At 42.5% G+C, this 144,179-nt stretch overlaps 1 pseudogene; it reads right to left on the reverse strand.

Moving 5' to 3' along the window:
• Window positions 1–340: 340 nt before the first annotated feature.
• LOC115466834 lies at window positions 341–76,999 on the reverse strand (annotated as a pseudogene).
• Window positions 77,000–144,179: the final 67,180 nt, after the last annotated feature.

Raw genomic sequence — 144,179 nt, forward strand, 5'->3', positions numbered from 1 at the left:
CAAGGGAGGAAATCAAGGAGGGGAATCAGAACTGAACCGGTTTTGTAGACTTTAAGCTGAATTATTAATTTAGAATGCATTACATCTGGTTCATTTTTAATTTTTATACTAAACTATATTTGTCTTTCTTCAATAAATGTGCTGGAATCCATCTCTCTTCTGTGTGTAATCCTGTTACGTAGCTGAGGTCCATCATTTACCCCCTCTACAACGACTACTGCACTAAATGTAGTTAAGTACTACTTTTCTCACACCCCTTACAAAACATTAGTACTCGGTGTCTTTCAGAAGCAAGTATTATTTTATTAATCATCCTGCCAAGCATTCTACCAAACTGAGAATCCATTCCTTGCACTTTCCAACTCTAGGATATTTTAGATATAATTTATGTATATATGTGTGTCTGTGTGTATGCCTTGGAACATCTGCATTTGTATATGTGCATGTCAAGTTTATACATGAGAAGCCTCTGTTGATGAATATCCAGCATATTTCTCACTCTCTTCTGCATGTCCCAGTGTCACTTTCTATTTTTCTGGCACACAACTGTGCAGGCATGTACTCTTTCACTGGATTTTCCTTCCACTCTTTCATTGGATTTTCCTTCCACTCTGGGAATGAGGAAAGCTCTTGGGACACTTTATCCGTGATTGGCCAGCCCCATGCCTGAAAGAATGGAGCCAGGTTCCTCTTCACCTGCTCAGAAAACAGTTTTGCCCAGAGGTTCATCTTATCACTGTTGTCTTTACTGATCTTGTCATCTTCTGATAGTCTGAGAAGAGCTGAATGAAGGGCTTCCAGCCAAAACCTTCCTGCAACTAAAAAGAACATCATATTTACAATTTATAAGATTGCAAACTTTGTCCACGTACAGTGCTAACCAAGGTAATTCACACAGTAGTACAGGGGTTTGCCTCAAAAAGAATACTTATCAATCTACCTTAGAAGACTCATTGAGTAAATCGAGCCTGCATCGTCTGCAAACTGGTGCAGAATATGGCTGCTCGTCTAATAAAGGGTCCAAACCAGTGGTTCCCAAGCCTGGTCCTGGAGGCACCCCAGCCAGTCAGGTTTTCAAGATATCCACAACGAATATTCATTGTAGGTATCCTGAAACCTGACTGACATGTGTAAAGCCTGGTTTTAGAAAGCCAGCATTTACTGTGTGAATCTGCACTATGTGTAAGATTGTAATGAATAGGGTTTAGGCAGGCTGGAGCAAAACTAAAATCTACAAGTGTATTCCCCTTTTGAGAATGCATATGTATGTCCCAATATAACAATGTCAGGATTTACAGCTGCTCTCTCGCACATATAGGCTTATTAAAAGCTTGTTTGGGCCGGCCCCAGTTTTCCCTTTTATCCCCCCCCCATTTGAAAATACAATTGTTAATTAGTGACATGCATACATGTACTGTACGTTCACAAAATGGCAGGCATATGAGAGTGGAGGGGTAGCCTAATGTTTAGACCTGCAGGCTGTAGCTGCTCACGGTCACAGGAAGTCACTTAACCCTCCACTGCCTCAGGCACGAACTTAGATTGTGAGCTCTCTGGGGGCAACAAATACCTACTGTACCCGACTGAGACAAAATGAAGTACTGACACTTACATGTGTAGATTGTGGAACGCCACCTTACAGTTCTAAACTGCTGTATTTTTTCCATCTTTATAAAATAGCCACTCCTACTACACATGTAGCCAATACATGTGCACTCAATAATGGAGTTGCACACATCCTGACCTAGACATATCAATTCAGATTTCTATATTCTACCTAAAATGGGACTGCATGTGTATTTTTGTGTGTGTGTACATATAGATATGTATGTGGGACTGCACATGTGTTTGTTTGTTTGTGTGTGCGTGTGTATATAGATATCTGTACCCATCTCCTCCATTGCCAACTCCAGACTCTGTTCATTTTATCTTGCTGCACCATATACCTGGAATAGACTTCCTGAGTCAGTACGTCAAGCTCCAGCTCTGGCCATCTTCAAATCTAGGCTAAAAGCCCACCTTTTTGAGACTGCTTTAACTCCCAGCTCCTATTCACTTGTTCAGAACCTATGTCTGTTTTATCATTCCCACCTAAGTAATTCCCTTATCCCTTATTTGTCCTGTTTGTCTGTCTTGATTAGATTGTAAGCTCTGTTGAGCAGGGACTGTCTCTTACATCTTTAGTGTACAGCACTGCTTATGTCTAGTAGTGTTATAGAAATGATAAGAAGTAGTATATAGATAGACACACACACACACATATAAACATAAGTACTGTATGATAGCTAGGGTAGATGAATAGAAACAGAGTAAGATATGTACTTACAGAGAGCTTAGTACTACTCAGCAGTACAATTAGGAAGTAAGACCAGTGCCAGGCAGACTTCTACGGTCTGTGCCTCAAAATTGGCAGGGAGAGATAAAGATTAAGTGCACCAGTGTTTAATCACGAAGAAATGGAGCCTATGCACAGTGTTAGACTGAACTCTGGCCACCTTGTTGAGCAGGCTGGATGGACTGGGCAGGTCTTTATCTGCCAACAATACTTGGCATAAGATAGTATGAATGCAGTATTCTGATCCCAATATTTTAGGATATGATCCCCCTCCTCCAATTATATATAAATCAATCAATTTCCAGGTTACCTGTAAGTACGTCTCCAGACATGTCCATATCTTCCATTCTTCCAGCTTTGCGCCATTTCTCACGTACTGTTCGATCTTTTTGACTCTTTGTTTTGGTTGTAGGTCATTGTGGGCCTTATGTCTGGGAATCCCTAGCACCTCTTCATGGACATACACTGCCCAGAGATTACAGGTGGCCTCAGATGTGTGAGGATGAAAGTCCCATCCAGATCGCTGTTGGTTGTGGCCCAATTCATGGGTAAGACCCCAGGTCCCTTTGGCTTTTATATGTTCCAAGTCCAGCATTTCCTTTACAGATCCTAAGTGACACATTATGGGATAGCCTGCATGCATCCAGCCTACAAACAGGAAATACAAAACCTCTAGTTGACTGACTCTCATAAACAGAAGGACTATTCAATGCCAGTTTTAAGGAAAGAAAAGACCTTGGATGAATCTTGACCATTTTGTATGTTTGTATTGAGACTGAAAAGGCTAGCTAGCTGTTCCACTTTGGATTCAACAGATAGAGAGAGAAAAAAAAACACATGAGATTTTCGTATGCAATATTCTAAAAGCAAAAATAAAGACCACAGAAAAGCTTTTTGCAGTAATATATGAAGCTAGTTTGGGCTACAAGGAACAGAATAACCACTGACAGACTTTGTCAATTTTCCTTTGAATTTATGAGCTAGCCCAAAAACATTAGGAGCCAGTGGCTGAGACCTTTCACCTCCTCTTCCCCATGGTCTTTAATGAAGTTGAAGAGCAGGGTGGGAGAGGGGAGAGAAATCCCTGCCAAAATCTAATGAAGCTCCTTTAAGGCATGATTTATCTCATTCTCTACCGAAGGGAAAAGAAGGCTTAGTAAATCAGGGCTTTAATCCAGCAATGAAGAGCAATGGCCCAGCTACATTTGTCAATTATTAGTTCCACCCTCACATCAATGGGGGCCAGGGTAGATATTAAAGTACAGTAACAGTTGGTGTTTTACCACACCTTAGTTTACTGCAGGATTCACTAACCTGCAGTAAGACGGTACCACAAATTACTAAGTTCCACAGTACAGGAATAATACAACATACACATATGATCAGACACTTAACCACTGCTAATGTCCCTTTGGACCCCTGCAGCACTATGTGGTTAGTGCCAGGGCAGTCTGGAATTATACTGGTGCCTGCATAGTTAAGTGGGCACATATGATTATCCAAAAAGCAGTCCCATCTTTACCCACTTAACTATACAGATGCCAGCAGTGAATATTAGCCAGCACCTGCAAAACTTCCAGGTGGGTGGCTAACCTTGATATTCATTTCCACAGCAAGGACATGGCCTCAGCACTGCATATGTAGGTTAGATTCAGTCTACAGCTGTCAGTGGCTGTATGAGCACTGCCTGTCACAGACTGAATATTGGGCAGTTTATGAATAATCTTGAACTGGATCTCTTCCAAGTGCACATTCATAATAATACCCTGGTTGATATTCAGCCAGTGCTGGTGAACATTTTGTTAAATGCTTAAGTATATAATTATTGCCATACTAGGACAGACCGAAGGTTCATAAAGCCCAGAATCCTATTTCCAACAGTAGCCAATCCAGGTTACAAGTACAAGATCACAAAACAGTACAATACATTTTATGCTGCTTATCCTAGAAATAAGCAGTGGAGTTTCCCCAAGTCCATTTTAATAATGGCTTATGGACTTTTCTTTTAGGAAGCTATCCAAACCTTTTTTTAAACCCTGCTAAGCTAACTGTTTTTACTATATTCTCTGGCAACGAATTCCAGAGTTTAATACATGTTGAGTGAAAAATGGCAATGAATTCCATAGTTTAATTACACCTTGCTGCTCAGACGTAGATATTCAGTGCCGGGCCATGTGCAATCTTTAGGTTTGAAACACTGGTATAGCCAGACCCAGTATTTTGAATGGGCCCAGAGTTAACTTGGATGGTCCCTTCCATGCCCCCCTCCCCCAATCTTCCCAGAGATATGAAAATAAATTACAGGGTTTTTTCACCTATCCCGCATCCAACTTCTCTCCCCTCTCTGGCATTCCCGTATCTGCCCTCCTGTCCCTGAACCCCGTCCCTCCCCAGTGTACCTTGCAGATGCCCCTTGCACTTGTAGAGATTCATTTTCGCTGCTTGTGCCAAACCCGCAGGCTTCCATCTGCCATGCCCCACCAGAATGACGTCAGCAAGGGTGGGACATGGCAGATGGAAGCCTGTGGGGCCAGCACAAGCAGAAAAAATTAATCACTGTAGGTGACAAGGACTCCTGTAAGATACACTGGGGAGAGACGGGGTTAAGAAACAGTAGGGAAGATTCTGGGACACTGCGGAGGAAAGAGGGGATGACCACCGATAGAAGGAAGAATAAGCGAAGGAAGAATACCAGATTGGTGAGGCAAGATTTCCCTAAGCAGATAACATGGGGGTTTACCATGGCAGCCACTATGGTAAAATCCCCACGTCAGCTGTTTAATAAGTGGGAGGAGTAGCTGGCTATGACAGCTAGCACACGGGTCAATGCTGTGCGTTAGTTGTCAGTATTGCCAATAGCACAGCTGAAGTTACCACCACCTCAAGAGGAGGAAGTAAGTGCAGCTAAACTACCAGCAATCCAGTACTGCAACATGCTGTCAGCGGTGGTGCAGTGGTGCATCCCCTGACCCTCCAATTGTTCACCCCACCCTCCTGATAGAGGCTCAATCCCCTCCGATGCAGCACCTGCAACCCTCCAACACAGTCCCAACATCCTGATCAGTCAGTTGCACCTCTTGACACTGACCCTGACACCCCAACACTGACCCCAACATTCCAGGCAGTCGCATGCAATAACCTCACACTCCATGAACCCCCATGACAGCCCTAACCCTCAATCAACTGGGACAACCAGTGCCCTCCTTTCCCCAAACCCCATTCCTTAGACATTAACACCCTGCCCCTGCCAGAGCCCTATCCTCCCCATCCCTCCCCAGGGACTTATCCTGGGGTCAACATTGGTAATTAAGTGGTCCCAGGCGGCAGGGACCCTCCTTTTCTGCAGCTCAGGTACGTGCCCAAATCCAAATGGCACCAATGGCCCCTAATGGTAGTCTGGTGGATGAACCACCTGGGTTCATCCTTCCATAGATAGAGATTCATCTCCACATATGTAAGGATGACCCCTAGCAGTATTCTGGCAGAGGGCGGGGTGTTAAGGTCTAATGGCCGGGGTTTGTGGAAGAGGCAGGCTGGTTGTGCTGGCACCTCAGTGTTGACTATGGATAATGCCTATCATGGGGGGGGGGGGAATTTAAGGAGTGTTGGCATCAGTGTTGGGGGGTGTGCGTGACTGATTGGGGCACTGGGATTGGGTCAGGGAGCAGTGCGAGTGCTGCATTGGAGGGCTGATGAATTGACTGATATATGCAAATGGTGCAAATACCTATGTTAATTCTTATATATAGAAAGGTTATAAATGCAATTTAATGAGTGTGAATATTGATATTTTATACCATAAATATTCATATGCCCATTTTGCCATGTTGATATTTTAGACATCTATCCTGCTTATTTTCGAAGGAGATGGGCACCCATCTTCCGACACAAATCATGAGATGGGCGTCCTTCTCCTAAGGCCACCCAAATCGGCATAATTGAAAGCCGATTTTGGGCATCCTCAACTGCTTTCCATTGCAGGGACGACCAAAGTTCAAGGGGGCGTATCGGCAATGTACCGAAGGCGGGACGGGGGCGTGGTTAAGAGATGGGCATCCTCAGCCGATAATGGAAAAAGAAGGGCATCCCTGACGAGCATTTGGCCGACTTTACTTGCCCCACGCATTGAAAAGGTGCCCGAACTGACCAGATGACCACCAGAGGGAATCGGGGATCACCTCCCCTTACTCCCCCAGTGGTCAGCAACCCCCTCCCACCCAAAAAAAATTACAACACATTTTTTTCCAGCCTCTATGCCAGCCTCAAATGTCATACCCAGCTCCATCACAGCAGTATGCAGGTCCCTGGAGCAGTTTTTAGTGGGTGCAGTGCACTTCAGGCAGGCGGACCCAGGCCCATCCCCCCTACCTATTACACTTGTGGTGGTAAATGGGAGCCCTCCAAAACCCACTCGAAACCCACTGTACCCACATGTAGGTGCCTCCCTTCATCCCTAAGGGCTATGGTAGTGGTGTAGAGTTGTGGGTAGTGGGTTTTGGGGGGCTCAGCACAAAAGGTAAGGGAGCTATGCAGCCGGAAGCAATTTGTGATGTCCACTGCAGTGCCCCCTAGGTGCCCGGTTGGTGTCCTGGCATGTGAGGGGGTCCAGTGCACTACGAATGCTGGCTCCTCCCACGACCAAATGACTTGGATTTGGTCGTTTCTGAGATGGGCATCCTCGGTTTCCATTATCGCCGAAAACCGAGGTCGCCCATCTCTAAGGTCGACCTAAATGTCAAGATTTGGCGTCCATGGTCGTATTATCGAAACGAAAGATGGACGCCCATCTTGTTTCGATAATACGGGATGCCCCGCCCCTTCGCCGGGACATCCTTAGAGATGGGCGCCCTTAAAGATGGGCGCCCAGTTCGATTATAGCCCTCCACATTGCTAAAATGGATGTTTCTGCCACATATATAACCAGTGCATAAATGTCCATTTCTCCCTGAATTTTACAACAGGCTCTTCATCAGCAGAGTTTATTCTAAATTACTTGCAGAACTTAAGACATCCTGGTCTGGATGCTTCATTTTCAATTTGTATGTTCTTTCTAAACAGCAGTTAAAAGTTAAAAGTAGGCATTATACTTCTCTGTGTCTACTTTATATGCACATTTACCCTTGGGAAATTCTAGAAGAGCCTAATGGAACACATAAAATGCTGTTCTACACATTCAAGTCCCTTAAAAAAAAATCCACAGAAGATATAGTATATTTTAAATATCAGAAAAGTTAAATGGTAAAGTGAGTTGAAATATTTTTTGGGGATGAAAGGCTCTGCACATATCTAAGTTATTAGTCCTCTGACTATACAACAAACAGACTACACTTACCAGCAGATATCTGAACATCAGCTATAATCCTCTCCTTGCGCTGTAGAGGTGCTGGAGTCGCAGCCAGTTTACAGATGGCTCTCATTGCTTTATCCCAGAATGAGAGCAGAACTGCAGGGTTCTCAATGGTGCGAACACTCTCAGATGGAACTGTGAAAATGATGCTCTCAGTAGCCAGTTCAGCCCATGGAGCAGGGTAATGGCGGATGGTTTGCAGCCAGTCAGACTGGCTGGTCTTTCCTGTAGCATTGTGAAAAATAGGTCATAAACTGCAATGTCAAACAACCAGGTGAGTTCAGTGAGATTTATTTACAATTTCTTGATACCCCGCTTACAGTCAATAAAGACCCTCAAGCTGCATAAAACACATAAAAACTCATACCCACCCTACCACCCACCTTAAAATCCTCCTCTCTTCCCCTCAGCCCTCCTTCACAAAAGCTCCCTCAAACAACCACACCTTAACAAATGTCCTAAAGTGCAATTAATTTGCCTCTGATTTAGCTTTCGCTGGGAGCTTATTCCACAGCTCTGGTGCAAAGCAACAGAAACTATTATGTTGAGTCAGAATTGCCTTGACCTGGGGATGATATACATCCAAGTGTAACATCTGTGAAAAGCACAAATTCTCTTAGGTGTATACGGGTGAATTAACTGTACTAAATATACAGAAGCACCCACACAGTATTTTAAATTCTGTTCTCTGAACTACCAGCAATCAGTGTAATTCTCTCAAGGTAGGAAAGGAAGCAAGTTTGGATTTAGCTCACTCCTTTTTTGGTTGTACTACTACTACTACTACTACTTTTAAGATAAGTTACAGGAGGTATTTTGTATCCCCCAAGTCTAAGTTAGTACCTGAGGCAAAAGAGGATTAAGTGACTTGTTCAAGATTGTAAGGAACCATAGTGGGATTTGAACCTGGATTTCTTGGTTCTCAGCCTTCTACGCTAACCATCACGTTACTTCTCCATTCCTGGGGTGCTATATCATCAAAGGGTCCTTTTACAAAGGTACGCTGAGAAGTGGCTTGCGGTAGTGTAGGCGTGTGTTTTGGGCACGCGTAGAATCATTTTTCAGTGCTCCTATAAAAAAGGGTGTGCGGCAAAATCAAAATTGTCATGTGTCCATTTTGGGTCTCTGACCTTACCGCCAGCCATAGACCTAGCGGTAAAGAATTTGGGCGGTAAGGACCTACGCACATCAGATGCCACTTGGCGTGCATCGAAAATAATTTTTCAGATGCACATAGCGGGTGTGTGCCAAAAACGAAATTACCGCAAGAGCCACGTTAGTCGGGCAGTGTCCATTTTGGCGCATGTTGGGCACGCTTAGATGCCAACGCGGCTTAGTAAAAGGGGCCCCACATTTGCTATTGGTACAGATCATTTTAGCAACTGTGTTTTGTACCAACTGAGCCTTTTCAACTGGCATCCTGGTAAATTTAAACACATGCTTTACTGCAATCTATGTGGGATGTAATCACTGTATGGGTGATGGTCAACAATTCTTTCCTGCTAAGATATGAGTGTAATTTTTGAACTTCATATAATGCTGTAAACCAATGTTTCCCCAAGTCCAGTCCTGGAGTACCCCTTGCCAGTCAGGTTTTCAGGATATCCACAATGAATATGCATGAACTGGATTTGTAAACACGGCCTCCATTATATGCAAATCTCTTTCATGCATATTCATTGTGGATATCCTGAAAACCTGACTGGCAAGGGGTACTCCAGGAACGGACTTGGGAAACACTGCTCTAAACCACTCCTACAATCTTTTTGTGTAGATAGAGCTGATTATCCACTTGAACACTCAAAATCTTAATCTCCTCCAGTTCTAACAGATGTCTAACCCCCAGTTTATGTCCTCTTCTGATATATCAAATCATTTCATGTTCCTGCAAGTTTAATTTCAATCTGGTCATTTGCAATCAGAAGACTACGTCCCTAAGGCTCCCTTCCTTGTTCCAATTTCCTATGCCTAATCCTGACTAACATGAATAGGTACAATCAAGATCACATCATCAGTGTAAACATGCCTTTCCAATTCATATCTTTCTAACACCCTACCCAAGGATACCTTGAAAATGTTACAACAAAAGTGATGATAAAGACCCTTGAGGATATAACATAAGAATTGCTATACTGGTTAGACCAATGGTCCATCTAGCCCAGTATCCTGCTTTCAGCAGTAACCAATTCATATCACAAGTAGGTGATAGAATCCCACATAGTAGCAAGATTCATGCTACTGATTCCAGGGACAAGCAGTGGCTTTTCCCATGTCTATCTCAATAGCAGAATATGGACTTTTCCTCCAAGAATTTTGCCAAACCTGTTTTAAACCGAAATACACTAACCACTGTTACCATATCCTCTGACAACGAGTTCCAGAGCTTAACTATTCATTGAGTGAACAAATATTTACTCCTGTTCATTTTAAAAGTAGTACCATGTTACTTCAGTGAGTGTCCCCTAGTCTTTGTACTTTTTGAAAGAGTAAAAAAAATCAGTTTACTTTTACTCTTTCTACACCACTAAGTATTTTGTAAACCTCTATCATACCCCCCTCAGCTGTCTGTTTTCCAAACCGAAGAGTCCTAACCTCTTTAGACTTTCCTCATATGAGAGGAGTTCCGTCTCTTTAATGATTCTGGTCGCTCTTCTTTAAACCTTTTCTAATTCCATTATATCTTTTTTAAGATAAGGCAACCAGAACTGCACACAATATTCAAGGTGTGGGCTCACCATGGAGGCATTATAATATTCTTTGTCTTATTTTCTCTCCCTTTCCTAATAATTCCTAGCATCCTTTTTGCTTTTTTTGACTGCAACTACACAATGGGCAGAAGATTTCAGCATATTGTCTACAATGACACCTAGATCTTTTTCTTGGGTGCTGACTCCTAAGGTGGATCTTAGCATCAAGTAAATATGATTTTATTCTTCCCAATGTGCATCACTTTGCATTTGTCCACATTAAATTTAATCTGCCATTTGGATGCACAATCTTCTAACTTCCTAAGGTCTTCTTACATTTTTTTCACAATCCACATGCGTTCTAACAACTCTGAATAGTTTTGTGTCATCTGCAAATTTAATCACTTCACTCATCGTTCCCATTTTCAGATCATTAATAGATATGTTAAATAGTATCTGTTCCAGTACAGATCTATGGGGCACTTCACTATTCACCCTCCTCTACTTACAGAATTGGTCATTTTACCCTACCCTCTGTTTTCTATCCATCAACATGACACTCCTAGATTGAGAGTATTGTTCTTTCCATTAAAAAGATCATACCCATAGCAGTACAACACCCTATATGCCACACTTTTCTAATCATTGCAACAGATGTTCATGAGACATAGTACCTTATGCAGCCATAGATCAAATGTAATAATCACACAATCAAGCCCATTATCTGCCATCACCACAAAGCTAATATTGCCAAATGAACAGTTTTCATGGTATGATGCACTCAATATTCCAATTGAATCACCTGCAAAAATTTATTTGATTCCAAAAAACTCATAACTGATTAAAAGCAGTACAGATCAATTTTGCCCAAAAAAGGCAATAACAAGATGGGATAAATTCTGCACATGGAAAAAAAATCCCTAACAATCCCTCTAACTAATGACCCTTTTAAGCCCTTACCCTACTAGATAAAGTGCCTGACCCCAATGAGTCATTCACAATAGCAACCACCCATTGCAATGGTCCATAACTACCCAGCTTTCCATATTTGGCCAGTAATGGATCAATAGGCAGGAGGACCAGCCTAGTGGTTACCACCTAAGCCAGGTTCAAATCCCACTACTGCTTCTTTTGATCTTGGACAAGTCACTCAACCCTCAGGTACAAAATTAGAATGTAAGCTCTCTGAAGACAGGGAGATATCTAGGGTACCTAAATATAACTCACCTCAAGCTACATCTCTAAATAAATAAACAACACTAGACATTGGGAGCATTTGCTTGAGTAAATGCTGCCAAGCTAGTACCATCAACTTACTCGCCACATCACCATTAACTTCTCCGTCTAAATATCAAATAACATCTATCCTCCTCTACATCCGGAGCACTCATTATAGCAAGGCAGCTGCTTTTTTCTCTATGTATATTTAGATATAATTAGAAATGCATGAGACAATATAACAAAGTTACCTGTAACAGGTGGTCTCCTCGGAGAATACCTGTAGTAGGCTTTCTCTGTGGACAGCTGGATACAAGTCCTGACAGATGGGTGATATCACCAGCAGAGCCTGGGGCAGATTAAATGCTTCTCCTATTTCTACCCTCTGAAAAGCTTTTCAGAAGTCTCACGACACATGTGTATCACTTCGCATCTGCCGCTGTTGTGAGGGGGACTGTCTCAGTCTTTAATATAACTGAAAGTAGACCACAACTCTTTGGGAAGAAGGTGGGTAGTTATGTGAGGACTTGTATCCTGCTGTCCATGGAGAACATGTGCTATTAATATGCTCGCTATAAATCACATGCAATAGTTGCTTCACTGGCTTTTACCTGAGAGCCAGCTTTTCAGAAGGGTACAACAGTTTGGCATTCAAGAAGATCTTACAGTAATGTACTGAAATATATGTTTATGTAATTTTATACCAAACATATGACAATTTCCTTTCCGGTAATAATATAAGGACATGAAGGAGTCCATGGAGCTCACTTTCGAAAGAGAAAAATGACCAAAAAGTGGCATAAAGCAGCATTTGGACGTTTTGCTCACAAAAACGTCCAAATCAGTATTTTCAAAACCTATTTTTAGATGTTTTTCTATGAAGTCCGTCAGAAGTGAGTTCAAATCACAAGGGGACATGTCAGGGGCATTTTAAAGGCAGGATTAGGGAATATCTAACACTTGGACGTTTTACAGCCATAATGCAACAAAAGAAAAATGTCCAGGACTAAAACCAAGATGTTTTGGTCTAAACCTGTTTTCAGAATGAAAAAGGCACAAAAAGGTGCCTTAAATGACCAGATGGCCACTGAAGGGAATCAGGGGTCACCCCCCCCCCCAATACCTCCCCCCAGTGGTCACTGACTCCTTCCCACCCCCAAAAAATGTGGATAAAAATATGACTTACTAGCCTCTATGACAGCTGCAGATGTTAAAGTCAGGTCTATTAGAGCAGCATGCAGGTCCCTGGAGTAGTCTAGTGGTTGGTGCAGTACACAGTGGGGGACCCAGGTCCCTATCTCCCTCTACCTGTCACACTTGTGGTGGAAACTATGACCCCCTTCCAAGGTTATCAAAACTATACTGTACCCACTTCACCTATAAGGGCTATTGTAGTGGTGTACAGTGGGAACAGTGGGTTTTGGAGAGCTCAGGGGACAAGATAAGGAAGCAAAGGTGAGATGTGTACTTGGGACCATTTTTATGGCGTGCACAGAAGTACCCTTTAGGGTGCCTCATTGCTCTCTTCGGATGTCTGGGAGAACCAGTCTACTAAAAATGCTGGCTCCTCCTACATCCCATTATGCACCTATTCAAAATTTTTTTTAATGGACCAAAAAAACAAAACGTCCAAATCACAAAACCTTGTTCAAAACAATATTTTTGAAAAAAACAGATAGGCATTTTTCTTTTTTGAAAATGATCTTCTTTCCTATTTGGATTATGGACATGCAAAACATCCTAAATCAGACTTACACGTCATATCGAAAATGTCCCTCCATGTGTATTTACCGGAACACACAGCAGGAGCATCCATTTTACTAATCAGCAGCATGAAATTACCAACATCTACATGGACATGCTGGCAAGTCCATGTGGAAGCTGCGATTTCACAGTTTCTGCATGAGTGGTACCACTTCCATGTACTATAGTCATTTTATACATCTATATATATCAGTGCCAGCAATTAAGTACTAAGACCACAATTTGTTTTTCACTCTGGAGGTGAAAATAAACAATAGGGGATTAAGAAGAATTACTTCCTTACACCCTCATGTAAATCCTTAGCAAAGCGAGCACTTTAAAAAAATCTGCAAGCTCCTCTATGCTGGTGCAAAATCTGATGGGGAAAATCTATATTATTCTCATTGTAAAGTGGTGAATACACAAACAGATTTTTGGCTCCACCCAAACTCTGCATGATGTGGAGTGCAACATGTAAAATAATGGCTTTCTGAAATAGCTATTTACACATGTATATTAATGTCAGTATTTGCACTTGGAGATGTTTCTAAAATAATCTCATGTGTATTACACATACCATGTATAAAATAAGGAGCTTGTACTGCCCCTTCTACTTTTATGGTGACTTTGCCAAGTTGACAGTTAGTGGGTACTATGATGTACAGAAGACCTCCCCACAGACTAGAGATGACCATCTTCTCCTGGTTCACAGGAAATCTTCGTATAACCACAGGGGCACGATGGAATTTTTGAGCTCTGCTGAGGTCATCAGAATGACAGCCAATCTGTATCTAAAAGGTAGACATTTTTGCTTAGCTGTCAAGTTGGGAAAACATACAATTTTAAGATTTCATGAGCACAAATGTTATATAGTAATTTCTGAAGCTTAAAGTTTTCAAAAGAACTTTAATTAGGCCATCGCATATCACAAGATGAAAACTACTTACTACTTATCATTTCTATAGCACTACTAGATGTATGCAGCGCTGTATACTTGAACACGTAAGAGACAGTCCCTGCTCAACAGAATTTACAATCTAATCAGGACAGACAAACAGGACAAATAAGGAATAAGGGAATTACTAAGGTGGGAATGATAAAACAGACATGGGTGCTGAAGAAGTGAATAGGAGTTAGGAGCTAAAAGCAGCATCAAAAAGGTGGGCTTTTAGCCTAGATTTGAAGGCGTCCAGAGATGGAGCTTGATGTACTGGCTCAGGAAGTCTATTCCAGGCATATGGCACAGGAAGATAAAAGGAATGGAGTCTAGAGTTAGCAGTGGAGGAGAAGGGTACAGATAAGAGAGATTTACCTAATGAACAGAGTTCCCAGGGAGGAGTGTAGGGAGATATAAGAGTGGAGAGGTACTGAAGAGCTGCAGAGTGAATGCACTTGTGAGTCAATAAGAGGAGTTTGAACTGTATGCGGAAATGAATAGGGAGCCAATGAAGCGACTTGAGGAGAAGGCTAATATGAGCATAGCAACGCTGGCAGAATATAAATCATGCAGCAGAATTTTGAACAGATTGAAGGGGAGAGAGATGGCTAAGTGGGAGACCTGTGAGCAGTGCCGTAGCGAGGGCTAATGACACCCGGGGCGGGTCGCCGCTGCGCACCCTTCCCGGGTGCAGCACGGCACGACCCCCCCCTCTGCGGCGCACCCCCCCTCGGGAGCGCAACCCCCCCCCCCCGGACTGCATTCTTACCTGCGGGAGGGCCGATCCGCCCCGAGTGCACATCACTCGGAGCTGCGTCGGCCCCGCTGGTTCGCTGCTCTCTCTGCCCCGGTACAGGAAGTAACCTGTTCCTGGGCAGAGGGAGCAGGGAACCAGCGGGGCCGGCACCCCCCGAGCGCGTGCACCCGGGGAGGACCGCCCCTCCCGCCCCCCCCCCCCCCCTTCCTACGCCACTGCCTGTAAGAAGCAAGTTGCAATAGTCTAAGCGAGAGGTGATAAGAGTGTGGATAAGGGTTTTGGTAGTGTGCTCTGAAATGAAAGGACGAATTGTGGTGATATTATAGAGAAAGAAATGACAGGTTTTAGCAGTTTGTTTAATATGTGCAGAGAGAGAGAGAGAGAGAGGAGCTTTGTGTTAAGCGGAGCCTTTCAGGGAGTGCATTCCACAGTGTGGGGGCTATTCCGGAGAAGGCTCACTTGCAGGTATCACATCATGTAATGTCTTTTGGAGAGGGTGTGGTTAGGGATACCCCTTGGGAGTGTTCTTGGAGGTGTGTAGAGGGTCATCCTATTCTTCAAATACTCTGGCCCATTTCCTTTAAGGGCCTTGAAGATCAAGCTATCAAATTATCAAACGAGGTGCTGTATGATCATGTTTCCATACTCAACATGAAAACTTATATGTATAGTCCCCAAACACTGGACAAACAATATTAATATAACAAAAACTAATGTACAAATTCTGTCATAATAAACTTCAATCTCTGTTAATATATATGTACATGCTGGGCAGAATAAGATGCTAAATCCAATGATATAATCATAAAATGAAGGGGGCGGAGCAAGATGGCGGCAGCAACACCACCTCGCGAGTAACATCGAGTAGTCAGCAGGAGTACAAACCCTTTCTCTATTACCTAAAAAATTTGTTTTACCTCTAAAGAAATATGCCGCATACAAAGAGAAAGGCGTTTGTTAGAGCTGCAGCCCAGGCAGCTCTAACTTCTACACCTACCCAGCAGACGCTCGATAGTTTTCTCGCGAGAACCGCGACGACGGCGTTTGGAGGTCCCGCTGAGTTTGCAGCGCCAGGAGAAGCTGACCTCTTGGGACAGGATATTTCGTTATCCCCTCCTACGCGATCTCAACCGCCACAACCAACTGGGGCCGATTATGTAGGCGACCCGTAAAACCGCGGTGGCAGCGAAGTGGCGAGTCAACTGGGCCCCATAGCGATTTCCCCAGTCGAAGCCTGTGTTTCATCTAAGGCCCAGAAAGTGCCGGTATCACTCGAGGCTATATGGGAGACACTTCAAACGGTCTTAACCTCAACTAGCAAGATCGACTCTCTTGTGAGTAACGTTCAGATTTTGTCAAAAGACCTTATAGCAATGAAAAATGAAGTCTCAGAAAGAATGAAACATTTATCTGATGAAAACGTAAAAATGAAAGAAGTTTCAGCAAAGCTTATACAAGATAATACATTGATTCATACCAGATTGGAGTATTTTAAAAACTACAACAGGAGGCTCAACTTGCGTCTGTTGAATTTTCCAAGAACTTTAGTTTATTCCCCTTTGGATATTTTCAAACGATATTTGATGGAAAATTTGAAATTTACAGAAGATAAAATACCTCCACTCAATAAAGTATATTATTTGCCAGCAAGAAAATTGAAAGATGGCCCCCAAGAACTATTACAAACAGAACCTGTCTTAAATGTTTCGGAACTATTAGAATCATCCTTGACTGAAAAAACTGAAAAACAAACTCTTTTAGTATCCTTTATTTTTCAACAGGACCTGGAACTGGTTAGAAAAACTGCATTAAAGCATTTACAAACCCCATTTTATGGGAAAAAAGTACTAGTCTTTCCAGATGTCACTAAACAGACTCAGGCTAGAAGGAAAGAGTTTTTGGCATTAAGATCTGCAACATTAGCCTTGGGAGCCTCTTTTAATCTCAATTATCCATGTAAATGTAATGTGAAATTTTTAGGGGTTAAATATGTATTTTTTGTTTCTGAGCACTTGAAACAGTTTATTACACAGAAAAAGGTTTTATAATTTATGTTGGAGTTTAGTAGGTCTGATTAGCCTTGGAAAAAGTGACTAATGAAAAAGTAAAATGCGCGGTATATACTGTTAAGCCTTTACCTTTTATTTTTGAAAGATATTTGAAACTAATCTCCTGAGTAGTATTAAGGTCCAGCCCCTTCAATTTGGGGTCTAATACAAGTTGATAATCTATAATTTCCTTATTTAATTTTTTCTTTAGAGAAAATTGCCTGTAACCTGTTAAACTGCTTTACATGTTCAAGATATATTCTTGTAAATTAATGAAAATAATAAATAAAGAATTTAAAAAATAATAATCATAAAATAATCTAATAAATTCTGATAGAGGGTATCCCTCAGAACATGTTGTTACCTGCTGCATGACTATTTGCAGCTGTTTTTCAGGTGATATGATTTCCTTCTTCATATAACTACCTTTAAGTGCACTTACCAGCTTATAATCGAACGAGAAAAACGCCCAAGTTCCGACCTAAATCGGGAGATGGACGTTTATCTCACAAAAACGAATAAAGCGGTATAATCGAAAGCCGATTTTTGGGCGTTTTCAACTGCACTCCGTCGCGGATGCGGACAAAGTTTATGGGGGCGTGTCAGAGGTGTGGCGAAGGCGGAACTGGGGCGTGGTTATCTGCCGAACAAAGATGGGCGCATTTCAGCGATAATGGGAAGAAAGTATGCGTTTTTAGCTAGAATTTAGGACACTTTTCCTGGACCCTGTTTTTTCACGAATAAGGCCCCAAAAAGTGCCCTAAATGACCAGATGACCACTGGAGGGAATCGGGGATGACCTCCCCTGACTCCCCCAGTGGTACCTAACCCCCTCCCACCACAAAAAAATGATGTTTCACACATTTTTATTTTCACCCTCAAATGTCATACCCAGCTCCCTGGCAGCAGTATGCAGGTCACTGGAGGAGTTGTTAGGGGGTGCAGTGGACTTCAGGCAGGTGGACCCAGGCCCATCCCCCCCTACCTGTTACAATTGTGCTGCTTAATGCTTATTAGTTGTCCAACCCCCCCAAACCCACTGTACCCACATGTAGGTGCCCCCCTTCACCCCTTAGGGCTATAGTAATGGTGTAGACTTGTGGGCAGTGGGTTTTGAGGGGGATTTGGGGGGCTCAACACACAAGGGAAGGGTGCTATGCACCTGGGAGCTCTTTGACCTTTTTTTTTGTTTTTGTAAAAGTGCCCCCTAGGGTGCCCGGTTGATGTCCTGGCATGTGAGGGGGACCAGTGCACTACGAATCCTGGCCCCTCCCACGAATAAATGTCTTGGATTTATTCGTTTTTGAGCTGGGCGCTTTCATTTTCTATTATCGCTGAAAAACAAAAACGCCCAGCTCACACATTGTTGAATAAAACATGGGCGTCTATTTTTTTCGAACATACGGTTCGGTCCGCCCCTTCACTGACCCGTTCTCGGAGATAAACGCCCATGGAGATAGGCGTTTTCGTTCAATTATGCCCCTCATGGTTAAAATAATATTTGCCTCACAGTGCATAATAAATAATTCAAATAATATTGTCTAAAAAGCTCTAATGAAGTCACAAAAGCAGAATAGTTATCCTCAATGTACTGTTGATGCAAACACCAAGCTCTTGAACCAGCAACACATACAGCTTCTTGGAATTAAGTGAAAGTATATCCTCACCCATGTCCCTAATGCAGTTTCTAGAAACAAAACCCATGGAGTCGGGTGTTAAGGGGCGTTATGATAGCAGTGCATGAACATAACTGTGGTGTTTGCATCAACAATTTGTGGCTTTATTAAAGTTTGTTTGGGACTATAAGTTACATGTTCCCTTGGCACACTTAGACGCCTGCAATTATGTCAGGTCTATGACTGATGCAACTAGGAGCACCCAGATGATGCCCCGATAGCAGGTTAAAATACAGTTTTATAATGGAATCTGGGTGCCCAGAAACAATTACAGAATAGGCTCTCACTGTGCAGCATCTGGGCACCTAAAAGAAGACGTCCACTTAAAGAATTACCCATTAATACAGAAGATGGCCAAATTTATGCATCCATATCACTGCTTTGCAGATTGTATTAAGCAATGATGAGACTTCACTCTAGAGCTGTGAGGAGCATCTGCTTGTCGATAACAAAAATGAATGTAGGCTGCCAGCCAGCGTTATAGCAGGGGCGTAGCCAGAAAACAGATTTTGGATGGGCCTAGGCAAGAATTAGGTGGGCACCAAGTGTTCTCCCCCACCACCAAAAAAAAATCTCAGCTGGCGGGAAAATGCTTCTTTCCACCTTGGCAGTCTGCAGCAGGCATGCGCTGAAAACTGAGCATGTGCAGGTGCCAGTATCATGGAGAGTAGCGCTTTCGTTACCATCGGGGGAAGCCTTCAGCTGACAGAGCTTGGGATCCCCACCAGCTACCACTAAATATGTGGTACTGTTGGTTGGGCCTGAGCCCTAAGTGGGTGGGCCCTGGCCCACCCAGGCCCACCTGTGGCTACGCCACTATGTTGTAGAATCCTTTTTGTGACTAGTGTGCCAGTTCTGTTGTTCTCAAAGGAGATGAACTACTATGTACATTTTCTGAATGGCTCAGTACTTTTAAGGTAGTATGTGAGGATCACTCACCTTTCTAGCTGAGGTTACTGCAATGATGAAGAGCATCTTCCAGGTGAGAAGCTTCAAGGGGACTCAAAAGGTGGCTTCATTAATGAAGCTAGCACTAGGTTTAAGGCCCAAGGAATGGAGGGACTTCTATAGTGGAGGCTTGACATAGAGAAATCCCTTCATGTAACAAGCAATAATAGTACAGTGGGAAGCTGGAAGATATCCACTGGGGCTTGCTGAGTTGAGGGATTCTGAAGGTTTAAGAAAGACATGATGCACATGGGATGCAGAAATGTGAAGGAGATATATGAGATAGGAGGTGAGAGACTGATAAGCCCAATTCAGAAGAAGGACGTTGGAGTGATAATGTCTATGGATCTCAAGGTGGTGAAACAACGTGACAAGGAAGTGGCCACTGCCAGAAGAGTGCTAGGCTGCACAGAGAGAGAGAGAGAGGGATAACCAGTAGAAGAAAGGAGGTGTTAATGTCCATGTACAATTCATTGGTGAGGCCCTACTTCAAATGTTGTGCTCAGTTTTGAAGACTGTATCTCACTAAGAACATAAGAAGACCTAATGCAGTTTAGAGAAAAGTGGCGAAAATGGTATGGAGTTTGCATCACAAAATGTATGAGAAGAGATTTGATGATGTAAATATGTATACCCTGAAGGAAAGGAGGTACAGGTTTGATATGATACAGACATTTTAATATTTGAAAGGTATTCATATACAAACAAACCTTTTCCAGAGATGATGAAGTGATAGAACTAGAGGACATGAACTGAGGCTGCGGGGGTGGGGGGAGGAGGTCGACTTAAGAGTAATGTCAGGAAGAACGTTTCCCACAGAGAGGGTGGTGGACACCTGAAATGCCATCCCATGGGAGATGGTAAAGAAGAAAACTGTAAAAGAATTCAAAAATGCATGGTATAAACGCAAAGGATTCCTATATGGAAAGAGAAACAAAACTTAGTGGTGCTTAGACGGCAAGTCCACTAATTGGGCAGATGTCTATGATCTGTACACCGATTATGGCTAGACAGATCTGGATGGACTGGAGTGGGATTCAATGGTAACTTCAGTAGTTGAGGAGTAAGACCAGTGCCGGGCAGACCAAGGACCAAGGACAGATCAAGATCAAGTATGCATATGTTATATCACATATCATATCATATACTATCCCTTTTGCTGTCTATTAAGATGTTTTAATGTGTATTGTGTTGACACTGTAAGTAGCATACTATGGTATAATGCAGTGGTTCTCAAACCTGGTCCTGGAGGCACCCCAGCCAGTCAGGTTTTCAGGATACTCACAATGATTATTGATGAGATACATTTGTATGCAGTGGATGCAGTGCATGCAGACCTCTCTCATGAATATTCATTGTGGGTAACCTGAAAACCTGACTGGCTGAGGTGCCTCTAGGACCAGGTTTGGGAACCACTGGTATAACGTACAGTGTTATTTAATTATTGTACTGTTTTATTCATTGCCTATGTCTGGGTTACACTTGCTATACACCGAAGGGTGAATTTCTTCAAAAAAAGGGTAAATAAATCCAAATAAATAAGAAATGTCCCATATGGAGATTCATTCCTGGCCAGCAGAGAAGACAGATCAGATTGAACACTCACAGAATCTTTTTTGGTGTCATTGAGCATAAGGCAGCGGGAGGGAGTATCAAAGGGGTCAACAGACTCTGTCTGAAATGTGATGGAGTCTGAAAAGGACAGCGGTAGTAAATATGCTAGCTCCTGTTCAGAATTAGATGTAATAGGAAAGACACTATAATGCTTGAGAAGGCCAATCCTCTCTCTGTGTCAGGTAACTCCAGTCAAAAGCTCCTGATTGATAGTTCACATTAGATAAGTCCTTATGACAAACTTTTACAAACTCATCAAACATTTTTGCAGGAACTAGTGTGGTTGTTCCTGTAAAACTATGGAATACAGAAGATGAGGAGGACTCGACAGCTACTGTGACCAGCACCAGTGTAGAAGTTGTCTATTACAAAAGTACATAAGTACTGCCATACTGGGAAAGGCCAAAGGTCCATCAAGCCCAGCATCCTGTTTCCAACAGTGGCCAACCCAGGTCACAAATACCTGGCAAGATCCCAAAAAAGTACAAAACATTTTATACTGCTTATCCCAGAAATAGTGGATTTTCCCCAAGTCCATTTAATAATGGTCTATGGACTTTTCCTTTAGGAAGCCGTCCAAACCTTTTTTAAACTCCGCTAAGCTAGCTGCCTTTACCACATTCTCTGGCACCGAATTCCAGAGTTTAATTACACATTGAGTGAAGAAAAATTTTCTCCGATTCGTTTTAAATTGTGCAAAGGACTACACAGAAGCAGAAGAGATAGCACGGAACAGCTCTCATTCTATATCTGGAATTTCTGCACAAGTGGGAAATGAACTGCAGAGGGGCTGCAGCTAGGTAAAGGAGTCTAAGTGCTGCTTCAAGACCTGAGTTGATAGTGTGTTGATATGCTTATATTCTTCCAAGAATGAGGAAAAGGTAGAAAAGGCCACTTTCCCCTCAGACTTTTGCAGGCACTTTGATAGCAACTATGCTACAGGCCTAGTAGACTTCAGGGTCAGCTTTTCTCTGTTTAGAGTCATTCAGATTCCCTTAGTCAACAGAAGCCCACAGATCACCATGCTCAAAGATTGAAGGCAGCTCCATTGAAGATGCTTGACTCATATGAACAGGGGTTGTGGCCGGATACACAAAACTGACCCTTTTCTGACTTTTTTCTTGCAGGAAACTCTTCACTGCTGTGATCAGGAAGGCTGATTATTCACTTCCCTGTTACCTCACTTCACAGGGGACAGACTGAAAGCAGCCCAAGAGAACCTCAGCCTGGTACTAAAGCCCTGGGAAGGGAGGTAAATCTGGGCTGGAATCCCACAGGTCAGAGGAGCATATAGAAAACCTATAGGGAGAAAATCTGAGGAGGAAGGGGGAGTGTCCAGGGGCAAGCACCAATCCTCAGACTTACAAACCAGAAAATAAAAGACCTGGTCAGTAGGGGAGAAATCACAGCCCTGGGAAAGAAGCCACCCAGAGTATTCTGCCTAACAAGATCAGAAATGAAATGTTTTCCTAATGTATATGTTGTGGGTTAATATAACATCTGGGGATGGAAGATTCTATTTTCAAAGTTTGTGTGTGTTTGGCAGTGGCTGTCAAGCTGAGTGTGTCTGTTGAAAGGCAGCCAGCCTTTTTGGTTCTTGGTTGTGTTTTTAAAGGAGTTCTGAAAAGGAAAATACTCCCAAGACAGTGGGTTTAAGTCCAACCTGTGAGGCTATGAAAATGAGCCTGTGATTGTGGGTTCAAGCCCACATGAGAAGCTAAAAACTGATTTGCATATTGCTTGAGCCTGGGACTGTGAGTTCAAGTACCACCTGAGCTCCCAAGAAGCTCTGAGAGAAAAGGACATTTCTCTGGTAAGTGAACATTATTTTGCTTTGTGCTTTGGGAACTTAAAGATTTATTTATTTATTTATTTGTAGCATTTGTATCCCACATTTTCCCGCCAATTAGCAGGCTCAATGTGGCTTACATTTGCCGTAGTGGCGATTGCCATTTCTGGTAACAGAATTACATTCGGTATTGCATTAAGGTGCATACATACATGGTAAAGAAGAATACATTATGGTATTTCACATAGGTTCCAGTGTAATAGTTTAGTTTGTAACATTTGTTAGGTCATCAATTATCTAAAAATCGTTTTCGACATTAGTATTAAAGTGGTATTGCTTGTTCGTTGATAGTAATGAGGTTGGTCAGTCAAGTGATAAGAGATTGGGGTTTAAAGGGGGAATTGTAGGTTATTGATAAGCAGAATAAAAATATAAAAGCAAACTTTATCAACTAATCTCCATACTCTTTCCCCCCTAGTTTAAAACTTGATCTTTGTACCACAGCATTAACAGATAGCCTCTAGCAGGCACTGCAGGACCTAGTTTAGTCTTCATTTATAGTCAGTTCTTCTAATTAGGATAATAAGCGAGGAGTGCTCTTACAGAGTTTTAATTACATTCCATTACTTTCTAAGAAGAAAACACTAAATAAATCACACAATATACCATATAAGCTAAAGACATTTTTATATTAGACCAATATCCTTAATACTTTAGCAAGTTTTAAATGATTGAAAAACTCAAAAATACTAGGATGGAGTCAGCAGTCCAGCAGCAAGAGGGGTGCTATCCAGTCTTTTGCTTTGAGTGTCACATGTATGATTACCTCCCAGTTAGTGAGCGGTTATATGTGTGTGCCCGATGCAAAGAGCTCCTAGCTGTCAGAGAATGGGACTGGTCTCTTGAGGCTAGAATAGCAGACTAACAGAGAGATACATAGAGGAGACTTATAGGGACGTTGTAGAGAAGTCTCACCTCCAGTCTGGCAGCCTCTGTGCTGCCTTGGAGAAGGGAGGTCTCCTAGAAGGAGAGCATCACCCTGGTGAAGTAGGAAGTACTCCTGGAGCCAGGACCCGCCCACCAGGGGATGCAATATCCTCTTGCACCAAGGATATATCTCTGAGAATTTCTGCCCAGGCAGGAAGGGTTAGGACAGCTGTTATAGTTGGTAATTCGATCATTAGACATGTAGATAGCTGGATGGCTGGTGCATGTAAGAATCGCCTGGTCACTTGCCTGCCTGGTGCGAAGGTGGCGGACCTCATGCGTCACCTAGACAGGATCTTAGATAGTGCTGGGTAGGAGTTGGCTGTCTTGGTACATATGGGTAACAATGACATAGTAAAATGTGGGAGAGAGGTTCTGGAAGCCACATTTAGGCTCTTAGGTAGAAAGCTGAAGTCTAGATCCTCCAGGGTAACATTTTCAGATATGCTCCCCGTTCCATACGCAGGACCCAAAAGGCAGGCAGAGCCCCGAAGTCTCAATGCATGGTTGAGATGGTGGAGCAGGGATGAGGGATTTAGATTTGTTAGGAACTGGTGACATTCTGGGAAAGGGGGAGACTGTTCTGAAAGGATGGGCTCCACCCGAATGAAACCAGGCTGCTGGTGCTAACTTTTAAAAAGGAGATAGAGCAGCTTTTAAACTAGAATAGGGGGGGGGGGGGATCAACAATCTCCCAGGAGCACATGGCTCAGTCTGGAGTATCCCCGCAGAGAGGTTTCAACAATGCTGAAAGTAAGCCAGGTATGCTTAATGAGAGAACAGGATAAAGGATGCAAATTATCCCCTTCAACTTCTAAACAGTTTGTAGGTCAAAGGAAAAAACACAATTTGAAGTGCCTGTATACAAATGCTAGAAGCCTAGAAAATAAGATGGGAGAGTTAGAATATATAGCACTAAATGATGAGGTAGATATAATAGGCATCTAAGAGACTTGGTGGAAAGAGAACAATCAGTGGGACACTGTCAGGGGCATTTTCGAAAGAGAAGGGCGCCCATCTTCCGACACAAATCAGGAGGTAGGCGTCCTTCTCTCAGGGTTGCTCAAATCGGCATAATTGAAAGCCGATTTTGGGCGTCCTCAACTGCTTTCCATTGTGGGGACAACCAAAGTTCACGGGGGTGTGTCGGAAGCGTTGCAAAGGTGGGACTGGGGCGTGCCTAACACATGGGCGTCCTCGACCGATAATGGAAAAAAGAAGGGCGTCCCTGATGAGCATTTGGCCGACTTTACCTGGTCCCTTGTTTTTCACGACCATGTCTCGAAAAGGTGCCCGAACTGACCAGATGACCACCGGAGGGAATCGGGGATCACCTCCCCTTAATCTCCCAGTGGTCACTAACCCCCTCCCACCCTCAAAAAAACAACTAAAAACATTTTTTGCCAGCCTGAAATGTCATACTCAGGTCCATTGCAGCAGTATGCAGGTCCCTGGGAGGGGAGGTATGTGTGTGTCAGCGGAGGCATAGCGAAGGCATGGACGTCCTTCTTTCAAACATTTTGGACGTCCTGAATTGCCCCCCCACAGGGACAGCCAAATTTCAAAGGAGTAGAGAGGAGTGGCCCAGTGGTTAGCACACTGGTTTTGCAATCCAGAGGTGGGTGGTTCAAATCCCACTGCTGCTACTTGTGATCCAAAATCCAAATAAATAAAGGGGGTGTCAGAGGCATAGCAGGCATGGATGTCCTTCTCACAGAAACATCCAGGCATGGACATCCTTCTCACAGAAACATCACATTTTGGACATCCTCAACTGCCATCGCAGGGACGGAGGCATAGCCAAGTACGTCCTTCACCCATACTCTAAAAAAAAAAGATGTCCCTGACGAGCAGTTGGACGTTTTCACCTGGACTTGTATTTTTCAAAGGTTGTAGATGGCAATTTATTTAAGGTTGTAGACGGCAATTTATTTAAGGTTGTAGACAGCTATTATACACACAGCTTGTCTGCATGTATGAAGCCATCTTTGGCATGCGCAGAGCAACCACGCATAATGCTTGGCTGCTCTGCACTGGCTTCCCCTCCTTAGGAAGGAAATCATGTGCAAATGAGCTAACAGTGAGCAGCTCATTTGCATGCGATTTCCTTCATGCATGCCCGTTCCTTTCCAAATCGCTAAGGGATCGGTAAGGGAAAGGCTTTTTCTGTTCAGTTAGTGCATCAGTTAGTCCACTGCAGTGCCCCCTAGGGTGCCTGACTGGTGTCCTGGCATGTGAGGGGGACCAGTGCACTACGAATGCTGGCTCCTCCCACAACCAAATGAGTTGGATTTGGTCGTTTTTGAGAAGGGCGTCCTCGGTTTCCATTATGGCCGAAAACCGGGGTCGACCATCTCAACATTTATGTCAACCATCTCTAAGGTCGAACTAAATGTTGAGATTTGGGCATCCTCGACCATATTATCGAAATGAAAGATGGACGTCCATCTTGTTTCGATAATACGGGTTTCCGCGCCCCTTCGCGGGGATGTCCTGCGAGGACGCCCTCAGGAAAACTTGGGCGCCCCGTTCGATTTTGCCCCTCTGTGTTAACAGGGTACAAATTGTATTGCAATGATGGAGAGGATCAAATTGGATGGAGGTTGTGCTTTATGTTAAAGAGGGAATTGAGTCAAATAAAATAAACACTCCATATGACACAGATAGTGGCGTGGAATCATTATGGATAGGAACTCCATCTGTGAAGGGAAGGAGTATTCTTGTAGGGCTGTACTACTGTCCACCGGGACAGAGCGAACAGATGGATGGATAACATTTCTATATGTAATAAATGACTGCTTCTTGCAGCAACTGGTCCAGGAACTGAGGAGAGGGGAAGCCAGTTTGGATCTGGTCCTTGGTGGCATGCAGGGCATTGTGTGAGAGGTGGTGCTGTTGGGTCCCCTGGGAAACAGTGATCATAAAATTATCAAATTTGAGCTACTATCTGGCATGAACCCGCAAAGAAAATCTACTGTAGCTGCATTTAATTTTCAAAAGGATGACTATAATAAAATGAAGAAAATGGTTAAAAAGAAACTAAAAAGATGGGCTGCAAAGGTTAGGACACTAAATTAGGTGTGGACATTATTCAAAAATACCATCTTAGAAGCCCAGTCCAGATGTATTCCACGTACTTGCAAAGGTGGAAAGAAGAAAAAACGCCAGCCAGTATAATTAAAAGGTGAAATAAAAGAGGCCATTACAGCCAAAAGATTGTCTTTCAAAGAATGGAAAAAGGATCCAAATGAAGAAAATATGAAGCAACATAAGCGCTGGCAAGTCAGATGCAAAGAATTAATAAAGAAGGCTAAGGGAGTTCCGGTGACGTCATGAGCTGAGGAGCAGTGTTCTGGAGGCTCTGGGACCCCCGATTCCAAAACAGCGACGTGAACAGGAATAAAGATTCCCTGAAACGATTCCCACTTTTATGGAGAAATACCTTAAAAGTACCCCGACGAATATGGCACAAAAAGCGGCAAAAAAAGAAAAGAATAAAGTGGGAAGCGGCGACGCCAAGATGGCGGAAGAAGTACCCCAATCAGGAATGGCGTTCATGGAGCTGCAGCTCGCACAATTAACCCAAGCGGTGGAAAAAGCATGGAGTCCAAGGTGGGCAGAACTCACGACCAAACTAGAAAATTATCAAACGTCGCTTGACGGTCTGGGAATCCGGGTGGGAGATCTGGAGGCCAGGATGTCAGCGACGGAGGACGACTCGCGAGGTTATGGCCCTGATATAGCGTCTTTACAACAACAAGTGAAAGATCAGCGGCAGCTGTTGGATGATTATGAAAACAGAGCCCGCCGGAATAATGTTAGAATAGTGGGGTTGGATGAGGCACTCCTGGAGCGGAACCTGGACATTTGGTTACAGACTTGGCTGTCTCAGGAATTGGGACTCACGGACTCTATGGGCCCTGTAGTGATAGAAAGGGCGCACCGCGTGGGACGTAAAGCAAGTGAGAGAAACAGGCCACGAGTCGTTGTGGCGAAGATACTGAATTACAAACACAAGGTGGAAATTTTACAAGGATTTAAATTGAAGCGAGACACCTTGAAATACAATGGACGAAATATTTTAATATTTCAAGATTATTCCACCCTAGTCCAAGAAAAGAGGAGGCTATTCCATCCACTATGCTCTGCTTTGGCACAAAAGAACATTCGATTTCAATTACAATATCCAACTCAGCTGAAAGTTTATTTCCAGGACAAGTGGCAAACGTTCACTGCGGCAAAAGAAGCCCAACAGCAGCTGCTGGAAAATAAAGTAATAGACGCTGAGGGACTTTAGAGCACTGCGAGATTTGGTATGTGGGACATGTTAAATGTATAATATATGAAGGTAAGGGAGATATAAGGAATGTTGAGGAGTCGGGGGTCCTAGACATTTGCCGGGGTTTCATTCATCTTCTCACCAGACGAGGGTGGAGGATGAGACAGGGTGCATATTTGGAAGAAGGGATACGGGTTTGGGGGGGGAGGATGGGGTTTCGGGTGGGGTAAGGGACTTCTGCAGCAGACTAGAAATACTTCAATGGTAGTCGCCCAGCAGGTGAAACAGTCACAGAGAAGGTATATAGGCGAAGAGTGGGCCCACAAACAGATAACATTGCCAGGGGAAGACCGGAGGCAGGGGGGCATTGATATGTCTATAAACACGCAAGTATGCCCCTTAGAGTGATAACTTGGAATGTGGGGGTTATTACTTCCCCCATAAAGAGAAATAAAATATTAACGGCACTAAAGAGACATAGGGCCGACATAGCATGTCTCCAGGAAACCCGTCTAAGTGAGTTGGAGCATGGAAAATTGCAGAGATCCTGGGTGGGAGAGTGCCGTGCGGTGGCTTCCAGAGGACGTAAAGGTGGGATAGCAATATTGTTCCGAAGAGGGCTAACATATAGAGTGTTAGAGGTGGTGCCAGGAGAAACAGGCCGGTCACTTTCCTTGCGGCTTTGGTTACAGGGGGTTGAGCTTACTTTGGTAGTGTTATATGGACCAAATGAATATGACCCCCAATTTCTTGGGAAACTGGGGAAAACATGTTTACAACAAGAAAAAGGAAAGATGATGGTGGTGGGGGATTTTAATTTGGTACATGACCCCCGGGAAGATTCCTCTAATCCCACCTCTGTCCATTACTGTGGCCAAAGGGCAGGAGCATTACAAAGGTTTATTAAAACATTGAATTTAGTAGATGCATGGAGAGCGATGCACCCCGGGGAAAAAGACTATACGCACAGATCAAGAGCACATGGAACAGTAGCGAGGCTGGATTACATCCTGATAGAACGCACTATGTTCTCGTCAGTAAGGGCAGCAAATATTGGCCCAGAGAAGGTTTCGGATCATGCCCCGGTGTGGGTGGATTTGGAATTACCAGCAGATATGATAGCAGGACTGGGCTGGAGATTTCCGGCATACTCCTTTACAGATCCCCAATTTAAGGAATACATTGAAAGCAGATGGAGAGATTATGCAAATAATAACGGGGAGCATGCCCAAGAAAATCCTGTGCTGTTTTGGTCTGCCTCTAAGGCAGTACTGAGGGGAGATTTAATTGCGTACAGCAGCACAAAAAAGAAACGTAGAGCTGCGCAAATCTTACATCTAGAAAATCAATTAATTAAAGCTAGAAGGATTCATATGCAGAGACCCACAGGGAGTACATTAGAAAAAGTAAAATCAATACAAATCACATTAAATTCATTGCTTCACAAGAAAGAAACCCAGTCAGCAATATACTATAAATACAAATTACAGCGATTTGGTAATAAACCTGGCAGATTATTAATGAAAGTCATAAAAAATTGGGGGGGGGGGAGGCAAGAGTAGTGCCAGTGTTGAGAAATGAACAGGGTGAAGTTACCACTGACCAAAAAGAAATTGGACGGCTTTTTACAAAATACTTCACCATGCTCTATACATCTACAGCAATCCCCGATAAAGGCAAGATGCAGGAGTACCTGGTACAGGTAGGACTCCCTTCTTTGACAAAAGAGGAATCGGCTGGTTTAAACACCCCTTTGACTCTGAAAGAATTGCAATTGGCAATCAAAAGATTGAAATTACGTTCTGCACCGGGGCCTGACGGGTACACAGGGGAGTACTACAAGATGTTGCCCTTGGACGCGCAGGTGGCTCTATTAGATTATTTTGCAAAGGTAACAGAAAATGGATGTTTTCCTAAATATGCCAACACGGCCCTGATTACACTAATACCAAAACTTGGGAAAAAATTAGATAGGGCAGAGGATTATAGGCCAATATCCCTCTTAAACGTAGAGGTAAAACTTTTGGCTGGGATTTTGGCAGAAAGACTGGCAAAATACCTCCCTAAATTGATAGGCACTGACCAGGTGGGGTTTATCAGGGGCAGACATGCGACGCATAATGTCAGGCGCCTGCTCTTGGCAATGGCATCAAGCCAGGAACTAGGGGTCCCTACCGCAGTGGTTAATTTAGATGCCGATAAGGCGTTTGATCGGGTGGGATGGGACTACCTTTTTGATACTCTGACAATCATGGGTGTAACAGGGTGGTTCCTTCAAGCTATTCGAACCTTGTATTACCAACCAAGAGCGAAAGTTCTAGTAAATGGCATAAAAGAGCAGGAATTTGATATACTGCGGGGCACTAGACAGGGCTGCCCTCTCTCCCCGGCACTCTTTGTGATTTCGGTAGAACCTCTATTGAATACGCTTAGGAGGAAAGTGGAAATCCAGAGAATTGGAGTGGCAGGGCAAGAAGTGAAAGTTTTAGCATTCGTGGATGACCTTTTGGTGACGGTGAAAGACCCATCTAGATCTATGCGGGTCATGCTAGAGGAGATAGAGGGATTTGGCCAGATTTCTGGTTTTAAGTTAAATGTCGCCAAGTCCTCAGTTCTTGAAGTGGTAAAGGGGGGCCACTGCGGCTGGCAAGCTCAATTTCCTTTTAAATGGGCAGAGATATCCATTAAATATTTAGGAGTGTGGATCCCAAAGGACCTAAATAGACTATATGAGCTTAACATACAAACACTAATGAGGGAAACAACAACCAAATTACAGGCGTGGTCATCCTTACCTCTTTCCTTATTGGGACGGATTGCTCTTTACAACATGATAGCAGCTCCCAAGTGGATTTACATGTTCCAGACACTCCCAATATATATGAGGCGGGAGGATGAACGAACCATTAATAAAATATTACAATCCTTTCTTTGGAAGGGGAAAAAGGCGCGCCTCCCGATAGCGATTTTAAGTACTCCAGTAGAGTATGGGGGACTGGGCCTGTTAAATCTGAGATTTCTAAATATTGCTAGCGGTATGAGAACTATAAATGATTGGTATAGGGGCACCAATGCATATACGAATACAGAATTGGAATTAAATCTTACCCCGAGGGTTCATTTCAGTAACTACTTACATAGTACCGGAGTCCCGATCCCCTATGCTCTGAATCACTCTTGGATCATGAAGACTGCAAAGGCGGTCTGGGGGTGGGTATGCCGCCTACATCATTTCCCTACTAAGGTGACCCCATATTTATCAATTTGTGATAATCCAGCTTTTAAGCCAGGAATTATGTATACGGTATTTCAACGATGGAAGAATCAAGGACTGGTATATCTATTGCAAGCAGTGACAAGAGAGGGCCGCATGAGACCGTTTCAGGATTTACAAAAAGAATACAATATTCCTGCAAAAGAGAAATTTTATTATGAACAATTACGTCATTACGTCACATCTTTACCATGGACATCCTTGACGGAGGATGTGCAAGAGGAACACTCATCGGCTTTTACTTTAGCATCGTAACAAAAGGTGCCAATGTCCTATCATCACAGACATATACGGGACACGGCCATGGAGCTGGATTACAGGGAATTGGCACATCGGTGGTCACTGGACTTAAAAATAAAGGTTACAGCACCCCAGTTAAAAACTCATATACTATCGATTTGCAAGGTTACGAGCATGGCCTCTCATTGGGAAGTGCAGTACAAAATGGCATTGAGATTGCATATCCCCCCACGAAGAGCCTTCCATATGGGGCTCTCCTCTTGGGGAGAGTGCCCAAAGTGTGGGGAGGAAGGAGCAACTTTAGGCCACATGCTGTGGAATTGTGACAGAATAAAGGAATTTTGGGAAATGATTACCAGATAAACTTCAACTATTTGGGGACAGACATGGCACTGTGATCTGGCACTTTTATTTGGACATCCTAATTTGGGACCTTCCCCGAAGAGGGGATATACTGCATTCGCTAAGAGGGCAATAATTGTGGGTAAACAGTCAATATTAGCAGAATGGATATCGTACAAACAATCCCACGTGGCAGCAGTGGCGCACCCGAATGATATCTTTATTGCACATGGAATGTATGGAAGTGAAGAATATGGACTCTGCCCTGGGGAAGGAATTTCAGCAGAGGTGGAGCAAGTTTTGGGATACTATGAGCCCGAAGACAAGAAGTTATTTGATAAATGTTTAAACCTGACTGGGACTATATTATTCAAGTAAAGCTGCGGAGGTTCCGGGAATGGGAGGGGGGGTTACTTGTTGAGTTGTATAGTTGAGATTACGAAAGGAAAGAAGAGGACACCTTGTTACTGCAAAATGTTTCTATGTAAAGTAGGCGGTTGTATTTATTTGAAAAGACACTGAAAGATTCTGATTGTTTATTGTTGAAAAGTATATATCTAATTGTAGTACCAAAGATGGTTTCTAATAAAATACACACTGGTTATAATAGGGGAAGAGGGGGGCAAAGGGGAAGGGGGGAAAGGGGAAGGGGGGGGGAGATAATAAGAAAAATTGTGATTTGAAATGAATCAAACCGTTGATTTACACATTGATATCTATATTACAGGTTAACATTGTACTTGGCAAATATTATCAATAAAACAGAATTAAACATAATAAAGAAGGCTAAAAGAGAATATGAAAAGAAACTTGCCGCAGATGCTAAAACTCACAGTAACAACTTTTCCAGGTACATCAGAAGCAGAAAACCTGCAAGGGAATCTGTGGGACCCTTAGATAATGAAGGAACAAAAGGGGCACTCAGAGAGCACAAGGCCATAGCAGAGAAACTGTATGAATTCTTTGCTTCTGTCTTTATGGATGAAGATGTAAGAAATCTGCCTGTACCGGAAATGGTTTTCAAGGGTGATGATGCAGAGGAACTGAAAGAAATCTCGGTGAACCTGGAAGATGTACTGAGCCAAACTGAAAAATTAAACAGTAGTAAATCTCCTGGACTGGATGGCATACATCCAAGGGTATTCAAAGAATTCAAGCATGAAATTGCTGATCTGCTGTTAGTAATATGTAATCTGTCATTAAAATCGTTTGTAGTACCTGAAGATTGGAGGGTAGCCAATGTGACGCCGATTTTTAAAAAGGGTTCTAGAGGTGATCCAGGAAATTATAGACCTGTAAGCCTGACATCGGTGCTGGGAAAAATAATGGAAACTATTATAAAGAATAAAAATCACAGAACACATAGCTAAACATGGTTTAATGGGACAGAGCCAGCATGGGTTCAGCCAAGGGAAGTCTTGCCTCACCAATTTGCTTCATTTCTTTGAAAGCGTGACTAAACATGTAGATAACAGTGAGCAGTTGATGCAGTGTATCTGGATTTTCAGAAAGCTTTTGATAAAGTTCCTCATGAGAGACTCCTGAGAAAATTAAATAGTCATGAGATAGGAGACAAGGTTCTGGTGTGGATTAGGAATTGGTTATTGGACAGAAAACAGAGGGTAGGGTTAAATGGTCATCTCAATGGAGGAGAGTGAACAGTGGAGTGCCATAGGGATCTGTATTGGGGCTGGTGCTATTTAACATAGTTATAAATGATCTGGAAATCAGAACGACGAGTGAGGTGATTAAATTTGCAGGTGATACAAAACTATTCAAGGTTGTTAAAACATGTGCCGACTGTGAAATATTGCAGGAAGATCTTAGGAAATTGGAAGACTAGGCATACAAATGGCAGATGAAATTTAATGTGGACAAATGCAAGATGATGCACATTGGAAAGAATAATCTGAATCATAGATACCTGATGCTAGGGTCCACCTTGGGGGTCAGCACTCAAGAAAAATATCTAGATGCCGCTGTAGTTAATACACTGAAATCTTTGCTCAGTGTGCAGCTGTGGCCAAAAAAGCAAACAGGATGCTGGGAATTATTAGGAAAGGGATGGTGAATAAAACCGAAAATACTATAATGCCTTTGTATCGCTCCGTAGTGCATCCGCACCTTGAGTATTGTGTTCAGTTCCTGAGTCGTGTAGAAGAAGTCCTGAGTAGAAGTAAATTGATTTTGTACTTGTTCCAAAAGTACAAAGATTAGGGGACACTCAAGGAAGTTACATGGACATACTTTTAAAACAAATAGGAGGAAAATAGACCGGTGCCCAGTTAGCTAGACAGATAAAGTTAAGACAACCTTTTTGCAGTCCTAACTTTATGAGCTTACCTAACTTTGCAGACTGAATACTGCTGCTAACGAGTTAATGAGTACTTAACGAGTTAAGTACTGCCTGCACCCAAGGTCTGCCCAAGGACTACCCAGCGCTAACCAGATAGCGTCACAGCGGTCAGAGCCAATATTCAATAGCACTGCCTAGTTGTGCCGCTGAATATCGATGGTTGGTCTGCTCTGTGTGGTTTAAACAGACAGGAGCTTCTCCTGCCCACTTAAATCACACTGAGTATTGACCCCAATGTGTCTTTAGAAAATAACCCCACAAAAACTGCTGAAATCCTAGTTAAAATGCACTTTGCACCGCTCAGGAGCTGATGTAAATGTTTGCTGCTGAAATTCATGGGTACTTCATCTCTGTTCATACTACGCCCCTGAACACACCTACCCTTAGGTTATGTGAAAGCAAGCATTTTCTTTTCATCGTGTATATTTATACACACACAACTGGTTTGCACATGAAAAATAATTTATAAAATTATCTCCATTAAGTATATCTTTAGCACACAGGTTATAACTCCAAAAAACTCTACAGTGCAATTTTAAAATAACCACCTGAAGGTCTTTTCCAGCTGCAGATGGATGGAAGGTCATTACTGCAGTGGTATTTGGTGAAAGGTAAAGCCCTGTGCTTCTCCAAATTATAGGGCCTGTAAATAAATGAATAAGTTGTTACTAGGCCATTGTTATGAATATGTGACACTGTGCTCAAATTTATCATTCAGTCACCAACATATCCATCATACCTATCAGACACTTGACTGAATCAATACGGTAGAAATATATTTGTATATTAATGCAAATCTATTTCTATCATCCATCACATTAAAGGAATCCACCTCACTACCTTCTGTTTATTGCAAGCTATACAGTTAATGATGCACTATTGCCTGACCCAGAATAAAGGATCTGGGAAATTGTTAAATTCTCTCTCTTTATTCTCAAACTCTCATTAGCCAAGTTTTCAAAAAAAAAAGTGCTAACATCTACAGTATTTATCAGGGCCGATTCAAGGGACTATGACACCCTGAGACAATGTTTGCTTTGGCACCCCCTCCCCCCACTTCAACACTCCCCACATATCAGCTCCCATCTAGCCAGCCAGTCTACCTACATAACCCTGACTTACCCCAGGGGTTCTGGAAGAGCAAGATTGATCCCCACTCGTTCTTGTCCTAGTGGCTGCCTTCTTTAAAATGGTGCTGCTAAGGGGTTCAAGCCTTTATATAAAAGAAAAAAGCCCTTATATGGAAACTTGAACCCTCCAGACTAGTACTGCAAGACTGTTGCTAGGGGTAGAAGCACCATTACAAGGAAAGCCCTAGAACATCAATACACCTACTGGGAAAACTAAACAAGTCCGATTACTAAATATCCTTACGTGGAGATTTCGTGCTAACAAAATATGTGGTCTCAGTTGCACATTGAGAACATAGATAGACCATCAAAGGGTATAGAATAAGTGACTACAAATTTAAAATAGAAATATATATTCAATACAGAAATATATAAATTCCAGATGGCCACTGATCTAGATGGCCACATCACATCAGGCTCCTAAAGGTCTCACCTAGTCTGTCCGGACACAAATCAGAGTGACCAACTGACTGGGCATCGGGACCCAGCTTGACTGTGTGGAAGCGGATTCCACACCATAGGGCCCCTGGAGCCTTCAGGGCGCAACACAGGTCAGCAACCCTGAACTGCGCCTCCCCAAACGAAACACTGAAATCGCGAGGAGATCAGAAACAGCCACACTGCTCCAGGGAGAATGATGACTGGACCTGGTACTTGACAACCTACCTGTAGAAGTGCTGAAGTGGAGCATGCCAGATCCTCAATGAACCAGGGAATGGTGGCTTCTCTCTTTCTCTCATTTCTATGTCCCACATATTCCTCTCTACATATACACATCGTCCCTGTGTCCAACAACTGTTTTTCTCTTCTACTATGTCCAGCATCTGCCCTCCATCTCCCTATGCCTCCCAAGACTAACATCTCCTCTTTCTCTCAATTCCCACCACCTATGTCCAGAAGCAGCACTCCTTCCCTATCCCTCCCAATGTCCATTTTCCCATGCCCCCCATGTCCAACATTTGCCTTCCATCTCTCTGCTCCCTCCAGGTCTAGCCATTTCCCTTCTATCTTCTTACATCGCCCTCTCCATATGTTGCCCATGTCAAACATATCCCCTCCATCTTTCTATGTGCCTCATCTCTTTTGCCCTTGTGTTCAGTTTCTCCCCTCCATCTTCATATGCCCCCTAACATGTCCTATATCTTCTTTCCATCTCCCCATATTGGCTTTTTGTCCAGAATTTCCATTCTATATCACAGCTCCCACTTTCCATATGTCTACTATCTGCACTCTTCTCCTGATCTCTTTCCATATCCAGCATCTGCACTCTCTTCCCATCATTTTCCATGCCCATCTTCTCCCCATTTCCCTGTCTGTGTCCTCATGTCCAAATCTCCCTTTACAACCCCCACTCAATCCAGCATATGCTCTCTTTGCATCTTTGACTCCCCCCTCCCCATGTTAAACATCTCTCTTCAGTCTCCCTAGGTTCCCCCATGTCCAGCATTTCCATCCCTCCCTCCTCTCCACCCAATGTTCTGATATCTCTTCTTTTCTCTTCACTCAGCTCCACTCCATCTCTCCCTCTCTCTACCCTCACTTCCTCGCCTCCACCCCAGGTCTAACATTTCTCCCTCTCTCCTATGGTCTTACATTTCTCATTTCTCTTCTCTTCCCTTCTACCCCTCTAATCTCTCTCTCTCTAACCTCCCCTTACCTCCTCCCTATGGCCTCGATCTCTCCCCTCCCCTTCCTCCCCCTTATTGTTGTACATCTCTCTCCCTCTCACCCTTCCTCTTCCCTCCACTCCATCCCATGGTCCAACATCTCTCCCCTATCCTCCACCCCATGGTCCAACATCTCTCCCTCTCTTATCTCTCCTCTTCCCTTCACTGCATGATCTGACCACCCCCTCTCTCCCACTCCCTTACCCCCAAGGTCTGACATATCTCCTTCCTTCTTTCATCCCTCCCTCCCCTCCACCCCATAGTCTCACATCCCTTCCTCTCTCCCCTCCATGATCTGACATCTCTCTTCCTCTCTCTCTCTCTCTTTCTATCCCTCCCCTCCACCCTTGGTCCACCTCTCTATCTCTTGCCCTCCTCTCTACCCCATGGTCTGATATGTCTCTTGCTCTAACTCCCCCCTCCCAACAATCCTGCAGCTCCTGTACTTTTCAATGCTCTCTCTTTTGACTGCACTGATAGTGTTTCAGATAACACTGCCTTTGCTGGCTCTGGAGTCTTCCCTCAGCTGCACCCCTGAAGTAACAAGAAGTTACATCAAAGAGGATGGGGTCCAGGAGTTGGAAGACTCCAGCCTGGAACAGGCAGTGAGGAAGGGGTTGAGAGAGAGAGAGGGGTTACCAGAACCAGGGATGAAGAGAAACATGATATGCCAGAGGAACATGGAGTTGGCCACTGCAGGGGACCAGGTGAGGAAGACATTCAGCACTCTTCAGGCTTGACTCCCTGAGCCAATGCTCACCTGGTATATGTCTTGAGCAGGCCCTGGTATTTACTTTACAGATGTCTGGATGGTTACATATTTTTTGCTTAAGTACACATCTGAAATCCATTTGGAGAAATGGTCATGAATCAATTGAAATTATTACCTCTATCCTAGCTCTTTGTTTCTTCAATTAAAACATATACTAATCTATGAATCATTAGTCTTATATGCAACTTTAGTTACAGTTTTCAAGAAAGACATATCACCTGTATTTGTGCAGTTGACTTGAAGACTCATAGGATGGAAATTGGGCAGAGCTGGAACAGGAATCATTTTCAATTTGGGGAGTGCAGACTCTTGATCACATGGGCAGTTGTTATAGAGTTCTGTCCTCAGGCTCAACAGAAAGGCTTCCTTGGAATTCTTATGGACAGGATGTTCTTTACCAACACTTGGTATCTTGCAGCCAGAAACAATCTTCACAAGCTGTTTGCGGATAGAAGAAAAAGCAGTAAATTCTTGATCTGGCACTTTCACTAGCTCTTTGCACTCCTTTCCTAGTGTTTCCATCCAAGAGGAAAGTTGGGATCCTGGTTCCCTCCCATTACTGATGTGCTGCTGAAACTGAGAAAGTGCCTTTTGGAAATGGTAATGAGTGGACTCATCAGTATGACACAATGGCTTGCAATTGTCTGCCTTCAAGGTGTGCCCCAAGATGCTGATACCAAACTTATTGAGGATTTTGTTTCCCGGGTAATCAGTGATTACATCTTTTCCTTTGTTTTGTGAAGCCCAATACCAGGCTTGACCTCCAATAAGCAAGCCTCCTCCCTCTGCAACAAATTCATGTATCCTTTTGGCATCTTGCTCACGGTAAGAATTACAACAGTACACACTAAGATTTGGAACCAGCTCTGTTAGTTCACATTCGATCTTCTCCAGAATAAGTAGATGGTAGAGATCCTTTAAGCTGGGTTCAACGCCAACCTTCCCTTGTTTTCCATTGCCCAGCCAGGACATTACATTGAGAATGAACCTCTTTAACTGAGGAAAATTAAGCTGACTTTCATGGCTTGCCACCACGACTCGACCATTACCATAATGTGCTGCTGCTAGCAATGATCGGTAAGAATCATCCATGCCAATGGAGAAAGCCAACTGTCCATGAACAAATAGTGCTGACGGAATCCCTTCTATTTTTATGTTAAAATCAGTCACTCCGTCTAACAAAATCTTCAGGTTTTTGGTGGTATCAATTCCATGCCTGAAAATAAGCAAGGGAAAAATAGTCTTTCAAGGACTAGATTTAGAAACCTATGTTCATGCATTAACACACGTTAGTACTGTTGTGAGTTATTGCTATTTAACTCATTAAATATCACTGAAACACATTAACGTATTACCAGATTAATAAATTTAACCCTTAGAGGGGCAAAATCGAACGCAAACACCTATCTCCATGGGCGTTTATCTCCGAGAACGGGTCCGTGATGGGGCGGGCCGAACCGTATTTTTGAAAAAATGGACGTTTTTGAGCTGGGCGTTTGTTTTTTTTAGCGATAATGGAAACTACAAATGCCCAGCTCAAAAACGTCCTAATCCGAGCCATTTGGTCATGGGAGGGGCCAGGATTCGTAGTACACTGGCCCCCCTGATATGCCAGGACACCAACTGGGCATCCTAGGTCAGTGCGGTGGACTTCAGAAAAAGCTCTCACATGCATAGCTCCCTTACCACGGGTGCTGAGCACCCAACCCCCCTCCCCCAAAACCCACTACCCACAAATGTACAACACTACCATAGCTCTTAGGGGTAAAGGGGGCACCTACATGTGGGTACAGTGGGTTTTGGAGGCCTCCCATTTACCAGCACAAGTGTTACAGGTAGGGGGGGATGGGCCTGGGTCCACCTGGCTGAAGTGCACTGCGGTACCCACTAAAAGTGCTCCAGGGACCTGCATACACGCAGGCCTCTAGGACTTGTTGCTGCTGTATAACATTGGCACACCAGTTTACACCTGAAGACTAATCTCTCCGAAAACGTCCTTTATTGGAATAAGCACGTTTACTCACAGTTAACTGCAGATCAGAGGTTGTTCCCCACTGGCAACGAGTCTCCCTGGTACTGAGATTAGCAGTAGGTCAGAGCTGGCAGAATGCTGTACAATGCCCTCTTTCAGCCACATTCAAGGTAAGAACTAAGTTCTCTAATGTGGCTAACACATGAAAGGGATCTAAAACTGGCTTACAAAAATGGCCACTACCTCGTGGAATACCGGAAACAAAACTGGACACACTCTCTGACCCAGTAGGCAGGGGGAAAAGCACCATGGGAGAAGAGCCTACCAACTACCAACATCGAGAGACTGTAACACAAGCTAGTGAAATCAAGGAGCCCAATACCCTACACCCACCACAATGCAATGCTGATGTGACCCTGTAGTGCACCCGAGAGCCACATCTGACCCAGGGAGGATCGAACACATTCTGCTGTCATGGAGGTGGGTACGGCATTTGAGGCTGGCATAGAGGCTGGAAAAAAAGTTTTTTAAGTGGGGTTTTTTTGGTGGGAGGGGGTTAGTGACCACTGGGGGAGTCCAGGGAAGTCATCCCCGATTCCCTCCAGTGGTCATCTGGGCAGTTGGGGCACTTTTTTGGGAATTGTTCGTGAAAAAAAAGGGTCCAAAAAAAGTGACCCAAAATCGCAGTAAAAACACCTTTTTTTTTTTTCGATTATCAGCTACAGACGCCCATCTCTCCTCGGCTGATAACCACCCCCCAGTCCCGCCTCCAACACGCCCCCGTCAACTTTACCCGTTTCCGCGACGGAGTGCAGTTGGAAACGCCCAAAATCGGCTTCCGATTATACCGATTTGGGTGCCTTTGCGAGAAAAACGCCCATCTCCCGATTTGGGTCGAAATATAGGCGTTTTTCTGTTTCGATTATAAGCTGGTTAGTGTACTAATCAAAGGATGTATTTCTATTTAAAGGATTACAATGAAGGCATCAACTGATTAGGCACAATATTATTAACAGAGCGGGTGATATTGAAAACCATTTATGTGGTCCGCATAAGATGCTGACTGAATAAATCTTTTTTTTTTTGTTAATTTCCCAAGCATTTGTATAGATTAATTGTATGTTTATGCACTTATTACATGCAGAGTGAACAATCATTTTCCAAATGTCAACATCTAAAACTTCAAAGGAGGAAACTAGGCAACATCAATGTCTAAGTGTTGGCATTCACATGTGTAAATTGCTACTTCATAGCATAAATGTGTAAGTGTGAATACTGAGGACATGTATGCGTGCCATTTTGGAAACTTACACATCTAAATGCTCCCAAGTACAGAGCCCACAATCATTCAGCAGAAACAATTTTGTGAGAAAAAAAATACTTGGGGATTAAAGGGTCATTCCCTCAACCCCCCCCCCCCCCCCCTACAGCAGTGCCCACAATGAGCACTTTTACAAAACCTAAACATACCCAGGATCAGCTGTAAATCCGATGGTGATCATGGTGACCACAGACATACATTCTCCTTCAATAAATATGCAAATATTTTTGTCTTATCCTAGTCCCATACCCCATCATTTATATGAGTGTATAGCAGACTTACATGTGGATTTCTATAGTGCTTCTAGATGTATGCAGCGCTGTACGCTTGAACATGAAAAGACAGTCCCTGCTCAAGAGAGCTTACAATCTAATGAGGACAGACAAACAGGACAAATAAGGGATAAGGGAATTACTTAAGAAGGGAATGATAAAACAGACATGGGTACTGAACAAGTGAATAGGGGTTGGAAGTTAAAAGCAGCCTCAAAAAAGTGGGCTTTTAGCCTAGATTAAAAGACATACAGAAATGGAGCTTGGCCTGATGACTCAGGAAGTCTAATTTTTGGGACTTCCTCTCACCCAAGCAATCTCAGCCTGCTTCAGTACTTTAGGGACCTCCCTGCCCAAGGATTTTCAGCCTGCAACTGCTTCTCTCCTTCTGCTTCTCTCTCCTGAACTGAACTCCCGGGACTCCTTCCCACCTGCCTAATCAATCCCTGGCTTCAGCTACCACAACCAATCATTCTCCTTCCATTAGCTTCCTCACACCCCAAACCAGCTGAGTTGAGCATTAAACTAATGAGACCAATGATGAGCTCCTGCACACAGGGTTTCCTAACTCTCTTTCCACCCAGTGGCAGCCACTCTACACAACCTGCCAGCTTACACCCATGTCTTCCCTGATTGCAGCTAGGAGTCCAGTCCGGGTTCTTCATCTCCCCCTCTGGCTCCTTGCCTGCAATGCCTTCTGGGACTTGTATTTCAGACAAACTGCCTTAACCCAACTATCCTGGAGGTGACTTTATCACACCACATCAAGTATGCTCTAAGTTCCCAAGGTGACACATAGGCTTGTGCCTGATAGGAGGTAATTATCATTTCCCTAATCCACCTATTAAAGTTTTGGATATGTTTCATCTTCAAATGGGCTTCCAAAGAGGGCACAGCCTGTCTAATCTACAGAAGAACAAATAACATTCAGTGGTGGGTAGTTTTATAAGGGGGGAAATCTGCTTAGGCACTATTTTATAAAAAAAAGTACACAAAATATTAGAGTATGTAGCATGGCCCTAAAGCTAATGTAAATGCCCACAGCTAGGTACCATAAAAGCATGGCTGCAGTGTTTAGTTTGTTAGCCACTTCGGAAAAGAACACACATCAAGATAGTGCTTATGCTTTTATGGTACCTTGTTGGTTACTCACTAGATAATATAAGACAACAACATTATTTCCAATGGACTTCTGATGAAGGCAATAGAGACGAAACATGGCCCGTGTTGAGTCTGGACACCATTTGTTAGAAGTGCAGTATTCATCTTTTGAGACTTGTGTCTCTCATAATAAAGGACATTGGATTGCCCAGCCTCGTCAATTTGGTTATTCCCATTGTTGCCTTCTACCTTTGCATCCTGTAGGATTGTATTTGCTTTTCCGTTTTAATAATTTAAAAAAACATAACACCCACAAGTGTATAAAAAGGAATCACAAACTTTTCTCCTCAACCCCACCAACCTTCCTAGACCATTCCCCAAAAGTACCACACAGCAGTCACTCATCCTACTCTGTAACTCGCATACACCTTTTCACTTCTCACAAATAAATCATCACAAACGATATAGCTGTTCCCTCCCTTCAATACTTTACAGTACCACAACACCCACTCCGCGGTGTTGCAGGAGTGCACAATATCTAGTGGCGGTATTGCACATGAGCTAAAACATAACATGACTAACCAATTCCAACATACTTTCCACTTACATCCCCAATCCATTTCATCCCCGCACTAAGCTGCAACCGCTCCAACACTCTTCCCTTCTTTTCCCACATCCTTCCACTTTCAATACTAACACAAATCCAACCCTTGAATTAAATCTGGGATGAGAGGGTGAACCAAGAACCCATCCTAACCACCATCTTCCTCCACCCTCTCCCTCCATCAATAAAATATTCCCGCCCAAATCCCAACATTCCAAATTGCCCTACCAGTCCACCAAACTTCTTACTACTTCTCCTCCAATCACAACCAAGATTCCCACAACCAAACCCTTCTCACCTAAGATCCTATCTCCCAGTCCTGATACCCAGTACCATTCTACCTTAGCGTTCCCAATTACCCACTTCTTCCCTCCCCCCCTGAGCCCTACATAATTAACATTAACTCAGGGTAGCTCTAACAATGTTACAAGCTTCACACTTATTTGTGAGGCTCTTTAACTAGATGCTCAACATCCAGGCAATATAACACTGGACAATCTCTGCTAATTATATCCGAATTCACCCTCTTCTTCAAACCCTCCACAGCTTTAAGCTTTCTAGCACCTCTCCAAACTACACAAAATAAGTTAAAGGAAAATAACAAGAAGCAATTAAGAAAGTCTTTTCATAAGACTTATCAACTCAACCCTTTTTACAGAACAAATATCATTTCCCCCCCCCAAATGAATTACTACTACTTTTAGAGAAGAAAAGCGTTGAGCTTACAGTAAAATAGGAAGAAGCTGCTCCCAGCCATCTAATTTGAACACCAAGCACTGCCAATCCCAAATTGGATCCCCATCATGAATCCTTTGCTCGTTTCTGAGCCCAGAAGACATAAGAATGCCCACAAAGCCAAACACAATTGTCAAAAGGCAAGGAATTTGAATTGACAAAAAACCCAAAATTAGACATCCAATCCCAAATAACCCACCCGCGCATACCCTTTTAACAGTCACTCTTCCAATGACCCAAACATTTCAACATAGGAGATCCCCCTTCCTGAGCTGCCACTGAAGCCGCTCATATATGAAAGGAGTGAGTCCCATATAATTGAGGATTGAGGTCCAAGGCCAACAATCCTTGCTTCAGGACAGCAGCAAATTGATAATGAGTGAGTGGAGACCTATCACTATGAATTAACCAATATAAACCCCCAACAAGTCACCAAAGCATAAATGCCCCAGCTAAATCCACTGGACAAAATGACAAAGAACACCTATTCAATGTAATCTCTTCACCCCTACCCTCCTAATCAGTTTTAGACTTCTGAATAAGTAACTTAAGGGACTGTCCTGTTAAAATATGTGATAATAATAATCTTGTCTCCCCCACTGCCATCGTTTTAGAGGCCACCAATTCACTAACTCTTAATACACCAAAAAATGCCACACAGAATGAAAAAGACTAACCTCATGAGGGGAAAACCATATACTACCCAGCACTGTACACAGTCTTAGAAACAAATACACTCCAATAGAACGATGAATCAAACCATTAACCTTTACATTCCCAAAGCAAAAATACCCAGACAACATCTTTTTTACCAAAACTATCCCCACAGAATCCGCACAATCCTGTAATCTTGACAGAAACAACAAACTAGCCAAAGACTGCTTTACCACTCCCACCAACCACTTGCATTGTTTAGCAAAGGAAATAAACTCCACTATCCAAAGCAAAGCTACAGGGAAGCAGGTATCTCTACCATTACTGCATAACAAGTTTTGAGAAACATTCCAAATTGTACTGTAAACTTTCCAAGTATTAGAAGCAAAATAATTATTCAGCAAGTTTCTGAAGAAGTCAGGAAACTGGACCAAAGCTCCTGAGGCATGACTGTCAGCATTCTTTCTGCTGCAGGCACCAGTGCACAAAAACAAGCCCTCTGCAAAAAAGACAATAAATCAGCAATGTCATTATTAATACCTGGCATATGCCTCACAAATAACCAAATATTCAGATTCAAACATCTCAGCACAATCACCCGTAGCACCTCAACCATTAAAGGACAGTGTGCAGACAGCTGATTCAATGCCACAACAACTGCAGCATTATCAGAATGAAAAAATACACTCCTATTTGCCATTCTCTTTCCCCAAAGTACTAAAGATACCCATACCAGGAATAGCTCCAAAAATGCAATATTCGTACACCACCCATTATCCCGCCACCAACTCAGCCAAGGGTACGTACACAATGCGCCCTGGAAATATATACCAAAACCTATACCTCCAGAAGCATCAGTGAAGAAACTCAAATCCATATTAGATACCGCCAGAAACTGCCAAATGCTAACACCATTAAATTTTTGCAAAAAGCAATGCCATAACCACAAATCATCCTTCACTCCTTTTGTAATACGAGACATTAAATGGTTCCGGCTCACACCTCGAGTAAGAAAAGCCAACCTCATTGTTCACAATCCCGGATTTACAAATTTAAGGGTTTCACAGGAAATCCAATCATAGTAACATAGTAGATGACGGCAGAAAAAGACCTGCATGGTCCATCTAGTCTGCCCAAGATAAACTCATATCTTGAATTTGTACCTGTCTTTTTCAGGGCACAGACCGTATAAGTCTGCCCAGCAGTATTTCCCGCCTCCCAACCACCAGTCCTGTCTCCCATCACCGGCTCTGGTACAGACCGTATAAGTCTGCCCTCCCCTATCCTAGCCTCCCAACCACCAACCCCTCTTCCCCCACCTGCTCCGCCACCCAATTTCAGCTAAGCTTCTGAGGATCCATTCCTGCTGCACAGGATTCCTTTATGCATATCCCACGCATGTTTGAATTCCGTTACCGTTTTCATCTCCACCACCTCCCGCGGGAGGGCATTCCAAGCATCCACCACCCTCTCCGTGAAAAAATACTTCCTGACATCTTTTTTGAGTGCCCCCCTTCAATCTCATTTCATGTCCTCTCGTTCTACCGCCTTCCCATCAATCAACAGACATTCTGCACTCTCAAAGGATAAAAGAATATTATTAAGTGGAGAAAAAAAACACATTAAAGGACAAAAACCCCCTCCACTTACAAAAAACCCCACAACCACTACTTGCTCTTCTCAACCACAAAAATCTTATATCAAAAATATAGTGCTGCAGGGCAATATAAACTAAACAAACTTATCTTATGGCATAAATGTCTTGTCCCAGCTCATGAACATGCATAAATGTCTTGTCCCAGCTCATGAACATGCTCTTTGGTTCAAAAGATCTTGAGTAGAGAGGTGTGGTAGCCGTGTTAGTCCACTTTTAAAGGTAATCAATAGAAATAAAACAAAATAAAACATTGAAAAGAAAATAAGATGATACCTTTTTTTATTGGACATAACTTAATACATTTCTTGATTAGCTTTCGAAGTCAGATGCTAAGGAAGAGATTTAATTTACATAGACATCATATGAAAAATGCCAGTACCAACAAAGATGTCACTCCTGTGGGACAGCACTTTACAAAACCAGAACACTGTACCAGTGATTTTATGGTAAGAATCCTGAAAGGGAACTTTAAAACAATACAGGAACGTAAGACCTTTGAGGTCAGAATGATCAAATATTTTGACACTCACCAGACAGGACTTAACAAAGATCTGGGTTTTCTAGCCCATTATAAAGCATAAAATTGTATTGCTTTGTAAATTGTATTGCTCTGTCACTTTCCTGTCTCCCTGACTCTCACCTATCCACCCCCATCCTGTTAGACTGTCACTGAAATGCTTTGATGTTTCACTCAGATGTCATCTACCAACATTTGCTTATTTCCAATCTGACGAAGAAGGGCAACCTTCGAAAGCTAATCAAGATATGTATTAAGTTATGTTCAATAAAAAAAGGTATCATCTTATTTTCTTTTACATGTTTTATTTTGTTTTATTTCTATTGATTACCTTCCAAAGATCAAAACACAGAGCTCAATCTAAACTTATCTTAAGGTGTCGAATTCCGTTCAGTAGCATAGATAACTCATGTCAGCTGGTATCAGTGGCATAGCAAGGGGGGGCGGGAGGGGCGGTCCGCCCCGGGTGTCAGCTCAGGGGGGGGTGCTCCCTGCTAGCTCCCCCCCTCGGCAAATTGACACCCCCCCGACCAGCTCCCACACCCTACCTTTAAAAAGAATATCGGGAGGTGAGGCGCAGCGCCTCGCGCCTGCCCTGCACATAAAAGAAATGTGGACCGTCGGGTCTTCCCTTGCTCTATTTGTCCCGCCCTCTGCTGATGCAACTTCCTATTTCTGCAAGGGCGGGACAGACAGAGCGAGAGAAGGCCCGACGGTCCACATTTCTTTTACGTGCAGGGCAGGCGCGAGGCACTGCGCCTCGCCTCCCGATATTCTTTTTAAAGGTAGGGTGCGAGAGCTGGTCGGGGGGGAGGGGGTGTCATCATGCTGCACCCGGGGGGGGGGGGGGTGCAACAGCGAACCGCCCCGCCCCGGGTGGCAGCCCCCCCTGCTACGCCACTGGCTGGTATGAGTTCCTCTCGACAAGGATTCCTTGTTTCACATCCACTGATTCAGAGGATGAAAATCTCTTACCATTGTAGAGTTTGTCATGACAGATTTCAATTACCCCGATATTGACAGGTTAAATGTAATATAAGGGCATGTTAGGGAGGTACAATTCCTAGATGGAATCAAGGACTGCTTTTTGGAGCAGCTGGTTCAGGAACCAACAAGAAGAGGAGCAATTCTAGATCTAGTCCTTAGTGAACTACATGATCTTGTGCAAGAGGTAAAAGGCCACTTGAGAACAGTGATCATCATATGATAAAATATGATTTAATAACTGGATTAAGTACACACAGAAAGTCCAATATGTTATCATTTAACTTTCAAAAAAAGAGACTATGATAAAATGAGGAAAATGGTCAACAAACAAACAAAATAAAAAAAACTTACAGGAGTAGCTGCAAAGGTCAAAAATTTATATCAGGCATGAATATTGTTCAAAAATACCATCCTTGAAGCCCCGACCAGATACATTCCACATATTAAAAAAAAAAGACAGAAGGAAGACCAAATGACAGCCGACATGTTTAAAAAGTGAGGTAAAAGAGGCTATTATGTATCTTTCAGAAAATGGAAAAAGGATCCAACTGACAATAATAGAAAACAGCATAAAGAATAGCAAATCAAGTGCAAAGCATTAATAAGGAAGGCAAAGAGAGACTTTGAAAAGAAGATTGTGTTGGAGGCAAAAATACATAATTAAAATGTTTTAAATTACATTCAAAGCAATAAGCCAGTAAAAGAATCATTTGGACCACTAGATGAATGAAGGATAAAAGGGGCATTCATTGAGGACTAGGCCACAGCAAAGAACATATGAACATAAGCATTGCCATACTAGGACAGACCAAAGGTCCATCAAGCTCAGTATATTGTTTCCAACAGTGGCCAATCCAGGTTACAAAGTACCTGGCAAGATCCCAGAACAGTAAAACAGATTTTATGCTGCTTATCCTAGAATATGCAGTGGATTTTCCCAAGTCCATCTTAATAATGGCTTATGGACTTTTCTTTTAGGCAATTATCCAAACCTTTTTTTAAACCCTGCTAAGCTAACTGCTCTTACCACATTCTCTGGCAATGAATTCCAGAGTTTAATTACACATTCAGTGAAGAAATATTTTCTCTGATTCATTTTAAATTTACTTAGTAGCTTCTTTGCATGCCCGCTATTCCTAGTATTTTTTGAAAGAGTAAACAAGCGATTCACATCTATCTGTTCCACTCCACTCAGTAATTTATATACTTCTATCATATCTCTCCTCAGCCATCTTCTTCTCCAAGTTAAAGAGCCCTAGTTGCTTTAGCCTTTCCTCATAGGGAATTCATCCCATCCCCGTTATCATTTTTGTCGCCCTTCTCTGTACCATTTCAAATTCCACTATATCTTTTTTGAGATGGGGTGACCAGAACTACACACAGTCTCAAAGTCCTCTTGAAATTTTTCACAATCCTCTTTCAATTTAACAACTTTGAATAACTTTGTGTCATCAGCGAGTTTTAGGGCCCTGTTTACTAAGCCGCACTGTAGGCACACTATCATTTCTGCGCGCGCTAAAAATTAGCGTGTGCTAATGTTAAAGACACCCATAGGAACATATATGTGTCTCTAGCATTAGCACACGCTAAAAATGCTAGCATGTCTTAGTAAACAGGGCCCTTAATTACCTCACTAGTTATTCCCATCTCTAGATCATTTATAAATATGTTAAAAAGCAGTGGTCCCAGCACAGACCCCTGGGAACCCCACTATCTAACCTTCTCCATCACGAATACTGATCATTTAACCCTACTCTCTGTTTTCTATCATTTAACCAGTTTTTAATCCACAAAAGGACATTGCCATGACTTTCTAATTTCTTCAGGAGTCTTTCCTGAGGTACTTTGTCAAATGCCTTTTGAAAATCCAGATACACAATATTGACCAGCTCACCTTTATCCTTTATCAAAAAAATGTAATAGATTGGTGAGGCAAGATTTCACTTGACTAAATCCATGTTGGCTTTGTCTCTTTAATCCATGCTTATGTATATGCTCTGTAATTTTGCTCCCCAATCTATAATTTCCCAATCACCTCTGGAACCCTTTTTAAAAATTGGCATTACGTTTGCCACCCTTCAATCCTCCGGTACTATGCTTGATTTTAAAGATAAATTACACATTATTAACAGTAGCTCTGCAAGTTCATTTTTCAATTCTATCAGCACTCTGGAATATATACCATCTGGTCCAGGCGATTTGATACTCTTCAATTTGTCAACTTGCTCCATTACATCTTCCATGTTTACAGAGATTTGTTTCAGTTCCTCTTACTCATCAGCACTGAATATCATTTCTGTCACCAGTATGTCTCCCACATCTTCCTCAATGAAAACCTAAGTAAAGAATTCATTTAATCTCTCCTCTATGGTCTTATTTTCCCTAATTGCCCCATTTATCCCTCGGTCATCTAGCAGTCCAGCTGATTCTTTTGCCAGCATCTTGCTTCTAATATACCTACAAAAGTTATTATTCTATGTTTTTGCCTCCAACACAATCTTCTATTCAAAGTCTCTCTTTGCCTTCCTTAGCACTTTGCATTTGACTTGCCATTCTTTATGCTGTTTCCTTTTAATTTCAATCAGATCCTTCTTTCATTTTCTGAAGGATTTTACAAAGTACATAAGTATTGCCACAGTGGGACAGACCAAAGGTCCATCAAGCCCAGCATCCTGTTTCCAACAGGTGCTAATTCAGGTCACAAATACCTGGCAAAATCCCAAAAAAGTTCAATACATTTTATGTTGCTTATCCCAGAAATAAGCAGTGGATTTTCCTAAGACAATTTAATAATGATCTATGGACTTTTCCTTTAGGAAGCCGTCCAGACCTTTTTTAAATCCCGCTAAGCTAACCGCCTTTACCACATTCTCTGCACATCGCATGCCCCCTAGTCCTAGTATTTTTGGAAAGAGTAAACAAATAACTCATGTCTACCCGTTCCACTCCACTCATTGTTTTATAGACCTCTGATATCTCCCCTCAGCCATCTTTTCTTCAAGCTGAAGAGTCCTAGACGCTTCAGCCTTTCCTCATAGGGGAGTCGTCCCATCCCCTTTATAATTTTCGTCGCCCATCTCTGTACCTTTTCCAATTCCACTATATCTTTTTTGAGATGTGGCAACTAGAATAGCTTCATTCACATCACTTTTTAACCATGCCAGCTGTCATTTGCCTTTCCTTCCTCCTTTTTTATTACATGGAATATGTCTTGTCTGGGCTCACAGGATAGTATTTTTGAACAGCATCCATGCCCGATGTAAATTTTTGACCTTTGTAGCTGCTCCTTTAAGTTTTGTTTTGTTTTTACGGTTCTTCTCATTTTATTATAGTCTCCTTTTTAAAAGTTAAATGTTAACTTTGCTTACTCCAGAGCTGATATCAAATCTGATCATATTATGATCACTGTTATCAAGTGGCCCCAGCAACATTACCTCCTGCACCAGATCATGCACTTCAATAAGGACTAGGTCTAGAATTTTCAAAGCACTTAGACTTACAAAGTTCCATGGGTTACTATCAGGCTCATTTTCAAAAGAGAAAAAGGTCCAAAAAGTGACATAGGTCTGCATTTGGGCGTTTTTATCACAAAAATGGCCAAATCAGTTTTTTCAGAACCTCTTTTTAGATGTTTTTCTCTGAAGTCCATCAGAAGGGCATCTAAATTTCAAGGGGGTGTGCCAAGGGCGTGTTCAAGGCAGGACTTGGGCATTCCTAAGACTTAGACATTTTTCAGCCATAATGGAACAAAACAAAAATGCCCAGGACTAAGATGTTTTGAGCTAGACCTGTTTTTAAACAAGTAGCTGCAGTGGGAATTGAACCCACTACACTAACCACTAGGTTACTCCTCCACTCCACACAAAAAGGTGCCCTTACTTCCCCAGTGGTCAATAACCCTCTCCCACCCCAAAAATGTGATTAAAAATATTACTTGCCAGCCTCTGATGGTCCATTAGAATAGTTTGCAGGTCCCTGGAGTAGTCTAGTAGTGGTGCAGTGTACTGCAGATAGGTGGACCCAGGTTTCTACCTCCCCCTACCTGTTACACTTGTGGAGGAAACTGTGAGCCCTACAAAACCCACCAGAAACCCACTGTATCCACATATTGGTGCTCCCTTTACCTGTAAGGGCTATGGTAGTGGTGTACAGTTAGGGGTAGTGGGTTTTGGGGGGATCAGCAGACAAGGTAAGGGAGCAATGGTGAGATGTGTACCTGGGAGCATTTTTTAAGTCCAATGCAGTGCCCTCAAGGATGCCCTATTGCTTTCCTGGGATGTCACTTTTCCACTATTCTACCTGATGCCAAGCTTTCTATTTTTTTAAAATAACATCCGAGCCTTGTGTCTATTGTTTATCAGTAGATTTGGGCTTTGAATTCAGATCTCTAGATAAAAAGGAGGTCTCATTACATATATCTAAATACCTGAGTGCTATTTTTCCATACTTCATAGCAAGAGTGTACATTCCCTAATTATCTGTCCCAATGCAACTGAAGCTTTTACCTCCTCACTGCGTGTAAATGGTTTCATCTCTGTGTGGATTCTCTGATGCCGTGTGAAGCTTTCTTTCCAACCAAAGCTTTTACCACACTCAGAACGTGTAAATGGTTTTGCTCATGTGTGTATTCTCTGGTGCATTGTGAGGTTTACCTTCTGACCAAAGCTTTTACTACATTCTATACATGCAAATGGTTTCTCTCCTATGTGGAATCTCTGCTGCACTTTGAGATTTACATTACAGCCAAAGCTTTTACCACACTTAGAACATGTGAATGGTTTCACTCTATTGTGGAATTTCTTGTGGATTTTGTACGTTTTACATTTGGACATTTTTTGTTTGAAAATAGACCAAAAAATAAAACTTCCAAACACAAAACTTCTTTCCGAGCAATATTTTCAAAAGGAAAAGATAGACGTTTTTGTTTGTTGAAAATGACTTTCTTTCCTGTTCAGATTTTGGACATATCGAAAATGCCCCTCCATGTAATGGTAGCCCGTGTTGATAACTACATTCCTTAGAATTTAAAATCTATACAGAATTAAAATTACATTTAATTTTAAAATAAGTAATATAATTTAAGAATATAATAATAAATAAAGAGAAATAGTTTATAGCCATGATTTCTGCCACTTTACCCCCTAGCAGGGGTGTAGCTAACATTGAGCAAGCCTAGCAAAATGCCCAGGGCCATTGCAGCTGAACCTTCCCTTCCTCTCCTCTCCCCACACCCTGGTTAGCATCTCTGCATCTATACACTCACCTGTCCACTGGTCCTCCAAAGACTGCAGCAGGTTGTGCCAGTGTCATCTCCCCTACCTCAACGCAAGCGGTGTCCTCGGGCTGCGTGGGGTCCTGTTGACACGCACACTTGACTGGCACTGCCTGAGCCATATGTGTGTAGTCCTCTCTGGGTTTGTTCAGAGAGCGGTGGTTGCAAGCTCCTTAATTGCTTTGCTTCCATGCATCTGTTTCTGCTCTCTCTCTCTCTACCTGGCTTCCAGGCTCATTGATTGCTTTGCTTCCACCTACCTGGGTCTGTTCTTCCTCTGCCTGGCTTCCCTTGCTTCTCTCCTATTGGTCTTTCGGTTCCTCCTTCCCCTGCTCTTGTCCTATGGCTGTGCCACTTCTCCCTGCTGATGTTAGACGCCAGCACTTTATCAGCTGAGCTCTCCCTGGACTCCATTCTTTGGCTTCTATTTTGGTAAGTGTTTCTAACTCTGTAGTCTGCTTCTTATCTACTGGTCCCTCGTTGCTGACTTTCGCCTGTACCTGGATTACTCTCTTGCCTGCCGCTTGCCTACTGACTTTTGCCTGTACCTGGATTACTCTATTGCCTGCCGCTTGCCTACTGACTTTTGTCTGTACCTGGATTACTCTCTTGCCTGCGCCTGCCTACTGACTGCCGCTTGTTCCTGGATTACTCTCTTGACCTACTGCCTGCCTGGCTGATACATTCATCACTCCGCTTCCAGCTTCGTCCCGTAAGTCCTGCAGGCCGCCCACACCTAGGGGCTCAACCTCTGGGGAACGGCAGTCAGCGCAGGTGAAACCCGGGGTTGTCCAGCCACCAAGCAGAACCTGGTCCGAGTACCGGGCTCAGTAGCACTCTACTTGGTACAAGAACTCACAAGTCTGACAGCCAGAAAGACTGAAAGCTGCTCCTCTCTGGCCGGTGGAGCCTTTCCTCTGTGCATCTCACTCTCTGATGCAACTTCCTGTGGGTGGGATGCACACAGAAAAGGTTCCACCACTAGAGAGAAGTAGTTTTCAGCCTTTCTCTGCTGCCACCTGCTTCAGCCTTTGGTGAACTGGTGGGCAGGTGAGTGAGAAGCTGCACAGATGCCAACTTGGGTGCAGGGAGAGGAAAAGAAGGGAGAGAAAGAGAGAACTGGACCAAAGGAGAGGAGAGAGGGGGCAGATGCTGGTCTGGAGAGGTGGAGACACACACACACATACCCCGGAAGGGAAGAGAGAGAGAGAGACCCTGGATCGAGAGGGGGAGAGGGATACACATATACGTGCACCCTGGGAGGGGAGAGAGACCCTGGACCAAGAAAGGAGGGGGGAGAGACTGTGGAATAAGAAGGGAGGGGTGAGAGAGAGACCCTGGACCAAGGAGGGAGGGAGAGAAAGAAGAGACTGGACCATGGAGGAGGAAGAGGGGTCGGGGATTGGGATCCAGGAGGAAGGGAAGAGAAAGTAGACATAGGGAGGAACAAAAAGATAGACAAGAGATGCTGGGCATGGAGGGAGCATAGAGGGACACAGAGGGGTGATGCTGGATATAAGAGGATGGATAGTGACACAGAAGCGGATGCTGGTTATAGTAATATGGAGACACAGAGACACCAAACATGGGGGCAGAATAGGGACCAGGATACAGAGAGAAGATACTGTTCAGGATGGATAGGGATAAAGAAGAAAAAATGGGTAATGAACAGAGAGAGAAGAAATGTCAAAAAGATAGGAGACCCTGGAGAGAGTTAAGAAAAAAACCCTGAAAAAAAACAGGAGACACTGGGACCAAAACAATGCTCAGAAAACATAAGTAGAAAAAAAAAGTATATTTTGTTTCTGAATTTAATTGTAATGTGTCAACTTTGGGAACTGTTCATCTGATATCTTGGATTTCAATTTCTATTAATGTGACAGGTTTTCTATATAGGTATGGAATGTGTTTGCTTTTTGTAGGATTTGTTTACTGGAGCTCTAAAGAGGTTCTTCCTCTCCCCCACTCCTTCCCTCGATCCCCAGCACCTTGGGAAAGATGGTGTTATAGAGGGCCTATTCAGTCCTAGCTATGCCACTACTCCCTAATATTTTATAAAGACACACAGGCACCTATAAATGATAATGCCCAAGCTGTAGTAAGCTATCACATTTAGTGCAGGTTAGTTTACCACAAGAGTCATTTATCTGTGATGACATGGTACCTCAGGTTAGCAACTCCTGTGGTTTATGAATAACATGTTATCAACCTCACTAGCTACATTATTCTGTTCCCAGGGGCATCTTAAAGAGGCCAGACTTAAAACTATTGATGAGCCAACCCTTTCTCCTTCTCCCAACCAGACAATCCTGAAACCTACCAGGGGTTTACCTAGTTTCGAGCAGAAGGGACAGGAGCAATCCCCAAGTCATTCCTGCCCCCATCAGGCATCAGATTTAAAATGGAACAAATAGAGCCTTAATGGTAGTCTCTTTGTTAATATCAGTAAAATTCAATCTTTTAAATAAAGGCACATGCTCCTTATTTGGCATACTGGCCCTAGAGGTACTGCTCAAAACTACCAATGGGGGTCAACTCGTATCATTTTGAACTTTGCACCCAACAGGGCAAGAGCAACTGGGAATCACTCTTACTCCACCCAGTAGGTCTGTCCTCAAGGAATGTCTATTTGCACGGAGAAAGGGCAGTCATTGTGTCAACAGTTTGAACTCTGACCCCTGTAAGATGCTCGTAGAGAGGAAAAATAATGCCAGCTCAATGCAAGCTGTGTTTTTTTATTTACATAATAATAAGATGCTTTGCATGCATTTGCATCTCATTATTATATAACATGCATTATGGTAAAATCACAGTTTTGCCATTTAATGCACATTAGGAGGTAAATATCATGTGTTATTCCCATTAAACCAGTGATTCTCAACCAGTATGTCACCAAAAGGTTGCAGGTGTGTCACAAAAATTTGACAAATTAGACAGCAAGCCTATGCATTACCTAATAACTACCTGCCTGCAAGCTGGAGAAAGCAGAGATCCAGAAAGTCGGGAACTCAAAATCTCCTTTAACTGGTCACTATTTCTACTTCCCCACTACCTCCAATGATAACTACTGCAACCAGCCCCAACTAGAAATGTTGCAGGTCTGCTGTTCATGGGTTCTGGGTAGCATATTTGCAGAGTTTTCTGTTTCTTTACACTATCTGACAGTGGAGTAATTTTGTGTTGCTGCTACTAAGGTGACACAAGAATGTATGACAAGCTGTAAGGGAAACATCCCTAGCCCTATACTCTGTAATGGGTAAAAGCTAGTATTTTTATTTGCTCACACCTTTTCAGTAGTAGCTCAAGGTGAGCTACATTCATGTACGCTGGATATTTCTCTGTCCCAGGAGAGCTCACAATCTAGGTTTGTACCTGAGGCAATGGAGGGTTAAGTGACTTGCCCAAGATCACAAGGAGCAGTAGTGGGATTTGAACTGGCCACCTCTGGATTGCAAGACCAGTGCTCTAACCACTAGGCCTCTCCTCCACTCGGCAACATCCATGTAGAATCAGCAATAATAGCAACATTCCATGTAGAATCTCAAATAGTAGCAACGGAATCTCAAATAGTAGCAACGTTCAATGTTCCACTGCACTAACCACTAGGCTACTCCTCCACTAGCAACATTCCATGTAGAAGCCTGCCCTTGCAGATCAGCAACGAGGCCGTGCAGGACGTCAGACTCACAGAAACAGAAGCCTGCACGGCAGGGGCGTATCTGGCCTCCGGCGGTAGGGGGGGCCAGAGCCAGAGGGAGGGGGCACATTTTACCCCCCCCCCCTGCCGCCACCGACCCCCCCTCCGCCATTACCGGACCCCCCACCACCGCCACCAACGACTCGCTCCACCCCCCCCTCCCACCGCCAGCCCTCCCACGCTGCCGTTTCTTACTTTTGCGTCCGCTTCCTCCTGCGCCTTTAAAAATATTTCTTCAGCTGGTGGGGGACCCCAACCCCCGCCAGCCAACCCGAGGTGACAACTGCAAGTTCTTCCTCCGCCGTGGCCAACATGCTGGAGTTGAGCGGCTGAATCCAGTGCTGCGACGTCAGACTCCAAACTGGATTCAGACGCTTTCAACTCCAGCATGTTGGCCACGGCGGAGGAAGAACTTGCAAGCTGTCACCTCGGGTTGGCTGGTGGGGGTTGGGGTCCCCCACCAGCTGAAGAAATATTTTTAAAGGCGCAGGAGGAAGCGGACGCAAAAGTAAGAAACGGCAGCGGGGGAGGGCTGGCGGCGGGAGGGGGGCCAGGGCGAAATCTGCGGGGGCCCAGGCCCCTGTGGCCCCACGCAGATACGCCCCTGCTGCACGGCCACGTTGCTGATCTGCAAGGGCAGGCTTCTACATGGAATGTTGCTAGTGGAATAGCAACATTCCATGTAGAATTTCAAATAATAGCAACAGAATCTCAAATAATAGCAACATTCCATCTAGAATCTCAAATAGTAGCAACATTCCAGGTAAAATCTCAGTAGCAACAGAATCTCAAATAATTTATTTGGATTTTGCTCACACCTTTTTCAGTAGTAGCTCAAGGTGAGTTACATTCAGATACACTGGATATTTCTCTGTCCCAGGAGAGCTCACTAAGTTTGTACCTGAGGCAATGGAGGGTTAAGTGACTTGCCCAAGATGGCAAGGAACAGCAGTGGGATTTAAACTGGCCACCTCTGGATTGCAAGACTGGTGCTTTAACCACTAAGCCACTCCTCCACTCAGTGGCAGCCACAGTATGAATCTGTCTCCCATATTGAAGGCTATATGCAACACATATAAACACATTAGTCCCAGTTAGCATACAGCCTGCATTTGATAATTTTAACAGTTTATTAAAAAAATAAATTCTCTTGAAGAATATTTTATATTTCTCTTGCATCATTCCCTTGCATCATTATTAGCAATGAAGCATGTAGGGCCTCTTTTACTATTGTTAGTTAATTTCTAATGTTGTTCCATGCTCAGTGCTGTATAGAGACGGGTGGTTTTATCAATTATTATAAACAACTAATGTTTAGTTCCCTTTTGGAAATTCCAACGCTTACCTCTCCATGACAAAAGCTTAGAAATCTCTTCTTTAAGTAGGAGAAGGCCTCTGTATGGACAGCAACGGTGAGATTCTTTTTCTTAGAAACACATAAAAAGCCACGCTAGCGGCTGGCGCAGCGGTACTGCCAGCATAGCCCATTCACTTTGAATGGGCTGTGTTGGCAATGAAGTGCAGCTTTGTAAACAGGGGGGGGGAGGGGTAGTGTTATATTTCTATATTTTTCAGAATAAAATTCAAAATCTAAAGAATTATCAGATGGAATACTCACTTCACCATCAATGGAATTAGAGGCATTTCTTCAGAGATAGGAAAAACCCCAGTGTCTGCATAGTTGGAAGTGAAATGGATTCCTGCAACAGATGTAACCTTATTTCCAGGAAACAACAATATATCTTTTTTGGATTTATTCTTCTGGGTCCATGACCAGGCCTGACCAGCTATAAGCAGTCCTCCTCCTCTCTTCATGAATGCCATCAGCTCCTCTGCTTGGTCATCGTTATAGGCATCCATACAGTACACTCCAAAGGTATCCAAGAACTTGGCATTTGACTGTGTGCGGGTGCCATTACTGGAAAGAGCTGTCTCCAAGAACTTTAACCTCTCTTGGATACCTACCAAGGCCTCTGGAGACGGTTTTAGCCAGCCAACAGCATTCTGAAGAAACAACGAAAACTCGGGGCTGTTCAGGTATCCCTCATGGGAGATCACCACTATTCGCCCTTTTCCATACTGCGAAGCGGCGATCAGAACTTCATGTCTGGTGTTCACCAGCACTGGGAAGGATTTATCTCCAGTCAGCAGCAGGTCACATGGAACATTTTTTCCAGTGAAATTCAACTCAATGATCCCTTTGACCAGAATTTTATATGCATCCAAGGATCTCATTGTCAATGTCTCTGCTTCTGGGGAAAAGAAATAACATTTTCATAACCTTCAGAAATTATTTGCTATATTTCAGAATGCACACTTATTGAGAAATATTAAAAAGGTTCCAGAGCACTTGAATTAAAAAAAATCAAATGAAATAGAGGTTGAATAAATTGTAAATGCCAAAGACTCGGAATTCAGAATGTGAGACTGAATATGCCAGAAAATCTTGCAAAATGCATTTGTCAGAGCTGAAAAGGCAGACTGCAGCATGATGCAGAATATAAGACCCTCTGTTTTCACCTGTCAGAATCTCACTAGTACTGAACCACCAATACCTCATTAATTTTTAGCCTCCCAGCTAGTTTATAAAAACAAAAGTTAAAACTGTCCCAGTCCCTCTACAGTGCACAACTTACTCCAATAAATAACCCTATCCTTTGAATGACCTAAAAGGATCTTCCTTCTGATCTTAATGTGATATTTCCCATGTCATCTACAGGCCCTGAGAGTTCATTGGTATTTTGCACAGGGTGATCAGATCTTCCCATTCAGTTCCATTTTACATGGGAATGGTGAACAAGGTCACCTGAAATAACATTGCAAGGTAAACCCTCAGTGAGTGGAGGAGTAGCCTAATAGTTAGTGCAGTGGACTTTGATCCTGGGGAACTGAGTTCAATTCCCACCACAACTCCTTCTGACTCTGGGCAAGTCACTAACCCTCCATCGCCCCTGGTACAAAATAAGTACCTAAATATATGTAAACCGCTTTGAATGGAGTTGCAAAAAAAAAAAAAAAACCCTCAGAAAGGCAGTATATCAAGTCCTATTTCCCTTTCCCCTAATAAGACAGCCTCTCCAAATAGACTAAAGCCCCATCCTTGTGGTTACTTGTTAGACAGCCAGAAAATTTCCCCAGCTCTAAAAATAACCCTCTGCAACTACCCTAACTGCTCCACCCCCTCCCCCAAATCAACCTATGAATCTTGCCCAAAGGGGTTTGCACCCATCTTATCTAAACCCTAACTGATTACTGCCAGGACACCCACACTCTTGGTTTTTTTTTTTTTTTTTTTTGTTTGTTTCTTACACTAATAAAACAAATAATACATACTCACTCAGAAGTGAAATAGAAGAAAAGGTTTATTCTGGAAACATCTAGCTAGTAGCTGAAGCAAGTCTGAAATACAGAAAAGAAAAATATTAGACTGCTCTATCTCCATGCCAGCTTCCTGCCATGGAAATCAGGAAGCCACTCCTACATAAATTTCCCTCATTTTTATACATTGTCTTAACTGAAAACTAATTATCATTTTAGCACCTCCCACCAACCAATCATCTACTTTCCTAATCCCACACATCTGACTTCTATCCTATCAATTATCAGTTCGTACCCCAAATTCCTAGAACGGCAGTTACACCTTCTGAGTCATAAAGTCTACTATCTTCACCCCCCCTTCTGACCTCTATGACTAACAAACTGTCTGACAAAGAAAGATCTTTCCAGCTTCTATAAAGATTATATTGTTTTTCAAAGGGAATCAATATTGTAATTTAATATCAAGTAAAGTATAGGCCTAAGCAGAATAATATTCTCATAAAAAGAACTTCACCTAAATGAATATACTCCTTTTTGTTATTTATTGAAAACATATAATAGAGTCAGTAAACTGCTTGAATAGTGTCATATCTTAGGTCACGACCCCTTACATAAGCCATTTCAGCAGGAATACATGAATGCACAGCTTCCGCCCTCTCCTAGTCTTAAGCAAACTTCTATAACACTCTCCAGACTCCTCCCAGTACCACCTGCACCCTGTTGCAAAAAGCCCCACTTCCCAATTTCCCCTCCCATGACTGCCCAAGTTGTCAAACGTTGATACGTAAACATGACTGGACCCAGTCTGATAAGGGAAGTGTGGGAGCCTGTAGATATTTTAGGTTATTTCACAATTGCACCCTGCAAGCCAGGGCTGAAAGCAGCAAACAGAATAATTATAGAGGAGAATAATTATTGGGGGGGGGAAGGTAAATCTTATAGGTCCCTTCCTCATAAACTGTCCTACAACCAAAAAAATAGCCTGTTGTAATTGCCTCACCACTCCACTGACTAGAACATCCCATAAAATAACAGTCTGCATCTGCCACACCACTCTGCAAACTGGTCCACTCCAAAAACTTCCCCCACCCTGCTAACTGCCCCACATCTAAAAAATACTCCCCTGCAAATTGACCCACCCCCAAAAACTACCCCAACACAACTGTTCTACTCTGTAACGGCACCGCTAACTTCCAAACTTCCCCCTCCCCCCCAAAAGAAATAGGCCCTGAAACCAACATATGACAAACATCCCCACCCCCCAAAATCTAGATCCTGCCACTGCTCTATCTTACTACTAACTGCCCTGATTCTAGAAATAGCCCCCACAAACTGCACAACTACTCCTAGCACCCCCCCCCCCCAGATAAAATACATGCTATGCACACAGAACAGACAGTAGAGATACACACATACCATACACACAGGTAGGGTTACCATATATCCGGTTATACCCGAATATGTCCTCTTTTTGAGGACATGGCCAGGCAACCGGGTGGGTTTTGCCAGCTTGCCCATTTGTCCAGATTTCTGGACAAACAGGCAGGCTGGCTGGCAGGCCTAATGGTGTCCTATCCTAGCCTCCCCTTACCTTACTCTACTACCCTGGTGGTCTAGTGACCTCTTCAGGGCAGGAAAGAGCCCCCTCTTATCCGTCTGGAGCGCTGCCCTGCATTCTGTTCCCCTTGCAATGCTGAGTGCTGACGGTCCCAGCGCCGATTCAAAATGGCTGCCGAGAGTTGGCCTCGCAAGACTTCTGCAGGGGGCTCTTTCCTGCCCAAAAGAGGTCACTAGACCACCAGGGCAGTAAAATAGCAGTCAGGGAATTCCTCCTTTCAAAAGGCCTGCTATGTTTCACTGTATGTTCGTTTCTGTGCTGCACAAGCTGAAACTCCTTCTCCCACAGAAATGCATTGGGCTATTTTATTGGAGGGTGGCTTATTTCTCTGAAGCCCCTAGTCCAACTTGGCCCATTTTCAAACTCATTGTGTCTTTTTAGCGATTTCCCTTCATGTCAAGTTTCATCCCTTTAATGACCTCAGTGGTTAATCTCTCCATGCATTTTTTTTTAATTAGAGACCTTCTATAACTTCATATTAATGCGAGCTACAGTTCAGTCTCTGCACAAAATTTATCAAGCTTATTGTTATTCCTTCTTTCAGTCTGCTAGGGGGTAGTAATCAAGCTGTGTTAGGGCATTAACCTGTGTTATTTGCCCCTTCACACGTAAAAAAAGGATTTAATGCCCTAACAGTGTTATTTAGCTTTCTGAGCAGTATATAATAATGAGATGGAAAACATGCAAATGTATATAATGCAGTTCATTACTCCATAAAGAAGATAATGCAACTTGAGGTGAACACCCAGTGCACACCACCAATCAGGTTATAGCTGGTAAAATAACCCAGAAAAACACCGGGGTTATTCAAATGCCCTAGAGCATCAGGCCACAACTTAAAAGAGGCCAGCAACATTTTAAAGAAGCTGGTCTCAGTACCACCCCCACCCCCCAGCACAATCCTCCTCCTGTGGTCACCCCATCAAATCAAGCCCCTCCCCCAATAGTTCCCCCCAACAAGAAGCCCCCAAACCTGTAAGGCATCCCTCAACTGTTAACCCCACCACCACCTGGAAGAAACACCATCAGAAGGTAATCTTGAACCTCCCCTCCCAAGCCCACCTATCCTCCCAAAGGATGCCCCCTAGGCCTACCTTAACAAATCCCTGGGGTCTAGTGGCATCCAGGCAGGAATGATCCCCAGTTGCCCCTGCCCTTGCCACTGCCAGAATCCAAAACAGCACTGGTGACCCCTAGCTGTAGTCTCACAGTACTACCACTAGGAGTCATGTTGCCATATGATACCTACCAGTAGTATTGTGAGACTACTCCTAGGGGTCACTAGCACCATTGTGGATCTTGGTTCTGACAAGGGCAGGAGAGACTGGGAATTGCTCCTGCCTGGACCCCATTAGAGACCAAAGATTTGTTAAGATTGGAATCGCTCCTGCCTGGACCCCATTAGAGACCAAAGATTTGTTAAGATTGGCTTGGGGAGACCTGGGGAGGGAATTTTAGAGGAGTATCAATAGGGGGGCACTTTAGGTTGAAGGGGTTCTGGTTGGGTGTAATAGAAAGATTTTAAAGATTGTTTTTCAACTCTGCTCTAAACCGACAGTCTAATTTAAAGTTCCTGTTTTCTGACCGAAACTAATTTTTTTCTTGCAAAACAAGATGAAGTCATGTATCTGATTTATTTGGTGCAAAAGGGAAGTGGAGCATGTATAAGGGTCAAGAGATCTGGCCAGTCACTTGTTTACTTGTGTATCTTAGATTTTAGAACCTCTAATAAAAGTCTCATTTACCTAATACAAATCCAAAAGAATCCACAGTAATTACTGAGTAGTCTGTGTCAGTAAAGCGGCTGTAAAACCAGGTCAGAACATTTTGGCAACGGGGATCAGGGATTCATAGAAGGAATGACACTTTTTTAAGAGGTATGCAGAGGAGAGTGTTGAATTCCACGGCTGGAATGAGGCACCATATGGTGAGAAGTAGGATTTGTGTTTAAAAGAATCAGAGCCTTTGGCTGTGGTTTGTTGCAGGCAAAAAGTCAAAATGAAAAGGGAGAAGAAACAGTATTGCTTATCTGAAAACCCATTAGAGCCGGGCTAAACAGCATAGGAAAAGTGCAGAGGTATGTGATTTACATAGTCAAAATGAGGTGCTTAATTGTCAGAATGTTACTAATTGACAAGCTGAATATGCACTATTAAAGCAGGGTTGGATTCGTGGAGGGTCATAATCAAACGGGGCGCCCACGTTTTCCTAAGGACATCCTCGCAGGATGGCTCCACAAAGGGGCAGGGAAACCTGTATTATCGAAACAAGATGGGCGGCCATCTTTCGTTTCGATAATACGGTCAGGGATGCCCAAATCTCGACATTTAGGTCAACATTAGAGATGGTCGTCCTTAGAGATGATCAGCCCCGGTTTTTGGCAATAATGGAAACCGAGGACGTCCATCTCAGAAATGACCAAATCCAAGCCATTTGGTCATGAGCAGAGCCAGCATTCATAGTGCACTGGTCCCCCTCACATACCAGGACACCAACCGGGCACCTTAGGGGGCACTGCAGTGGACTTCAGAAATTGCTTTCAGGTGCATAGTTCCCTTACCTTGGGTGCTGAGCCCCCCCCCCCCCACCCCACCCCCAAAACCCACTCCCCACAACTGTACAACACTACCATAGCCCTAAGGGGTGAAGGGGGCACCTACATGTGGGTACAGTGGGTTTCTGGTGGGTTTTGAAGGGCTCCCATTTACCACCACAAGTGTAATAGGTAGGGGGGGATGGGCCTGGGTCCGCCTGCCTGAAGTGCACTGCGCCCACTAAAACTGCTCCATGGACCTGCATACTGCTCTCAGGGAGCTGGGTATGAAATTTGAGGCTGGCATAGAGGCTGGCAAAAAATATTTTAAAAGTTTTTTTAGGGTGGGAGGGGGTTGGTGACCACTGGAGGAGTAAGGGGAGGTCATCCCCGATTCCCTCCAGTGGTCATCTGGTCAGTTCAGGCACCTTTTTGAGGCTTGGTGGCAAGAGAAAATGGACCAAGTAAAGTCGGCCAAGTGCTTGTCAGGGACGCCCTTCTTTTTTCCATTATCAGCAGAGGACACCCATGTGTTAAGCACGCCCCAGTCCCGCCTTTGTTATGCTTCTGACACGCCCCCATGAACTTTGGTCATCCCCACGACAGAAAGCAGTTGAGGACGCCCAAAATCGGCTTTCAGTTATGCCGATTTGTGCGACCCTGGGAGAAGGACGCCAATCTTGCGATTTGTGTTGAAAGATGGGCACCCTTCTCTTTTGAAAATAAGCCTGATAGTCTCACCATCTGTAACTGGATGGTGGCAGATCATTTAGATGAGGTTTTTTTTCATAGCTGATTTACATACAAATTGTGCATCACATTGATGATATAATGATTTAAGGGGATATATAGGAAGATGTTCAGACTAATTTGGAGTTGTTAATTGTGCATTTAAAGGACAAGGGATGGGAGATAAATCTTAATAAGATACAAAGACCGTTTCAGGCAGTGAAACATTTAGGCATTGGAATTTGTTAATTACTCAGCTTTTCCAAGCAGCACATAAGTAAAATTCTAGCACCGAATAATCAGGAAAAAATATGACCTTGAGTGGAAGGGAAAGGAGCAACAGGTTTTTTTTTTAAACAGGCTTTTGAGCAGACAACACAGACTGCTTCAGATCTGTGGCATGCAATTAGGAGAACTAGAATTAAGTGTCCCAGTGAATGAAAATTATGCTAATTAGAACTTTTGGCAAAAACAAAGGAATTGGGTAACACTAGGGTTTAAGTAGAAAAGAAAATATACTTCTTTTGATAAACAGTTGTTAGCATGTTATTGGGCTTTATCAAATAAGGAACAACTATTTATAGGACATTAGAATGCAGTGGGGAAGGAGGAAGTAGTTTATATGCAGTTAAACATTGTTTATATGGTTTTGAAAACTGAGAATTTGGGATTATGTCATGTATATACCAACTCATAGTCTGTGGCAAATAGATTAGTCACTTGGCTACCTACTTGGTATAAAAAATAATTGGAAAATTATATCAAGGATTTGTGGGGCAGAGAATTGTGGCAAGATATTTGGAATTATGTATAAAATACTAATGTTATTGTTTTTTATGTAGATGCCCATTGCAAGGGTGATACTTTAGAACATCTCTACAGTGCAGTGGCTGATGAATAAAGTAAAATCACACCCCTCGAGGTGGAAACTGTGGAAGAGCCAGATAATTGCTCAGATTTGGCAAATGGGTGCACCAAAAATGTGAACATCTGGGAAGAAAGGCCACTTACAGGTGGGCAACAGATCGTGGTATTAGTTTATTGGAACTGTTATTGTTGAATGTCTGGTCTGTTAAAACCAGACTAGGTGATCTGTTCCCCACATGTCTAAGGGGCAATTATAAAGGGGAAACTTACCTGAACAAATTTGGTAGATGGATTATGTAGGGCCTTTACCTAATTTGCAAGGATGTCAATATGTGTGCACAGCAGTAGACTTATTCTAGATATTTAATTGCACATCCTTGCAGGCAACACTATTAAAACTTTAGAATTGATAATTGATAATGGTTCCCATTTTAAAGGCTAATTAGTACAGCAATGTGCCTTAAGTCATAATATAATACTGTCTTGATCCTCCGATCTGGACAAGAAGAATTGACTTATGTCCCAGCAAATAAGTGTCATCTTAGAGAATAACTGATCTGTTTATATGCTGTATTCATAGATCCATATAAGAATCAGTATAACCCTCCTTCTTATGATGTCTTTGGGTATGGCTATTACCCCTGGTGGACATTTATGACTCATTGCCGAGAGTCAGGGCAAGCTGATTGGGAGATGGAAGAATCACAGTGAAAACTGACAACAAGATAATTACACATGTTCAGCTTACTAGATGTGTCCCGTGGCAACTATGAACAGAAACTATTATTGAAAGGAGTCCTGCCACACAAACAAGTTTAATATGACTTGCACAAGTCAGAGACAGACAATACAGCATTGTTGACCCCAAAATGCAGACATTGTTGACACTTACACCACCAATGTGTTATTAGCACGTTTACTTTCTTCTTGTGTGAATGCTACACCTAAGAAGACCTGTGTAAATACTGTAGTACCCTTAACTGCCTTAATTGTAGAGTAAAATGAGCTTGGTATGATACATTGTTAGGAGTTTTCGGTACAAGTGTAGAGATAATAAATGCTATTGATGCTGAAACGTTAGCCTACAAGTAAAATGTATTAGAACTGACATTAATCAGCTTATTACTTTGCAATATGTTAAAGTTTTTTTATTATATTCAGATAGTTTACAAGTAGAAATTAATATAGCGTAATATACTATTTGCATGTTGTAACATTTATTTGCCCTTATACAAAGGAATAAGGCTCAAGATGACTAACTGTGAACACTTGTAAAGGTGAATTTCACTGGTGAATCCCTTCCACAACTTGATTAATAACTCCAAATACTGCCTTGTGCACTGACCTCTTTTGTTCTGGGCAAATTGTGTAGTTTAATGTAACTAAGCAGTGTGTATTATTTGTAATACTGCATTTTGGTTAGTTATTAATGGGCAGCATTATTACCATTTGCCCTTGGACTGTACTTCCTACTAATTTTAGTATGTGTATTGAAATTAGTGCTCGGTATATTACCCATTTGTATAATCTGTCTTGTTCATTTTTTTTTGGTTGTTTTACCTGATATAGAGCAATAACTTACGTATGGAACTGTTATCTCCACTGTTGTTTAGGCAGAATTGAAAATCAAGGACCGAATGTAAAAGAAAGATTTTAAAGATTGTTTTTCAACTCTGCTCTAAACCGACAGTCTACCTTAAAGTTCCTGTTTTCTGACAGGAAACTAATTTTTTCTTGCAAAACAAGATGAAGTCATGCCTCTGATTTATTTGGTGCAAAAGGGAAGTGGAGCATGTTTAAGGGTCAAGAGATAAGCCGTCTGGCCAGTTGCTTGTTTTTTTTTTCTTGAAACCAAGAGCATGTGACTACATTCTCTTGCACATCTTTGTAATTTTCCATGGCTCTGAAAAAAACCTAATAAAAAGGGGAGCTTTGAACAGTGAAGCCAGAAGCTCATGTATAGGTGGATGTATCGCGTAGAACCAGACTCCGGCTTCACTGAAAAAGGGGCTTCTCTCAGCAGGAGTAAAAAGCCTAGATGTAAAGATTAAAGACCAGTGATGGATGTAGGTATAATGATTGTTTATTGCTTCTTTTCCTGGGCTAGGGACTCTTAGCATTGCTTGGATGTAGGGACCAGTGATGTAATGATTGTTTATTATTGTTTCTTTTCAATTAAATAGCTAATCATTGCGTATATAGCTTAGTCATTATATATATATATATATATATATATATATATATATATATATATATATATATATATATATATATATATATAATTGTGTATCTTAGATTTTAGAACCTCTAATAAAAGTCTAATTTACCTAACACAAATCCAAAAGAATCCACAGTAATTAATGAGCAGTCTGTGTCAGTAAAGCAGGCTGTAAAACCAGGTCAAAACACTGAGGGAATACTACAATGGGTGACCACAGGAGGGGGGTTGTGCTTGGGTTGGAATTCTGGGTTTTGCTTACACCTTTAAGATGCAATCCAGGAACACCAGGCAATGGCTTGGCAGCCCAATGATCCTAGGATGATAGAATAACACTGCATGCAAGGTGGCTCACAAGCACCATTATTCAATTTACTTGAGTGGTACTGAGATACCGCAGGTTGGTGACTTCCATGATAAATCAAGGTACTGTAAAAGCCCACCTTGATATCTATCTCCTTTAGTGTCATTACTGGGAAGTTCTGGTGGCTCTGCTGTCTGGCCTTTTTGATGCCTCTCTAGAGTTGGGAGTGGTCCCAGAGAACTGGATAAGGACAGATGTGGTCCCTCTCCACAAAAGTGGAAGTAAGAAGGTTGGAACTACAGGCTGGTGAGTCTGACCTCTGTGGGAAGTAAATTAATGGAGATGCTTCTATAACAGAGAATAGTGAAGTTTCTGGAATCCAATGGATTGCAGGATCTGAGGCAGCATAGTTTTACTAGAGGCAGATCTTATAAATTTCTTTCATTGGGTGACTAGATAGTTGGATCGAGGGTGAGCACTTGATGTGGTGTACTTAGATTTCAGCAAAGCCTTTGACACAGTTCTACATAGACAGCTTATAAACAAACTGAATGCCCTGACTGGGTTAGGAACTGGTTAAGTAGAAGGTGACAAATGATAGTGTCAAATGAAGCTCATTCCAAGGAAAGAGTCAAGTGGTATGCCACATGAATTGGTTCTTGGTAATTTTATAAAACATTTTTGTAAGTGATATTGCAGAGGAGCTGTCTGGTAAGGTTTGACTCTTTGTGGATGATACCAAAATCCGCAATAGAGTAGACACCCTTCAGTGAATTTGGTCTTCTGGGTCCGGTTTTGAAATGGTTTAATGAGTTTCTGTGTAATCATTCATATTGTGTGTGGAAAAACAGTGTTTTATCTAACAGCTGGAGTTCGAATTGTGGAGTACCCCAGGGTTCTCCATTATCACCTATGTTGTATAACTTTTTTATGAGTTCCCTTGGATCTATCATTTTTAATAATGGAAAACGTTTGCTCTCCTATGCAAATAATATTTTAATATTGGTGCCAGCTGGAGTCATCTTGGATAATACATTTGATCAGATTACTGGTTTTATGGATAATTCTTTGTTGACTATTCCCCATAGTACAGCTTTGCCTGATGGTAAAAATTTAAATGTGGATTTTGCTATTATGTATGTTGTGTTGTTACCCACCTTGGATAAAGGCAGGATAGAAATAAGTAAATATAAACATAAAGGACGCTGTTTACTAAAACACTCTGCAGGTGCGCTAACTTTTTAGCATGCGCTAACACTATAAACACCCATAGGAATATATGGGCATCTCTAGCACTAGCGCACACTAATTTTTAGCACACACTAAAAAGTTAGCGCACCCATAGCATGGCTTAGTAAACAGTGCCCGAAGAGTCTAGAGTTTTAGGAGTTATGTTGGATTCCTCACTTGTTATGAATCCCAGGTAAAAAAAAAAATTATGGAAGCAAGCCTTTTATTGAATGAGGTGGTTGCGTCTTATTAGGTCATATTTTTCTGAGTCACATTTTGCTGTATTGGCCAAGACGTTGGCACTGTCACATCTAGACTATTACAACACTCTTTATATTGGATTGAGTGCTAAACGTTTATACAAGTTACAGATGATTCAAAATACAGCTGCACACTTGCTTTTTAGGCTGAAAAAATATGAGAGTGTTTCTCAATGTGTTAGAAAATTACATTGTCTTCCTTTTAAGGCACGAATTATCTATTTGTGTGATTTTTTTTTCAAGTTTTAAATGGTTGTACTTCGAGTTGCTTATTTTATCTTTTTCAGACCTTTCTTTTTTTCTTCTTGATTGTGAGATAATTATGTCTTAAAACTTCCCTGCATTTAATGGTGTTCGACTGAAGCGTCATTTTGAATCTTTGTTTTCTTTTTGAGTTGTTATGATCTGGAATGTGCCTCCTCAGTGTATTTGCTCTGAGCTAAATTATCTGCAATTGAGAAAGTAATTGAAATCATTTTTATTTGATAAATTGTAGATTGTTTTTATGTAGCTCCTCATGTTTTGTGAGTTATTTTGCTTAGTTTTCTGCCTTGAACCTCATGCTGGATGTGGCGTGATCTACAGATCTCAGATTAGATTAGATGGTCTTGATAACATGAGAAGAAACCTAGCCATGCTTGAAGAGTGGTCCATATTCTGGCAGCTATGATATAATGCTAAAAATACAGGGTCATGCATTTAGGCTACAAAAACCTGAGGAAGTGATACAGTTTAGGGGTGAAGTACTCCTGCATATGAAAGAGGAGCGGGACATGGGGGTGATCATATCTTATGACCTTAAGGTGGCCAAATAGGTATAAAAGGTGACAGCAAAAGCTAGAAAGGCGATTGGGTGCATAGGGAAAGGAATGACCAGTAGGAAAAAAGACATGGTAAGGCCTCTATGTAAGACGTTGATGAGACCTCAGAGTACTATGTACAATTGTACTATTGTACTATGTACAATTCTGGAGACTGTACCTGCCAAAAGATATAAACAAGATGGAGTTTCTGCAGAGAGTGACTATTAAAATGGTCAGTGCTCTTCGTCATAAAGTGTATGGGGACAGACATAAAGATTTCAATATGGAAGAAAGGCATGAGAGGGGAGATATGATAGAATTATTTAAATATTTCCATGGCATAAATGGACAGGTGACAAGTTTTATTCAGTTGAAAGGAAGCTCTGGAATGAGGAGACATAAGATGAAAGTGAAAGAGGGGAACCTAGGGGAATACTTCTTCATAGAAAAAGTGATAAATATGTGGAATGACCTCCTGGAGCATAGGGATAGTAGATGGTATGTATGAACAGATTGGATTTTTCATTTTCTATTTATGTTTCTATCAGTCCAGTAGCTCAAAATGGTATAAATTTTCTGTCGGATCAGTTCTACTGGATCTGTATGCTTTACAGTTGTTTCATAATTTGTAGACATCACTGAATATAAAAGTCTCATTTCTTTACTTTTCTATCTGCAAATTCTGTACAAATTTCTCAAACCCCTTCATGCAGATTGGTTAAAGAACCACAATGAGATGGGATAAAAACTAAAAATAGAAGGAAATAGCACAAAGATAATAACATAATAGATGTCAGCAGATAAAGACCTGTACAGTCCATATGGAACCACTAACATGGTTAAGCCTCCACTTCTTTTTAAGACAGAGACAGCATCTGCCCATACATTAAGCCAGTGGTTCCCAAACCTGGTCCTGGAGGTAGATACTGGTGCGATACTGGTGAATAACCTTTTTCTGGCACTTCTATTCTTTATCACTGCACCACATTCCAAGTCTTTTTTTATGGGAGGATTTCACTGTGGCGGTTTACTCCCCCTGTTATATTCACCGAAGTCGGTTTTCCTCATCTTTCTTATTCATCTTGCTTTGAATTGACATTTTTATGACGCCTTTCTCTATTTGCATTCACTTCTACCTGTCCTTCTTCGTAGCTTTTCCTCTGGCACTATCCTACTCTGTTCAATTAGCTATTTCATATGTTTCTAACTTTTTTCATACAGCACTTGAGCACCGGTTAGCTTTTCCCAGCCTACAGGCTCCCCAATACCTGTCCAACACGTACATTGTCTTCATTCTCCCACGCAGCACTGTTCCCCTTCCTTTGTTTATATTTCTATTGTTTGTCTCACTCTGGCATGGTTCTTCCTTGTCATAGTTGCCAGCACCTCAGACACATGTTTTTCCGGACCACTCCCGCATGCTGAGTTCATTTCACTTTAGGCTATTCTCTGGCACCAATTCTGTTCCTTGGTTGATTTTTACCTTTTTTATTTACAGAGACATTAAGTGCAAATCTGCTTATTCCTTTGACAGTGCATCATCTATACACGCACAGTCTTTTTAAAGACCTACTGATTATTTCTAGTCCTGATTAGCACCATTTCCTTTTTGATTTTTACACCATCAGGTCAGTTGTTTCAACTATTTTCTATCATTTTTTATCATTCCAATGTTTTGATATGTTTTTCTGTTTCATTCCATTTATGTTCCATTTTTTGTACACCAGTGATGATGATAAGGTATTCTTTTATACATTTACCTTTCTTCTATTCGAAATATAAAGGATGTTTGTATCAGATGTTTTTTTGTATTTTAATATAATTTTTTTATGATTATGTTCATATACAGTGAAACCTTGGTTTTCATCAATAATTCGTCCGAAAAATATCGACGAAAACCAAGGCAACAAGCAATTTTTCTTCTAAATTCTTTTAAATGAATAAAAAAGACTAATGTATAGAATAAATGAACATTTAACATGGCATTTACCTTTCTGAAGACTCTTCTTGGTGTATAGAAACTTTTTTTGGTCCCATGATGAGAGCAGGCAGTTATGCAGAGGCAATTTTGTACAGGCACTGAACCAGAAGCAGCAGTGTGGGCTAAACGACGAAATTTTTCTCATTAAAGCGCTGGTGATTTTGTACAGGTACTGAACCAGAAGCAGCAGTGTGATCCCACAACCGGAAACAACGCCCCAGAAGAACGACACGTGAGAATGCAAAATTAGCTGCGTGGGCACGCCGACGATAACTAAAAACGACGAAATCCGAAGTCAACGAAAACCGAGGTTTCACTGTATCCTGTTTTACCAAGTATAAATGTATGCAGGATTTTATATATATATATATATATATATATATATATATATATATATAAGTGATAGCACTTTGTTTTTTGTTTATAGACTTCTGAAGCAGGCATCTTGTATGCCAAAACACGGTTGCCGTGTCGAGTCTTAATATTGGATTTAAGAAATAAATTTGATTGGTTGAACCGGTGGTTTGTCCAGCCATCCTTCATTTCCCCCTTCTGGACTTCTTGTTCATGCTAATAGTAACAGTGCATGGTCATTAATACAAAAAATAGAAAATGAGTAATTTTGGACTAGGTTTATATATGGCACCTGAAAACTCTGCATGGAAAAAACCCCCCACCTAGGCATATTCTAGAAAGTATGCCTAAATCTAGGCATACTTTTAAAAAATATGCCTAAATTTCCACATGGATTATAGAATATGCTGAGTGCCCATCCGTGCGACTAAATTTAGTCATGGGCAGTTACGCCAATAAAGCTTGATATAATTGCAGATGCCTAAATTAGGCATGGACAGGATGTATTCTATAACAATGTGCATAGATTTCAGAAATGCCCATGGCCATGCCCCCTTTTCAACTATGTGACTTAGAATTTACGCACATCACGTTACAGAATACGCTTAGACAGTTGTGCGCGTAAATTCTAATAAATGCCAATTAGTGTGAATAATTGCTTGTTAATTGGCAATTATCAGCACTGATTGGCTTGTTACCTAATTAAGTTGCGTGCGCAAATCCAGAATATGACCAGATATGGGCGCACAACTTAAGTTGCACTATATAGAATCTGGGGGTTTACAACTATGGTAAAAATAGCCTATGTAAGAGTACAATAAGGCCACTTTTTGGCACAGCTTAAGAAAAAAAAGGGCACCTGAAAGCAGTGGCGTACCAAGGGGGGGCGGTGGGGGTGGTCCGCCCCGGGTGCATACCGCTGGGGGGTGCCACGGCACGCGCCTGCTCCGAGTTCACTAAACTTCGTCGCTCATTCGCTGCAGTTCCCTCTGCCCCGCAACAGGTTGCTTCCTGTTCTGGGGCAGAGGGAGCTGCAGCGAAGCGAAGTTTAGCGAACTCGCAGCGGGTGCACGCCGCGGCACCCCCTCAGCGGCGAGCACCCGGGGGGGGGTCATTTCGCTGGAGGGGGGGAAGGTGTAATTTAGCGGCGGGGGGGTGCGCTGCACCCGGGGTGGGCGCATTGGCGCTCCACCCCGGGTGCCATCCAGGCCAGGAACGCCACTGCCTGAGAGACTCGAGCTAAAGACAAAAATAAAAGCAGTTCAATAGAAACTAACAGTTGTCAGATGTAAATTTAAAACAGAAATATTGTTTTATTTCTGGCAGCAGAAACTAAACCCACATGAAAGGAGACATTATTATGAAATCAAGGAACAAATGTCTGCAAGAAAGCAGAAGTAGAAAAACTAAAGAGATTTAACAGGAGAAGCAGCCCTCTGTCATGGGCTAAATTAAGCACTAGGTAGTTTCATAATTTACTCTCCCTCTCTTTTGTGCTTTTCCTGTTTTCTCTGCTATGCATTGTGCAGTATGCGGCTCCTATCATTTTGAAGTGTACTTGCTTATAGATGGATAGCGCCAGCACTGTATGCTCCCTTTGCCTGTGCTTGAGAAAAGATTGCCTCTAGAAATCACTTAAAGTTGAGCAACTGTTATATAAGGAGAAATCCCCTGAGGGATTGGATGCCTCTGGATTCAGGAGGTTAGCTCAGATTTCTAAAAACCTTTTATATAATTAAAATGAAGGCTAAATATGATGTTCAGGATTTTAAAAAATCCTGTTTAAAAGTGTTCCCCCGAGCTGCATACAGCAATTAAGTGTACTAAAGAGAGTTAATACAGCTCTGATTCTGTAGGAGAGACTAACATATATATAGAAACTGAGGCACAAAAAAGAAATGATAAGAAAAGACACTGACAGGAGGAAAGAAGAGCAGAAAACAAGAACAAAATAAGTAGAAAGTTAGTACTTTGGCATTCTATATTAAACTGCAATTCTAAAAAAGTCTCTTGAGAAAGAGAGAAGCATGTACAGGAAGAGACAAAAACAAGGTTCTAAATAAAATAGAAAGAGAGAGACAAAGAGGAGCATAATCGAACGGGGACGACCATCTCTAAGGGCGCCCTTCTCTAAGGACGTCTCGGCAAAGGGGTGGGGAAACCCGTATTATCAAAACAAGATGGGTGCCCATCTTTCGTTTCGATAATATGGTTGGGGACGTCCAAATCCCAACATTTAGGTTGACCTTAGAGATGGTCGTCCTTAGGTCGTCCTTAGAGATGGTCATCCCTGGTTTTCGGCGATAATGGAAACCGAGGACACCCATCTCTGAAATGACCAAATCCAAGCCATTTGGTGATTGGAGGAGCCAGCATTCGTGGTGCACTGGTCCCCCCTCACATGCTAGGACACCAACCGGGCACCCTAGGGGGCACTACAGTGGACTTCAAAAATTGCTCCCAGGTGCATAGCTCCCTTACCTTGGGTGCTGAGCCCCCCAACCCCCCCCCCCCCCAAAACCCACTCCCCACAACTGTACAACACTACCATAGCCCTAAGGGGTGAAGGGGGGCACCTACATGTAGGTACAGTGGGTTTTGAGTGGGTTTTGAAGGGCTCCCATTTACCACCACAAGTGTAACAGGTAGGGGAGGATGGGCCTGGGTCCACCTGCCTGAAGTGCACTGCACCCACTAAAACTGCCCCACGGACCTACATACTGCTGTCAGGGAGCTGGGTATGACATTTGAGGCTGGCATAGAGGCTGGCAAAAAAACATTTAAGTTTTTTTTAGGGTGGGAGGGGTTGGTGACCACTGGGGGAGTAAGGGGAGGTCATCCCTGATTCTCTCTGGTGGTCATCTGGTCAGTTCAGGCACCTTTTTGAGGCTTGGTCGTGAAAAAAAACGACCAAGTAAAGTCAGCCAAGTGCTCGTCAGGAACGCCCTTCTTTTTTCCATTATCGGCCAAGGACGCCCATCTGTTAAGCACGCCCCAGTCCCACCTTCACTAAGCCTCCGACACGCCCCCAGGAACTTTGGTCATCCCTGCGACGGAAAGCAGTTGAGGGCGCCCAAAATCAGCTTTCGATTATGCCGATTTGGTCGACCCTGAGAGAAGGACGCCCATCTCCCGATTTGTGTCGGAAGATGGGCGCCCTTCTCTTTTGAAAATAAGCCTGAAAGAGGGCAATGCTGAAATTGGGCACTTCCAGTTCGGTACAGCGATGCCACATGCTGAGTGCCAATTCTGTAATGGCATCTGTGTGCCGTGATATCGTTATAGAATACTAGCAGAAGCTGGCATTATAGTATCTGCTTATAATGTGAGACTGTTCTCTGCTTTGAACTTGATGGTTAAGCGGATTATAAGTGCCAAAATTAAATTAAATTAAATTAGTGTATCTAAATGTAGGCCAGGTCAGTGGCAGGTGTGTTCTGTAAGTTAGACGTGTAAATTGGGGACATGCCCATCTCATGCTCCCTTGCAGTTATGTTACTACCTTATAGAAGGGTGCATAGTGCACTTCAATGTGCGAGTGTCACTATTGTGTACGCTTGCATGCATATGGCGTGCATAACTACATGTACCCAATTATAGAACTGCCCTTAACATAGGAATCATGTTAACGAAAACAGAGAGACGGTGAACAAAACCAAGACACAATGCATGGAAAAGATTATAAGAATAAAGAGGGTGAGAGAATGAGAAGACCAAAAGAAAGGAATAGGAAAAGGGAGAAGTGCAGTACCATACAGAAACATTTTTAGGAATTGCACTTACTTTGTAGTGACTTCAGCAGAGCTAATGTGACCCTTCCTTAGAAGCAGCTTTCAGAGATTAGTGGCAGGGCAATTATTTAAAGGAAAAATACTCCCTTTGCCCCGCCTGCTGCTGTTCTGTTGGTGCACTGAGGAGTGACAGGAAGAAGCAGTATGACATAATGTTTAATAAAGGCAGAGAGAAAGAAAGACCTGTGTAGCATAAGCCATAAATATACAAAGCCCGAAAAATAATTCTCGGTAAATATTTGTTCTTATCCTTGCTTGGAGCCTGAATTTTACAATGTTTTTTATAAGGCAGCTTGTCTTGCTCTTGTATGATCTATATGACTCATGCTGTACAATCAACAAAAACAAAAAGACACAAGACCGAAACAAGGCAGGATCCATCAGCAACTTATTGACCAATATTACAAGCTTGTTATTAAAATCTTCCTCTGCAGTGCTTCTATCTTCATCAGCCATAGCTGTCTCTAAGCATACTTAGGAGTAGCCTGGTGGTTAGTGCAGTGGACTTTGATCCTGGGGAACTGAGTTCGATTCCCACTGCAGCTCCTTGTGACTATGGGCAAGTCACTTAACGCTCCATTGCCCCTGGTACAAAATAAGTACCTGAATATATGTAAACTGCTTTGAATGTACTTGCAAAAACCTCAGAAAGGCAGTATATCAAGTCCCATTTCCCTTTCCCTATTTGAGATTCTACATGGAATGTTGCTACTATTTGATATTCTACATGGAATGTTAATGTTGCTATTCCACTAGCAACATTCCATGTAGAAGCCTGCCCTTGCAGATCAGCAACGCGGCCGCGCAGGCTTCTGTTTCTGTGAGTCTGACGTCCTGCACGTATGTGCAGGACGTCAGACTCACAGAAACAGAAGCCTGCGCGGCCGCGTTGCTGATCTGCAAGGGCAGGGGGCAGGATTTTACATGGAATGTTGCTAGTGGAGGAGTAGCCTAGTGGTTAGTGCAGCGGACTCTGATCCTGGGGACAGGGCCGTGCTGATGTGGTAAGCGAGGTAAGCGCAGCAGGGGGGCGCCCACCTCTGGAGGGCGCTGCCGCGGTGCTTACCCTCGCCCCGGCGCCCCAGCCCAATCGTGGACGTCGGACGTCCCTGCTGCCCTCACAAGCGTAGCGCTTTTGCGAGGCAGCTCGGGCTCTCCCTCCTTCCTTCCTTAGTTCCCGCTCTGGCTCCCCGATCAGCAGCCCCCCCCCCCCCCGCGCGTGTTTTAACCTTTACTCTCCGACGTGGCAGCGATGTCAATCAATGAAGAACGCACAACAGACTCGTTTCCAGCTTCTCTCTTCACACAGTGTCCCGCCTTCAGCGTCAGCGATGATGCATTTCCTGTTCCCGCGAGGGCGGGACACTGTGTGAAGAGAGAAGCTAGAAACGAGTCTGTTGTGCGTTCTTCATTGATTGACATCGCTGCCACGTCGGAGAGTAAAGGTTAAAACACGCGGGCGGGCGGGGAGGGGCTGCTGATCGGGGAGCCAGAGCGGGAACCAAGGAAGGAAGGAGGGAGAGCCAGAGCTGCCTCGCAAAAACGCTGCAGTCTGCCACATGTAGGGGGGAGGGCAGGAGAGAGGAGAATTGTTGGCCATGTATGGATGCAGGGCAGGGAGAGAGAAGAAATCACTGGACAGGAGGGGAGAGGGCAGAGCAGGGGAGAGAATTGCTGACAGGCATGGATGGGAGGGCATGGATGGGAGGGCAGAGAGGCATGGATGGGAGGGCAGCAGCAGGGCCCAGGGAGAGGACAAATTGCTGGAAGGGGAGGGGAGAGAGGAGGATTGCTAGCTATGGATGCAGCAGGGAAGGGCAGAGAGGAACAAGGATGGACATGGGGGCCCAGGGAGAGTACAATTTGCTGGAAATGGAGGGGAGGGGAGAGAGGAGGATTGCTGGCTATGGATGGAGGAGGGAAGGGCAGAGAGGGACAAGGATGGGCATGGGGGCCCAGGGAGAGGACAAATTGCTGGAAATGGAGGGGAGGGGAGAGAGGAGGATTGCTGGCTATGGATGGAGGAGGGAAGGGCAGAGAGGGACAAGAATGGACATGGATGGGAGGGCAGGACCCAGGGAGAGAGAAGAAATTGCTGGAAATGGATATAGAGCAAGAAAGGAGGAAAGTAAAGAAATAAATGGAAAGGAAGCCCTGGAAATGGAGTTAAGAGGACAGATAGCAGCAGACTCAGATACTGGGCCAGCATGATCGGAAAAAGAAAGTCACCAGACAACAAAGGTAAAAAAAAAAATCATTTTATTTTCATTTTAGCGTTTGGAATATGTCCACTTTGAGAATTTACATCTGCTATCTTATTTTGCAATGTATAGCAATTTGTTTCTAAGAATATTGCTGACAGTTCCTGTCAGTGTGGCAAGTGGTGAGCGATCATTTTCACCGGGGGGGGGGGGGGGGCATGATCATTTTCACGGGGGGGGGGGGGGGCGCCAACTGATAGTCTGCAGGGGGGCGCCAGAGACCCTAGGCACGGCCCTGCCTGGGGAACTGAGTTCGATTCCCACTGCAGCTCCTTGTGACTCTGGGCAAGTCACTTAACTCTCCATTGCCCCTGGTACAAAATAAGTACCTGAATATATGTAAACCGCTTTGAATGTAGTTGCAAAAACCTCAGAAAGGCGGTATATCAAGTCCCATTTCCCTTCCCTTATAGCTAACTAGCCACATGTTACTCCATGGTACCAACTGAAATGTATTGTGATAGTTCTAATACACTGTTATTTACATTTAAAACTGAAGAAACCCAACAGTTCAACACTGCTTGGTTCCAACTTCTTTCCCTTATTCCCCCCCCCCCCCCCCCCATACACATTTATCTCCTCTCACTGGTACTGCAAGAACTGCCCCCACATTTCTTTATCTTGTTCCCACTTATTTAATTGTAAGGCTGTAAGCTTGTGTCTTTCACACAAATAGCCCAAATTTTCCTTGAACTTTCATGTCCCTGGTATCTCCACCTTGTACCAAGGTGCTGCTAGGATCATGTTCCCTGACTGAGAAAATCATTAACTAATCCTTACAGCCTTAAACCCCTGTCATCTTCACATTAAGCAATGTTAATTCCATATCCTATGGTAAGTTTTCTTATAACATTCTCTGTATAGAAGCAAAAATGTCCTTCCAGTCATCCTATCTCCCCTCCAACCCCTCCAACAGCAGGCTTCTTCCATTTTAGCCCATATCTGGATTTGTTCAGGAGTGTAATACCAATGCATTAGTGTTTTAAGTGCATTTTCAATTACTTGAGGTGCATTGGAGACCTCATCTGGCCTCATACAGATATTTTCCCGTTGTTCTTTACCCAGATCTTATTCCCATGATCCTTTTCCCATGTCTTCACATACCCTGGTTTCCAACCCTAATCTTTATTTAGCAACCTGTAAATTTTTGAAATACATGGGTAAATTCTATAAATAGTGCTCATATTTAGGCACCAGGAAAAGTCAAACCTAAGTACCCTTTGTAGAATAGTGTTTAGAATGGATTCCCGCACTTAACTTTGGGTGCAAAGACTTACGCCTGCTGAAACCTGGTCTAATGCTGATATGCAACTAATGGTGGTTAGATGCATAAATGACCCTGGTCTATAACATCATGCCTAAAGTATTGAGACAGACATAGGGAGGCAGCTTCTTGCCCCAGGATTGATAGCATGGAATGTTGCTAATAATTAAGTTTCTGCCAGGTACTTGTGACCTGGCTTGGCTACTGTTTGGAAACGGGATACTGGGCTAGATGGACCATTGGTCTGACCTAGTATGGCTACTCTTATGTTCTAAAGGCCCCAACTTACATGACCGAACTTATCGACTTACCAACTAGAAACATCATCAAATCATCAAGAACGTTTCTAAACCTGCATTACCCAAACTGTAAAGGACTAAAATACAAATCAACATATACATCCAGCTTTTCCTACATTTGCACCCAGCTCTGGAATGCTTTACCTAGAAACACTAGAACTGTGAACACCCTTCTAAAATTTCAAAAAAGACCTCAAGACTCACCTCTTCCGGAAAACCTACCCAGCAGACCCGAACTAATTCATGAACAATGCATCACATCTTTTGATCTAAGAAATGAACAATACCCCTTCCACATAATCCTATTACTTCAAACTGTACGAATTTTACCACTCCAGTTATAATTAAGTGTACTTCTACCCTTATCCTACTCTGTATTGCTCACAAGAAGCTGTAGTCCCATCCCCGGAGACTTATCAGCCTCATTGGGATTACTTCTCTCTATATGCTACTATATATTCGTCCCAGATTTGTATTCTCTTTTCAGGAACCTTATCAGCTTCCTTGCACCTACTGTTACTCTATTTTCCACTCTGTATATATTCCCAGAGTTGGTACTCTCCTCTCCGGAACTGTAAGCCACATTGAGCCTACTACTATGCGGGAAAATGTGGGATACAAATGTAATAAATAAATAAATAATAAAAATAAAATAGAGGCTGGCCAAAAGACGAACCAGCACAGGAGATGTTGCTTAATCACACTCTATTCAGAGCACCAGTAGAAGGACCCGACATGGTCCGTGTTTCGGCGGGATGACCCACCTGCCTCAGGGGTCACAATCAAACTCTAGTAACAGAAAATAAACATATTTTTGTTATACAAAAAATATGTTATACAAGAAATGCAAAACAATACATGTAAAAAATTAAGCATAAGAGACTAATAAACTAGGCATAAAAATCTAGCTAATGAACTTGAACAAAGGAAACCAGTGGACTATACAATAAAAAATGTAATTGTGCATGTTCTCCTATCTGTGTTGCTTTTTCAGAGAGGTTCTTCTTGTTTGCTGTGCCTAAATTTTGGGAACGCCCCTACCATTGCCATTCCCCTTTAGGGTTGCACATAAAACAGTTTAGGTGCACAACATTATAAAATACTGTGAAGACAGATGAGCCACTTAACTGCAAATTAGTGTCAATTAAGTGCTAATTAACTCTAATGTCAATAATTGGTTGTACTTCAATAAAATATCACCCAAATAGCACACTGTGGGGACTAGTAGTTACAATAAATAATTAGTGTCCCAAACATTTATATCACAAGCAGGATTTAGCAGCATACCATTTGGTACATGGGGAAAATCAGATTAACTGCTTCTCACAACCATATGAACAATATTGTTCTCTCGCACAGGCGAAATGGTGTGGAGCAAATCCTCATATGATCCCCTTATTTCTTTATCACTAATCTTATATTTTTTAATTATCAAAAGCTGTGCAAATACGCGTAAAAAATTGTATGCATTCTTTCCAAACATTCACTTATCTGTAAGGCAGCAATTTAACAGTAACAGGGAACCCCCGCCGACATGGCCAAGTTTCGCATAGTGCTTTATCAAGGAAGAGGCTCTCTTTTCATCCTGCTTATAACCCTGTCTATCATTTTCTGATAGACAGGGTTATAAGCAGGATGAAAAGAGAGCCTCTTCCTTGATAAAGCACTATGCGAATCTTGGCCATGTCGGCGGGGGTTCCCTGTTACTGTTAAATTGCTGCCTTACAGATAAGCGAATGTTTGGAAAGAATGCATACAATTTTTTACGCGTATTTGCACAGCTTTTGATAATTAAAAAATATAAGATTAGTGATAAAGAAATAAGGGGATCATATGAGGATTTGCTCCACACCATTTCGCCTGTGCGAGAGAACAATATTGTTCATATGGTTGTGAGAAGCAGTTAATCTGATTTTCCCCATGTACCAAATGGTATGCTGCTAAATCCTGCTTGTGATATAAATGTTTGGGACACTAATTATTTATAATAATTGGTTGTAAGCACCCAATTGACTATTTCATTTATGCACCCCAAATCTGGGTGCCCAATTGTGGGTGACCTATATAGAAGCAGGGGGATAGCTGCCAATATATTCTCAAGCAATTGATCCAAGAACTCTCCCTGGTGCAAATTTGGTGGATAGAGAGTCACTAGCATCACTTTAGTCTCACTGAGGTATCCTATCCAAATATTCTTATATTCTAACATAGTAACATAGTAAATGACGGCAGATAAAGACCTGTACGGTCCATCCAGTCTGCCCAACAAGATAAACTCATTTTACATGGTTTGTGATACTTTATATGTATACCCGAGTTTGATTTGTCCTTGCCGTTCTCAGGGCACAGACCGTAGACGTCTGCCCAGTACTGTTATTGTACTAAGTTCTGAAGCTAACATCGAAGCCCCTTAAAATTTACACTCCAGCCCATCCCTATCTATTCAGTCACGATCAGGGCGTAGACCGTAGAAGTCTGCCCAGCTCCCATTTTGTTTCCCAATTACCAGCGTTGCAACTAAATCTCCTCTAAGATTCCACGGCACCATTCCTTCTAAACAGGATTCCTTTGTGTTTATTCCATGCATGTTTGAATTCCATTACCATTTTCATCTCCACCACCTCCATTGGGAGGGCATTCCACATATCCACCACCCTCTCCATGAAAAAATACTTCCTGACATTAGTCCTGAGTTTGCACCTCAATTCATGTCCTCTAGTTCTACCACCTTCCCGTCTCCAGAAAAGGTTCATTTGCGGATTAATACTTTTCAAATATTTGAACGTCTTTATCATATCACCCCTGTTTCTCCTTTCCTCCAAGGTATACATGTTCATGTCAGCAAGTCTCTCCTCGTACGGTTTGCAACGCAAATCCCATACCATTTTTGTAGCTTTTCTTTGCACCGCTTCCAGTCTTTTTTACATCTTTATCAAGATACAGCCTCCAAAGCTGAACACAATACTCCAAGTGGGGCCTCACCAACGACTTGTAGAGGGGCATCAACACCTCCTTTCTTCTGCTGGTTATGGAACTAAGAACTTGGAATACTGATCTTTCACCAAAAATTTCGCACAGACTGAGATTTAAAAAGTACTGCAGTGATCAGGAGTTTACAGCAAAACAAGTTTGGACTTGCACAGACTTGACCTAAGCTAAGTAGTTGACATATTTTTAATCAACAATATATCATCATTTTTTGTATAAATGATATTGTCCTTTTTAGTATTTTGTTTAGGATGGAGGCAGGGTGTGCAATGATGTAAGTAAATGGTGTACATATATACATCTTGAACCGCCTGGTCACTGTAATACACCAAAAAAACTGAGCACAAACCAATATTATACACATATAATTTATATTTTATTTTTTATTTTTTATTTATGGTTTTTCTTTCAAAAACTATTTTTGTGATACCAATATACTTATACTGTGGTTTCTGTAACAGTCCATCAATTAAATTTTAACTGCCAGACCCTCGACCATTCTTCTAACGTTCGGAGATCCCTTGAAAAGCCATCAGGGTGGTTTATGAAACAAAAAAAAAACCACAGGGAAACAGAAATTAGAAAGCCCTGTTAGCAACAGAGGAAAGAAGAGATATGAGGAATGAGGCTTACATGTCATCTGTCATCTTTGAATTCCTGCCCAAAAGAAAGATATGCATCAATAGCTTACTGCTTCTACTGTGCTCCCTCGATCTGTCTCCTGCTCCTGTGTGCCGGGACCTGAGTTATCACAAGTTAATACATTAACTCTGGTCTGCCACCAACCGTGGCCAGTGGCAAAGCAGAGTTAATGTATTAACACAAGATAACGTGCGTCCTAGCACACAGGAGACCAATCAGCGTGTGTTCCTTTCCCTCTGTGGCACCCCCGTAAGTTTAAAGCAAATTATGAAGGCAATCCCCTCCTAATACTTCTGTCTGAACAACCATATACAATAATGGAGAGGATAGATAGAGTCAACTGGCAATTAATCTGACCATACAATAAATTTATAGAGTAGAGAGGTGATGCCTCAAGAAGCCCCCGGCTGAATAACTCAAAAGCTCACAGGGGCTGGGCTGCTTCATCATCGGCAACCACCCCTACAAATAATTTTTCTCTTATTGCTTTTTCTTTACTTAAAAGTTTCAATATACAAATTACTTAGCTTTCATTCCATCTAAGCTCTCAGGACACTGAATATGACCATGACCAACGGTGGCCAGCGTTTCGTCACCTGCCTCAGGGTCAAATGGTCTGCGTCAATCTTAGCTTAAAGAATACTCAGCTTCAACGGGCCAGCCTGTAAGTTTGCCATGGTTCAGTTTGGGAAACGCTGCAATAAACCATTGAAAAGACACAATCATACAGGATGAGACTCTATTCAAGTGCTGATATTAAGAATACAGTTTCCTATCTAAATTATCAGCAGGTGAAGAAAAAAAAATTAAACCCAGTGCGATAGATGGCACTCTGACAGAATTCAAAGGATGGATTTTGCAGTTTAACCAAGGCTGTCTCTGTCCCAAGGCAATGTATATTGCTGTTTCTCCACCACCAGTTGGCAAGTCACATAGAATGCAGAAGCAAACTACATAGTTCAGCCATAGGTGGAGAGCACTGTACAGAACAGGTATGTTCAAGTGGGCAAAAGTAAGTGTCCATCTGTTGTGAAGTACCAGCAGAGGGCAGAGCTGAGAAGGGGGACTAGATCAGAGGTCCATGAGAAATATTCAGATATGTCTGGCAGTATCAGCACCAAGTGAGAGGCAAGTGGCCCAGAGACAAATCATCAGCATTCACAGAGATCGGGATTACATTGAGGCTAGGGAAGGGAAAAGGAGTGGCAGCAATATGAGGACAATTCACAAATGACCCAGCCACATGCACAAAGAAACAATCCTCCTCCCCTGCTCAAACATCATAAGTCTCCTCATGCAGTGCCAAGAAGTATGTGCTGAAGGTTAACAGCACATGTACCTGTCAGTGAAGAAGGAGACCAAGGACTCTGGAAGCTGTGCAGTGATGTCTTCTAGCCATATGCTTCAGCAACCATAACTATGCCCAGAAAATCTCCTCAATCACACAGCAAAATAAATATTGCACAGATTCAGAGACTCACAAGAGTGACAGAAGGCTGAAATATTGAAAGTCAGAGAAAGATTGCCAGCTTGCATGACACCCCTGATGAGTGCCAATGTCCTGCTCTGGTGGTGAGGGGGCCTATACCCTGGATATACAGGGGGAGGGTAGTTGAAGGGGGGAGCACATACTCTCACAGGAATGATACACGTTTGCAGAGCCACAGAGCCCCTTCACATATGGGTCCAGCTGCCACCTCCCATGCCACGCTGTTACATGCTTTCCCCAGCACTATGTAGGAGTCATGGCCAGGACCCACATTAGATGGCAACACACTGAAGGAGATATAAAAAAAGAAGTGCAAGTAGGTGGCATCTACTACAGCAGCAGGCCCAGTCCCGTCTCAGCTGTGACCAGCACATCTCGCAGTAACCTGTTCCAGCTATTTCACCCAAACCCTCTGATCTCCCTCTAGGGTAATCACAACACTGTTCCCCTCTGCTTGCTCCAGGGGCAGAGAAACCCTTGATTGGGTTGGAAGAACCAAATAGATCCATTTCCTGCCCTCCTTCAAAGCCCTCCAGTTGCTAATGCTGTGCTGGACAAAATGCAGCTCACTCCCTGGTCCCTCTAGCCAGACCCCATTCCACATCTTAACTATCCTACTAAGCACACATCTCAACAAACCCATCGCCAGCACCAACCACACAGCTCACACTGTCTGTCAAGCAAGCTGCAAGTATCGAATGATGTTGTCCCAAGCAGTGGCGTAGCTAGGGTAGTTGACACCCGGGGCCAGTCATTTTTTAACACCCCCCCCCCCCCCCCAAATGCAGTACTAGGCATACCGAGAATACAAAACACTCAGGACCTATAGAGCAATTCTACCATACCATAAGCAGTCATTTCTACAAATCACACAAGGAAAGGAAAGCATCTTAAACACTACAATGCACTGATTCCCCAGCCTATAGGCACCAGCTTGAGCACCCCCAATATTCAGAGAATTCCTTGTATGTGCCCAGGGAGGGGTTATTGCCTTTGAGTTTGGAACCCCTAATCATTCTGAAAAGCTGACTCCCCTGCCCCAGCTCCATTCCCTTCTCTGAAGCTGACCAAGAATCTGCTTAAGGCTTCCTGTAGCCAGAAGCAGAGCAGCTTTTTGATTGCTAGATATGGATTGAACCAACCAGTCAACCTCTGTCTCTGTACCCCCTCCCCCAATTCCTTATTTGCGGATGAGTCCGTTTAGGACAAACAAGTTTTGGGGGCCACGTTGGTGGCCCTGCTTCCTATACCCTGAGGGCCAGTAACTGCGCCAGATGTTTTGTTTTTTTTTCTCTCTCATTGGCAGCACAATGAGGCCATGACCCGTCACCCTACCAAGAAAACCTTTCCCAAAAAAGCCCTGGGTAAGAAGCTCGCAAGACACAACGGAGGTCACTTACCGGCTAACAGGGACAGGGGTAGGAGGATCCAGTAGCAGAAAGCAGCCAACACCTGCAGCTCCATGATCCCGATCCAATTTCAGGCGCTTTCGGGACCAGCGAGTCTGGGCTCCCCCATGCCTAGCAGCGCCCCGCGCTTTTCAGTCCTCTCCGGGGCTTCCCCTCCTGCTCTTTCCGATCAGCGCAAGGCAACACATCCCCCACTACAGCACTTCTCTGAACCCCACCGCAGGCCGAAGCATCTCTCGCAGGCAGGCAGGCAGGCAGCGCCTCACATCTGCCCTGCTTGTAAAAGAAGTAAATCTTCTCGTCGTCTCGTCGGCCTTTCTTCACTGTGACCCGCCCTCTCGGAAATAGGAAGTTACCTCAGAGGAGGGCGGGACACAGTGAAGAAAGGACGACGAGAAGATTTACTTCTTTTACAAGCAGGGCAGACGCGAGGCGCTGCCTGCCTACAACTCCGCTTCACAATTTTTTTTTTAAACGCAGGGTGGGAGCAGCGGGAGCGGAGCACCCCCCCCCCCCACCTGCTGACACCCGGGGCGGACCGCCCCCACCGCCCCGCCCTTGCTACGCCACTGGTCCCAAGACCACACATCTTTCAGCTGTCCCATCCTCGCTATATGGAAAAGGCCTCTTCAGAATCACCTCTGTCCGAGCATCCTAGGTGTCCTGTAGAAATCTGTACAGAAAGTGCTCCCAGCACTTCTAGAACCCATGTCTCTGCCCCTCTCATGCACACATTCCAACTGCTCAGCTGAGACACACCTATAGTTCTCTCTCATGGATCTTCCTCCACCCCCATCCCCTTATCTGTTGGTGTTCCCCAGGGATCGGTCCTTGGACCCCTTCTCTTCTCAATCTACACCTCTTCCCTGGGCTCCCTGATCTCATCTCATGGTTTCCAGTATCATCTCTATGCTGATGACACCCAACTGTATCTCTCCACACCAGACATCACCGTAGAGACCCAGGCAAAGGTATCGGCCTGCTTATCCGACATTGCTGCCTGGATGTCCAACCGCCACCTGAAACTGAACATGTCCAAGACTGAGCTTATCGTCTTTCCACCAAAACCCACTTCTCCTCTTCCTCCACTTTCTATCTCAGTTGATAACACCCTCATCCTCCCCGTCTCATCTGTCCGCAACCTCGGAGTCATCTTTGACTCCTCTCTCTCCTTCTCTGCGCATATCCAGCAGATAGCCAAGACCTGTCGCTTCTTCCTCTTTAACATCAGCAAAATTCGCCCTTTCCTCTCTGAACACACCACACGAACTCTCGTCCACACTCTCATTACCTCTCGCCTGGACTACTGCAACTTACTCCTCACCGGCCTCCCACTTAGCCATATATCCCCCCTTCAATCTGTTCAGAACTCTGCTGCACGTCTCATATTCCGCCAGAACCGATATACTCATATCACCCCTCTCCTCAGGTCACTTCACTGGCTTCCGATCAGATACCGCATTCAATTCAAGCTTCTCCTTCTTACCTACAAATGCACTCAGTCTGCTGCCCCTCACTATCTTTCTACCCTCATCTCCCCTTACGTTCCCGCCCGTAACCTCCGTTCACAGGATAAATCCCTCCTCTCAGTACCCTTCTCCACCACCGCCAACTCCAGGCTCCGCTCATTCTGCCTCGCCTCACCCTATGCTTGGAACAACCTTCCTGAACCCTTACGCCAAGCCCCCTCCCTGCCCATCTTCAAGTCTTTGCTTAAAGCCCACCTCTTCAATGCTGCGTTCGGCACCTAACCCTTACCGTTCAGTGAATCCAGACTGCCCCAATTTGACTGCCCCTATCGGACCAACCGTTCACTTGTCTATTAGATTGTAAGCTCTTTGAGCAGGGACGGTCTCTCTTTGTTAAATTGTACAGCGCTGCGTAACCCTAGTAGCGCTCTAGAAATGTTAAGTAGTAGTAGTAGTATAGTGATCATGTCATGGATAGAAAATGATGGTATATGTTTGTAATCAAGGATATCAAGTATATTTATTGCATAGACATGATTCCCTGCCCCTTTCTGCCAGGTCCACATGCACACACACTTGTATACAGCCCTTACTGCATTGCATAACTGATGGTGAAGGACCCATGGGTTATGAGGTAACTCAAGCCTGCTGTAGCACAGTTGTCTCCAATGTGTTCATTCAGACCCTACAAGGCCACACCCAGGGCCATGCCTAGGGTCTCTGGTGCCCCCCTGCAGACTATCAGTTGCCCCTCCCCCCCCCCCCCCCCCCCCCCCCCGTCTAGCAAATACCACAAATAAGTAAATAAATATAAACGTTTAACATTGAGCACCTGATTATAAGCAAGAATGTTTGTCAGTCCGGCGCACCTGAAGGCATATACAGAAGATGGTTAATGCACAATTCAAACACTCCTTTTGTTTTTAACTTTCTAAATCTTTGTTTTCTAAAGCTGCATCTTTAATCCAATGCTTAACTGTCTTTGCAACAGAGGCTGAACATACAGAAAACTGAACAAGAAAAGCTTAAAGTACGGCGGGCATCCCAGAACAAGCCATAGAGGCATCATACCGGTTATGCAATTACTTTCTGGCTCTTACTAGGGCCCTTCTATCATGGAATTCAACAGGAGTCAACATTTAGAAACGAATGTGGATGTTAAAATCAAAGTAAAGCACCCCTGTTTCTCTGGAAGCACTACACTGGAAATGACCACGTTTTAGCTGGTGTATTTAGCTGTGTGAAGAACCAATCTATGTATTCGGTTTTATAAAGAGATGTATTGTTTTCTACTTACCCATATCCTGCAGGGGGAAAGCAGGGGGGAAAGGGGGGATTTATACAGTAAAGATACAATGGCAATTTTACCGAGTAATACAAAGCAGCTGATTTATGGGATAAAAAGACTACATCTTCATCTGACATCTCATTACAAAATTAGCAAATAACTTTCTAGGAGGAACTTATGTACTTTTAAAGGGGCAAGTAAGACGAACAAGCCGTGCTTATAGTAAATACTTTTCTGAAAAGATCAACAACAACAACAAAAAAGGAATGTTGCAGAGCACAAACTTTCCTTGCCCTAGCCCCCAACTCTTACTCATTATAGACTACTTCTCAACACGGACTCCGATTTAAAACAAAACCTAAGATCTGGAGGGGGCAAAAAAAAAAGAACTTCTTAACTTATTGTTCTATTTCGAAGGTCTGATTTTCCACCCAGGATTTCCTCCAGCTCAAAGTACTACAGCTTAACTATACTTTCCCTCGCAACCCCCTCAGGCTATGGAAAGTCTGCCAGGTTTTGTTCAGAAGTGTCTGCAGCCTGAAGACCTCAGAAAAAAAGGCGGTGCACAGAGTTTCAACTATTCAACTTGTCCCTACAGAACAAGTCACAAGAACTCCTGCAAACAGAGCCAGGTCATACTACTCAGCAATCAGTATAGACAGGAATTGATAGAAACTGGTTCTCAGAATTGTCTTTTTAAATTTACCTCGGTCCCTGCCTGTCTCTAGCTTTCCCTCTCTTTGTGAGTTCGTTCCCTCAGAGTCCCGCCCTCACGGAAATGACATCAGAAGGCGGGACTCTGAGGGAACGAACTCACGAAGAGAGGGAAAGCTAGAGACGGGCAGGGTTTTGAAATGTTGCGAACGCTGCGACCGAGGTAAATTAAACATTTAAACCCCCCAAGTGGTATGGCAGCGCAGCACCGCAGTGGCGCCCTTGAAGGCAGGTGCCCCCCTGCAGTGCTTACCCTGCTTACCGTGTTGGCACGGCCCTGGCCACACCTCAACCCAGCCTCATGTCTGTCCTGCTTCACATGAACCTGTGGTCAATGTGATACCGATCCCTGTGGTCCACAAGCATATAAATTATATGTAGCCTGTCCCAATCAGCAAAGTGGAATGAAACTCAAGGTGATGGGTGGGGCAGTAGTGTGTCAGGTCAGCAGTCGTGCAATATGACACTGGGAAAGTCTGATGATATATCTGTATTGTATGACAACTCTACATAGTCATGTCAAACTTGAGCAATGCACCTTTGTCATACCACCACATACCACATTCTCTGACCTCCACTATGGTCATGTATGGCCCATATGATTCCTGTGGCCCACCTACTGTTACTGAAAACTCACCCCTCCCAACCTACAGAACACCAAACTATCTACATCAGGGGTTCTCAGGAAAGCCAGTCTGCTTTTCGGATATCCCCAATGAATATGCATAAGTATATTATTAATAGTATTTGAATTCAACAATTTATATCTATTTCCTAGTAATAATTGTTGATTATATTAAATTAAATTAGAAAAGCAGGTATACTATACTACTGCAAAACATTTCTTCCTTAATTATAAACCTTAAAATATAAAATTAACATATACTAATAATCTTAACACACATTCCCAACTTATTTCTCTGGGTTGTGCTGCAAATTTTCATAAACTGTCCAATAAAGTATTCAAATATAAAATTAAACAAGTTGTTACACCAGCATGTGTTAAGAGTATTAACATAAGTTAATTTTATATTAGAAGGTTTATAATAAAGGAAGAAATATTTTGCCGTAGTATAGTATACCTGCTTTTTCTAATTTAATATAATCAATGATGAATATGTGTGAGATTGATTTACATATAATGAAGGCAGTGCTTGCAAATCGAGCTCATGCATATTCACTGCGAATATTCTAAAAAACAGATTGGCTAGGTGTGTCCTAAGGACTGGTTTGAGAAACTCTGAGCTACATATTCAAATCATGCATAGTTTATTTGGCATAACAATCAATTGCATGGGTGTAATAATCAATTATATGAATATGTTCCTGGAGGCAATGAATAGGTTTGCAAGACATAGCAGGTAATACAGAAAACACATGTAATATGCCATTCCTACAGTGGTCCCCATCCATGCCTATAATGTTGTTGCAAATCTGAGGCTCATTCTTGAATAGCATACTGTCTGCTATATGGTGGGGGCCTGAACAACCTCAGAGGTGAAGGCCTATCCCCTTGACACATTAAACATATATAGTTTGTGACGTGGTGCCTCCAGGGTGACTGCAGATTTGAGGGGCCAAACCCTGCCATCCCATGTCATCGAGTTTCTCACATACTTGAAGGTGCATCCAACAGCTAACATTATGGAGGACAGCAATGCAATGGGTACACAAGCTTTCCCTAACAGGACATCCAAGTGTTGGTGTAGTCAAGAGGGTATAGACTTGGCTCTCCTCTGGTATAATATGTGGAGCCAGGTACAATTTTAGAACCCTGCCTCCTTTGCACCCTGTGCAGCCATGTACCTCACTACAGCCCTTGGACTAAGAAAGATATACTGTGAGAACTGGATGCCATTCTCAAAGATAGGCACCTGACGGCAATGACACACAATTTTTGTGCCAATCCTGTAATTATGTGTGCCAAAAGAATGAGCACTTGTCAACTGAACACATGCATGCAGTTAGCAGTACGTTATATGAGCCCTCATCAAATAGGAGTTTACACACGTACTTTGTGCACAGAGCTTGCAGAATAGCACAGAGCAGGCAAGTTGGCTGGCCTATAGAAGGCTAATTTCTCTCAAGAGCAGCAGAGGCTTCTTATGAAAGAGGTGAGGAGGCAATATAATGTGCTATATGAGGTTGCTGGGGCCAGAGTAAGTGCAAATGATGGCCTATGAAGAGGCATATCTGCTTCAATATACACCATCAGAACTGTGATGTTGAGGGCCTGAAAAAAGAGTAGAGAGATCTGCATGACAGAGCCCACAAGAAGCAGGCTACTCATCATTGTGAGGGTTCTGGAATTTAGAAGGAGGTACTGGCCATCTGTGATAGGGACACCATCACAGGGGTTAGTCAGTGCAACACGATGCACAAAAGATCAGGTGAGAGTTGGCCTCTGCTATATTCTACTGTGCACATGTGAATTTTGGTTGTGTTTGTCCTATGTGTTGGTATATCTGCATCATCCATCCCTTCCCTCCAGGCCCTCAAAATTCTTTTCATATCCAAGGATGAAGCTCCTCATAAACTGTTGCATAGGGGGTACGGTCTTTGCTCTTACACACCTCCCTCACTGTGGGCCTGACACAAAAACCATACCTGCATGTATCAGTGCCTACATGATCCATTGCACACTGAATTCATGCTATTCCCTATCCTTTATCCAACCACTCTCCCTTCCCTCTATATGGGCATTGTTATGGTGTATTCATTTTAAGGGTATCATAGCAGGACAAATAATAACCATTCTGTGTATGCTGCAGAGAGCTATAACTATATAGATATTGCAAAAACCCATTAAATTAAATATCTGGCTACTCTATCAAGGCTTTGACTTCTCAGCCTCTTGTAGACATGGTAATGGTTTACACTTGTCCTATTAAATACTGTGTTAAGGCTACAGCTTTTCAGCAGGAATGCCATATATCACAAAGCAACAGTCAGTCTGTTACCTGCTGATGGAAGCCCCACCTTTGTCGCACCCTTTCTCCTCCCGTAGTACACCATCTTGCAAATATGCACTAGGTAAGTAAAGCAGGTATTTGGAAAATAGAATGCGTAAAAGTTAGCGCTTATTTCATAGAAAATGGGAGACAAGGGAAGGGGAGAGACAATGGGATTCTAGCTATGGCATAAGAAAGAGTGAGGAGTAGCCGAGTATCAGGTTTTTTTTCTCCTTTATTTTGATATACCACCAAAGAGTGCATGCCATCATAGCGGTTTACAATCTTAATAATGTGAGAGAATAAGGAAAAGCACTACAGTATCCATAGGAGAGAATAAGATAGAGAAGAATAATACAGGCAAAGGCACACAGTCGCTGCTTCATGCTCAGAAAGAAACAGGAAGGCAGGCCTAAAAGTGTAGCTTCATAGGCTTGTCTGAACAGGTAGGTTTTCAAAATCGTTCCGAACTCTGAATGGGATTCCAGCTGACATACTTCAGGGGAAGGGAGTTCCAAAGAATCAGCCCAGTAACTGAGAACATTGATTTACGCAGGGTAGTCAACAGAATTAGACATTGGGCCCATGAACGTAGATCACGAGAAGGAGAATACAGCAATAGGTATTAAGACAGAATTGGTGGTTGGCCAAAGCTAAGAGTCTTATGAATTAAAGTGAGGATTTTATATTGGACACAATACTGCACAGGATGCCAATGTTCTTTTTGTAATAAGGAGGTCACATGGTTGTATTTACACCCTCCCAATACTAATTTAGTTGCAGACGCTGGAGTTTCCACTGGTTAATCCCTTGAAATAAAGCACTGCAATAATTGATATTAGTAAGGACCATAGCATGCGTTGATACAAAGCGCGCCCGGCTCTAAAAAATGGCATAGGTATTTGATCAGACATAATCTGTAGAAACATTAGGAGATCACAGTGGAAATGTGTTTAGAGAAAGAGAGACTCGACTCAAAAGTTACCCCCAGAATCCTGAAGGTGTCAGAAATGGAGATAATGTTTTCCAAGAAACATCATTGAGACAATTCCAGAGATTATGAGAAAATAACATAACTCTGGATTTGGATAAATTCTGTTTCATCACATTAGAGAAAATACTACTATGGATTGAATCCAATTTGGTGATAAGAGCAGCCTCTGCTGAGGGATCGCCTGAACTAAACGGAATCAAGATTTGTATGTCATCCACGTAAATGAAAGAGGTGAAACCCAGGTCAGCATTAAGGAATGCTAATGGAGCTAGAAATATGTTGAAGAGGATCAGGGCTAGCAAAGAGCCCTGCAGCATACTGCAGGAAATGGAAATGGACGTCGATAAACAGAGAACATAAAATACAAGTTGGCTCAGATAAGATTCCATAGTTAGCGTGCAGTCAATAATAATACCCAAGATTTTAATTGATCTTTCCAAGGTACATATTATATTATCTACTATAAGTATAGTAAATCATGATAAATCAAGTGTTGATTTATCATGAACTTTAACATCTTTACCAATCAGCAAGATTTTAGTCTTCTTCTTATTAAGCTGCAAAAAATTCTTCCTGATCCAGGCACTGATAAAAGACATACATCTAGATATTTCTGGCAGTATATCCACTAACTTTGACTTGATCAGAAATAAGATAGTTATATCATCAGCATATATGTGTAAGTCTGGTAGCCAAGCTTTTCAAGTGAGTATCCCAATGATGATAATAACACATTAAATAAGAGTGGCGATGGGGACGACGACCCTGAGGCACCCCACATCTAAGTAACCAACTTTCTGAAAGCTCACCTTGCATCTTAACCAAATAGAATCTATAGAAAAGAAAATACTTAAGCCAAATCAGTACTCTACCCGATATTCCAATACTGTCCAGTTGTTTTAAAAAGCACATCATGAGCAACTAAATCAAATGCACTTGACAGATCTAGCTGCATTATCAAAACATGATCACTATAACTGATAATCTTCTTAACTTGTGTGATCAATGTACATAACAAGGTTTCCATTCTATGGACAGCATGAAAATATGTAGAATATTGTAAAATATGTAGAATATTAAATCAGTCTAGATAATCATCTAAATATTTAGTAACTAAAACTTTCATGATTTTAACAAAATAGGGTATAGAGGCTACCGGCCTGTAATTGGTTACTTATGAAGAAATGGTTGTAATGTATTACTTGAACAAACAAGGAGGAACAGGTTCTTACCTCCTCTGTCGACAAACGATCCAGATATGAACTTAGGAAAACATCTCTTTAAAAAGTTGTTTATCTAGCCGGCAAGCAGAATGCTGTGGCAGACAAATTGAGCACAGTCTTTCAGCCTCATGAATGGTTCCCTCATGCTGCCTCATGCTCATCAAATATTCCAGTAGTGGGGAACTCCGATGATAGATCTATTCACTTCTCCTCAGGACAAGCTTCCCTACTTTTGTTCCAGATTCCATGCTCCTAACCATGTAGCCCCAGATGCCTTCTTGCTCCACTGTGGAAACAGATCTTTTATACACCTCTTCCCCAAAGCTTCTCAAAGGTAAATCTCTTCTCAAGCTGTGTCGAGACCAAGGGACCATGATCCTAATTGCTCCCTACTAGCCACCTCAAATTTGGTTATCTCTTCTCCAAGGAACCATTGAGGTTAGATCCTTTTTCAACCCTAATAACACATAGCAAGGGGTCCCTCCTCCATCCAGACCCTGCTTTCTGGCACAGATGGCTTGGTTTTTGATGATATAGACTTACATTCCTTAAACCTTAAAGGAGTCTCTAGAATACTATTAGCCTCTAGGAAACCTTCTACACAGAAGTGTTACCATTTCAAGTGGAGAAGATTTTCCATTTGGTGTACAGCCAGAGCACTCAACCCTGCTAGGTGCTCTCTTCCTACTCATATGGAATACCTCCTTTATCTTTCTGATTCTGGCTTCAAAACTAAGTCTAATATAACAAAAGAGAGGGAACGAAGTACAAACTAAAGTCCAAACAAAAAAAACAGCACCACGGGCCTTTAAAAATGGAACATAGTTCTTTAATGAATGAGCCTTGACAAAAAGACCCGACACGGGCCGTGTTTCGGTGACTAGCACCTGCGTCAGGGGTCTACATAGAATACAAAACATAGAAATAATATATTTTTAAATATTTTTTAACATATAATGAATAAAACCAAAGATTAATATTTAGACTCATCAAGCATACATATATAAACCTATATAAACACCTAAAGCATTTAATATTTTAACATTGCATTTAATATTTTAACATTCTCATATATTATTATTGTTGGATTATTTGTAGTAAATAATTAGCAGATTTTAGTACACACAGCTTCAGCTTTAGAAATGTTAATTTCTTTCTTCATCTCTCTCTCATTCACCCCTGAATAATTCACTGCTGAGTCACTTTAAAGTTGAAGTAACAAAACATCTGTTTACTCACAGTTTGCAGTTAGATTATAATCAGACAGGCTTATATATACATATTACTATACATTTGTATTATCAGCTCCTTCCATGTGCTTAGATGGTAATGGATGCTCACACCACCATAGATCCTCTCAGGTTAGGAGAGATCATGAGCTCCATGTGCTCCATGTGCTGTGTCTGCTGCATCTGCTGTGTCTGCTGTGTCTAACCCCCACAGGAAGTTGCATAGCTGTGTGACCTCTCTAAGTAATTCACATCAGAGGTCACAGAGTAATCACAGAGAAATAATAGGTGACAGGCAATGCATGTAAAATACAATTACATTCCAACAAACCCCTTCTCATGCATAACTGTCATGCAATTATTTATTCATACAAAGTCCAAGCTTTATACGCAGATTCACAAAATGTTCTCTGGGTAACGGTTTGGTCATGATGTCAGCTGTCATCTCACTGGTGTGACAATAGTGTAGACTGATGACCCCTTCTTTCGCCAACTCTCGCACGTTGTGGTATTTCGTTGCGATGTGCTTGGTGCGTGACTGAACCTTGTCATTCTGTGACAGTCGGATGCAGCTCTGATTATCTTCCATTATCTGGATTGGTCTCTTTTCAGCTATTCCAAAATCCAGCAAAAGTTTTTCAATCCACATCAGTTCTCTGCACGCTTCCGATACAGCCACATATTCAGCTTCTGTAGAAGACAAACTCACAATACTTTGTTTATGACTGGCCCATGAAATTTGTACATTTCCATACATAAACACATATCCACTTGTGGATTTATAATCAGAATGATCCCCTGCCCAATCTGAATCACAGTAACATATTAGTTTTGGATTACTATTGGCTGAAATCTTTAATTTACAATCAATGGTACCCTTTAAATACCTTACCATCCTTTTAACTGCAGTCCAATCTGATTTGGTAGGTGAGCTGACCCTTCTGCTCAAAATTCCTACTGCATTTGCTATATCAGCCCTGTATGTGGTAGCTAGATATAAAAGCTTACCTATGGCTGATCTATATTGGATGTTATCTGGTAAAGGTTCTCTTACTGTTTCATCCTTCAGAAAATCAGTGATCATGGGAGTGCTTACAACTTGGGCATCTTGCATACCTAAACTTTCAATAAGCTCATTTATTTTCTGCTTCTGGCTTAGAAGATAAGAACCATCATTTTGTTTCTCAATTTCTATACCAAGATAGTATGACACATTACCAAGTTCTTTTATCTCAACATTGAGGTTTAAACATTTTACAATGTCCTTGTACTCTTGCTCACTTTTGCTTGCAATGAGCAGATCATCAACAAAAGCTAAAATGTATGCATATTGTCCATTTCTGCACCTAGTGTACAAGCATTTATCTGCTTCACCTTGCTTAAATCCTAAATTTGTCAATATTTCATGCAATTTATCATTCCAACATTTCGCACTTTGCTTTAATCCATAAAGACCTTTGTTTAATTTACACACTAGCTGTCTTTGTTTTGTATTTATGAAACCTGTTGGTTGTTCCATGTACAAGTCTTCAGTTATATCTCCATGAAGAAACGCTGTTTTCACATCAATGTGGTTGACTTGCATGCCTTTTGAGACTGCAATGCTCAGAAGTGTTCTGATTGTCGTGTGTTTCACTACAGGTGCAAACACTTCATCAAAATCTTCTCCATATTTTTGAAGATATCCCTTTGCCACTAATCTGGCTTTATACCTTTCCACTTTTCCTTGTGCATTCCTTTTTAACTTGAATACCCATTTGCATCCTATAGCTTTCTTGCCAGGAGGTAATTTTGTAAGAATCCAAGTATTATTTTTATCCAATGCATCAATTTCTTCTTGTGCAGCTTTATGCCATTCAGCAGCTTCTTCTGCTGACATTTTCTCAATCTCATCCCATGTTAAGGGCTCTTGAGCTTCTGCTGACTTTGTTAGGTAAGACAGTCTTGGGGGTGGAACACCTTTGTTTTCCCTGGATGAGCGTCTGACAACAGGTTGGTCTGACCTTTCCGCATCCTCTAAATCTGAGAGTACTTCTCCAATTGATTCCCCTTCTCCAACTGTACTGTCTTCTTCAATGATTCTTTCTGTGTCTGCTTCCTCTGTCTGTTCCTCGTTAGATACAGATGAGTTGCTTTCAGACATCTGCCTTGGTATGGCATTTATATACACTGGCATGTCTATTATGGTTCTAGTTTCATATTCTGGATGATAAGGCTCATCTGGGATAATCCAGCCTTTATCAACCCTTTTGTTTTCATCAAAATATGTAACATGTCTTATGCCAACAATGCCAGTTTTCAGATTCAAAATTCTATATCCTTTGTGTCCTGGAGTATAGCCAACTAAAATGCCCCTTTCTGTTGTGGAATCCAGCTTATGCCTTCTTTGCTTTGGTTCATGAGCATATGCTGTACTTCCAAATGTTCTTATGTGTGACAGGTTTGGCTTCCTACCATGCCATGTCTCATGTGGTGTGCGCTCAGCGCCTTTAGTTGGCATTCTGTTTTGTAGGTACACTGCTGTGAGAATGGCTTCCCCCCATAGTCTTTTAGGGAGATTGCTATCTGACAGCATACATCTGGTCATTTCCACAAGTGACCTAAATTTTCTCTCTGCAACAGAATTTTGCTCTGGTGTATAAGCTACTGTTGTGATATGCTGAATGCCTTCTTGTTCTAGAAATGTGCGCATGCTTTGCGAAGTGAACTCACCACCATTGTCGGTCTGAAGAACCTTTGGTTTTCTTTCAAATTTATTGCTCACCATGGCTACGTATTTCTTCAGCATGTCTGTGACTTGACTTTTTTCTTTCAGCAAATAGGCCACACAATATCTAGAGAAATCATCCAAGAATATTAGCACAAATCTGTTATTTCCCAATGATGGGATATTAAACGGTCCACATAAGTCACTGTGTATTAAGTCCAGCACTTTATTACTCCTATTTCCTGTGTATGCAGGAAATGAGGGTCTTACACCTTTTTGAGTAACACAGTCTATGCATTTCTCCATTTTACCAGCATCTGCACTTATCTGAATGCCGGTGGCCAGTTGCTTACTGTAAATATCCTGGATCACCTTAAAATCACGATGTCCCAGGCGGCGGTGCCAGATTTCCGGACTACATTTACCATCATTCTTCCTTACTTGCGCCATATGTGAGGCTTCACCTGAAATGTTCAGCTTATAAACATCATTATGCATAAAAGCTTCAGCATACACTTCATCATTTTTAGAGATTGTGCACTTACTGTTTTCAAAATGAATCACAAATCCCTTCTTATCTAATGTAGATACACTAAGCATATTGCAAACTGCTTGGGGAATATACAAGACATCACTTACAGGAATTTCTGTAACTTCATTAGACACTTTGCATTTTAAGAATCCAATACCTTTTGCTTGGATCTTAGCAGTCCCTGCGTTTGCAGTTTTAAGAATACCTTCCTCTGGACACATTTCCTGAAAGAAATCTTTACAATTGGTTAAATGGCATGTGCTCCCTGAATCCAAAATCCAAGTACTTTCATTTGAATTATTATTTACCATAGTCAAAGATTTTTCTGCCATTAGAAAGCCCTTGTGTTTATCTTTGTCCTTCATACATTTCCTGGTTTGAAAATTCTTTAGTTCCATTGGCTTAGGTGAGCTAGAGGGAGTGTTTTGTGTTTCCTTACACCATTTAGATACATGTCCCTCCTTTCCACATGAGTAGCAAATCAGCTTGCCCTTGGGTGGAGTTTTCCCATAGCTCCGCCTTCCTCTGTTCTTTGCCAAGAAATTTGTTTCATTTCTCTCTGACTGACTTTGAGAACAGATCTCCTCAGAATCATTTATTATGCATTCCTGCCTTAGTTTTGATGTTGCCTGTTCAAAAGATTGCCCTTCAATGGCCTCATTTACAGACCTAAAAACATCAAACTTCTTTGATAGTGAGGTAAAAAGAAATGCTCTTTTCAATGCATCACACATGGGAATTCCAGAAAGTTCTAGCTTTTGAAATGAAGACATAAGATGCATAATGTGATCATTACATTTACTTTTATCCCTTAATTTGGTTTCATTCAACTCTGCTAACCAAATTGGTTGCTGCTTTGCATATGTAGTTGCATACATAGTTCTCAGTTTACATAAAATGTCCTTTGGTGTATCTTTTCCCTCCACTAATATGGCTTGTTTCTCTGAGAGAGCTTCCAAAAGCATGCACTTCACATAATAGTTTGCATTGTCCCATTCAGCCATATTTTCAGCTGTTCTGTCTTGGTCTAAGCATATATTTAATCTTTTTGCTCGAAGGAGACATATGAATCTTAGTTCCCACTGCCGATAATTAAACTCAGTTAATTTAGGCACCTTGAGAGAATAGAACAATGGTGAATTTCTTCCCTCAGCCATTTTCCTTAGCCTTCTGTCTGCTGTGTGGGGGGAGAGAGAGAGACAGACTGAATCTTTCCTTTAAAACTTAAGAGAAAAATGTGGCCTTTTTTACTGCCTGGTAATATTTCTCTTCTTTTTCAATTCCTGGCCCTGGGCCCATAACCCTTTTGTTGGATTATTTGTAGTAAATAATTAGCAGATTTTAGTACACACAGCTTCAGCTTTAGAAATGTTAATTTCTTTCTTCATCTCTCTCTCATTCACCCCTGAATAATTCACTGCTGAGTCACTTTAAAGTTGAAGTAACAAAACATCTGTTTACTCACAGTTTGCAGTTAGATTATAATCAGACAGGCTTATATATACATATTACTATACATTTGTATTATCAGCTCCTTCCATGTGCTTAGATGGTAATGGATGCTCACACCACCATAGATCCTCTCAGGTTAGGAGAGATCATGAGCTCCATGTGCTCCATGTGCTGTGTCTGCTGCATCTGCTGTGTCTGCTGTGTCTAACCCCCACAGGAAGTTGCATAGCTGTGTGACCTCTCTAAGTAATTCACATCAGAGGTCACAGAGTAATCACAGAGAAATAATAGGTGACAGGCAATGCATGTAAAATACAATTACATTCCAACAATTATATAGTAATTTGAAAATAAATGGATAATTAATCAAAACAAAAATGGTAACTCACCACAGTGATGACGTGGAAAACTTGGGGAATAACTTTAAGATTTTATGAATATGAAATTTAGTTATAGCCAGTATTATATAATATGACCTTTTTATAAAATATATTATAAATAATTAAAATAAGCATTTTAAACATATAATATTAATATATGAAAAAAAATTTTTGTCCAAAAGTAAGGAATAATATATTGTAGAGGAATATATTCGAGTTATTCCCCAAGTTTTCCACGTCATCACTGTGGTGAGTTACCATTTTTGTTTTGATTAATTATCCATTTATTTTCAAATTACTATATAATAATATATGAGAATGTTAAAATATTAAATGCTTTAGGTGTTTATATAGGCTTATATATGTATGCTTGATGAGTCTAAATATTAATCTTTGGTTTTATTCATTATATGTTAAAAAAATTTTAAAAATATATTATTTCTATGTTTTGTATTCTATGTAGACCCCTGACGCAGGTGCTAGTCACCGAAACACGGCCCGTGTCGGTTTTTTTTGTCAAGGCTCATTCATTAAAGAACTGTGTTCCATTTTTAAAGGCCCGTGGTGCTGTTTTTTTCTGTTTCAAAACTAAGTCAGTCAGAGTACACTTGAGTGCCATTAGCACTTTTTACTCTAGAGTTGATAACATGCCAATTTCCATTCATCCCTTGATCGTTAGATTCATGAAAGGTTTACTTCATACCAACCCCCCTATCAAACCACCTCTGGTGGTATAGGACCTTAATGTCATTCTCACAACTCTCATGAAACCTTCATTTGAACCATACCATTCCTGTTCCCTGAAGGTCCTCACATATATAAAGTATTGTTCCTAATAGCACTTACTTCTGCCAGACCATAGTAACATAGTAAATGATGGCAGATAAAGACCTGTGTGGTCTATCCAGTCTGCCCAACAAGATAAATTCATTTTACATGGTATGTGATACTTTATATGTATACTCGAGTTTGATTCGTCCTTGCCGTTCTCAGGGCACAGACCATAGAAGTCTGCCCAGCACTGTTCTTGTACTAAAGGTTCTGAAGCTAACATCGACGCCCCTTAAAATTTACACTCCAGCCCATCCATATCTATTCAGTCACGATCAGGCCATAGACCATAGAAGTCTGCCCAGCATTGGTTTTGTTTCCCAATTACCGGTGTTGCCACCCAATCTCCGCTAAGATTCCGTGGATCCATTCCTTCTAAACAGGCGGATTCAGTAGCCCATTTCCACTCTGCCTCCATTGGAGAAGGAGGCATAGTACGTATGCCTAGTAGCACTATAGAAATGATAAGTAGTACTAGTAGTAGTAGTAAGAAATTTGCAAGGCGGCAACATGGTCTTCTATCCACACCTCCACAGCTTGCTACTGTCTAGAGCAGCATTCTAGGGGATATAGCCAGTTTGGACAAGTAGTCTTGCAAAATCTTTCTACTACTTAAAAGTCAACTCCGCCCTCCGACCCCTTTTTTTCCTGCCAGGCTCATTTTCTACTTAGTTGCCAGGTTTCATTTGTATATTGTTAGTCTGGACGGTGAGAACTTGTGCTAGAATACAGTGTAGAAGTTCCAGGTGGTTTTTGAACATGACTGTTATTTTTTTTTCTCTTTTGAGATGCCTGGCTTTAATTATTTTTGTGACATGGTGTATTGTACAATAGACGAATAGCGTGCAGAGGAAGGGAATTGGGGAAGGGAAGTAGGGGGGTAGGATAACTGTTTGTGGAGGGAGGGGGGAAATTAAAAGAAAATTTGTATTTGATGGCTTATGTTATGTTATTGCTGTAATTCAAATTACTCTGACTCTGGCTTTGATAGATTGTAACTGTTCCAAGCATAATGTACAGTTGTTGTTGTTGTTGTCATCAATAAAAATAATTGAATGATATTGTTAGTCTAGCAGCTAGTGAGTCCCACATGTGAGAATATTATGCCTGCCTGTCCTTGGAGAAAGCAAAGTTACTTACCTGTAAGCAGGTGTTCTCCGAGGACAGCAGGCATATATTCTCACGTCTCTCCTGCCTCCCCTTGGAGTTGTCTTCTTAGACTTAGTATTGTATTGCTGGTCCCACGCTTAAGTGTCAGACAGGAAGGCACATACACAGTGGGGGCACTGCCTCAAAGTTTTAAAGTGGCACTCTGCTATAGCAGTATCCACACCAGGCTCCATGGGTGATGTCACCCACATGTGATAATATATGCCTGCTGTCCTCAGAAAATACCTGCTACAGGTAAGTAACTTTGACCATTGTATGTAGGAACATCATACTAAATTCTAAGCTCTGGGAGCATAGTTTCATCCAATGTGCAGTGCTATCACACACTTTTGTTCCTGATCAATCTTGCTGTCTTCGGGAAAACACCTGGAAAACACCTGTTAGAGGTAAGCAACAAAGCTTTTGTGTTCATCATAATAAAGGTTTTTTCCATTCCTTTGCCTTTTTGCCTTGTGTCTTATTTTTGCTCTAGTATAGGTGTTGAGCTTTGCCCCCCTCCCCCCATCCAGCAGGCTTGTTTAACTATTTTGTTAACCTGCTAATCCGAGTTTTATGTATTTTCCACACTTACATCAGCACACACCCCTGTACAAATATTTCTTTATTGTCTCCAGGACAGCCTTTGCCCCTCCAAAGAAGGATGTCCATTACACTAGTAACCAGTAGTAACTTGCCTACTCCCAGTACAAACCTTTCCACAGAAGTACTCTCTAGAGGCGAGATTCCTATCCCATTGCCATGAGTTAGAAACTTATATTTTTCATTGGGTAGTTTTCAACCTAAACTGGCCATCTCAGTCAGGTTTGTTGACCAAAGTCAGTTGAACCAGTTATTCCACTCAAAAAAAAAAAAAAAAATTCAGTACACTTATAAGGAAAAGAAAACACTAGCTACTTCAAACATAGAGCTTAATTCTCTATGCCAGACATTGCCATCGTCCCTCCCACAGCACTCCTAGAATCCTGAGAAAGAAAAAAAATCATATGCAGTTTTTTTTCCCCTTTTGTGGTGTGACAATGTATGTGTGCAAGCACATGAAAGTATGGATGACAGAGTGCTCACAAAGGCTACATGACCATTTGAGTTCCCTAAGGTTCTGCCTGTCTCTTTGCTCTGTTTTCACTGGCGGTCATACAGTCTGTTCCTGATCATTCTGAAAACATGTAAATATACAAAAGGTTCTCAATACTTGTAGCAAATACACTTATTTAGCGAAAGGCCTCGAGAAACCTCTTGACACATGAAAAGATCTTATAAGGAGTTGGGCTTCCTCATCATCGGCCAGAAAAACCTTCGTATTAAGTAAAACTTTGCTATAGTTTTTCAATCTTGGACTTTTAAACTCAGCCAATCAATGATTAAATGAACTTACCTTAATTATAGTCGATCTCTGTGTTATCCTGTTGACATTGGCATTGATCAACGGTGGCCAGTGTTTTGAATTTGCATATTCTGCTTCAGGATCACTGGACAATCTAAAATCAACATAGGAAAACAACTTTCAGTAAATCTAAGTATTCAAAAGTTAGTTTAACAGTGTACTTACTTCCGCTCAGTTTTGCCGGCGGATGCAACAGAGACAACCCCATGAGTGACCATATTTTCCTATCAGACCAATTTTCCAGAAAAAGGTTCAGTTATTAATAAGCAGTTTAGGGTTGTACCATAGAGAAGTAGAAAAAGAGAGGGAAAGCGTAGAAGCTAATGTGCTATCAAAATCAATGAGAGATTTGTGTGTATTGACAAGTATTAAGTTTGCCATATTGAGGACTGATAATTTAGTAGTGATAATTAGTGGAAGAGGTATTGGGTATAACAATGAGGTTTCTAAAGTGAACCATTGAGGAATATAATCAGTCAAATCTGGAACCAACCACCTCAGTCCCTGCTGAAGTATAAAAGATTTATGGTAGAGAAAAAAATCAGAGAAAAAGACTCCTAGGTGTTCCCTAGGGGCCTTTAATTTTGTAAGTGATATTTTTGGAGATTTTGAGTTCCAGAGAAAGGAAGAAAGTAATCTTTCCAATTTTTTTGTAAAAGATAGATGAGAATAACACTGGAATCATGAATTTTATTGTCCTTCATTTATGACTTTTAAGCTCCTTTGTTTTAAAGAACAGAGAATTTCACCTTCAAGTGACTTAATTGTGAAGAAATCAGGTGTCATGTCATTTCACCAGGTTGAAAATCATCCAAATATTGTTGGAGCTATTCTGGTGAATCAAAAAATTTAGTTGCATTGTCGATGGTAATGGCCATACAAGCAGGGTATAAAAGTCCATATTTTGCTCCCAATGATTTCAGAGGTGCCCTCATTTCAAAAAAAGATTTTCTTTTCCGTGCTGTGGTTCTCACTATATCTGGAAGAATAAGAATCTTTATCCCTTCAAGTTGGAGAATTGGAGCAATATGAGCTGCTGACAGGACTTGAAACACATGTTGATATCACAGAAGTTTAGCAACCACAGGCCTTGGAGTAGTTAGGCCTTGTTTTTTATATGACGGAGCTCAATGAGCTCGTTCAAATTCCAGAGGAGGATCAAATGATACCTTTAGGAGAGCCGGAATCCATTTGGTAAGAAAATTAGACATATTAGATCCCTCAGCACTTTCTTAAAGCCCCAAAATTCTTACATTATTTCTTTGGGACCTATTGGCAAGGTCTTCTAATTCAAGCTCTAGCTTTTTGAATCGTTTTTCTGTATTCCCTTGATGCTGCGTCAAGTGCAGTACAGCTTGATCCGTTTTGTGCTCTAAATCTGTTATTCACAGGCATCAGATTCAATACGCTTAACTATACTTTCCTTCAAAAGAATTTCCATTAATTGTCTAAACTCAGGTTCTTCAGCCTATAATTTCCCACCTACTCCTTATTACAACTAGTAAAAAGAGGAGATAGACATGGGGGAAGCCACCACTTACCCTGGGATTGGTAGCATGGAATGATGCTATTTGGGTTTCTGTCTGGATTGGCCACTGTTGGAAGCAACATGTTGGGCTAGATGGACCATCAGTCTGACACAGTATGGCTATTCTTATGTTCTTATGAATAGCATTCAACATTCTTAAGTCAATAGAACCACTGTGATTTCCAAAGATCTATTAAATTAGCCTTTCAGTGGACACTTCAGGATGACTCTGAGTTCTCTCAATATCCTAAGTAGAGTGGTGTGGTAGCCGTGTTAGTCCACTTTTAAAGGTAATCAATAGAAATCAAACAAAATAAAACATGGAAAAGAAAATAAGATGATACCTTTTTTATTGGACATAATACATTTCTTGATTATAGCTTTCGAAGGTTGCCCTTCTTCGTCAGATCTTAATATCCTTAATATCCTAGAATGCAGTCCATCCAGCCTCATGATTTTGCCCACTTACAAATTTTGTAGCTCATTGCCCACCCTCTTTTCTTAATGCATAGCATCTGCCCCACTACCTTATAGTACATACTCTCTCCAACTACTGATGATCTTTCTCCCACATTTTCTTCAGTAAATATCAAGCTATTATTACACCAAGAGAAGGAATATTGGGTCCTTTTACCAAAGTGTGATGCGTTTTTGCATTTATCATCCTTTAACTGCCAACGTTAATGTGTGGGAAGTTCAAAGGCTGAAAATGGTTAGTAATTGTAAACTGTAGATTAATATTTTGCCTATTCAGCAAATTGATAAATTCCAATTAGTCTTCCGTGCTAGTCCAGATTAAAAATATGTCACCCAAAAAACTTTTCCAACATAGTATAAAATGACTCCAGTTTGACTGAAAGACATACTTTTTCTTCAAATGTGGCTACATATAAAGCCACCACCAAGGGAGCAAAATAGGTTCCCATCACTATACCGTGCATTCTAAAAATTATCTTTAAATCTGAAATAGCTATGCTTTAATATTAATATTTAATATTGAATGTTAAAAGGAACTTTTTTGAAGGGGTTCCTATGATTTAACTATTTTGAGATCACATTTTTTTTGAATACAAATACATAAATGCATATAAAATAATGCAAAATACATCCATGGATCAGTCAAATAAATTAAGTCAAAAACATACAATAAAAGAAAGGAACATGTAAAACAGCATACTTTTATAAAAACACAGTTTAATCAATTTTGTTGTTTAGACCACGAGGTCGGAGTATTCAGTTCAAAAATAAAACATTGTTCTTCTTGTAAATCTTTTATTTAAATCACCTCCCTCTATGTTGGATGGTACATCCTTTTTGCTAGAAATTTCAACTCACTAAAGCTAAGGTGGAAGGCCAGGCAGTGGCTCACAATAGGTGCCGTGAAATTCTGTCTTTTCAAGTTCCTTCTATGTTCTAACATTGTAATATGAATCTGCCTAGTGGTTTTACCCACATACAATAATTTGCACAGACACATGATTACGTAAACTACGGTTTGTGAGTTACAGTTAGACAAATGATCAATGAAATATTGCTTGCTGTAACCGGATGCATGAACGTTTGGAGGTATCTGTGAAGGGGAGTTAGGGTATCCCCAAAGAATGCTTACAGCAAAGGCACAAGTAAGCCAGGTGTCTTTAATGGAAGAGTAGACAGAGAGTAAAGATTGCAAATTATCCCTGTCAAATACTAAACAGGTTGTAGATAAAGTCAACACACACCTTGTCTGTATACACAGGCTAGAAGCCTAAAAAAGATGGAAGAGTACTGAAAGAATAGACAGATATAACCAGCGTCTCAGAGACTTGTTGGAAGAAGGATAACCATTGGGACACTGATACCAGAGTACAAATTATACTGCAATGATAGGGAAGATCAAATTGGTGGGGGATGGTGCTTTATGTTGAAGAGGGAATTGAGTCAAACAGAATACAAATTCAGCAGGAAACAGATAACAATGTGGATTCCTTATGGATAGAAATTTCAAGTCTGAAGGGAAAGAGAATTCTGGTGAGGGGATACTACTGTCGGTCTGGCCAGAATGAACAGACAGATGATGGAATGTTAACAGAAATAAGAGGATCTAACAAATTTGGCAACACTAAAAAACAAATCCACTGCAAAATTGATTTATATCATTACTGGCTCAAAATGTATTGAACAATTCAAAACGCGTGAAGAACAAAAGACCTCAGATAAATTACACTGTTGCTATAAACAATGCAAAAGCGATCAGGCATATCAGTCAGTGATCCACAAAAAAAAACTCTACATAGAAACACAATCCAACTATACCATATAAATCTTCATGAAGGAAATTCAGAGAGTAAATGAACTAATCAGTGCATGTAATCAATTAAATAAACAAACTTATCCAGGGTTTTGGAATTACCTCCATTATGTTTTAAAATAATTAAAAAATAAGATGAAAAAAATAATCAAACTTATCTTGTAAACTCCATAACATTGAATCAAAAGTTGCACTTGCATATAATTCCCAGGTCCCTGTTTCACTGTTTCAGGGAAGCTACAGCTTCCCAGGCCTTCACAAAAGGCTTCTCTCCCAGTCATAGATGCTAAGGGGTTGCTATTCAAAGCGATTTAGCTGGGCAGGAAAGGCTATCCATTGATATTCAACAGCACTTACCAGGGAGTACCGCTGAATATAAGCACTAACTGCAAAACTCAAAGCTGGCAATTTTGTGGCCAGTCTAGGGGTAGAGTGCCGATTTTGAGCACTTAATTGCATAAATTAACCAGACAAATAGGATTGTACAAAACACAGTCCTATCTCTGTTCGGTTTCACTTGTGTGGTAAAGTGCTGAATATTGCACTTTTTTTAATATCAATATCTAAATACTCATAGTTCAAAAAACTTTCTAACTGCTCTCAATTTTTTCAGAAGTATAAATGAGTTCTTAATAATCATAACTACTTGATTTTTCAGCGTGAGAAAAATATCCACTTCCACTCCAAGGATTCAGGAAGAACTTTCCAATTTATAATTCAAATCTGATAGCCATAAAGTCAGATACATATCGCACAAATCCCGATCCAAAAAAAAATTTGTCTTAGTTTTATTCAATTTCAATTTATGAGAAGTAACCCAAATCCTCTATTAATTCTAGACAATGTAATAATTTCAATTGAATATTACATTCAGTCAGTGGCATAGCCACAGGTGGGCCTGGGTGGGCCAGGGCCCACCCACTTAGGTCTCAGGCCTACCCAACAGTATCACATGTTTAGCGGTAGCTGGTGGAGATCCCAAGCTCTGCCAGCTGAAGATTTTCCACTGATAGTAACAAAATTCTGCTCTCCACAATACTGGCACCTGCGCATGCTCAGTTTTCAGCGCATGCCTGCTGCAGACTGCCAAGGTGGAAAGAAGCATTTTCCTGCCAGCTGAGATATTTTTTTGGTGGTGGTGGGAGGGGAGAACATTTGGTGCCCACCCACTTCTTTCCAAGGCCCACCCAAAATCTGTTGTCTGGCTATGCCCCTGCATTCAGTGTTAGGGAGTGGAAGAAAAACAGTAACGTCATCAGCATAAACATATGATTGAATATTGCTCTTCACTGAAGACCCTTAAAAACTGCATCAAAATGTTGAATAGGGTGGGAGAGAGAGGTGAGCCTTAAAAGACACCACAATGAGCCTCCCCAGGGCTTAGATAGTTCTCTCATTTTGACCATATAAGATCTTGTCGCTAATATAACAATAGTTGGTGGTCGGCCAAGTGAAAGGTACTAGTAAGATCAACATCCATGACTCAACATCCGATTGCCAAGAGCAATCAGTGAGTCCACCACTGTTTCTGTACCGAACCCTTTTCTAGGAGATATAAATTATCTGAAATTTATCTAAGAGCCAATTGACTGGTAACCCATCCTTCCATAATTTTTATCAGAAAGGGAATCAAGGCAACTGGACAATAATTGATAAACATCAGAAACATCCACCTTTGTATTCTTCAGTATATGTGTCAAAACAATTTTGTCTCCAGTGGAAGGAAAACTGCCAGCTGCTAGATAACTATTTATCCAATCTGAGATAAAAAGAAATGATGGGGAAATACATTGCATTACATAAACTGGACAAGGGTCTAAAACGCATATCTCAGTAGTAATTGTATAATATCATTAGGTGAGAGCAATTCAAGCTAACACCATAAGCAATCAACAGGACAAGCCTTTCCCAACATAGGATACTGATTTGTAGCCAGTAACTGAGACCAGCTACCTTCTACTTTATTCTTAAAATATAGAGCTAACTCAGTGGAACTAGGGAATATGGTCTCATTATTAGATATCAGACCAATTTTTCTCTCTTCCCCAGACTCAAGGCAGTGAGGGGAAACTGGTACAGTCTTCTGTGTTTGCTGCACCTATTCTGTGCATAAATGGAGGACTTGGTTCTGTATTCATCTGGCACCTTTCATGAGAGCTAACTGATTTACTACCAAATAAAAATAAAAGCAGGAAAAAGAGATAGAAAAAGATATTACGTTACAGCAGTCAACAGACCATGCAACAAGAGTACACATTCTCAAAAACTGTAAGACCTAAATTATAAAGCCAAAATTTGGAAAGTAAAAAAATAAAAGAGAGAAATCACAATGTAGATGTTTGTGTGGATTTTGTCTCCCGGATGTGTGATGTGGTCTGTTTCTTCAGGCAGTGATATTGGCAGACCTTACCATGCATTTAATGGCTGTCTGCAGATGCAGACATGTGAAACAACCACAGCCCTTTGGCTTCCCTTTTGTTATTTCTCGAGGACGGGCAGAGAATTGCTTTTCTGCTAACAAAGCTCTCTCTGTCATTAAACCAGCTTCCTGCTAATGTCTATAGGAAGCCATGGCATATCCATTGCTTGTACTCTGTTTAAACCTACTGAGGATCCTGCCACTTGTGGGGATAGATTGGCTACTGTTGGAAACAGGTTAATGGGCTTGATGGACCTTCAGTCTGACTCAGTGTGGCAATTTCTATGTTATGTTGTTTTTCTGAACCCCATCTGGCATGGCACAAAGAGAATGGAATGAAAAGAGAAGCTGGGATCTGATGTGATACCACTGGACAACAGCACTACCTTTGTTACAGTTACAGTTTATTAAATTTGCTATACTGCTTAACATTTTACAAATCAAAGACCCCAGCGGTGTACAATGTTTAAAAAAAAGCATAAAACACCAACAAAGAACTACAATAGTCCAGTAGGAAGATAGACACACACACACACACACACACACACACACATACCACTCATATCAATAAAAATAAATCAGTTAAAATTAGATCATTTAACCCAGGCTTCAGACCCATCATCCTTCTCAGAGGGATATGCCAAAAGCACAAATAAAATAATAAGCTTTCAACAGTCATTCAAATTGCCTTAATAAATGTTCCTCACGAACTTCCAAAGGCAGAGCATTCCATAAAAACAGTGCCAAATAAAAATAGGCACTTTTTCTAGTTTTCACAAGATGGGTCCGAGTCAACAAAGGTATTTTCAACAGCAATCCTTCTTGAGACCGTAAAGACCTGACTGGAATACAAGGTTGGATAAGACTTGGAAGTGGCAAAGGAACCTTTTCATTGTAGGCCCTATGGTTAAGAGTGATCTACTTAAACATGACCCTAAAAGACGTGGGCAGCCAATGATACCGGACATATAATGGCGTTAACATAATCAAATTTCTGAACCCTGCCCAACTAACATAAAGCTGTATTCTGCAGGGTCTGCAGCTTTCACAAATTAGATTGCACAGTACCAGCCAAGCACCCCATTTGCATAATCGAACTGAGACATAAACAGTGTATGTAACAAAGCTTCAAATGTCCGCTTATCCATATAAATCTGCACAACTCTAAGCTTACAAAGCATTGTATAACCTCGCCGGACCACAAGTTGTACCTGCTCATCAAAAGTCAACCTAAACTCAAACATCACACCCAAATACTTAAAACTATCTACCACCAGAATACTTTCATCCAAAAGGACAATCAGCAAACTGTGACAATCTCAATTCCCAGTCACCCAACAAACCTCAGTTTCCCTTTATTTAGAACTAATTGATGCTCTCTTTCATATAAACAATATTTCAGTTTTAATTTAGGATTTTTCAGATTCTAAAGCCTTTATAAATGTTAAATATGTTTATAGCAGTGATCTTCACTAATTTTCTAGTGGGGACTGTGCTTGCAAAATTCTTCAGTGTGAGAACCAAGATAATTTCTGGATAAAGCTGACAACACACTGGCACATGACACATTTGTCCTGAGGAGTTCCCCCTCTGATGTGGTCAGCCTGGCTGCTTAGGTGCATTCGGAGTAATATGTGTAACCAAAACTCTACCCACCATGTATTTTCTTTTTCTCTAAGCCCATCTCCCTCCTCACATTCTCTATCCCTGTTCCCCAGCTCCTCTCCCTAAACATTCTTCTACAACTCCATCCCAGCTAGCTGCAATCCCCATCACTATTAGTCAACCTTCACCATCCTGTTTCCACTTCCAACTTCTTCAAAATTACTCTCTCCCCCCAGGTGTTTTAATCCTCCGATATTTGCTCCATAGATTTATGGGGTAGTGCTACCTTTGCAACAGCTTATTCTGTTTTCTTCTGGTACCTCTTGACGCTCAGCAAGTTTGAGCTGTCCAGTGCTCAATCTCCCACACTGCTCGTTCAGTCATGAGACTGGCCAAGGAGTTTAGGCAATATGGGGGCAATTCTATAAGTGAGCAACTCCTTTTTGGTGCCCCAATGCTGTGTTACCAAGATTGTGGTAGCACAATTAGTGTATCCAAGTTTTAAAAAGGTTTGGACAAGTTCTTGGAGGAAAAGTCTATAGTCTGTTATTGAAATGGACAGGGGGAAGCCACTGCTTGCTCTGGGATTTGTAGCATGGAACGTTGCTACTATTTGGGATTTTTTCAGGTACTTGTGACCTGGATTGGCCACTGCTGGAAGCAGGATACTGGGCTAGATGGACCATTGGTCTGACTCAGTATGGCTATTCTTATGTTCTTTTCTATAAATGTATCTTGGTGCCCAGATTCTATTATAGAACACCAGCATAACCCAGCATCAGTGCACCTTACATTTATGCACCCACAGTTATACCAGCTATAGACCCGGCATATCTATGGGTGTCGGAAAACAGCAGCCATGGGAATGACCAGACAAGTAAGCTAGGTGATCCAATTCTCTGTCTTCTTTATTGGCAAACAATGTACAAGGAACAGATGGTTAAAATTTGCACCAGACATACCTGGCTTGACTTGTCTGATCATTCCCACTGTTGACGATTTCTTGCTTTGGTTTTTCATGGGGTTTTTTTTTTTTGTTCTTCTTTTCTTTGTGGTATCCATGGGTGCCTAAATACAGCAAAGGTATGCATATTTTGTAAATTGAAACCCAGCACAATAGCAAACAGTAAAGGTAAGCAAGGTTACACTGTGACAAAAGAGACCTCGGCAGTGACTCATTTCATGCTAGGATCACTGCCCGACAATTCACTATTATCATCATCATCGGTCTCACAACATGTCATAGAAACTCATTTCTCAAAATACAAAACCGTAATGAATATTCCCAAAATAGGTTTCTTAAAATCACTTATCTTAATTGGCTTTGCAAATATTTCACAGTCTTGGACAGTGAGTCCGAGGCAGTGAAATACTTGCAAAGTCAATTATAAGAAACCTATTTAAGGATATTCATTAAAGTTTTGTATTTTGAGAAATGAGTTTCTATGACATGTTGTGAGACCGATGATGATATTGGTGAGTTGTCGGGCAGTGATCCCAGCGTGAAACGAGTCACTGCCAAGGTCTCTTTTTTCACAGTTTAACCTTGCTTACCTTTACTTTTTCCTATTGTGCTGGGTTTCATTTGTATGTATCTGAGATTATTGCCCCTGCATTAAGTGTTTTCAGTTTTGGGACTTTTTCAATTTTTTTTTGTATTTTGTAAATTGCACACATTAAGTGACAGCAGTGCCAACACCCCTCCCTTGCATTTATGGACTATCTACCAAATAAATAGGGACACACAATGTAACACCTTGTTTATTGAATCCTGGGCTAAACCTTCAATATGTCCAAAAATACTCTACCCAGGTTCTCATATTACCCATATAAAACTAACCATTAAAGACACTGAATTAAAAAATTATGTGAAATGAGCTCAGAAAAATATATGTGACCCAAACGGAATACGTGTCACTGTTATCTATCATCGCACAACAGAAACATTGTTCTTAAAGAAAATCACTCAGCAAAATGGAAAAATCACTTATCTATATATTAAAGTCTTTATATCTTCAGTTCTTCAGTGACGTCACAATATTCCATTAGCAGCTCACGCTGATTGACCAAAAATTATCACAGTTGATTCAATGCTACCTGTTATGCCAACAGGTCCAGCGCCAAACCTTCCTTGTCAGGGTGGCCAATGTAACACCGATTTTTAAAAAGAGTTCCAGGAGTGATCTAGGAAATTACAGACCAGTAAGCCTGATGCCAGTGCCGGGTAAAGTAGTAGAAACTATTACAAGAATAAAATTATGGAACACAAAAAACATGGTTTAATGGGCCAGAGCATGGTTTCAGCCAAGGGAAGTCATGCCTCACCAATTTGCCTCATTTCTTTGAAAGCTTGAATAAACATGTTGATGAAGGTGAGCCAGTTGACGATGTGTATCTAGATTTTCAGAAAGCTTTTGACTAAGTTCCTTCCTCTAGAGAGTCCTGAGAAAATAAAAAAGTAATGGGATAGGAGGCAGTGTTCTGGATCAGGAACTGTATTATTGGACAGAAAACAGAGGGTAGGATTAGTTGGCCATCCGCCTTATTTTCTAAAGAGAAAGACGCCCATATTTCGACCCAAATCGGGAGATGGGCGTCTTTCTCCCGCGGGCACCCAAATCGGTATAATCGAACGCCCATTTTGGGCGTCTTCAACTGCAGTGTGTCGCGGAAACGGCCAAAGTTGATGGGGGCGTGTTGGAGGCGTGATGAAGGCGGGACTGGGGTGTGTTTATCGGCCAAGGAGAGATGGGTGTCCTCGGCCGATAATAGAAAAAAGAAAGGCGTTTTTAGCGTGAATTTGGGTCACTTTTTTTGGACCCTTTTTTTCACGAACAAGTCCCAAAAAAGTGCCCTAAATGACCAGATGACCACTGGAGGGAATTGGGGATGACCACCCCTGACTCCCCCAGTGGTCACTAACCCCCTCCCACCCAAAAAAAACAACTTTAAAAACTTTTTTTTCCAGCTTATATGCCAGCCTCAAATGTCATACCCAGCTCCATTACAACAGTATGCAGGTCTCCTGGAGCAGTGGACTTCAGCCAGGTGGACCCTGGCCCATCCCCCCTACCTGTTACACTTGTGGTGGTAAATGGGAGCCCTCCAAACCGCCCCCAAAACCCACTGTACCCACATCTAGGTGCCCCCCTTCAGCCATAAGTGCAATGGTAATGGTGTAGAGTTGTGGGGAGTAGGTTTTGGGGGGGATTTGGGGGGCTCAGCACGCAAGGGAAGGGAGCTATGGATTTCAGAGGTAGTTAACTTTTTTTTTAATTGTTACAAGTGCCCCCTAGGGTGCCCGGTTAGTGTCCTGGCATGTGAGGGGTACCAGTGCACTACGAATTCTGGGCCCTTCCATGACCCAATGCCTTGGATTTGTTCGTTTTTGAGCTGGGCGCCTTCGGTTTCCATTATCGCTGAAAAATGATACCGCCCAGCTCAAATCCGCACAAATCCGATGCATTTGGCTGGCACAAACCATATTATAGGAAAAAAGATGGACGCCCATTTTTTTTCGAAAATACGGTTTGTCCCGCCCCTTCACGCACCCATTCTTGGAGATAGACGCTCATGGAGATGGGCGTTCACGTTCGATATGTCCCTCCATTTCTCTCAATGGAGGAGAGTGAATAGTGGAGTGCCACAGGGATCTGTACTGGGACTGGTGTTATTTAATATATTTATAAATGATCTGGAAATTGGAAAGACAAATGAGGTGATTACATTTGCAGATGATACAAAACTATTCAAAGTTGTCAAAATATATGGACTATGAAAAATTGCATGAAAACCTTTGGAAATTGGGAGACTGGGTATCCAAATGTCAGATGAAATTTAATGTGAACAAATGCAAAGTAATGCACATAGGAAAAAAACAATCCAAATCATTGTTACCTGATGCCAAGGTCCACCTTGGGGGTCAGCACCCAAGAAAAAGATCACTGAAATGTTATGCCCAGTGTGCAGCAGCAGACAAAAAAGCAAACAGAATGCTGGGAATTATTCGGGAAGGATGGTAAATAAGACTGAGAATACTATAATGCCTCTGTATCGCTCCATGGTGCGACCTCATCTAGAATATTGCATTCAGTTCTGGTCGCTGTATTTAAAAAAGTTATGGCAGAATTAGAAAAGGTTCAAAGAAGCATAACCAAAATGATAAAAGGGATAGAACTCCTCTCATATGAGGAAAGGCTACAGAGGTTAGGGCTCTTCAGTTTGGAAAAAAGATAGCCAAGGGGAGATATGATTGAGGTCTACAAATCCTGAGTGGTGTAGAATGAGTAGAAGTGAATTGATTTTTTACTCTTTCAAAACTAAAAAGACTATGGGACACTGAATGAAGTTACATGGAAATACTTTTAAAACAAATAGGAGGAAATATTTTTTCACTCAAAGAATAATTAAGCTCTGGAACTCTTTGCTGGATGATGTATTAACAGTAGTTAGCGTATCTAGGTTTTAAAATAGGTTTGGACAAGTTCCTGGAGAAAAAGTCTATAGTCTGCTATTGAGACAGACATAGGGAAGCCACTGCTTGCCCTGGGATTGATAACATGGAATGGTGCTACTAATTGGATTTCTGCCAGGTACTTGTGACCTGGATTGGCCACTGCTGGAAGCAGGATGAACCATTGGTCTGACCCAGTATGGATATTCTTATGTTCTTGTGTTCTTTTTATTTGGTTAATCACTTGGGCATGACCTGCTATTGGACTGTTGTGACATCATTAAAGAACTGAATGTATAAAGACTGTTTGATATATAGAAAAGTGATTTTTCCATTTTGTTGAATGATTTTCTTTATGAAAAATGTTTCCGTTGCGCGATGATAGATAACAGTGACCTGTATTCAGTTTGTGTCACATGTTTTTTTGAGCACAATTCACAATTTTTTTTATTTAATGTCTTTAATGGTTAGGTTTATACGGGTAATAAGGGAACCTGGGTAGAGTGTTTTTGTATTTATGCACTATGCCACTTATGTGTGCCCTTATAGAATAGCACTTAGTCACTCTGCTGTCACTTATGTCACGTTTTCTTCAGTGGCTTGCGGTAGTGTAGGTACGTGTATTGGGTGCTTGCCAGGCCAGTTTTTACTGCATCTACAAAAATGGGCTTTTTTAATAGGACGGGAAAAGGGCCTGTGGTAAAAATGAAACCAGCACACGCCCAAAAGTTGCCTGAGCCCTTAACACCACCCATTGTTCTAGCGGTAAAGGCTCATGTGCTACATGTACAGTGACAGGTCGGCGTACACCAAGTGCCAATTAACACCAGAACTGGTGCGCGTAGGAGGAAATAAATAAATAATTCATCCACGCATTATGGGCGTGCACCAAATCTGAAATTATCGCAGGAGGGCACGTTGGTCTGGCAGTCGTCTCATTTGAGCACACGCTGCACATGCGTAGAGCCTACCGCAGCTTAGTAAAAGGGCCCCTCAATTTATTACATCCAACTTCCTTCTTAGCATTGATGCTAAGAAGAAAACGAAACCTGGTCATGTTGGCAGAGGTTCTGACTGCTGTTGGAAACCAGGGCCGGTCCAACATGGTAAGCGAGGTAAGCATGGCAGGAGGGCGCCGACACGCCATGTTTACCCTCGCCGCTTACCTCTGCTCCCGGACCCCAACAGCAGCCCTGCCTTCAGTTTCCTGCTCCGGGTACCTGCGCTGCCCTGGGGAATTTAAATCTTGTATTTAAATTTACCTCCGACGTTGCAGCAGCTGCGCAGTGTCAGTGAAAGCGCTGCTGCCCAACATCTCTAGCTTTCCCTTTGCTCGTTCGTTCCCTCAGTGTCCTGCCTTCTTCTGACATCATTTCCTTGCAAGGGCAGGACACTGAGAGGGAACGAACGAGCGAAGGGAAGGCTGGAAGACGTCGGCAGCAGCGCTTTCACTGACGCTGCGCAGCTGCTGCAACGTCGGAGGTAAATTTAAACACAAGATCATTTAAGCTAGAGAAGAGGGCAGGCAGGTGGACATGAGAGCGGGAAGGCAGGGGTGAGAGGAGCATTGATCGATGGACATGGATGGGAGGACAGGGCCCAGGGAGAGAGGAGAAATTGCTGGACATGGAGGGGAGGGGAGGGAGGAGAATTGCTGGATATGAATGGATGGTGGAGGGCAGGGGAGAGAGGAGCATCGATGCACATGGATGGGAGGGCAAGGCCCAGGGAGAGAGAAGAAATTGCTGGACATGGAGGGGAGGGGAGGGAGGAGAATTGCTGGATATGGATAGATGGAGGAGGGAAGGGGAGAGAGGAGCATCGATGGACAAGGATGGACATGGATGGGAGGACAGGGCCCAGGGAGAGAGGAGAAATTGCTGGACATGGAGGGGAGGGAGGAGAATTGCTGGACATGGGTGGATGGAGGGGAGGGCAGGGAGAGAATTGTTGGACATGGAGGGAAGGGAAGACAGGAAGGAGATGCACATGGATGGAGGGGAGAGAGAAGAAATTCTGGACATGGATGGAGGGGAGGGGAGGGAGATGCACATGGATGGAGGGGAAGGGAGAGAGAGAAGAAATGCTGGACATGGATTGAGGGGAGGGAAGAGAGAGGAAGGAGATGAGATGAGGGGAAAGGAAGAGAGGAGAAAAACTGCACATGGATGGAGAAAATAGGCAGAAGCTAGATCCATTGGACAGTCAAGTCTGCGGAGGGCCCAGCTTTTACTTATGGATATAGAGCAAGAAATGAAGAAGAAAGGAAGAAAGTAAAAAAATAAATGGAAAGGAAGCCCTGGAAACAGAGTTAAGAGGACAGATAGCAGCAGAATCAGATACTGGGCCAGCATGATCAGAAAAACAAAGTCACCAGACAACAAAGGTAGAAAAAAAAATCATTTTATTTTCATTTTAGTGTTTGGAATATGTCCACTTTGAGAATTTACATCTGCTACATCTGCTATCTTATTTTGCAGTGTATAGCAATGTGCTTATTTCTGTTTTTCTGGTATTGTGCTGCATGCAGAGTCTAACTTCTTAGGATTTCAGGTTAATTTTTGAAGAATTTGAAGAGGAGCTATCTCTGTTCTGCATGTGTGACTGCAAGGCCAAGTGTTTGAATAGGGATCTGTTTGTTAGATTCAGAGATTTTGCTAACACATTGTTTTTCAGAGTTGGCAAGACTGTCTGTTCTCATAATTCATGGCCTGTATGCTAATTTGGTTTGTGTCATTTTGAGTATAATGGAGCTGCAACAGCTTACAGAAATTATTTATTATGAAAAAAAACACATTATTTTTCTTCTATACTGGTGTAATATTTTCAATGATGCCATGGCTAGTAAAAGGGGTGTGACTACTGTAGGGGCAGAGCCATAGTAATGCCGCCCCTGGATGGGTAGGGGCGCCGACTAATAGGCTGCAGGAGGGCACCAGAAACCCTAGGACCGGCCCTGTTGGAAGCTAAGTAGCTTTATATGTTACTGCAATCCAGTTCATAAGAAACAGTTCAAAAGATTTTGATTCAATGACAATTGACACAGTACTGCTTGAGAAAAGCTGATTCTGCAGCATTTGTATTGTAAGATCTGAAGATCCTTTTCCTTAAAGAAAATGTCATTATATTAGTGGATGTGTAAAGAGCATGTTGAGATAGAAGAAGTTTGTATGTTGTTGGGATTATAGCTGTAGATTTTTTAGTGTTCCTGCATATTGATTTTTTTTGTCCTATTTACTGGAAAAAAACAGACAAGGCATCTGTTTTAAAGCACAAGCAAATCATTTGCTTTCATTTTTGCTCTGTGCGTTGATTCGTATGGGTTTTCTCCTCTTCTTTTTTGTTTTTCCTTTCTTTTAGGCATAGGAAATAAAGGTATGTAACCCTTTAAATGAAGAGAAAATGGATTACAGAGGAGGTCGAAGTGCACAGCATTCCTACGAAGATGCCATCTTGACTCTCTGTGGATTATTTTAAATTTAGAGTGGAAAATGTGTATGTTTGGATTGTTAGTAACTCATTACCAGAATTGGAGGATTTGTCTTATGATGATCCCTCAGTTATACATGTAGATCGATTTTGGGAATATTTTCCCCCAGTTCAACCAGTTGAAGTGCAGTTTTTATTTTAAAAGTTTGCAATTTCACATTGTAGTTCAGAACTATTGAAATATTTCTTGCCGGATTTTTTATACTGGTTGGTTAACGGGTTGGATAGTTTGCACTCAGTACATTCCGATAGTTCAGCGTTTTTCAACCGGTATGCCACGGGCAACTGAGCACTGCCCAAGGATCCAGAGCACCAGGAGGCCCAATACCTCCCCCTTCCTCGAGCAGCATTTCTCCCATTCTCCTCTCTGCCCCAGTCTACCTTAAATCATATCTTCCAAGGAGATTCCTCGGCAACGGTAGCAATTCACATCCGCTGATTACAGCCTTCTCGTAGCTTGCCCCTTCAAACGCAAATTCCTGTTTACGCAAAGGCAGACTGGGACAGAAGAGAGACTCCGAGCAGGCTGCAAACATCAGTTGTGAATTATTGCCACTGATGGGGGAACCTCCTTGAAGATGTGATTTCAGTTAGATGGGGGAGAGGTTGGAGAGAAAGAGGGAGAGAAGTTGCACATGGAGGTGGAGGGGGAAAGGAATAAAGAGACAAATGCTGGAACTGTGAGGAGAGAAAGGGGAGGGAAGAAAAAGAAAAATGCTGGACCTGTAGGGGGGTGGGGGGAGAAAAAGAAAAATATTGTACCTGGGGAATGGAGGGGAGTTAGGGAAGAAAGACAGAAAACCCACGGACTGGAGGGGGCAGAAGGGAGGAGAGATATGATGGACAGGAAGGGGGAGAATTGATGGACCCAGAAGAGGAGGGGAGAAGTGATGGACCTGAGGGGAAGGAGGGAAGAAACTGAAAGAGAAGTGATGGACTCAAGGAGGGTGGGAAGAAATCATGGATCCGAGGGGAAGAAAGAGAGAAATGATGGACCTGATGATGGAGGGGAGGGATAAAGATGTTGGGCCATAGGTGCAGGGAGGGAGGGAAGAGAGAGGAACATATGCTGGGCCACTGGGGTGGGAGGGAGGGAAGAGAGTGGAAAAGATGTTGGGCCACTGAGGCAGGGAGGGATGGGAGAGAAATGATAAAGTGAGATGCTGGGGGGGCTGTGGAGGGAAGAAACATACAGATGTCAGGATACAAGGGAGGAAGGAAGGGTGGGGTGGAGGCAAACAAATGGGGGATGGAAGGAGGGAGGAAGAGGGTGGGGAGAAACTGGGAATGGGGGGAACCATGAGGGAGAGGTCATGGGGTTGTCAAGGAGACAAGTGAGAAGAGGATAATATTTGCAGAGGGTAAAAATTCAGCAATGGGGACTAGAGAAAAGATAGAAGGGATTAGGAGGCAGGGGAAGGAATGAGATGGGAACTGGGAGAGCTAGGGGTGAGAGAAGGAGATGGAAAGTTAATAGTAAAAAGTAAAAAGAAATAGATGGAGAACTATATCTGTATTTGTTATGTTCAGTTTAAGAGGAAATGCATTTCTGTTTTTTTTTTTATTTCTCCCATGTTGTGGTACATGCCTAGTTTGACTTCTTGGGGTTCTGTAGGCACTACTAGAGACAGCTAATCACTTAGATAGCAGTGACACTGGACATATTTGGCTAGGGATATGACAGTGCCTACAGTTTGGCCTTAGGTTCTAGTTAGACAGTCACCAAAGAAGGAATATTCCCTTATCTCTTATTTGTCCTGTTTGTCTGTCCTAATTAGATTGTAAGCTCTGTCGAGCAGGGACTGTCTCTTCATGTTCAAGTGTACAGCGCTGCGTACGTCTAGTAGCGCTATAGAAATGATAAGTAGTAGTAGTAGTAGAATAATGTGAAGGTGGAAATATATTATTTATTTAATAGCAATTATGGCAAGCAAATACAAAAATATATTATTTATTTATTGCATTTGTATCCCACATTTTCCCACCAATTTGCAGGCTTAATGTGGCTTACATTATGCCGTAATGGCGATCGGCATTTCTGGATAGAGAAATACAAGTGGTATTACATTAAGGTGCATAAATGGTAAAGTAGAATACACAGTGGTATTGCATTGAAGTTCCTAAATAATAAAGTGAATTATAGAGTAAGTTAGACAATCAACTATAGGAAGTTCATTTCCGGTATGTGAAATAAAGTGGTAGTGCGTATTGCGTAACTTTATTAGTAGCACGCAGGTTATCATTATGTAACAAATTATTATGTAACAAATACTAAAGCGCGGGGTACAAATATAACAAAAATAAAAATAAAGATTACATCAATATATACTGAGAAGAAATTACCAACTTAGCAGCAATGTTAGGCTAATGACCACAGGTCCTGAGACAACAAGTCCTTCACTAACCCCAAAGAGGAATAATTGTTTGTCTCTCGCCCTCAGTATTCCTCAGCATCCTCTGTAGATGGTGATGATATGGATCCGCTTCAGAGCGCAGCTATTCCTACAAGCCCCCATTATCAGGGTTCAGTGTCCCTGCCCTGAAAGGCAGCTGGATGTTCAGTGTTAGGGAAGCCATAAATCAGCTACCAAATCATTCCTGGTGCTCTCTCAGCACAGCCAGTCTTTGAAGCTGGGTCAGCTCCTGATTTGGCTACACTTGGCACACAAAAACACAGTTCATAGATGCAGTGGCGTACCAAGGGGGGGCGGTGGGGGCAGTCCGCCCCGGGTGCACGCCGCTGGGGGGGGGTGCCGCGCGCCTGTCGGCTCTTCGTTTTCATGCTCCCTCTGCCCCGGAATAGGTTACTTCCTGTTCCGGGGCAGAGGGAGCATGGAAACGAAGAGCCGACAGGCACGCGGCACCACCCCCCCCCCCCAGCAGCGTGCACCCAGGGGGGTTCTTTCGCTGGGGGGGTCACGCTACACCTGGGGGTTATTTCACCGGGGGGTCGCGCTATTCGGGGGGGGCGCTGCACCCAGGGGGCGGGGCGCATCGGCGATCCGCCCCGGGTGTCAGCGCCCCTAGGAACGCCACTGCATAGATGTCCTAGAGATGTGCACACCATCAGGTCCTCTTCTCTTCTCTTCTCTTGTTCTTCCATTTCCTTCTTTCAAGTCCAGCATTGGCACAGCCCTCCGGGTCCACAGGTGACAATCAGGGACAAATCACCAACCGTGTACCCCTGTCCCGCAGGTTACATACAGACATAACAATGAGGGGTCTTGTGGGCTTCCAGCAGAATGTCTTATCAGTGGTAGTCTCGCAGTGCCAAACTCCCCTCCACGGTTCACAGATGTTACTGGAGACACTGCCTTTGAAGCATGCTCCTCCGCATCTTCCCAGGAGATAAACTGGAAGACAAGACTGAGCCAACACCATGCCCTTGAATGAAGTCACTAGCACAGCAGTATATGTTCAAACAAATCCACAGTCAAGCGGAGAACTCGAACGCCCCACGGGAGAACACAGATATAGAAGAAAGTGGGATGTTTGACCATGGCAAAACAAAACCTGGAGAGATGGATCTTAAAAATACTTGTTTACTGATGAAAAAAAGGACTAGACACAACCGTTGTGTTTCGGCTGTTAGGCCTGCATCAGGAGTCTCGCTCAATGGTGTTCCATGGGGTGGGTCTCAGACACCGGCGAACAGCTGATGCGCGCATTAGAAGGCACGTAATGTGTAGATCTATGAAGTGGGTCTTTAAAAAGACCTTTTGCGAGAAAACATGCTCGTAGACAAAAGGATCGTCTGCGTTGTGTTGAGTCCTTTTTTTCATCAATAAACAAGTATTTTTAAGATCCATCTCTCCAGGTTTTGTTTTGCTGTGGTCAAACATCCCACTTTCTTCTATTCTAGCACAGCAGTGCCAGGAAAGAAATGCAGAATCCATGTTGTTTTACTTGCAGACAAGATGGTTCAGACTTAACCAGGCATCAGGCTGCAGAATCCATATTGGTTCAGAAAAGATGATTCATGTTATATTTAGGCCTCAGGCTTACCAAAGGTGAGATCCAGGGAAAGACCCCAACAGCTCCCAGTTCAATGTTTGTCTTTATATCTTTACTTCTAATTTATGATCTTGCTCTGTATTTGGTGAGGATCTGTCTGTGTTTTGCATGTGACTGAGGTATGGTGCTCTGTTGGCATGTAGCTTCTGTGCAGAGATCTGTAGCTGACCCACTTGTTCTGTTTGCCAGTAAGAGGAGGTGTATTGGTATTTTGGGGCCCAGAGTAATATTTAAAGTGCTGCCTATTCAAATGATGTAGGGTTCTTGCTATTTGAATCCTAAGGATTAGTGCTACTGTTGTCTGACATTTCTACATGAATTAGGATTTATTTTTTCAGGTTTTATATTTCACAACGTGCTTAGTAGTGGAGAGTTTTATTTTGCTATAGCTCAGATGACATAAGAATCAGAATATTTTTTAAATGGTGCCTTTCATGTTTTTGAATGCGTGTTATTTATGACTAATTTCATTATCTTTGATGTGTATTGTTGCCCTTTTGCCAATTTGTGTCTTCAATAAAAACGACCAATGTCACAATGTCTATATTGAAAAAAGGGGGAAAAGTCTCAACTAGTACGGCAATATGTATACACAAATCTTGTTATTGCATGCACAAAAAGTAATCATAGACTTAACCCCCCCCCCCCCCCCCCCGTGAACAAATATGTATTTTTTTCTTTTAATAATTTCTTTTTGTATTTTTATTCTGTATTTTATTCATTTCCATTAAAAATAAGATACATAGAAGCACTTATCTTATCTTAATGGCGTCTGCCACTAGATGTCCCAGTTTGCATACAAATTCATTCGTGTGGACTCCTATGGTCCCGTTACGGTCAGCTGATGTAGTTCCAGTCTGGCGTGTTACCAGTGATTCTATGGTTCGTGGTGGAGTTCCCTGAAGAAGAAAATTCGAAACGGGACTGTAGGAATCCACACAAATGAATTTGTACGCAAACTGGGACATATAGTGGCAGACGCCATTAAGATAAGATGAATGCTTCTATGTATCTTATTTTTAAAGGAACTGAATAGAATACAGTATAAAAATACAAAAAGAAAAAAATGCATATTTGTTCACAGGGGATTTTTTAGTCTATGATGACTTTTTGTGCATGCAATAACAAGATTTGTCTATACATATTGCCATACTAGTTGAGACTTTTCCCCCTTTTTTTTCAATATAGACCATTGTGACATTGCTAGTTTAATTTTTGAGCTTTTCTATATTAGTTAGCAGTCCTTTTGATCTGCATAGGATACTTCAATAAAAACGACAACACAATGATTAAAAAGGCAATTATTGAACTTTAAACACAATGTTAATACTTGTTTGTTAAATGATGAAATATATATCCTAAAAAAAACCTGCTGTGCCTTGACAATTTTTGCACCTTTTCAGTATGCCATGAGATGAAAGGTTAAAAATCACTACCATATTTCTTAGGGGCTATTCCTTGGACTCCTATTCCCAAAAATAGAACATATGGATTGTAAGATAATTTCCAATTACAAACCAACCAGTTGCATCTCTTCCATTTTTTTTTTTTTTTTTGCAAAAGTGATGGAAGGCATGGTTGCAAAATATTTATTTGAGTATTTGGAACTTCATGATATTCCTCATGTTTCACAACTAGGCTTCCAGCGAGCATTTTATACAGAAACACTATTGAGTACTTTTTCATCAGAAATTACATCATTGTTGTGCAAAGGTCATCTGCATTTGATTTAGGGGACCACAATTTATAGACAGTGATTGGTTTCACTGGAAGGGCTCTTAATTGGTTCAAAAGTTTACCAACTAAAAGAACCCATAAGATCAAAATGTCAATATACTTAAACCAGTATGCCCCGTTTCTTATGACATGGAGTCAAGTGGCTAGCTACAACCTTTCTCTCCCCCACCTGAGGCCTTACCTTACAGACTCTGGCTACTTTGTACTCCCTTTGTGGATTAGAACATAAGAGTAGCCATACTGGGTCAGACCAGTGGTCCATCTAGCCCAGTATCCTGTTTTCCAAACAGTGGCCAAGCCAGGTCACAAGTACCTAGCAGAAACCCAAATCATGGCAGCATTCCATACTGCAAATCCCAGGGCAAGCAGTTGCTTCCCATGTCTGCCTCAATAGCAGACTGTGGACTTTTCCTCCAGGAATTTGTCCAAACCTTTTTTTAAACCCAGATACTCTAACCACTGTTACCACATCCTCGTGCAAAGAGTTCCAGATCTTAACTATTCGTTGAGTGAAAAAATATTTCCTCCTATTAACTTTAACAGAAGTGTGTATAAGAAACTCTCTACATAGTCAAAGCAGATTTGTGAAGGATAATGAAGCAAACATAATGACAAGTGAGTTTTCACATCTCATAAGAAACAGAGTAGGTCAGTCTGGGTTTGAGCATATTGCTTGTAAACAAGCTCAAAACTAAACTAGAGGATGCCATTCCTCATGACATGGATTCAGGTAGCAACTCTAGATATGTTACTAACCCATGGACCCTGACCATTTAAAGCGTAAGAGGGTATTAACATGCTTAACATTATGCCAGCCATAGAGATGATGTAAATGTGAGGGCCTAAGTGCCAAAAGGGGGGGCACATAACTTAGTTTATGTGGGAGCTCCTCTGCTCCACCCCTGTGTATGCCCTCCCTTGCAAATACGAACTATGTAAGATAAGTGGGTATTTTCAGAATAGCATTTAGGCACCAGTGGCAGCCCTACCATTAGGCCAACTGAGGCAGAGGCCTCAAGCAGCACTCTCCAGGGAGCGACACTTTCCCCTTCCCTCCTCAACCTTCTTCCCCACGTTTATCTTACTTTTTTTCTTTTCTAAAAGGCGGCAGTAGCAATGAATCCCACATGCTTCCCTGCCACCAGCACCGGCCTCTTTTTCCTACTGTGGCCTGCCTCTTGATGTAACTTCCTGTTTCCTCAGAGGCAGGATGCAATAGAGCAAAGAGGCTGGTGCCAGTGGCACCAAGGCAGGACAGCCTATGGGAATTGCTGCCGCCTTTTGGAAAAAAATAAAATAAGGTAAAAATGGGGAAGAGGTTTGAGGAGGGAAGGGGGGAGATGCAGGGGTGAGGATGGCATCTTATCTCTACCTTGGGCAGCAGATTGCCTTGGGCTGCCCGTTAGGCATCATACTAGCACTTAAGCACACAGGTGCGCAGATAACGCATGTAAATGCTAATATTCTAAACATCTGCACTCATAACTGTGAACGCCTAGGCTATGAAATTGCCTTGTAAATGGTAGAATGTACTGTTCTAGATTTACATATTTAAATTCTGCCTAAAAGACTTTGCATATCAACCCCTCTGTGTCCAGCTAGACTTTATCCATTTAGAATTAGAAGGAACCAGGGATGAGGCCAAAATGTATGCAGATAGCAGCAATATTCAGCCACTCTCCAGATCAATTTACTTGTTTAGGGGGGCCCAGACAAATAGCAGTCCTGACTTCACATAAGTAATATTTTTATGTTTAGGATGACATATTTAGTGGTTCTACTCATATATGGGTAGAGTTGTTGAATATTGTGCATAAAGATAAATTAATAATCATCCACTCATGTTTATGTGCCTTTAAATAATGACCCCACAATAAGTATCTCATTTATTTACAGATCAGCACATTTAAAAAAGAAACAACCAAACAAAAACAAAATATACATCTTCCATTGCTCTCCAACAGGCTAAGGGGACAGAAGGGTAGATAAGGATGACCCCTCCCTAATTCCACAGCTGCTTCTTTGCTGAAGAGACTTGGAGTCCTCTTTGGCTGTTCCGGTTGCTGTTGAACCTTGATCTGTAGGGTTATCATGCCATCATTTTACTAGAAAGAGAACAACTTAATAAAAGCCTTCCAGACCAAGGACAAGGAGCATAGTAAATACCTTGCCTAAAAAGAAGAAAATAAAAAAAAGATAATGGCAGTGACTGAGGTAGAGAGTATCAGATAAAAAAAAAAAAAAAAAAAGAAAACTCAAGAACCGAATCGTATTTGTCAAAATGTGAATATGGTAACCAAACAAATTAGACCATCTAGCACACTAGGAAAGAAGAGCTTGCAACACTTTGACAAACATGTCTGTACACAGAGACCAGAACGAAATCACACCACTCCCAAAACCACAAGACAAGCATACAGTAAGAGGCTAAACATGCAGTGAACACCCACATCAGCCAGGCTTTCATATGAACATTAATTACAGACTGACTTGTCATCACACTTCTAGAAAATACACATAGACCCTTTCAGTTCATTGATACCACACAAAAACCACAGAACTCAAGCCTCCAGGATGTTGCAGGAAACTCTCAAGCCAACTTCCCTCCTTCTTGCCACCAAGTTTCAGAGTCGGATGTCCCAACTGAACACAGACATACATAAACATAGGAATATAGAAAATGATGGCAGATAAAGCCTACACAAGCCTATCCAGTCTGCCTATACTTACCAACTATAAGCTCTACAATCATTCCTCTACCTTAGGAATTTTCTGTGCTTGTTCCATGTTCTCTTCAATTTAGATACAGTCTTCGTTTCTACCACCTCCAATGAAAGGCCGTTGCACCACTCTTTCTGCAAAGAATTATTTCCAAACCCCTTAATTCCAAACCTTAGTGCCTGAACGTAAGCACCATTCATGTGCTAAGCAGCTTATAGAAAGCTAGCACTTACACGTGTGAATGTCAGATTCATGTGCATGGTATGTGCACACACAGAGGTATTTTATAATATGAACATGTAAGTCATTTCTGCCTAAGCGTATTCTCTAAGCGGCGCCTAGATTTAGGCATAGTGTATAGAATACACTTAGTTGATATCCCAGCGCCTAAAACTACAAGCCTCCATTTACACCAACGAAAACATGATGTAAATCCCCATGCATAGATTTGTGCACATTGCACCATATTCTATAACAGTGCATGTAAATTTGGGAACGCCCAAAGAACGCCCATTTCCCTGCCCATAGTCACGCCCCCTTTGAACTCTGTGCGCATTAGAATTTAGGCATTCATTACAGAATGCACTTAGCATAAATTCTAATTATTGCCAATTAGTGCTCATTATTGCTTGTTAAGTGTCGTTATCAATACTGATTAGCTTGTTAAGCCAATTAAGTTACATACATTGTTACAGAATATGCTTGGATTTCAGCGTGGATTTCTAGGCACGCTATATAGAATCCGGGGGATAGAGAATAATTGCAAAGGGGAATTCACAGGGGAAGGTGTAAAGGCTGAGTGGCCTATAGTTCCCAGCCTCCTGTTTTTTAGGGAGAGACATCTACCCTTCTCCAGTACTCTAGGACCAGCCTTGATTCTAAAGCAGCATTGAAAAGCTGCAAGAACTGCCCTTAGATATATTCCATCCAGCCCACTGCTTTGTCTACTTTTAGTTTAGCTAGATCCCCATGAGCACAGGCCTCTGAAAATCATTCCAAGTCTACCACACTTCCATTCTTACATGTGTTTGTATTCTGCAGTCCTACTCCTGGCCCTTAAAATGTCTTTCAGTTTTGCTCACTTCCTTTCTTCTCCCCCCAGATGTTCTCATCCAGCTAATGACTTTCTGAAGTATTCTCCCATCTTCACAAAGCCAATTTTCTGAAGTCTAGGACTCTCTCTTTTGAATGAACCCTTTCTACATTTGTCCTAATATTGAACACACAAGCCAGAGGGAAGCAGCAACACAAACCAAGCACCACCAAATGAAGAGAGTAGTGGGCCCAGGATAGAACAAACAAGATAGTGGAGCAACCGTCAGAGGAAGCACAGTTCATTACAGGATCTAACACGGTCTGTTTCTTGGCTAATTGCCTGTGTCAGGAGTCTGTACATGAGTAAAAGTTAAAAGCATAATTTTAATAAACACACATGTAAAATATATGAAAAAAACATATCAAAAGACATGCATATGTGCGCACACATACTGTATGGAGATAACTTCCTTAAGCAACTCTACCACAACTAATTCAAAAGCAAAAAGAGCCATTAAAAAAAAAAAGTTTTGCCTTTTTTTTCCATCCTGGGCCCACTACATTCTTCATTTGGTGGCTAATACTGAAGTACACTATTCAATGTTCACTGGATGCCAGATGATCATCCACTATAACATAGTAACATGATGGCAGATAAGGGCCAAATGTCCCATCTAGTCTGCTCAACCTCAGCAACCACTATCTCCTCCTTTTCCTAACAGATCCCACACTTTCTTAAATTCAGACACAGTCCTTGACTATACCACCTCCACTGGGAGGCTATTCTACACAATCACCACTCTTTCTGTGAAAAAGTGTTTCCTTAGATTACTTCTGAGCTTATAACATAAGTACGTAAGTATTGCCATACTGGGACAGACCAAAGGTCCGTCAAGCCCAGCATCCTGTTTCCAACAGTGGCCAATCCAGGTCACAAGTACCTGGCAAGATCCCAAATAAGTACAATACATTTTATGCTGCTTATCCCAGAAATAAGCAGTGAATTTTCCCCAAGTCCATTTTAATAATGGTCTATGGACTTTAGGAAGCAGTCCAAACTTTTTAAAACCCTGCTAAGCTAACCACCTTAACCACATTCTCTAGCAATGAATTCCAGAGTTTAATTACATGCTGAGTGAAGAAATATTTTCTCCGCTTCATTTTAAATGTACTACTTTCTAGCTTCATTCCATGCCCCCTAGTCCAAGTATTTTTGGAAAGAGTAAACAAATGATTCACATCTACCCATTCCATTCCACTTCACTCATTTTATAGACCTCTGTCATATCTCCTGTCAGCTGTCTTTTCTCCAAGCTGAAGAGCCCTAGATGCTTCAGCCTTTCCTCATAGGGAAGTCGTCCCATCCCCTTTATCATTTTTGTTGCCCTTCTCTGTACCTTTCCTAATTTCACAATATCTTTCTTGAAATGCAGCGACCAGAACTGAACACAATATCTGAGTTGCGGTCGCACCATGGAGTGGTATAAGTGCATTATAACATCATAATTTTTTCCCATTCCTTCCCTAATAATACCTAACATTCTATTTGCTTTCTTTGCTGCCGCAGCACACTGAGCAGAAGGTTTCAATGTATCATCAACGACGATGCCTAGATCCCTTTCTTGGTCAGTGACTCCTAAATTGGAACCTTGCATTACGTAGCTATAAGTCCGGTTCCTCTTTCCCACATGCATCATGTTGCACTTGTTCACATTAAACATCATCTGCCATTTAGACGCCCAGTCTCCCAGTCTCATAAGATCCTCTTGTAATTTTTCATAATCCTCTTGCGATTTAACAACTTTGAATAGCTTTATGTCATCAGCAAATTTAATTACTAGTTACTCCCATTTCTAGATCATTTATAAATATGTTAAAAAACAGCAGTCCCAGCACAGACCCCTGGGGAACCCCACTAACTACCCTTCTCCAATGAGAATACTGACCATTCAACTATACTCTGTTTTCTTTTAACCAGTTTTTAATCCACAATAGGACATTACCCTCCTATCCCATCCATGTCTGGAGTTTTTCATGAGGTACTTTGTCAAAGGCCTTTTGAAAACCCAGATACACAATATCAACTGGCTCACCTTAATCCATGTGTTTGTTCACCCCTTCAAAGAAATGTAATAGATTGGTGAGGCAAGATTTCCCTTCACTAAATCCATGTTGGCTTTGTCTCATTAATCCATGTTTTTGAATATGCTCTGTAATTTTGTTCTTTAGAACAGTCTCTACCATTTTGCCCAGCACTGCTACCATTTTCCCAGCACAGACGTCAGGCTCATCTTTTTAAAAAATTGGCGTTACATTGGCCACCCTCCAATCTTCCAGTACCATGCTTGATTTTAAAGATAAATTACATATTACTAACAATAGTTACGCAAGTTCATTTTTCAATTCTATCAGTACTCTGGGATGAATACCATCCGGTCCAGGAGATTTGCTACTCTTCAGTTTGTAGAACTGCCCCATTACATCCTCCACGTTTACAGAGAGTTCATTAAGTTTCTCCAAATAATCAGCTTCGAATACCATTTCTGGCACCGGTATCCCACCCAAATCATATCTCACCTCAGCCATCTCTTTTCCAAGCTGAAGAGCCCTAACCTCTTTATCCTTTCTTCGTATGAGAAGTGTTCCATCCCCTTTATCATTTTGGTCACCCTTCTTTGAACCCTTCCAATTCTGTTATATCTTTAAGATACGGTGACCAGACTTGCACACAATACTCAAGGTGTGGTCGCATCATGGAGCGATACAGATGCATTATAATACTCTTTGTCTTATTTTCTATCCCTTTTATAATAATTTCTAATATCCTGTTTGCTTTTTGGCCGTCGCCACACACTGGGCAGAAGATTTCAGTGTAGTTGTCTTCAATGACACCTAGACTCTTTTCTTGGATGCCGACTCCTAAGGTGGATCTTAGCATCAAGTAATAAGTAATTATGATTTGGATTATTCTTCCCAATGTACATCACTTTGCATTTGTCTACATTAAATTTCATCTGCTTATTTTTATATATTTTAAATATATTTTTTAAACTTAAAAGTTAAATTATTAAAAGTACAATGACCCCAATTCAAAAACAAAAAGATCATCCAACCCCAACATGATAAGCAAAGGTAGTATCAAAAGAAATAGAAAAAAGGAATACAGCTTATAATTTTATAAAGAGAGAAACGGCCAATACAATTACATAATTGACAAAATAAGAAAGATATTTTAGATGCGTAATAACCTAACCATAGCTGAAGGAGTAGGGAAGAGATGTAGGCAAAAACGAAACAGATCGATCTCCAGAGACTGATTGTAGTAAAATATAAATTTATTGAAAAACCAGATATTACAGACTCGACATGGTCCATGTTTTGGCAACAAATGCCTTCTTCAGGAGTCAAGTATCTAAAACAGGAGGCAGCAAAATATTCTGAAGAGTAAAATATTTCATAAAGGCCACAATGCTGTTGAAAACAATACTAAACAAACAAATTAAAATAGCACATACTTTTATACTGAATTGCAAGTCACTCTATTAGAACCAAATCACCCTCAATAGCATCTTTAACCATTATCAAAGAGGGAGCCAACACACGTCATCATGCTGATGACCACTACAAGTAAGGCTTAGTTTCTTCATGAATGAATAATTTCCCCCTCCAAATTAACATCAAACCCAATGAAATCACCACTCAATGTCCTTCTTCAACCTCTTTAGAAACACTGATTATAATCAGAAGATCCAACTCTGTTCTCGGTATAATAAAACACGATTCATTTTTCCCCTATGGACATGCTGGTGAACAAATTCAAATGCACTAAAACATAAATCCTCACATTTGTGTGCTTGTTACAAACAGTGAGAAACCAATGAAGCACTGTGTGTGTGTGTTTGGGGGGGGGGAAATCAATGTGGGCTACCGTTAAGATGGGCTGGCTATTTAGAAGATGTGTTATTTTAGCACAGGGTCCTATTTTATGCAATGAGACCCTATGTTGATAACTCCCCCCTCCATATAATTTGATACCCATGCTCTAATAATATAGAATACCATGGAAACATATCCAAAGGGGCTGCTGTAGCAACATGACAAATTCCTCTAAACTGTTTTAGTTGATATTCTCCTAGTATAAAGAGTCATACTGAGGCAGGGGCGTAGCTACGGGTGGGCCTGGATGGGCCCAGGCCCATCCTCACCTTCTCCCACCCCCGCTGTAGCGCTCCCTCCTCTTCTGCACTTCACGGTCTCTGTCTCCCACCCTCGCGGCAGCGCTTGCAATTTGCTATCGGCGCTGTCTGCCTAACAGCTGATAGACGCGGCGCGACAACGTCCTGCTCCGGGGCCTTCCCTCTGCTGCATCGATTCAACTTCCTGTTTACGCAGGGCGGAATGCACGTGGCAGAGGGAAGGTCCCAGAGCAGGACGTCGTCGCGCCACGTCTATCAGCTGTTAGGCACACAGCGCCGATAGCAAATTGCAAGCGCTGCCACGGTGGTGGGAGACGGAGACCATGAAGTGCAGGAGAGGAGGCAGCGCCACGGTGGCGGTGGGAGGTGAGTGGAGGCAGCACCGATAACTTTAAATGTGCTGGACAGATGTGTGTGTGTGTGGGGGGGGGGAGTTGTAGTGCCCACCCATCCAACCCGTTGGCCCACCCAAATATTGCCTTCTGGCTACGCCACTGTACTGAGGTTGACATAAAAAGCAGTGAATTCCCATATTTTATAGATTTCCATATTTTTGTGATGGACACAGATGAATCCTCCATTGCCCCAGGCACAAAACTTAGATTGTGAGCTCACAAGGGACAGAGAAAGTACCTGCATATAATTATAGGTAAATCACTTTGCTTACATAAGACTTGCCATACTAGGACAGACTGAAGGTCCATCAAGCCCAGTATCCTGTTTCCAACAGTGGCCAATCCAGGTCACAAGTACCTGGCAAAATCCCCAAACAGTACAATACATTTTATTCTGCTTATCCCAGAAATAAGCAGTGGATTTTCCCAAGTCCGTTTTAATAATGGCTTATGGACTTTTCTTTTAGCAAGCTATCCAAACCTTTTTTAAACCTCGCTAAACTAACTGCTCTTACCACATTCTCCAGCAACGATTTCCAGAGTTTAATTACACATTGAGTGAAGAATATTTTCTCCGATTGGTTTTAAATTTACTACTTTGTAGCTTCACTGCATGCCCCCTAGTCCTAGTATTTTTGGAAAGAGTAAACAAGCAATTCACATCTACCTGTTCCACTCCACTCAGTAATTTATATACTTCTATCATATCTCTCCTTAGCCATCTCTTCTCCAAGTTAAAGAGCCCTAGCTGCTTTAGCCTTTCCTCATAGGGAATTCATCCCATCCCCTTTATCATTTTTGTCACCCTTCTCTGTACCATTTCAAGTTCCACTATATCTTTTTTGAGATGGGGTGACCAGAACTACACACAGTCTCAAAGGGGTGGGGCTACGTTTTGCTGTAGCTAGGACATATTCATTATCTACTGCACCTCAGCAATAAATGGAGATTGGTCTGTACACTGAGCGACTAATCATTGTGGAGTTGTAGGGAATAAATTAAAATGTGACCTGCTGAGCAAAAAGGTACCAAAAGTGGGGTTACAAAAATATGAAAGACTATAAAAGTTTGGAGGGGTGCATTTGGACAACTTTATTTTTTGAAAATTTGGTGTAATATAGGGTCATGTGCAATTTTGTTCATAACTTTGATATTTTTCATCTTCTACAGCCTAAAAACTGCAAAAGTGAAAGTTTCTTAGATTATTTTATTATTGATGTTTCTCATTTTTTAAAATATGTAATTAGTCCATACCTGAGGCTAAAATTTGGAAGGACTATGCAGTTGATATCCCTCTATCTTGTGGTATAAATAAGTCACACACCTCACTGTTGGTTAGAGAATGAAATGGGACCAGGGACCCACAGTAATGGGGACAGAGCTTGCGGGGACGGGGCAGGGATGGGGACAGAGCCAAACTTTGTGCCTGTGTCATTTTCTACTTTGAAGCCTGTTAGTGAACTGGACCATTATTTATGTTTGACTGATGCAAATGACAATATTTTAATTTTTTGGAAAAACAAGCAAACGTGCTGGCCACAACTAGCAAAATTTGCATGAGGGCTCCTGTACATTCCTGTTACTAGCACATCTTCTATTGAGGGAAGGACTATGGAAGAAAGGAGAGCTAGACTGAATCCTGAGATTGTTGATGACTTATTCATCCATAGATACCACCCTGTATTTGTTTCTCTACTGGTCTTGGCGAATGCCTTTATGGTAAGCCACATTAAGCCTGCAAATAGGTGGGGAAATGTGGGATACAAACGTAACAAATAAATAGATTAAAAAATCATAGCAGTGCTTCATAGGGCATATTTCTCCATGCTAGGGCTTACAAAACAGGTTGTATTTTGTACCCCTGGACATTTTAACAGGGTGGATTGGGATTCCTCAGGGTAATAGTCAGCTATTGTTGGGGTTGGAAGGGTAGAGGGTGGTGGTGAGGGGAGTTGCCATTATTGTGATTTATAAATAACAGTTGCACAGCATATTGTTCCTTTTTGTACTTTAATAAAAAGATTTAAATATAAAATCATAAGTGTTGGCTTCTGAAGATTAGGCCCACAGGGATGGGACGAGAACAGGGCCCGCGGGGACAGGACGGGGATGGAGACAGACCCCACGGGGACAGGACGGGGATGGAGAAAGAATACGCAGGGACAGGGACAAACTTTGTTGCCGTGTCATTCTCTACCTTTTGGTACCTTTTTGCTCACTGGGTCATTTGTAAGCAGAAAGGCCAGTGCAGTAAACTGTACACCTTACTATGTCTTTGTGGGCACATTTTCTTCTGTGTCCTTTGTAACACTGTAGCAATTTGTGTACTATTAGTTTATCACCGCAGGAGTGGAGTGGAGCGGGGGAGTAACCTAATGGTTAGTGCAGCAGGCTTCGATTCTGGCAACTTGGGTTTTATTCCTACTGCAGTTCCTTGTAACTTTGGGCAAGTCACTTAACCCTCCATTACCACTGGTACAAAAACTTAGATTGAGAGCCTTCTAGGGACAGAGAAAAGTACCTGCATATAATGTGTACAGTGCTGCATATGTCTAGTAGCACTATTGAAATTATTAGGAGTAAAGCAAGGAGGTTTTGCATAGGTTAAGAAACTGTGCACTGATTTTCTATACACACAACTTATTACACCAGCCCCACTGCTAGTAAGGCTACCTTACACCAACACACTAAAATGAGCAAGTTAATGAATACCTCCTAACAGATTGTGGGTTGGTTTGTTTTTTTGTACTTTCACTGTATGAGGTGTATTAGTTCTGATATTGGCTATGAAAAATAGAGCCACGGCATTTGGCCATTGTTACACTAATTGTTTTTTAATATGGCAAATCTATAAAAGCTCATTAGTTACCATCCCATCTTTTGAAAAACATATACATTATGGATCTGTTCTTTTGTATCATGTAAAGAAGACAGCTAATTTGGTCTCTTCTAGAGATAGAGGTCTGTTTCTCCCAGTATTTGTGGGCTGAGAATAAATCTGGATTTGCCTGGAAGTTCACTGGATTAGAAGTGAAGCAGATCAGCAGTTGGCTTAGGGACATGAGAACCAGGTTTCCTCTTATTACTCAGGATAGTGTTTTTCAGATAAGCAAATCATCCTGGGGCCATAAGGCATGTTCTCTGAGGAGAAGCAGGGTGAGTTGTTCTCACAACTGGGTCAATGTCCATGTTGGCCCAGGAACCAGTGTTTGCAATAGTAAAAAGAAAAAAACTATGCCTGAGCCTTCTGGCATGTGTACAGTGTACACCGCACATGCACGGACTGACTTCCTGCCCACCGCGCGAGCGCATACCTCAGTTTCTTTTTTGCTGCGATGAGGAGCAGTAGATTAAGTCTGTGGCTCCTTTTTTCGTGCCTGGGAAAGTCCCTTCAGTTTTTCTCATTCGACTTTTAGTCTTTTGTTTTCTTCATTCCTTTTTTATTTTACAAAAAACAAAGTTCCTTTATTTTTTCTAGTTGATTCCCCCCCCCCTCCCTTTAAAGTTTCCTTTCTTTTTTGACAGTGGCCAGTTTTAGCCCACGCAGTCGGGTTTCTACTCTATTTGTGCCCTTTTTTCTTCAGCACAATTGAGTCGTTTGATTTCGCCAGTGCGGTTTTCCCTTCCATGTCATCGAAGACACCCAGCGGCTTCAAACGTTGTACTCAATACAACCGGACCTTCTCAGGTACAGATACCCATTCCTGGTGTATCCAGTGCCTTGGGCCCGACCATAGCCTAGCTCGTTGTGCCCTTTTCTTCATATGAAGACAAAGGACTCAACGTGCTCAAGAAGCCCAGAGAGAGAAACTTTTTGGGGCTCGGTCTGGTCCTTTGACATCGGCATCGGAACCTAGGTTGGCGGTGTCGACATCGAGGAAAGCATCGACATTGGGAGCAGAGGTACATATGGCTGCTGAGAGGCCGCAGCACACTGGGAGCAGTGAGGCATTAAGTGGGTCTCCACTTGTCTCGCGGCCTCCTGCTATGCAGGCCCCCCCCCCCGGGACCGTCCATCGTTGAACTCGACCCCGAGGAGATGTGAAGATTCGATGTCTTCGGCACCAAGGAGCCTCGGTGACATGCATCAAGCGAAGCTAAGAAGCACCGTCACCATTCTCCCTCTACACACAGTGCCGGGAGCTCTGGGGAGTCGAAGGATTTGGTACCCGAGAAGCATCGGCGCCGGGAGGACCGCTCCCCCTCCTTACAGGCGGTGCTGATGCATCGACCTCTTAGAAGTTCAGTTCCTGCTCCTGAGCCTCAACCAATTCTGCCGCCAACTGCTCCACCGACTCCCTAGCCTTCTCCGATGGCGGCTCTCAATGAGCGCATCCGGGCCTTACTACCAGAGCTTCTGAAGGACTGCTGCGCCAGTCTGTTTTGGTGTCAGGGGTGCTTGTGCCTGCCATGCCACTTTCTGCAGCTGCATCTGGCCCTTCACCTGCGGTGAGGTCCCCGACCTTGGTGCCACTTGCGGCTCTGGTGTCGGCTGCCACCCATGTTGACTCCCCATCAACATCGGTGGAGGAAGCTTCACCGCAGTCCATGCGGGTGTCGGCCCCTCGACATCACCATCGAGGATGTTAGTCCTCGGCGTCAAGGCAAGCTCAGTCTCAGAGCTCCCTGAGGGAAGTGCTTTTCGATACTGAGCAGGAGCGCTCGTGGGAGTTAGGGGAAGATCCCTGGAACTTTTCCTCCGATGAGTCTTTTGGGATTCCCTCTGAACCTGAAAGGAGACCGTCTCCTCCTGAGAGCCTCTCCTTTTCATCATTTGTACGGGAAATGGCTGAGGCCATTCCATTCCCTGCAGAAGTGGAGGATGAGCCAAGGGCTGAGATGCTCGAGGTCCTGGACTACGTCTCTCCACCTAAGGAGGCAGTAATGGCTCCTTTGCATAAAGTACTCCAGGAAGTCCTTATGTGAAACTGGTTGTAACCTCTGTCTGGTCCCGTGATCCCAAGAAAGACTGATTCCCAGTATCGGATCCACGGTGAACCCGGGTTGATGAGGTCTCAGTTACCCCACAACTCGATGGTGGTGGACTCCGCCCTCAAGAGAGCCAAGAGTACTAGAGACTATGCCTCGGTGCCCCCAGGCAGAGAAGCTAGGACCTTGGATTCTTTTGGGAGGAAGACGTATCAGGCTACTATTCTCGCAGCCTGTATCCAGTCTTACCAGCTCTAAACGAGCGTTCACTTGCGGAACTCGGTGAGGCAGCTGTCTACCTTGGTTGATGCACTCCCTCTGGAGCAGGCCGAGCCTTTTCGCCAGGTGGTCAGGCAGAAGGCGTGTTGTAAATTCCTGGCCAGGGGCACTAACGACACTTTTGATATGGCACCCAGAATCTCTGCTCATTCGGTCCAGCAGAGGATGGCAGATGTACCTTGCCGGGGGATAACCTTTTCAGAGAGAAGGTGGAAGACCTGGTCGACCAGATCATGAAGCACACAGATGCTATGGCTTCTCTCTCCCGCCGGGCACCTTCTTTATCTAGGAGGTTTTTTGGGGGGTTGCAAAGTGCTCCCTATTCCATTGCTAGGTGTAGGTACATTCTGGCATCCTGACAGCCTACTCAGGCTCAGCCCCAGCGCGCTCGATCTCGTCAACAGAATGCACCTAAGGCCCCTGCTGCTCCCCAGCAAAAGCAAGGGACGGGCTTTTGACTGGCTCCAGCAAAGCATAGCCACAGTGAAAGTGTTCATACCGGATGACTTGCCGGTTGGAGGGAGGTTAATGTTTTTTTTCACCAAAGGTGGCCTCTCGTAACCTCCGACCGGTGGGTTCTTCAAATAGTCCGGTTAGAATATGCCCTCAATCTGGAATCCAAACCTCCAAATTGCCCACCGGGAGCTCATTCATACAGCTCCCAGCACAAGCAGGTACTTGCAGAGGAACTCTATGCCCTTCTAAAGGCCCATGAAGTCAAACCCGTTCCACCAGGAGAAGGTTTGGGATTCTATTCCAGGTACTTCCTTGTGCAAAAGAAAACGGAGGGATGCGTCCCATCCTAGACCTAAGGGCCCTGAACAAATGGGAAAAGTTCAGGATGGTTTCCCTGGGCACCCTTCTTCCCATGATTCAGAAAAACGATGGACTATGCTCTCTGGATTTAAATAATGCTTACATACACATTCCGATACTCCTAGCTCACAGGAAGCATCTTCGATTTTGGCTGGGAAAGCAGAACTTTCAGTACTGCGTACTTCCATTTGGCCTGGTGTCTGCGCCCAGTGTGTTTACAAAATGCCTTGCAGTAGTTGCAACGTCGCTACGCAGACTGGAGTGCATGTGCTCCCTTATCTCGACGACTGGCTGGTGAAGAGCACCTTGGAGGACAGTGCTCTGGAGATCATGTGGATGACTATTCAGGTGCTGGAACTACTAGGATTCACAATAAATTACACCAAGTCCCATCTCACCCCTGTTCAGAAACTGGAGTTCATAGGAGCATTGCTGGACATGAAGACAGTTCGTGCTTATCTCCCCGAGGCACGGGCAGACAACCTTCTGTACCTGTCCACTGTTCGAGTGTCTCAGCAAGTCACAGCTCAGCAAATGTTGAGACTCTTGGGGCACATGGCCTCCACAGTTCATGTAATGCCCATGGCACGTCTACATACGAGATCCGCTCAATGGACCCTAGCTTCCCAGGGATATCAAGCTGCGGGGAATCTAAAAGACGTCATCCAACTGTCCACTGACTTCCAGAACTCCCTTTGGTGGTGGACCATTTGAACCAATTTGATCATGGGACGTTTATTCCAAACTCCTCTGCCACAGAAAGTGTTGATGACGGATGAATCTCTCCTGGGGTGGGGAGCTCATGTAGATGGGCTTCACACTCAGGGAGTTTGGTCCATCCAGGAAACTGGTCTTCAGATCAACCACCTGGAGCTTCGAGCGATCTGAACACATCAGAGATTGGCTGCCCAACCAAATTATCTACAATCAGGTTCAAATGTACTATGTCAACAAGCAGGGGGTCACTGGATCTCGCCCACTGTGTCAGGAAGCCGTCCAGATGTGGCTTTGGGACCGCCATCAAGGCATGTTTCTCCAAGCCACTTATCTGGCGGGCGTAAACAAGTCTGGCCAACAGGCTGAACAGGGTGATGCAACCTCACGAGTGGTGGATCAACATGGGCATTGACCGCAAGATCTTCCGAGCATGGGGCACCCCCTTTGGTGGATCTTTTTGCCACTCAAATTAATCACAAAGTCCTCAGTTCTGTTCCAGGCTTCAGGCCCACGACCGACTAGTGTCAGATGCCTTTTTCCTACATTGGGGACCAGGCCTTCTGTACGCGTATCCTCCTATACCTCTAGTAGGAAAGACTTTGCTGAAACTCAAGCAAGATCATGGAACCATGATCCTGATTGTGCCCTACTGGCTGCTTCAGATTTCATTCCCTCTTCTTCTGGAGTTGTCCTCTGTTAAATTGTGGAGATTGTAGTGTTTTCCAACCCTTATCACTCAGAACGAGGAGTCGCTTTTACATCCCAACCTCCAGTCTCTGGCTCTCATGGCCTGGATGTTGAGAACTTAGAATTCGCCTCCTTGGGGCTTTCAGAGGGGGTCTCCTGGGTCTTGTTTGCTTCCAGGAAAGATTCCACGAAGAGGTGTTACTCTTTCAAATGGAGGTTTGATGTCTGGTGTGACAGCAAGGCCCTAGATCCTCTTTCTTGTCCTACACAGACCCTGCTTGAATACCTTCTACAGTTGTCAGAGTCTGATCTCAAGACCAAATCTGTAAGGGTTCACCTCAGTGCAATTAGTGCTTATCATCAGGGTGTAGAGGGTAAGCCTATCTCTGGACAGGCTTTAGTTGTTCGCTTCATGAGAGGTTTGCTTTTGTCAAAGCCCCCTGCCAAACCTCTTCCAGTGTCATGGGATCTCAACATCATTCTCACCCAGCTGATGAAAGCTCCTTTGGAGCCACTGAATTCCTGCCATCTGAAGTACTTGACCTGGAAGATCATTTAAGGGTGGCTGTTACTTCAGCTCGTGGGGTCAGTGAGCTTCAGGCCCTAGTAGTGGATGCACCTTATACTGTTTCATCACAACATAATTTTCCTAACGCACCCTAACTTCCTGCCGAAGGTGGTGTTGGAGTTCCATCTGAACCAGTCAATTGTCTTGCTAACATTGTTTCCCCGTCCTCATGCCTACACTGGCGAAAGCAGCTTGCACACCTTGGACTGCAAGAGAGCATTGGGCCTTTTACATGGAGTGGACGAAGCCCTTCAGACAGTCTGCCCAGTTGTTTGCTGCTTTTGATCCCAACAGGAGGGGAGTCGCCATCAGAAAACACACAATCTCCAATTGGCTAGCAGATTGCATATCCTTCAGAGCCATGGCTGCGTCAGTGGCTCACTTAAAGTCAGCCTCCATTGAAAAGACTTACAAAGCTGCAACGTGGTCCTTCAGTCCACACATTCACTTCACATTACTGCCTTAAGCAGGATACCCAACCAGACAGTCGGATTAGGCAGTCGGTGCTGCAGAATCTGTTTGGGGTTTAGAATCCAGCTCCACCCACCTAAGCTTTATTCTGTTCCAGGCTGCACTCTCAGCTAGTTGTATATAGTTTCAGGTTAATCTACGTTATGTCCTCACCGTTGCGAGGCCCAATTGACCAATGTTATTGTTTTGCATGAGCCTGGATACTAGGGATACCCC

The sequence above is a fragment of the Microcaecilia unicolor genome, chromosome 3 (assembly GCF_901765095.1).
Source record: "Microcaecilia unicolor chromosome 3, aMicUni1.1, whole genome shotgun sequence".
In the NCBI taxonomy this organism is placed as follows: domain Eukaryota; kingdom Metazoa; phylum Chordata; class Amphibia; order Gymnophiona; family Siphonopidae; genus Microcaecilia; species Microcaecilia unicolor.